Below are 144,179 nucleotides of genomic sequence, written 5' to 3'. Positions count from 1 at the left end.
CTCCACTAGTCACAGCACTGTCTCCCTCTGGTCCCACTACTCCACTGGTCACAGCACAGTCTCCCTCCCGTTCCACTACTCCACTAGTCACAGCATTGTCTCCCTCTAGTCCCACTACTCCACTGGTCTCTTCACTGTCTCCCTCTAGTCCCACGACTCCACTGGTCACTGCACTGTCTGCCTCTAGTCCCACTATTCGACTGGTCACAGCACTGTCTCCCTCCAGTCCCACTACTCCACTGGTCACAGCACAGTCTCCCTCCAGTCCCACTACTCCACTGGTCACAGCACTGTCTCCCTCCAGTCCCACTACTACACTGGTCACAGCACTGTCTCCCACCCGTTCCACTACTCCACTGGTCACAGCACTGTCTCCCTCCAGTCCCACTACTACACTGGTCACAGCACTGTCTCCCTCCAGTCCCTCTACTCCACTGGTCACAGCACTGTCTCCCTCCAGCCCCACTACTACACTGGTCACAGCACTGTCTCCCTCCAGTCCCTCTACTCCACTGGTCACAGCACTGCCTCCCTCCAGTCCCACTACTACACTGGTCACAGCACTGTCTCCCTCCAGTCCCTCTACTCCACAGGTCACAGCACTGTCTCCCTCCAGTCCCACTACTACACTGGTCACAGCACTGTCTCCCTCCAGTCCCTCCTTCCACTGGTCACAGCACTGTCTCCCTCCAGTCCCACTATTACACTGGTCACAGCACTGTCTCCCTCCAGTCCCTCTACTCCACTGGTCTGAGCACTGTCTCCCTCCAGTCCCTCCTTCCACTGGTCACAGCACTGTCTCCCTCCAGTCCCGCTACTACACTGCTCACAGCACTGTCTCCCTCCAGTCCCTCTACTCCACAGGTCACAGCATAGTCTCCCTCCCGTTCCACTACTCCACTGGTCACTGCACTGTCTCCCTCCAGTCCCACTACTACACTGGTCACAGCACTGTCTCCCTCCAGTCCCTCTACTCCACTGGTCACAGCACAGTCTCCCACCCGTTCCACTACTCCACTGGTTACAGCACTGTCTCCCTCCAGTCCCACTACTACACTGGTCACAGCACTGTCTCCCTCTAGTCCCACTACTCCACATGTCACAGCACAGTCTCCCTCCAGTCCCACGACTCCACAGGACACAACACTGTCTCCCTCCAGTCCCACTACTCCACAGGTCACAGCACTGTCTCCCTCCAGTCCCTCCTTCCACTGGTCACAGCACTGTCTCCCTCCAGTCCCACTATTACACTGGTCACAGCACTGTCTCCCTCCAGTCCCTCTACTCCACTGGTCACAGCACTGTCTCCCTCCAGTCCCTCCTTCCACTGGTCACAGCACTGTCTCCCTCCAGTCCCACTACTCCACTGGTCACAGCACTGTCTCCCTCCAGTCCCTCCTTCTACTGGTCACAGCACTGTCTCCCTCCAGTCCCTCTACTCCACAGGTCACAGCACAGTCTCCCACCCGTTCCACTACTCCACTGGTCACAGCACTGTCTCCCTCCAGTCCCACTACTACACTGGTCACAGCACTGTCTCCCTCCAGTCCCTCTACTCCACAGGTCACAGCACTGTCTCCCTCCAGCCCCACTACTACACTGGTCACAGCACTGTCTCCCTCCAGTCCCTCTACTCCACTGGTCACAGCACTGTCTCCCTCCAGTCCCACTACTACACTGGTCACAGCACTGTCTCCCTCCAGTCCCTCTACTCCACAGGTCACAGCACTGTCTCCCTCCAGTCCCACTACTCCACTGGTCACAGCACTGTCTCCCTCCAGTCCCTCCTTCCACTGGTCACAGCACTGTCTCCCTCCAGTCCCACTATTACACTGGTCACAGCACTGTCTCCCTCCAGTCCCTCTACTCCACTGGTCACAGCACTGTCTCCCTCCAGTCCCTCCTTCCACTGGTCACAGCACTGTCTCCCTCCAGTCCCACTACCCCACTGCTCACAGCACTGTCTCCCTCCAGTAGCTCCTTCTACTGGTCACAGCACTGTCTCCCTCCAGTCCCACTACTACACTGGGCACAGCACTGTCTCCCTCCAGTCCCTCTACAGCACTGGTCACAGCACTGTCTCCCTCCAGTCCCACTACTACACTGGTCACAGCACTGTCTCCCTCCAGTCCCTCTACTCCACAGGTCACAGCACAGTCTCCCACCCGTTCCACTCCTCCACTGGTCACAGCACTGTCTCCCTCCAGTCCCACTACTACACTGGTCACAGCACTGTCTCCCTCCAGTCCCTCTACTCCACTGGTCACAGCACTGTCTCCCTCCAGTCCCACTACTACACTGGTCACAGCACTGTCTCCCTCCAGTCCCACTACTACACTGGTCACAGCACTGTCTCCCTCCAGTCCCTCTACTCCACTGGTCACAGCACTGTCTCCCTCCAGTCCCACTACTACACTGGTCACAGCACTGTCTCCCTCCAGTCCCTCTACTCCACTGGTCACAGCACAGTCTCCCACCTGTTCCACTACTCCACTGGTTACAGCACTGTCTCCCTCCAGTCCCACTACTACACTGGTCACAGCACTGTCTCCCTCCAGTCCCACTACTACACTGGTCACAGCACTGTCTCGCTCCAGTCCCTCTACTCCACTGGTCACAGCACTGTCTCACTCCAGTCCCACGACTCCACAGGTCGCAGCACTGTCTCCCTCCAGTCCCTCCTTCCACTGGTCACAGCACTGTCTCCCTCCAGTCCCACTATTACACTGGTCACAGCACTGTCTCCCTCCAGTCCCTCTACTCCACTGGTCACAGCACTGTCTCCCTCCAGTCCCTCCTTCCACTGGTCACAGCACTGTCTCCCTCCAGTCCCACTACTCCACTGGTCACAGCACTGTCTCCCTCCAGTCCCACTACTCCACTGGTCACAGCACTGTCTCCCTCCAGACCCTCTACTCCACTGGTCACAGCACTGTCTCCCTCCAGTCCCACTGCTCCACTGGTCACAGCACTGTCTCCCTCCAGTCCCACTACTCCACTGGTTACAGCACTGTCTCCCTCCAGTCCCACTACTCCACTGGTCACTGCACTGTCTCCCTCCAGACCTTCTACTCCACTGGTCACTGCACAGTCTCCCTCCAGACCCTCTACTCCACTGGTCACAGCACTGTCTCCCTCCAGTCCCACTACTCCACTGGTCACTGCACTGTCTCCCTCCAGACCCACTACTCCACTGGTCACTGCACAGTCTCCCTCCAGTCCCACTACTCCACTGGTCACTGTCTCCCTCCAGTCCCTCTACTCCACTCGTCACTGCACTGTCTCCCTCCAGACCGACTACTCCACTGTTCACTGCACTGTCTCCCTCCAGACCCACTACTGCACTGGTCACTGCACTGCCTCCCTCCAGACCCACTACTCCACTGGTCACTGCACTGTCTCCCTCAAGACCCTCTACTCCACTGGTCACAGCACTGTCTCCCTCCAGTCCTACTGCTCCATTGGTCACAGCACTGTCTCCCTCCAGATCCACTACTCCACTGGTCACTGCACTGTCTCCCTCCAGACCCACTACTACACTGGTCACTGCACTGTCTCCCTCCAAACCCACTACTCCACTGGTCACTGCACTGTCTCCCTCCAGACCCTCTACTCCACTGGTCACAGCACTGTCTCCCTCCAGTCCCACAGGTCCACTGGTCACAGCACTGTCTCCTTCCAGACCCACAACTCCACTGGTCACTGCACTGTCTCCCTGCAGACCCACTACTGCACTGGTCACAGCACTGTCTCCCTCCTGACCCACTACTCCACTGGTCACTGCACTGTCTCGCTCCAGTCCCACTACTCCACAGGGCACAGCACAGTCTCCCTCCAGTCCCACTACTCCACTAGTCACAGCACTGTCTCCCTCCAGTCCCTCCTTCCACTGGTCACAGCACTGTCTCCCTCCAGTCCCACTATTACACTGGTCACAGCACTGTCTCCCTCCAGTCCCTCTACTCCACTGGTCACAGCACTGTCTCCCTCCAGTCCCACAGGTCCACTGGTCACTGCACTGTCTCCTTCCAGACCCACAACTCCACTGGTCACTGCACTGTCTCCCTGCAGACCCACTACTGCACTGGTCACAGCACTGTCTCCCTCCAGTCCCACTACTCCACTGGTCACAGCACTGTCTCCCTCCAGTCCCACTACTCCACTGGTCACAGCACTGTCTCCCTCCAGACCCTCTACTCCACTGGTCACAGCACTGTCTCCCTCCAGTCCCACTGCTCCACTGGTCACAGCACTGTCTCCCTCCAGTCCCACTACTCCACTGGTTACAGCACTGTCTCCCTCCAGTCCCACTACTCCACTGGTCACTGCACTGTCTCCCTCCAGACCTTCTACTCCACTGGTCACTGCACAGTCTCCCTCCAGACCCTCTACTCCACTGGTCACAGCACTGTCTCCCTCCAGTCCCACTACTCCACTGGTCACTGCACTGTCTCCCTCCAGACCCACTACTCCACTGGTCACTGCACAGTCTCCCTCCAGTCCCACTACTTCACTGGTCACTGTCTCCCTCCAGTCCCTCTACTCCACTCGTCACTGCACTGTCTCCCTCCAGACCGACTACTCCACTGTTCACTGCACTGTCTCCCTCCAGACCCACTACTGCACTGGTCACTGCACTGCCTCCCTCCAGACCCACTACTCCACTGGTCACTGCACTGTCTCCCTCAAGACCCTCTACTCCACTGGTCACAGCACTGTCTCCCTCCAGTCCTACTGCTCCATTGGTCACAGCACTGTCTCCCTCCAGATCCACTACTCCACTGGTCACTGCACTGTCTCCCTCCAGACCCACTACTACACTGGTCACTGCACTGTCTCCCTCCAAACCCACTACTCCACTGGTCACTGCACTGTCTCCCTCCAGACCCTCTACTCCACTGGTCACAGCACTGTCTCCCTCCAGTCCCACAGGTCCACTGGTCACAGCACTGTCTCCTTCCAGACCCACAACTCCACTGGTCACTGCACTGTCTCCCTGCAGACCCACTACTGCACTGGTCACAGCACTGTCTCCCTCCTGACCCACTACTCCACTGGTCACTGCACTGTCTCGCTCCAGTCCCACTACTCCACAGGGCACAGCACAGTCTCCCTCCAGTCCCACTACTCCACTAGTCACAGCACTGTCTCCCTCCAGTCCCTCCTTCCACTGGTCACAGCACTGTCTCCCTCCAGTCCCACTATTACACTGGTCACAGCACTGTCTCCCTCCAGTCCCTCTACTCCACTGGTCACAGCACTGTCTCCCTCCAGTCCCACAGGTCCACTGGTCACTGCACTGTCTCCTTCCAGACCCACAACTCCACTGGTCACTGCACTGTCTCCCTGCAGACCCACTACTGCACTGGTCACAGCACTGTCTCCCTCCTGACCCACTACTCCACTGGTCACTGCACTGTCTCGCTCCAGTCCCACTACTCCACAGGGCACAGCACAGTCTCCCTCCAGTCCCACTACTCCACTAGTCACAGCACTGTCTCCCTCCAGTCCCTCCTTCCACTGGTCACAGCACTGTCTCCCTCCAGTCCCACTATTACACTGGTCACAGCACTGTCTCCCTCCAGTCCCTCTACTCCACTGGTCACAGCACTGTCTCCCTCCAGTCCCTCCTTCCACTGGTCACAGCACTGTCTCCCTCCAGTCCCACTACTCCACTGGTCACAGAACTGTCTCCCTCCAGTCCCTCTACTCCACTGGTCACAGCACAGTCTCCCACCCGTTCCACTACTCCACTCGTCACAGCACTGTCTCCCTCCAGTCCCACTACTACACTGGTCACAGCACTGTCTCCCTCCAGTCCCACTACTACACTGGTCACAGCACTGTCTCCCTCCAGTCCCTCTGCTCCACAGGTCACAGCACAGTCTCCCACCCGTTCCACTCCTCCACTGGTCACAGCACTGTCTCCCTCCAGTCCCACTACTACACTGGTCACAGCACTGTCTCCCTCCAGTCCCTCTACTCCACTGGTCACAGCACTGTCTCCCTCCAGTCCCACTACTACACTGGTCACAGCACTGTCTCCCTCCAGTCCCTCTACTACACTGGTAACAGCACTGTCTCCCTCCAGTCCCACTACTACACTGGTCACAGCACTGTCTCCCTCCAGTCCCTCTACTCCACTGGTCACAGCACTGTCTCCCTCCAGTCCCACTACTACACTGGTCACAGCACTGTCTCCCTCCAGTCCCTCTACTCCACTGGTCACAGCACAGTCTCCCACCCGTTCCACTACTCCACTGGTTACAGCACTGTCTCCCTCCAGTCCCACTACTACACTGGTCACAGCACTGTCTCCCTCCAGTCCCACTACTACACTGGTCACAGCACTGTCTCCCTCCAGTCCCTCTACTCCACTGGTCACAGCACTGTCTCCCTCCAGTCCCACGACTCCACTGGTCGCAGCACTGTCTCCCTCCAGTCCCTCCTTCCACTGGTCACAGCACTGTCTCCCTCCAGTCCCACTATTACACTGGTCACAGCACTGTCTCCCTCCAGTCCCTCTACTCCACTGGTCACAGCACTGTCTCCCTCCAGTCCCTCCTTTCACTGGTCACAGCACTGTCTCCCTCCAGTCCCACTACTCCACTGGTCACAGCACTGTCTCCCTCCAGTCCCACTACTCCACTGGTCACTGCACTGTCTCCCTCCAGACCCTCTACTCCACTGGTCACAGCACTGTCTCCCTCCAGTCCCACTGCTCCACTGGTCACAGCACTGTCTCCCTCCAGTCCCACTACTCCACTGGTTACAGCACTGTCTCCCTCCAGTCCCACTACTCCACTGGTCACTGCACTGTCTCCCTCCAGACCCACTACTCCACTGGTCACTGCACAGTCTCCCTCCAGACCCTCTACTCCACTGGTCACAGCACTGTCTCCCTCTAGTCCCACTACTCCACTGGTCACTGCACTGTCTCCCTCCATACCCACTACTCCACTGGTCACTGCACAGTCTCCCTCCAGTCCCACTACTCCACTGGTCACAGCACTGTCTCCCTCCAGTCCCTCTACTCCACTAGTCACTGTACTGTCTCCCTCCAGTCCCACTACTACACTGGTCACAGCACTGTCTCCCTCCAGTCCCTCTACTCCACTGGTCACAGCACAGTCTCCCACCCGTTCCACTACTCCACTGGTTACAGCACTGTCTCCCTCCAGTCCCACTACTACACTGGTCACAGCACTGTCTCCCTCCAGTCCCACTACTACACTGGTCACAGCACTGTCTCCCTCCAGTCCCTCTACTCCACTGGTCACAGCACTGTCTCCCTCCAGTCCCACGACTCCACAGGTCGCAGCACTGTCTCCCTCCAGTCCCTCCTTCCACTGGTCACAGCACTGTCTCCCTCCAGTCCCACTATTACACTGGTCACAGCACTGTCTCCCTCCAGTCCCTCTACTCCACTGGTCACAGCACTGTCTCCCTCCAGTCCCTCCTTCCACTGGTCACAGCACTGTCTCCCTCCAGTCCCACTACTCCACTGGTCACAGCACTGTCTCCCTCCAGTCCCACTACTCCACTGGTCACTGCACTGTCTCCCTCCAGACCCTCTACTCCACTGGTCACAGCACTGTCTCCCTCCAGTCCCACTGCTCCACTGGTCACAGCACTGTCTCCCTCCAGTCCCACTACTCCACTGGTTACAGCACTGTCTCCCTCCAGTCCCACTACTCCACTGGTCACTGCACTGTCTCCCTCCAGACCCACTACTCCACTGGTCACTGCACAGTCTCCCTCCAGACCCTCTACTCCACTGGTCACAGCACTGTCTCCCTCCAGTCCCACTACTCCACTGGTCACTGCACTGTCTCCCTCCATACCCACTACTCCACTGGTCACTGCACAGTCTCCCTCCAGTCCCACTACTCCACTGGTCACAGCACTGTCTCCCTCCAGTCCCTCTACTCCACTAGTCACTGCACTGTCTCCCTCCAGACCCACTACTCCACTGGTCACTGCACTGCCTCCCTCCAGACCCACTACTCCACTGGTCACTGCACTGTCTCCCTCCAGACCCTCTACTCCACTGGTCACAGCACTGTCTCCCTCCAGTCCTACTGCTCCATTGGTCACAGCACTGTCTCCCTCCAGATCCACTACTCCACTGGTCACTGCACTGTCTCCCTCCAGACCCACTACTACACTGGTCACTGCACTGTCTCCCTCCAAACCCACTACTCCACTGGTCACTGCACTGTCTCCCTCCAGACCCTCTACTCCACTGGTCACAGCACTGTCTCCCTCCAGTCCCACAGGTCCACTGGTCACAGCACTGTCTCCCTCCAGACCCACTACTCCACTGGTCACTGCACTGTCTCCCTGCATACCCACTACTGCACTGGTCACAGCACTGTCTCCCTCCTGACCCACTACTCCACTGGTCACTGCACTGTCTCGCTCCAGTCCCACTACTCCACAGGGCACAGCACAGTCTCCCTCCAGTCCCACTACTCCACTGGTCACAGCACAGTCTCCCTCCAGTCCCTCCTTCCACTGGTCACAGCACTGTATCCCTCCAGTCCCACTACTCCACTGGTCACAGAACTGTCTCCCTCCAGTCCCTTAACTCCACTGGTCACAGCACAGTCTCCCACCCGTTCCACTACTCCACTCGTCACAGCACTGTCTCCCTCCAGTCCCACTACTACACTGGTCACAGCACTGTCTCCCTCCAGTCCCTCTACTCCACTGGTCACAGCACTGTCTCCCTCCAGTCCCACTACTACACTGGTCACAACACTGTCTCCCTCCAGTCCCTCTACTCCACAGGTCACAGCACTGTCTCCCTCCGGTCCCACTACTCCACTGGTCACAGCACTGTCTGCCTCCAGTCCCTCCTTCCACTGGTCACAGCACTGTCTCCCTCCAGTCCCACTATTACACTGGTCACAGCACTGTCTCCCTCCAGTCCCTCTACTCCACTGGTCACAGCACTGTCTCCCTCCAGTCCCTCCTTCCACTGGTCACAGCACTGTCTCCCTCCAGTCCCACTACCCCGCTGGTCACAGCACTGTCTCCCTCCAGTAGCTCCTTCTACTGGTCACAGCACTGTCTCCCTCCAGTCCCACTACTACACTGGTCACAGCACTGTCTCCCTCCAGTCCCTCTACTGCACTGGTCACAGCACTGTCTCCCTCCAGTCCCTCCACTCCACAGGTCACAGCACTGTCTCCCTCCCGTTCCACTACTCCACTGGTCACTGCACTGTCTCCCTCCAGTCCCACTACTACACTGGTCACAGCACTGTCTCCCTCCAGTCCCTCTACTCCACAGGTCACAGCACAGTCTCCCACCCGTTCCACTCCTCCACTGGTCACAGCACTGTCTCCCTCCAGTCCCTCTACTCCACTGGTCACAGCACAGTCTCGCACCCGTTCCACTACTCCACTGGTTACAGCACTGTCTCCCTCCAGTCCCACTACGACACTGGTCACAGCACTGTCTCCCTCCAGTCCCACTACTACACTGGTCACAGCACTGTCTCCCTCCAGTCCCTCTACTCCACTGGTCACAGCACTGTCTCCCTCCAGACCCACTACTCCACTGGTCACAGCACTGTCTCCCTCTAGTCCCACTACTCCACAGGTCACAGCACAGTCTCCCTCCAGTCCCACGACTCCACAGGTCACAGCACTGTCTCCCTCCAGTCTCACTACTCCACAGGTCACAGCACTGTCTCCCTCCAGTCCCTCCTTCCACTGGTCACAGCACTGTCTCCCTCCAGTCCCACTATTACACTGGTCACAGCACTGTCTCCCTCCAGTCCCTCTACTCCACTGGTCACAGCACTGTCTCCCTCCAGTACCTCCTTCCACTGGTCACAGCACTGTCCCCCTCCAGTCCCACTACTCCACTGGTCACAGCACTGTCTCCCTCCAGTCCCTCTACTCCACAGGTCACAGCACAGTCTCCCACCCGTTCCACTACTCCACTGGTCACTGCACTGTCTCCCTCCAGTCCCACTACTACACTGGTCACAGCACTGTCTCCCTCCAGTCCCACTACTCCACTGGTCACAGCAAAGTCTCCCTCCAGTTCCACTACTCCACTGGTCACAGCACAGTCTCCCTGCAGTCCCACTACTCCACTGGTCACAGCACTGTCTCCCTCTAGTCCCACTACTCGACTGGTCACAGCACTGTCTCCCTCTAGTCCCACTACTCCACTGGTCACTGCACTGTCTCCCTCCAGTCCCACTACTCCACTGGTGACAGCACTGTCTCCCTCCAGTCCCACTACTCCACTGGTCACAGCACTGTCTACCTCTAGTCCCACTACTCCACTGGTCACTGCACTGTCTCCCTCCAGTCCCTCTACTTCACAGGTCACTGCACTGTCTCCCTCCAGTCCCTCTACTCCACTGGTCACTGCACTGTCTGCCTCCAGTCCCACTACTCCTCTGTCACAGCACTGTCTCCCTCCAGTCCCTCTACTCCACTGGTCACAACACTGTCGCCCTCCAGTCCCTCTACTCCACTAGTCACAGCACTGTCTCCCTCCAGTCCCACTACTACTCTGGTCACAGCACTGTCTCCCTCCAGTCCCTCTACTCCACAGGTCACAGCACTGTCTCCCTCCAGTCCCACTACTCCACTGGTCACAGCACTGTTTCCCTCCAGTCCCTCCTTCCACTGGTCACAGCACTGTCTCCCTCCAGTCCCACTATTACACTGGTCACAGCACTGTCTCCCTCCAGTCCCTCTACTCCACTGGTCACAGCACTGTCTCCCTCCAGTCCCTCCTTCCACTGGTCACAGCACAGTCTCCCTCCAGTCCCACTACCCCACTGGTCACAGCACTGTCTCCCTCCAGTCCCTCCTTCCACTGGTCACAGCACTGTCTCCCTCCAGTCCCACTACTACACTGGTCACAGCACTGTCTCCTTCCATTCCCTCTACTGCACTGGTCACAGCACTGTCTCCCTCCAGTCCCTCTACTCCACAGGTCACAGCACTGTCTCCCTCCCGTTCCACTACTCCACTGGTCACTGCACTGTCTCCCTCCAGTCCCACTACTACACTGGTCACAGCACTGTCTCCCTCCAGTCCCTCTACTCCACAGGTCACTGCACTGTCTCCCTCCAGTCCCACTACTACACTGGTCACAGCACTGTCTCCCTCCAGTCCCTCTACTCCACTGGTCACAGCACTGTCTCCCTCCAGTCCCACTACTCCACTGGTCACAGCACTGTCTCCCTCCAGTCCCTCCTTCCACTGGTCACAGCACTGTCTCCCTCCAGTCTCACTATTACACTGGTCACAGCACTGTCTCCCTCCAGTCTCTCTACTCCACTGGTCACAGCACTGTCTCCCTCTAGTCCCTCCTTCCACTGGTCACAGCACTGTCTCCCTCCAGTCTCACTATTACACTGGTCACAGCACTGTCTCCCTCCAGTCCCTCTACTCCACTGGTCACAGCACAGTCTCCCTCCAGTCCCACTACTCCACTGGTCACAGCACTGTCTCCCTCCAGTCCCTCCTTCTACTGGTCACAGCACTGTCTCCCTCCAGTCCCACTACTACACTGGTCACAGCACTGTCTCCCTCCAGTCCCTCTACTCCACAGGTCACAGCAAAGTCTCCCACCCGTTCCACTACTCCACTGGTCACTGCACTGTCTCCCTCCAGTTCCACTACTAAACTGGTCACAGCACTGTCCCCCTCCAGTCCCTCTACTCCACAGGTCACAGCACTGTCTCCCTCCAGTCCCACTACTCCACTGGTCACAGCAAAGTCTCCCTCCAGTTCCACTACTCCACTGGTCACAGCACAGTCTCCCTGCAGTCCCACTACTCCACTGGTCACAGCACTGTCTCCCTCTAGTCCCACTACTCGACTGGTCACAGCACTGTCTCCCTCTAGTCCCACTACTCCACTGGTCACTGCACTGTCTCCCTCCAGTCCCACTACTCCACTGGTGACAGCACTGTCTCCCTCCAGTCCCACTACTCCACTGGTCACAGCACTGTCTACCTCTAGTCCCACTACTCCACTGGTCACTGCACTGTCTGCCTCCAGTCCCACTACTCCACTGGTCACAGCACTGTCTCCCTCTAGTCGCCCTGGTCACAGCACTGTCTCCCTCCAGTCCCTCTAATAAACTTATCACAGCAATGTCTCCCAACAGACCCACTACTCCACTGGAAACAACACTGTCGCCCTCCAGTCCCACGACTCCACTGATCACAGCACTGTCTCCCTCCAGTCCCACCACTCCACTGGTCACTGCACTGTCTCCCTCCAGTCCCTCTACTTCACAGGTCACTGCACTGTCTCCCTCCAGTCCCTCTACTCCACTGGTCACTGCACTGTCTGCCTCCAGTCCCACTACTCCTCTGTCACAGCACTGTCTCCCTCCAGTCCCTCTACTCCACTGGTCACAACACTGTCGCCCTCCAGTCCCTCTACTCCACTAGTCACAGAACTGTCTCCCTCTAGTCCCACTACTCCACTGGTCACAACACTGTCGCCCTCCAGTCCCTCTACTCCACTAGTCACAGCACTGTCTCCCTCTAGTCCCACTACTCCACTGGTGACAACACTGTCGCCCTCCAGTCCCACTACTCCACTGGTCACAGCACTGTCTCCCTCTAGTCCCACTACTCCACTGGTCACAGCACTGTCTCCCCCCAGTCCCTCTACTCCACTGGTCACTGCACTGTCTCCCTCCAGACCCACTACTCCACTGGTCACAGCACTGTCTCCCTTCAGTTCCACTACTCCACTGGTCACAGAACTGTGTCCCTCCAGTTCCACTACTCCACTGGTCACAGCACTGTCTCCCTCCGGTGCCACTACTCCACTGGTCACAACACTGTCGCCCTCCGGTCCCTCTACTCCACTAGTCACAGCACTGTCTCCCTCTAGTCCCACGACTCCACTGGTCACTGCACTGTCTCCCTCTAGTCCCACGACTCCACTGGTCACTGCACTGTCTCCCTCTAGTCCCACTATTCCACTGGTCACAGCACTGTCTCCCTCCAGTCCCACTACTCCACTGGTCACAGCACAGTCCCCCTCCAGTCCCACTACTCCACTGGTCACAGCACAGTCTCCCTCCAGTCCCACTACTCCACTGGTCACAGCACTGTCTCCCTCCAGTCCCACTACTCCACTGGTCACTGCACTGTCTCCCTCCAGACCCTCTACTCCACTGCTCACAGCACTGTCTCCCTCCAGTCCCACTACTCCACTGGTCACAGCACTGTCTCCCTCCAGTCCCACAACTCCACTGGTCACAGCACTGTCTCCCTCCAGTCCCACCACTCCACTGGTCACTGCACTGTCTCCCTCCAGTCCCTCTACTTCACAGGTCACTGCACTGTCTCCCTCCAGTCCCTCTACTCCACTGGTCACTGCACTGTCTGCCTCCAGTCCCACTACTCCTCTGTCACAGCACTTTCTAACTCCGGACCCACTACTCCACTGGTCACAACACTGTCGCCCTCCAGTCCCTCTACTCCACTAGTCACAGCACTGTCTCCCTCTAGTCCCACTACTCCACTGGTCACAACACTGTCGCCCTCCAGTCCCTCTACTCCACTAGTCACAGCACTGTCTCCCTCTAGTCCCACTACTCCACTGGTCACAACACTGTCGCCCTCCAGTCCCTCTACTCCACTAGTCACAGCACTGTCTCCCTCCAGATCCACTACTCCACTGGTCACTGCACTGTCTCCCTCCAGACCCACTACTACACTGGTCACTGCACTGTCTCCCTCCAAACCCACTACTCCACTGGTCACTGCACTGTCTCCCTCCAGACCCTCTACTCCACTGGTCACAGCACTGTCTCCCTCCAGTCCCACAGGTCCACTGGTCACAGCACTGTCTCCTTCCAGACCCACAACTCCACTGGTCACTGCACTGTGTCCCTGCAGACCCACTACTGCACTGGTCACAGCACTGTCTCCCTCCTGACCCACTACTCCACTGGTCACTGCACTGTCTCGCTCCAGTCCCACTACTCCACAGGGCACAGCACAGTCTCCCTCCAGTCCCACTACTCCACTGGTCACAGCACTGTCTCCCTCCAGTCCCTCCTTCCACTGGTCACAGCACTGTCTCCCTCCAGTCCCACTATTACACTGGTCACAGCACTGTCTCCCTCCAGTCCCTCTACTCCACTGGTCACAGCACTGTCTCCCTCCAGTCCCTCCTTCCACTGGTCACAGCACTGTCTCCCTCCAGTCCCACTACTCCACTGGTCACAGAACTGTCTCCCTCCAGTCCCTCTACTCCACTGGTCACAGCACAGTCTCCCACCCGTTCCACTACTCCACTCGTCACAGCACTGTCTCCCTCCAGTCCCACTACTACACTGGTCACAGCACTGTCTCCCTCCAGTCCCACTACTACACTGGTCACAGCACTGTCTCCCTCCAGTCCCTCTGCTCCACAGGTCACAGCACAGTCTCCCACCCGTTCCACTCCTCCACTGGTCACAGCACTGTCTCCCTCCAGTCCCACTACTACACTGGTCACAGCACTGTCTCCCTCCAGTCCCTCTACTCCACTGGTCACAGCACTGTCTCCCTCCAGTCCCACTACTACACTGGTCACAGCACTGTCTCCCTCCAGTCCCTCTACTACACTGGTAACAGCACTGTCTCCCTCCAGTCCCACTACTACACTGGTCACAGCACTGTCTCCCTCCAGTCCCTCTACTCCACTGGTCACAGCACAGTCTCCCACCCGTTCCACTACTCCACTGGTTACAGCACTGTCTCCCTCCAGTCCCACTACTACACTGGTCACAGCACTGTCTCCCTCCAGTCCCACTACTACACTGGTCACAGCACTGTCTCCCTCCAGTCCCTCTACTCCACTGGTCACAGCACTGTCTCCCTCCAGTCCCACGACTCGACTGGTCGCAGCACTGTCTCCCTCCAGTCCCTCCTTCCACTGGTCACAGCACTGTCTCCCTCCAGTCCCACTATTACACTGGTCACAGCACTGTCTCCCTCCAGTCCCTCTACTCCACTGGTCACAGCACTGTCTCCCTCCAGTCCCTCCTTCCACTGGTCACAGCACTGTCTCCCTCCAGTCCCACTACTCCACTGGTCACAGCACTGTCTCCCTCCAGTCCCACTACTCCACTGGTCACTGCACTGTCTCCCTCCAGACCCTCTACTCCACTGGTCACAGCACTGTCTCCCTCCAGTCCCACTGCTCCACTGGTCACAGCACTGTCTCCCTCCAGTCCCACTACTCCACTGGTTACAGCACTGTCTCCCTCCAGTCCCACTACTCCACTGGTCACTGCACTGTCTCCCTCCAGACCCACTACTCCACTGGTCACTGCACAGTCTCCCTCCAGACCCTCTACTCCACTGGTCACAGCACTGTCTCCCTCTAGTCCCACTACTCCACTGGTCACTGCACTGTCTCCCTCCATACCCACTACTCCACTGGTCACTGCACAGTCTCCCTCCAGTCCCACTACTCCACTGGTCACAGCACTGTCTCCCTCCAGTCCCTCTACTCCACTAGTCACTGTACTGTCTCCCTCCAGTCCCACTACTACACTGGTCACAGCACTGTCTCCCTCCAGTCCCTCTACTCCACTGGTCACAGCACAGTCTCCCACCCGTTCCACTACTCCACTGGTTACAGCACTGTCTCCCTCCAGTCCCACTACTACACTGGTCACAGCACTGTCTCCCTCCAGTCCCACTACTACACTGGTCACAGCACTGTCTCCCTCCAGTCCCTCTACTCCACTGGTCACAGCACTGTCTCCCTCCAGTCCCACGACTCCACAGGTCGCAGCACTGTCTCCCTCCAGTCCCTCCTTCCACTGGTCACAGCACTGTCTCCCTCCAGTCCCACTATTACACTGGTCACAGCACTGTCTCCCTCCAGTCCCTCTACTCCACTGGTCACAGCACTGTCTCCCTCCAGTCCCTCCTTCCACTGGTCACAGCACTGTCTCCCTCCAGTCCCACTACTCCACTGGGCACAGCACTGTCTCCCTCCAGTCCCACTACTCCACTGGTCACTGCACTGTCTCCCTCCAGACCCTCTACTCCACTGGTCACAGCACTGTCTCCCTCCAGTCCCACTGCTCCACTGGTCACAGCACTGTCTCCCTCCAGTCCCACTACTCCACTGGTTACAGCACTGTCTCCCTCCAGTCCCACTACTCCACTGGTCACTGCACTGTCTCCCTCCAGACCCACTACTCCACTGGTCACTGCACAGTCTCCCTCCAGACCCTCTACTCCACTGGTCACAGCACTGTCTCCCTCCAGTCCCACTACTCCACTGGTCACTGCACTGTCTCCCTCCATACCCACTACTCCACTGGTCACTGCACAGTCTCCCTCCAGTCCCACTACTCCACTGGTCACAGCACTGTCTCCCTCCAGTCCCTCTACTCCACTAGTCACTGCACTGTCTCCCTCCAGTCCTACTGCTCCATTGGTCACAGCACTGTCTCCCTCCAGTCCTACTGCTCCATTGGTCACAGCACTGTCTCCCTCCAGATCCACTACTCCACTGGTCACTGCACTGTCTCCCTCCAGACCCACTACTACACTGGTCACTGCACTGTCTCCCTCCAAACCCACTACTCCACTGGTCACTGCACTGTCTCCCTCCAGACCCTCTACTCCACTGGTCACAGCACTGTCTCCCTCCAGTCCCACAGGTCCACTGGTCACAGCACTGTCTCCCTCCAGACCCACTACTCCACTGGTCACTGCACTGTCTCCCTGCATACCCACTACTGCACTGGTCACAGCACTGTCTCCCTCCTGACCCACTACTCCACTGGTCACTGCACTGTCTCGCTCCAGTCCCACTACTCCACAGGGCACAGCACAGTCTCCCTCCAGTCCCACTACTCCACTGGTCACAGCACAGTCTCCCTCCAGTCCCTCCTTCCACTGGTCACAGCACTGTATCCCTCCAGTCCCACTACTCCACTGGTCACAGAACTGTCTCCCTCCAGTCCCTTAACTCCACTGGTCACAGCACAGTCTCCCACCCGTTCCACTACTCCACTCGTCACAGCACTGTCTCCCTCCAGTCCCACTACTACACTGGTCACAGCACTGTCTCCCTCCAGTCCCTCTACTCCACTGGTCACAGCACTGTCTGCCTCCAGTCCCACTACTACACTGGTCACAACACTGTCTCCCTCCAGTCCCTCTACTCCACAGGTCACAGCACTGTCTCCCTCCGGTCCCACTACTCCACTGGTCACAGCACTGTCTGCCTCCAGTCCCTCCTTCCACTGGTCACAGCACTGTCTCCCTCCAGTCCCACTATTACACTGGTCACAGCACTGTCTCCCTCCAGTCCCTCTACTCCACTGGTCACAGCACTGTCTCCCTCCAGTCCCTCCTTCCACTGGTCACAGCACTGTCTCCCTCCAGTCCCACTACCCCGCTGGTCACAGCACTGTCTCCCTCCAGTAGCTCCTTCTACTGGTCACAGCACTGTCTCCCTCCAGTCCCACTACTACACTGGTCACAGCACTGTCTCCCTCCAGTCCCTCTACTGCACTGGTCACAGCACTGTCTCCCTCCAGTCCCTCCACTCCACAGGTCACAGCACTGTCTCCCTCCCGTTCCACTACTCCACTGGTCACTGCACTGTCTCCCTCCAGTCCCACTACTACACTGGTCACAGCACTGTCTCCCTCCAGTCCCTCTACTCCACAGGTCACAGCACAGTCTCCCACCCGTTCCACTCCTCCACTGGTCACAGCACTGTCTCCCTCCAGTCCCTCTACTCCACTGGTCACAGCACAGTCTCGCACCCGTTCCACTACTCCACTGGTTACAGCACTGTCTCCCTCCAGTCCCACTACGACACTGGTCACAGCACTGTCTCCCTCCAGTCCCACTACTACACTGGTCACAGCACTGTCTCCCTCCAGTCCCTCTACTCCACTGGTCACAGCACTGTCTCCCTCCAGACCCACTACTCCACTGGTCACAGCACTGTCTCCCTCTAGTCCCACTACTCCACAGGTCACAGCACAGTCTCCCTCCAGTCCCACGACTCCACAGGTCACAGCACTGTCTCCCTCCAGTCTCACTACTCCACAGGTCACAGCACTGTCTCCCTCCAGTCCCTCCTTCCACTGGTCACAGCACTGTCTCCCTCCAGTCCCACTATTACACTGGTCACAGCACTGTCTCCCTCCAGTCCCTCTACTCCGCTGGTCACAGCACTGTCTCCCTCCAGTACCTCCTTCCACTGGTCACAGCACTGTCCCCCTCCAGTCCCACTACTCCACTGGTCACAGCACTGTCTCCCTCCAGTCCCTCTACTCCACAGGTCACAGCACAGTCTCCCACCCGTTCCACTACTCCACTGGTCACTGCACTGTCTCCCTCCAGTCCCACTACTACACTGGTCACAGCACTGTCTCCCTCCAGTCCCACTACTCCACTGGTCACAGCAAAGTCTCCCTCCAGTTCCACTACTCCACTGGTCACAGCACAGTCTCCCTGCAGTCCCACTACTCCACTGGTCACAGCACTGTCTCCCTCTAGTCCCACTACTCGACTGGTCACAGCACTGTCTCCCTCTAGTCCCACTACTCCACTGGTCACTGCACTGTCTCCCTCCAGTCCCACTACTCCACTGGTGACAGCACTGTCTCCCTCCAGTCCCACTACTCCACTGGTCACAGCACTGTCTACCTCTAGTCCCACTACTCCACTGGTCACTGCACTGTCTCCCTCCAGTCCCTCTACTTCACAGGTCACTGCACTGTCTCCCTCCAGTCCCTCTACTCCACTGGTCACTGCACTGTCTGCCTCCAGTCCCACTACTCCTCTGTCACAGCACTGTCTCCCTCCAGTCCCTCTACTCCACTGGTCACAACACTGTCGCCCTCCAGTCCCTCTACTCCACTAGTCACAGCACTGTCTCCCTCCAGTCCCACTACTACACTGGTCACAGCACTGTCTCCCTCCAGTCCCTCTACTCCACAGGTCACAGCACTGTCTCCCTCCAGTCCCACTACTCCACTGGTCACAGCACTGTTTCCCTCCAGTCCCTCCTTCCACTGGTCACAGCACTGTCTCCCTCCAGTCCCACTATTACACTGGTCACAGCACTGTCTCCCTCCAGTCCCTCTACTCCACTGGTCACAGCACTGTCTCCCTCCAGTCCCTCCTTCCACTGGTCACAGCACAGTCTCCCTCCAGTCCCACTACCCCACTGGTCACAGCACTGTCTCCCTCCAGTCCCTCCTTCCACTGGTCACAGCACTGTCTCCCTCCAGTCCCACTACTACACTGGTCACAGCACTGTCTCCTTCCAGTCCCTCTACTGCACTGGTCACAGCACTGTCTCCCTCCAGTCCCTCTACTCCACAGGTCACAGCACTGTCTCCCTCCCGTTCCACTACTCCACTGGTCACTGCACTGTCTCCCTCCAGTCCCACTACTACACTGGTCACAGCACTGTCTCCCTCCAGTCCCTCTACTCCACAGGTCACTGCACTGTCTCCCTCCAGTCCCACTACTACACTGGTCACAGCACTGTCTCCCTCCAGTCCCTCTACTCCACAGGTCACAGCACAGTCTCCCACCCGTTCCACTCGTCCACTGGTCACAGCACTGTCTCCCTCCAGTCCCTCTACTCCACTGGTCACAGCACTGTCTCCCTCCAGTCCCACTACTCCACTGGTCACAGCACTGTCTCCCTCCAGTCCCTCCTTCCACTGGTCACAGCACTGTCTCCCTCCAGTCTCACTATTACACTGGTCACAGCACTGTCTCCCTCCAGTCTCTCTACTCCACTGGTCACAGCACTGTCTCCCTCTAGTCCCTCCTTCCACTGGTCACAGCACTGTCTCCCTCCAGTCTCACTATTACACTGGTCACAGCACTGTCTCCCTCCAGTCCCTCTACTCCACTGGTCACAGCACAGTCTCCCTCCAGTCCCACTACTCCACTGGTCACAGCACTGTCTCCCTCCAGTCCCTCCTTCTACTGGTCACAGCACTGTCTCCCTCCAGTCCCACTACTACACTGGTCACAGCACTGTCTCCCTCCAGTCCCTCTACTCCACAGGTCACAGCAAAGTCTCCCACCCGTTCCACTACTCCACTGGTCACTGCACTGTCTCCCTCCAGTTCCACTACTAAACTGGTCACAGCACTGTCCCCCTCCAGTCCCTCTACTCCACAGGTCACAGCACTGTCTCCCTCCAGTCCCACTACTCCACTGGTCACAGCAAAGTCTCCCTCCAGTTCCACTACTCCACTGGTCACAGCACAGTCTCCCTGCAGTCCCACTACTCCACTGGTCACAGCACTGTCTCCCTCTAGTCCCACTACTCGACTGGTCACAGCACTGTCTCCCTCTAGTCCCACTACTCCACTGGTCACTGCACTGTCTCCCTCCAGTCCCACTACTCCACTGGTGACAGCACTGTCTCCCTCCAGTCCCACTACTCCACTGGTCACAGCACTGTCTACCTCTAGTCCCACTACTCCACTGGTCACTGCACTGTCTGCCTCCAGTCCCACTACTCCACTGGTCACAGCACTGTCTCCCTCTAGTCGCCCTGGTCACAGCACTGTCTCCCTCCAGTCCCTCTAATAAACTTATCACAGCAATGTCTCCCAACAGACCCACTACTCCACTGGAAACAACACTGTCGCCCTCCAGTCCCACGACTCCACTGATCACAGCACTGTCTCCCTCCAGTCCCACCACTCCACTGGTCACTGCACTGTCTCCCTCCAGTCCCTCTACTTCACAGGTCACTGCACTGTCTCCCTCCAGTCCCTCTACTCCACTGGTCACTGCACTGTCTGCCTCCAGTCCCACTACTCCTCTGTCACAGCACTGTCTCCCTCCAGTCCCTCTACTCCACTGGTCACAACACTGTCGCCCTCCAGTCCCTCTACTCCACTAGTCACAGAACTGTCTCCCTCTAGTCCCACTACTCCACTGGTCACAACACTGTCGCCCTCCAGTCCCTCTACTCCACTAGTCACAGCACTGTCTCCCTCTAGTCCCACTACTCCACTGGTGACAACACTGTCGCCCTCCAGTCCCACTACTCCACTGGTCACAGCACTGTCTCCCTCTAGTCCCACTACTCCACTGGTCACAGCACTGTCTCCCCCCAGTCCCTCTACTCCACTGGTCACTGCACTGTCTCCCTCCAGACCCACTACTCCACTGGTCACAGCACTGTCTCCCTTCAGTTCCACTACTCCACTGGTCACAGAACTGTCTCCCTCCAGTTCCACTACTCCACTGGTCACAGCACTGTCTCCCTCCGGTGCCACTACTCCACTGGTCACAACACTGTCGCCCTCCGGTCCCTCTACTCCACTAGTCACAGCACTGTCTCCCTCTAGTCCCACGACTCCACTGGTCACTGCACTGTCTCCCTCTAGTCCCACGACTCCACTGGTCACTGCACTGTCTCCCTCTAGTCCCACTATTAAACTGGTCACAGCACTGTCTCCCTCCAGTCCCACTACTCCACTGGTCACAGCACAGTCCCCCTCCAGTCCCACTACTCCACTGGTCACAGCACAGTCTCCCTCCAGTCCCACTACTCCACTGGTCACAGCACTGTCTCCCTCCAGTCCCACTACTCCACTGGTCACTGCACTGTCTCCCTCCAGACCCTCTACTCCACTGCTCACAGCACTGTCTCCCTCCAGTCCCACTACTCCACTGGTCACAGCACTGTCTCCCTCCAGTCCCACAACTCCACTGGTCACAGCACTGTCTCCCTCCAGTCCCACCACTCCACTGGTCACTGCACTGTCTCCCTCCAGTCCCTCTACTTCACAGGTCACTGCACTGTCTCCCTCCAGTCCCTCTACTCCACTGGTCACTGCACTGTCTGCCTCCAGTCCCACTACTCCTCTGTCACAGCACTTTCTAACTCCGGACCCACTACTCCACTGGTCACAACACTGTCGCCCTCCAGTCCCTCTACTCCACTAGTCACAGCACTGTCTCCCTCTAGTCCCACTACTCCACTGGTCACAACACTGTCGCCCTCCAGTCCCTCTACTCCACTAGTCACAGCACTGTCTCCCTCTAGTCCCACTACTCCACTGGTCACAACACTGTCGCCCTCCAGTCCCTCTACTCCACTAGTCACAGCACTGTCTCCCTCCAGATCCACTACTCCACTGGTCACTGCACTGTCTCCCTCCAGACCCACTACTACACTGGTCACTGCACTGTCTCCCTCCAAACCCACTACTCCACTGGTCACTGCACTGTCTCCCTCCAGACCCTCTACTCCACTGGTCACAGCACTGTCTCCCTCCAGTCCCACAGGTCCACTGGTCACAGCACTGTCTCCTTCCAGACCCACAACTCCACTGGTCACTGCACTGTCTCCCTGCAGACCCACTACTGCACTGGTCACAGCACTGTCTCCCTCCTGACCCACTACTCCACTGGTCACTGCACTGTCTCGCTCCAGTCCCACTACTCCACAGGGCACAGCACAGTCTCCCTCCAGTCCCACTACTCCACTGGTCACAGCACTGTCTCCCTCCAGTCCCTCCTTCCACTGGTCACAGCACTGTCTCCCTCCAGTCCCACTATTACACTGGTCACAGCACTGTCTCCCTCCAGTCCCTCTACTCCACTGGTCACAGCACTGTCTCCCTCCAGTCCCTCCTTCCACTGGTCACAGCACTGTCTCCCTCCAGTCCCACTACTCCACTGGTCACAGAACTGTCTCCCTCCAGTCCCTCTACTCCACTGGTCACAGCACAGTCTCCCACCCGTTCCACTACTCCACTCGTCACAGCACTGTCTCCCTCCAGTCCCACTACTACACTGGTCACAGCACTGTCTCCCTCCAGTCCCACTACTACACTGGTCACAGCACTGTCTCCCTCCAGTCCCTCTGCTCCACAGGTCACAGCACAGTCTCCCACCCGTTCCACTCCTCCACTGGTCACAGCACTGTCTCCCTCCAGTCCCACTACTACACTGGTCACAGCACTGTCTCCCTCCAGTCCCTCTACTCCACTGGTCACAGCACTGTCTCCCTCCAGTCCCACTACTACACTGGTCACAGCACTGTCTCCCTCCAGTCCCTCTACTACACTGGTAACAGCACTGTCTCCCTCCAGTCCCACTACTACACTGGTCACAGCACTGTCTCCCTCCAGTCCCTCTACTCCACTGGTCACAGCACAGTCTCCCACCCGTTCCACTACTCCACTGGTTACAGCACTGTCTCCCTCCAGTCCCACTACTACACTGGTCACAGCACTGTCTCCCTCCAGTCCCACTACTACACTGGTCACAGCACTGTCTCCCTCCAGTCCCTCTACTCCACTGGTCACAGCACTGTCTCCCTCCAGTCCCACGACTCCACTGGTCGCAGCACTGTCTCCCTCCAGTCCCTCCTTCCACTGGTCACAGCACTGTCTCCCTCCAGTCCCACTATTACACTGGTCACAGCACTGTCTCCCTCCAGTCCCTCTACTCCACTGGTCACAGCACTGTCTCCCTCCAGTCCCTCCTTCCACTGGTCACAGCACTGTCTCCCTCCAGTCCCACTACTCCACTGGTCACAGCACTGTCTCCCTCCAGTCCCACTACTCCACTGGTCACTGCACTGTCTCCCTCCAGACCCTCTACTCCACTGGTCACAGCACTGTCTCCCTCCAGTCCCACTGCTCCACTGGTCACAGCACTGTCTCCCTCCAGTCCCACTACTCCACTGGTTACAGCACTGTCTCCCTCCAGTCCCACTACTCCACTGGTCACTGCACTGTCTCCCTCCAGACCCACTACTCCACTGGTCACTGCACAGTCTCCCTCCAGACCCTCTACTCCACTGGTCACAGCACTGTCTCCCTCCAGTCCCACTAATCCACTGGTCACTGCACTGTCTCCCTCCATACCCACTACTCCACTGGTCACTGCACAGTCTCCCTCCAGTCCCACTACTCCACTGGTCACAGCACTGTCTCCCTCCAGTCCCTCTACTCCACTAGTCACTGCACTGTCTCCCTCCAGTCCCACTACTACACTGGTCACAGCACTGTCTCCCTCCAGTCCCTCTACTCCACTGGTCACAGCACAGTCTCCCACCCGTTCCACTACTCCACTGGTTACAGCACTGTCTCCCTCCAGTCCCACTACTACACTGGTCACAGCACTGTCTCCCTCCAGTCCCACTACTACACTGGTCACAGCACTGTCTCCCTCCAGTCCCTCTACTCCACTGGTCACAGCACTGTCTCCCTCCAGTCCCACGACTCCACAGGTCGCAGCACTGTCTCCCTCCAGTCCCTCCTTCCACTGGTCACAGCACTGTCTCCCTCCAGTCCCACTATTACACTGGTCACAGCACTGTCTCCCTCCAGTCCCTCTACTCCACTGGTCACAGCACTGTCTCCCTCCAGTCCCTCCTTCCACTGGTCACAGCACTGTCTCCCTCCAGTCCCACTACTCCACTGGTCACAGCACTGTCTCCCTCCAGTCCCACTACTCCACTGGTCACTGCACTGTCTCCCTCCAGACCCTCTACTCCACTGGTCACAGCACTGTCTCCCTCCAGTCCCACTGCTCCACTGGTCACAGCACTGTCTCCCTCCAGTCCCACTACTCCACTGGTTACAGCACTGTCTCCCTCCAGTCCCACTACTCCACTGGTCACTGCACTGTCTCCCTCCAGACCCACTACTCCACTGGTCACTGCACAGTCTCCCTCCAGACCCTCTACTCCACTGGTCACAGCACTGTCTCCCTCCAGTCCCACTACTCCACTGGTCACTGCACTGTCTCCCTCCATACCCACTACTCCACTGGTCACTGCACAGTCTCCCTCCAGTCCCACTACTCCACTGGTCACAGCACTGTCTCCCTCCAGTCCCTCTACTCCACTAGTCACTGCACTGTCTCCCTCCAGACCCACTACTCCACTGGTCACTGCACTGCCTCCCTCCAGACCCACTACTCCACTGGTCACTGCACTGTCTCCCTCCAGACCCTCTACTCCACTGGTCACAGCACTGTCTCCCTCCAGTCCTACTGCTCCATTGGTCACAGCACTGTCTCCCTCCAGATCCACTACTCCACTGGTCACTGCACTGTCTCCCTCCAGACCCACTACTACACTGGTCACTGCAATGTCTCCCTCCAAACCCACTACTCCACTGGTCACTGCACTGTCTCCCTCCAGACCCTCTACTCCACTGGTCACAGCACTGTCTCCCTCCAGTCCCACAGGTCCACTGGTCACAGCAGTGTCTCCCTCCAGACCCACTACTCCACTGGTCACTGCACTGTCTCCCTGCATACCCACTACTGCACTGGTCACAGCACTGTCTCCCTCCTGACCCACTACTCCACTGGTCACTGCACTGTCTCCCTGCATACCCACTACTGCACTGGTCACAGCACTGTCTCCCTCCTGACCCACTACTCCACTGGTCACTGCACTGTCTCGCTCCAGTCCCACTACTCCACAGGGCACAGCACAGTCTCCCTCCAGTCCCACTACTCCACTGGTCACAGCACTGTCTCCCTCCAGTCCCTCCTTCCACTGGTCACAGCACAGTCTCCCTCCAGTCCCACTACTCCACTGGTCACAGCACTGTATCCCTCCAGTCCCACTACTCCACTGGTCACAGAACTGTCTCCCTCCAGTCCCTTCACTCCACTGGTCACAGCACAGTCTCCCACCCGTTCCACTACTCCACTCGTCACAGCACTGTCTCCCTCCAGTCCCACTACTACACTGGTCACAGCACTGTCTCCCTCCAGTCCCTCTACTCCACTGGTCACAGCACTGTCTCCCTCCAGTCCCACTACTACACTGGTCACAGCACTGTCTCCCTCCAGTCCCTCTACTCCACAGGTCACAGCACTGTCTCCCTCCGGTCCCACTACTCCACTGGTCACAGCACTGTCTGCCTCCAGTCCCTCCTTCCACTGGTCACAGCACTGTCTCCCTCCAGTCCCACTATTACACTGGTCACAGCACTGTCTCCCTCCAGTCCCTCTACTCCACTGGTCACAGCACTGTCTCCCTCCAGTCCCTCCTTCCACTGGTCACAGCACTGTCTCCCTCCAGTCCCACTACCCCGCTGGTTACAGCACTGTCTCCCTCCAGTAGCTCCTTCTACTGGTCACAGCACTGTCTCCCTCCAGTCCCTCTACTCCACTGGTCACAGCACTGTCTCCCTCCAGTCCCTCTACTGCACTGGTCACAGCACTGTCTCCCTCCAGTCCATCTACTGCACTGGTTACAGCACTGTCTCCCTCCAGTAGCTCCTTCTACTGGTCACAGCACTGTCTCCCTCCAGTCCCTCTACTCCACTGGTCACAGCACTGTCTCCCTCCAGTCCCACTACTCCACAGGTCACAGCACTGTCTCCCTCCCGTTCCACTACTCCACTGGTCACTGCACTGTCTCCCTCCAGTCCCACTACTACACTGGTCACAGCACTGTCTCCCTCCAGTCCCTCTACTCCACAGGTCACAGCACAGTCTCCCACCCGTTCCACTCCTCCACTGGTCACAGCACTGTCTCCCTCCAGTCCCACTACTACACTGGTCACAGCACTGTCTCCCTCCAGTCCCTCTACTCCACTGGTCACAGCACAGTCTCGCACCCGTTCCACTACTCCACTGGTTACAGCACTGTCTCCCTCCAGTCCCACTACGACACTGGTCACAGCACTGTCTCCCTCCAGTCCCACTACTACACTGGTCACAGCACTGTCTCCCTCCAGTCCCTCTACTCCACTGGTCACAGCACTGTCTCCCTCCAGTCCCACTACTACACTGGTCACAGCACTGTCTCCCTCTAGTCCCACTACTCCACAGGTCACAGCACAGTCTCCCTCCAGTCCCACGACTCCACAGGTCACAACACTGTCTCCCTCCAGTCTCACTACTCCACAGGTCACAGCACTGTCTCCCTCCAGTCCCTCCTTCCACTGGTCACAGCACTGTCTCCCTCCAGTCCCACTATTACACTGGTCACAGCACTGTCTCCCTCCAGTCCCTCTACTCCACTGGTCACAGCACTGTCTCCCTCCAGTACCTCCTTCCACTGGTCACAGCACTGTCCCCCTCCAGTCCCACTACTCCACTGGTCACAGCACTGTCTCCCTCCAGTCCCACTACGACACTGGTCACAGCACTGTCTCCCTCCAGTCCCTCTACTCCACAGGTCACAGCACAGTCTCCCACCCGTTCCACTACTCCACTGGTCACTGCACTGTCTCCCTCCAGTCCCACTACTACACTGGTCACAGCACTGTCTCCCTCCAGTCCCACTACTCCACTGGTCACAGCAAAGTCTCCCTCCAGTTCCACTACTCCACTGGTCACAGCACAGTCTCCCTGCAGTCCCACTACTCCACTGGTCACAGCACTGTCTCCCTCTAGTCCCACTACTCGACTGGTCACAGCACTGTCTCCCTCTAGTCCCACTACTCCACTGGTGACAGCACTGTCTCCCTCCAGTCCCACTACTCCACTGGTCACAGCACTGTCTACCTCTAGTCCCACTACTCCACTGGTCACTGCACTGTCTCCCTCCAGTCCCTCTACTTCACAGGTCACTGCACTGTCTCCCTCCAGTCCCTCTACTCCACTGGTCACTGCACTGTCTGCCTCCAGTCCCACTACTCCTCTGTCACAGCACTGTCTCGCTCCAGTCCCTCTACTCCACTGGTCACAACACTGTCGCCCTCCAGTCCCTCTACTCCACTAGTCACAGCACTGTCTCCCTCCAGTCCCACTACTACACTGGTCACAGCACTGTCTCCCTCCAGTCCCTCTACTCCACAGGTCACAGCACTGTCTCCCTCCAGTCCCACTACTCCACTGGTCACAGCACTGTTTCCCTCCAGTCCCTCCTTCCACTGGTCACAGCACTGTCTCCCTCCAGTCCCACTATTACACTGGTCACAGCACTGTCTCCCTCCAGTCCCTCTACTCCACTGGTCACAGCACTGTCTCCCTCCAGTCCCTCCTTCCACTGGTCACAGCACTGTCTCCCTCCAGTCCCACTACCCCACTGGTCACAGCACTGTCTCCCTCCAGTCCCTCCTTCCACTGGTCACAGCACTGTCTCCCTCCTGTCCCACTACTACACTGGTCACAGCACTGTCTCCTTCCAGTCCCTCTACTGCACTGGTCACAGCACTGTCTCCCTCCAGTCCCTCTACTCCACAGGTCACAGCACTGTCTCCCTCGCGTTCCACTACTCCACTGGTCACTGCACTGTTTCCCTCCAGTCCCACTACTACACTGGTCACAGCACTGTCTCCCTCCAGTCCCTCTACTCCACAGGTCACAGCACAGTCTCCCACCCGTTCCACTCCTCCACTGGTCACAGCACTGTCTCCCTCCAGTCCCTCTACTCCACTGGTCACAGCACTGTCTCCCTCCAGTCCCACTACTCCACTGGTCACAGCACTGTCTCCCTCCAGTCCCTCCTTCCACTGGTCACAGCACTGTCTCCCTCCAGTCTCACTATTACACTGGTCACAGCACTGTCTCCCTCCAGTCCCTCTACTCCACTGGTCACAGCACTGTCTCCCTCTAGTCCCTCCTTCCACTGGTCACAGCACTGTCTCCCTCCAGTCCCACTACTCCACTGGTCACAGCACTGTCTCCCTCCAGTCCCTCCTTCTACTGGTCACAGCACTGTCTCCCTCCAGTCCCACTACTACACTGGTCACAGCACTGTCTCCCTCCAGTCCCTCTACTCCACAGGTCACAGCACTGTCTCCCTCCAGCCCCACTACTACACTGGTCACAGCACTGTCTCCCTCCAGTTCCACTACTAAACTGGTCACAGCACTGTCCCCCTCCAGTCCCTCTACTCCACAGGTCACAGCACAGTCTCCCACCCGTTCCACTCCTCCACTGGTCACAGCACTGTCTCCCTCCAGTCCCACTACTACACTGGTCACAGCACTGTCTCCCTCCAGTCCCACTATTACACTGGTCACTGCACTGTCTCCCTCCAGTCCCACTACTACACTGGTCACAGCACTGTCCCCCTCCAGTTCCACTACTCCACTGGTTACAGCACTGTCTCCCTCCAGTCCCACTACTCCACTGGTCACAGCACTGTCTCCCTCCAGTCCCACTATTACACTGGTCACAGCACTGTCTCCCTCCAGTCCCTCTACTCCACTGGTCACAGCACTGTCTCCCTCCAGTCCCACTACTCCACTGGTCACAGCAAAGTCTCCCTCCAGTTCCACTACTCCACTGGTCACAGCACAGTCTCCCTGCAGTCCCACTACTCCACTGGTCACAGCACTGTCTCCCTCTAGTCCCACTACTCGACTGGTCACAGCACTGTCTCCCTCTAGTCCCACTACTCCACTGGTCACTGCACTGTCTCCCTCCAGTCCCACTACTCCACTGGTGACAGCACTGTCTCCCTCCAGTCCCACTACTCCACTGGTCACAGCACTGTCTACCTCTAGTCCCACTACTCCACTGGTCACTGCACTGTCTGCCTCCAGTCCCACTACTCCACTGGTCACAGCACTGTCTCCCTCTAGTCGCCCTGGTCACAGCACTGTCTCCCTCCAGTCCCTCTAATAAACTTATCACAGCAATGTCTCCCAACAGACCCACTACTCCACTGGAAACAACACTGTCGCCCTCCAGTCCCTCGACTCCACTGATCACAGCACTGTCTCCCTCCAGTCCCACCACTCCACTGGTCACTGCACTGTCTCCCTCCAGTCCCTCTACTTCACAGGTCACTGCACTGTCTCCCTCCAGTCCCTCTACTCCACTGGTCACTGCACTGTCTGCCTCCAGTCCCACTACTCCTCTGTCACAGCACTGTCTCCCTCCAGTCCCTCTACTCCACTGGTCACAACACTGTCGCCCTCCAGTCCCTCTACTCCACTAGTCACAGAACTGTCTCCCTCTAGTCCCACTACTCCACTGGTCACAACACTGTCGCCCTCCAGTCCCTCTACTCCACTAGTCACAGCACTGTCTCCCTCTAGTCCCACTACTCCACTGGTGACAACACTGTCGCCCTCCAGTCCCTCTACTCCACTGGTCACAGCACTGTCTCCCTCTAGTCCCACTACTCCACTGGTCACAGCACTGTCTCCCCCCAGTCCCTCTACTCCACTGGTCACTGCACTGTCTCCCTCCAGACCCACTACTCCACTGGTCACAGCACTGTCTCCCTCCAGTTCCACTACTCCACTGGTCACAGAACTGTCTCCCTCCAGTTCCACTACTCCACTGGTCACAGCACTGTCTCCCTCCGGTGCCACTACTCCACTGGTCACAACACTGTCGCCCTCCGGTCCCTCTACTCCACTAGTCACAGCACTGTCTCCCTCTAGTCCCACGACTCCACTGGTCACTGCACTGTCTCCCTCTAGTCCCACGACTCCACTGGTCACTGCACTGTCTCCCTCTAGTCCCACTATTCCACTGGTCACAGCACTGTCTCCCTCCAGTCCCACTACTCCACTGGTCACAGCACAGTCCCCCTCCAGTCCCACTACTCCACTGGTCACAGCACAGTCTCCCTCCAGTCCCACTACTCCACTGGTCACAGCACTGTCTCCCTCCAGTCCCACTACTCCACTGGTCACTGCACTGTCTCCCTCCAGACCCTCTACTCCACTGCTCACAGCACTGTCTCCCTCCAGTCCCACTACTCCACTGGTCACAGCACTGTCTCCCTCCAGTCCCACAACTCCACTGGTCACAGCACTGTCTCCCTCCAGTCCCTCTACTTCACAGGTCACTGCACTGTCTCCCTCCAGTCCCTCTACTCCACTGGTCACTGCACTTTCTAACTCCGGACCCACTACTCCACTGGTCACAACACTGTCGCCCTCCAGTCCCTCTACTCCACTAGTCACAGCACTGTCTCCCTCTAGTCCCACTACTCCACTGGTCACAACACTGTCGCCCTCCAGTCCCTCTACTCCACTAGTCACAGCACTGTCTCCCTCTAGTCCCACTACTCCACTGGTCACAACACTGTCGCCCTCCAGTCCCTCTACTCCACTAGTCACAGCACTGTCTCCCTCTAGTCCCACTACTCCACTGGTGACAACACTGTCGCCCTCCAGTCCCACTACTCCACTGGTCACAGCACTGTCTCCCTCTAGTCCCACTACTCCACTGGTCACAGCACTGTCTCCCCCCAGTCCCTCTACTCCACTGGTCACTGCACTGTCTCCCTCCAGACCCACTACTCCACTGGTCACAGCACTGTCTCCCTCCAGTTCCACTACTCCACTGGTCACAGCACTGTCTCCCTCCAGTTCCACTACTCCACTGGTCACAGCACTGTCTCCCTCTGGTCCGACGACTTCACTGGTCACAGCACTGTCTCCCTCCAGTCCCACTACTCCACTGGTCACTGCACTGTCTCCCTCCAGTCCCACTACTCCACTGGTCACAGCACTGTCTCCCTCCAGTTCCACTACTCCACTGGTCACAGCACTGTCTCCCTCCAGTTCCACTACTCCACTGGTCACAGCACTGTCTCCCTCTGGTCCGACGACTTCACTGGTCACAGCACTGTCTCCCTCCAGTCCCACTACTCCACTGGTCACAGCACTGTCTCCCTCCAGTTCCACTACTCCACTGGTCACAGCACTGTCTCCCCCCAGTCCCTCTACTCCACTGGTTACTGCACTGTCTCCCTCCAGACCCACTACTCCACTGGTCACAGCACTGTCTCCCTCCAGTTCCACTACTCCACTGGTCACAGCACTGTCTCCCTCCAGTTCCACTACTCCACTGGTCACAGCACTGTCTCCCTCTGGTCCGACGACTTCACTGGTCACAGCACTGTCTCCCTCCAGTCCCACTACTCCACTGGTCACAACACTGTCGCCCTCCAGTCCCACTACTCCACTGGTCACAGCACTGTCTCCCTCTGGTCCGACGACTCCACTGGTCACAGCACTGTCTCCCTCCGGTGCCACTACTCCACTGGTCACAACACTGTCGCCCTCCAGTCCCTCTACTCCACTGGTCACTGCACTGTCTCCCTCTAGTCCCACGACTCCACTGGTCACTGCACTGTCTCCCTCTAGTCCCACAGCTCCACTGGTCACAGCACTGTCTCCCTCCAGTCCCACTACTCCACTGGTCACAGCACAGTCCCCCTCCAGTCCCACTACTCCACTGGTCACAGCACAGTCTCCCTCCAGTCCCACTACTCCACTGGTCACAGCACTGTCTCCCTCCAGTCCCACTACTCCACTGGTCACTGCACTGTCTCCCTCCAGTCCCTCTACTCCACTGCTCACAGCACTGTCTCCCTCCAGTCCCACTGCTCCACTGGTCACAGCACTGTCTCCCTCCAGTCCCACAACTCCACTGGTCACAGAGCTGTCTCCCTCCAGTCCCACTACTCCACTGGTCACTGCACTGTCTCCCTCCAGACCCACTACTCCACTGGTCACTGCACAGTCTCCCTCCAGACCCTCTACTCCACTAGTCACTGCACTGTCTCCCTCCAGTCCCACTGCTCCACTGGTCACAGCACTGTCTCCCTCCAGTCCCACTACTCCACTGGTCACTGCACTGTCTCCCTCCAGACCCACTACTCCACTGGTCACTGCACAGTCTCCCTCCAGTCCCACTACTCCACTAGTCACTTCACTGTCTCCCTCCAGACCGACTACTCCACTGGTCACTGCACTGTCTCCCTCCAGACCCACTACTCCACTGGTCACTGCACTGTCTCCCTCCAGACCCACTACTCCACTGGTCACTGCACTGTCTCCCTCCAGACCCTCTACTCCACTGGTCACAGCACTGTCTCCCTCCAGTCCCACTGCTCCATTGGTCACAGCACTGTCTCCCTCCAGACCCACTACTCCACTGGTCACTGCACTGTCTCCCTCCAGACCCACTACTACACTGGTCACTGCACTGTCTCCCTCCAGACCCACTACTCCACTGGTCACTGCACTGTCTCCCTCCAGACCCTCTACTCCACAGGTCACAGCACTGTCTCCCTCCAGTCCCACAGCTCCACTGGTCACAGCACTGTCTCCCTCCAGACCCACTACTCCACTGGTCACTGCACTGTCTCCCTGCAGACCCACTACTCCACTGGTCACAGCACTGTCTCCCTCCAGACCCTCTACTCCACTGGTCACTGCACTGTCTCCCTCCAGACCCACTACTCCACTGGTCACAGCACTGTCTCCCTCCAGTTCCACTACTCCACTGGTCACAGCACTGTCTCCCTCCAGTTCCACTACTCCACTGGTCACAGCACTGTCTCCCTCTGGTCCGACGACTTCACTGGTCACAGCACTGTCTCCCTCCAGTTCCACTACTCCACTGGTCACAGCACTGTCTCCCTCTGGTCCGACGACTTCACTGGTCACAGCACTGTCTCCCTCCAGTCCCACTACTCCACTGGTCACAGCACTGTCTCCCTCCGGTGCCACTACTTCACTGGTCACAACACTGTCGCCCTCCAGTTCCACTACTCCACTGGTCACAGCACAGTCTCCCTCTCGTTCCACTACTCCACTAGTCACAGCACTGTCTCCCTCTAGTCCCACGACTCCACTGGTCACTGCACTGTCTCCCTCTAGTCCCACTATTCCACTGGTCACAGCACTGTGTCCCTCCAGTCCCACTACTCCACTTGTCACTGCACTGTCTCCCTCTAGTCCCACTACTCCACTTGTCACTGCACTGTCTCCCTCTAGTCCCACGACTCCACTGGTCACTGCACTGTCTCCCTCCAGTCCCACTATTCCACTGGTCACAGCACAGTCCCCCTCCAGTCCCACTACTCCACTGGTCACTGCACTGTCTCCGTCAGTCCCTCCACTCCACTGGTCACTGCACTGTCTCCCTCCAGACCCACTACTCCACTGGTCACAGCACTGTCTCCCTCCAGTTCCACTACTCCACTGGTCACAGCACTGTCTCCCTCTAGTTCCACTACTCCACTGGTCACAGCACTGTCTCCCTCCAGTCCCACTACTCCACTGGTCACAGCACTGTCTCCCTCCGGTGCCACTACTCCACTGGTCACAACACTGTCGCCCTCCAGTCCCTCTACTCCACTGGTCACAGCACAGTCTCCCTCCCGTTCCACTACTCCACTAGTCACAGCACTGTCTCCCTCTAGTCCCACTACTCCACTGGTCACTGCACTGTCTCCCTCTAGTCCCACGACTCCACTGGTCACTGCACTGTCTGCCTCTAGTCCCACTATTCCACTGGTCACAGCACTGTCTCCCTCCAGTCCCACTACTCCACTGGTCACAGCACAGTCCCCCTCCAGTCCCACTACTCCACTGGTCACAGCACAGTCTCCCTCCAGTCCCACTACTCCACTGGTCACAGCACTGTCTCCCTCCAGTCCCACTACTCCACTGGTCACTGCACTGTCTCACTCCAGACCCTCTACTCCACTGGTCACAGCACTGTCTCCCTCCAGTCCCACTGCTCCACTGGTCACAGCACTGTCTCCCTCCAGTCCCACTACTCCACTGGTCACTGCACAGTCTCCCTCCAGACCCACTACTCCACTGGTCACTGCACAGTCTCCCTCCAGACCCTCTACTCCACTGGTCACAGCACTGTCTCCCTCCAGTCCCACAACTCCACTGGTCACTGCACTGTCTCCCTCCAGACCCACTACTCCACTGGTCACTGCACTGTCTCCCTCCAGACCCTCTACTCCACTGGTCACTGCACTGTCTCCCTCCAGACCCTCTACTCCACTAGTCACAGCACTGTCTGCCTCCAGTCCCACTGCTCCATTGGTCACAGCACTGTCTCCCTCCAGACCCACTACTCCACTGGTCACTGCACTGTCTCCCTCCAGAACCACTACTACACTGGTCACTGCACTGTCTCCCTCCAGACCCACTACTCCACTGGTCACTGCACTGTCTCCCTCCAGACCCTCTACTCCACTGGTCACAGCACTGTCTCCCTCCAGTCCCACAGCTCCACTGGTCACAGCACTGTCTCCCTCCAGACCCACTACTCCACTGGTCACTGCACTGTCTCCCTGCAGACCCACTACTGCACTGGTCACAGCACTGTCTCCCTCCTGACCCACTACTCCACTGGTCACTGCACTGTCTCCCTCCAGTCCCACTACTCCACAGGTCACAGCACAGTCTCCCTCCAGTCCCACTACTCCACTGGTCACAGCCCTGTCTCCCTCCAGTCCCTCCTTCCACTGGTCACAGCACTGTCTCCCTCCAGTCCCACTATTACACTGGTCACAGCACTGTCTCCCTCCAGTCCCTCTACTCCACTGGTCACAGCACTGTCTCCCTCCAGTCCCTCCTTCCACTGGTCACAGCACTGTCTCCCTCCAGTCCCACTACTCCACTGGTCACAGAACTGTCTCCCTCCAGTCCCTCTACTCCACTGGTCACAGCACAGTCTCCCACCCGTTCCACTACTCCACTGGTCACCGCACTGTCTCCCTCCAGTCCCACTACTACACTGGTCACAGCACTGTCTCCCTCCAGCCCCACTACTACACTGGTCACAGCACTGTCTCCCTCCAGTCCCTCTACTCCACTGCTCACAGCACTGTCTCCCTCCAGTCCCACTACTACACTGGTCACAGCACTGTCTCCCTCCAGTCCCTCTACTCCACAGGTCACAGCACTGTCTCCCTCCAGTCCCACTACTCCACTGGTCACAGCACTGTCACCCTCCAGTCCCTCCTTCCACTGGTCACAGCACTGTCTCCCTCCAGTCCCACTATTACACTGGTCACAGCACTGTCTCCCTCCAGTCCCTCTACTCCACTGGTCACAGCACTGTCTCCCTCCAGTCCCTCCTTCCACTGGTCACAGCACTGTCTCCCTCCAGTCCCACTACCCCACTGGTCACAGCACTGTCTCCCTCCAGTCCCTCCTTCCACTGGTCACAGCACTGTCTCCCTCCAGTCCCAATACTACACTGGTCACAGCACTGTCTCCCTCCAGTCCCTCTACTGCACTGGTCACAGCACTGTCTCCCTCCAGTCCCTCTACTCCACAGGTCACAGCACTGTCTCCCTCCCGTTCCACTACTCCACTGGTCACTGCACTGTCTCCCTCCAGTCCCACTACTACACTGGTCACAGCACTGTCTCCCTCCAGTCCCTCTACTCCACAGGTCACAGCACAGTCTCCCACCCGTTCCACTCCTCCACTGGTCACAGCACTGTCTCCCTCCAGTCCCTCTACTCCACTGGTCACAGCACTGTCTCCCTCCAGTCCCACTACTCCACTGGTCACAGCACTGTCTCCCTCCAGTCCCTCCTTCCACTGGTCACGGCACTGTCTCCCTCCAGTCTCACTATTACACTGGTCACAGCACTGTCTCCCTCCAGTCCCTCTACTCCACTGGTCACAGCACTGTCTCCCTCTAGTCCTTCCTTCCACTGGTCACAGCACTGTCTCCCTCCAGTCCCACTACTCCACTGGTCACAGCACTGTCTCCCTCCAGTCCCTCCTTCTACTGGTCACAGCACTGTCTCCCTCCAGTCCCACTACTACACTGGTCACAGCACTGTCTCCCTCCAGTCCCTCTACTCCACAGGTCACAGCAAAGTCTCCCACCCGTTCCACTACTCCACTGGTCACTGCACTGTCTCCCTCCAGTTCCACTACTAAACTGGTCACAGCACTGTCCCCCTCCAGTCCCTCTACTCCACAGGTCACAGCACAGTCTCCCACCCGTTCCACTCCTCCACTGGTCACAGCACTGTCTCCCTCCAGTCCCACTACTACACTGGTCACAGCACTGTCCCCCTCCAGTTCCACTACTCCACTGGTTACAGCACTGTCTCCCTCCAGTCCCACTACTCCACTGGTCACAGCACTGTCTCCCTCTAGTCCCACTATTACACTGGTCACAGCACTGTCTCCCTCCAGTCCCTCTACTCCACTGGTCACAGCACTGTCTCCCTCCAGTCCCACTACTCCACTGGTCACAGCAAAGTCTCCCTCCAGTTCCACTACTCCACTGGTCACAGCACAGTCTCCCTGCAGTCCCACTACTCCACTGGTCACAGCACTGTCTCCCTCTAGTCTCACTACTCGACTGGTCACAGCACTGTCTCCCTCTAGTCCCACTACTCCACTGGTCACTGCACTGTCTCCCTCCAGTCCCACAACTCGACTGGTCACAGCACTGTCTACCTCTAGTCCCACTACTCCACTGGTCACTGCACTGTCTGCCTCCAGTCCCACTACTCCACTGGTCACAGCACTGTCTCCCTCTAGTCGCCCTGGTCACAGCACTGTCTCCCTCCAGTCCCTCTAATAAACTTATCACAGCAATGTCTCCCAACAGACCCACTACTCCACTGGAAACAACACTGTCGCCCTCCAGTCCCTCGACTCCACTGATCACAGCACTGTCTCCCTCCAGTCCCTCTACTTCACAGGTCACTGCACTGTCTCCCTCCAGTTCCTCTACTCCACTGGTCATTGCACTGTCTGCCTCCAGTCCCACTACTCCTCTGTCACAGCACTTTCTAACTCCGGACCCACTACTCCACTGGTCACAACACTGTCGCCCTCCAGTCCCTCTACTCCACTAGTCACAGCACCGTCTCCCTCTAGTCCCACTACTCCACTGGTCACAACACTGTCGCCCTCCAGTCCCTCTACTCCACTAGTCACAGCACTGTCTCCCTCTAGTCCCACTACTCCACTGGTGACAACACTGTCGCCCTCCAGTCCCACTACTCCACTGGTCACAGCACTGTCTCCCTCTAGTCCCACTACTCCACTGGTCACAGCACTGTCTCCCCCCAGTCCCTCTACTCCACTGGTCACTGCACTGTCTCCCTCCAGACCCACTACTCCACTGGTCACAGCACTGTCTCCCTCCAGTTCCACTACTCCACTGGTCACAGAACTGTCTCCCTCCAGTTCCACTACTCCACTGGTCACAGCACTGTCTCCCTCCGGTCACTCTACTCCACTAGTCACAGCACTGTCTCCCTCTGGTCCCACTACTCCACTGGTCACTGCACTGTCTCCCTCTAGTCCCACGACTCCACTGGTCACTGCACTGTCTCCCTCTAGTCCCACTATTCCACTGGTCACAGCACTGTCTCCCTCCAGTCCCACTACTCCACTGGTCACAGCACAGTCTCCCTCCAGTCCCACTACTCCACTGGTCACAGCACTGTCTCCCTCCAGTCCCACTACTCCACTGGTCACTGCACTGTCTCCCTCCAGACCCTCTACTCCACTGCTCACAGCACTGTCTCCCTCCAGTCCCACTACTCCACTGGTCACAGCACTGTCTCCCTCCAGTCCCACAACTCCACTGGTCACAGCACTGTCTCCCTCCAGTCCCACCACTCCACTGGTCACTGCACTGTCTCCCTCCAGTCCCTCTACTTCACAGGTCACTGCACTGTCTCCCTCCAGTCCCTCTACTCCACTGGTCACTGCACTGTCTGCCTCCAGTCCCACTACTCCTCTGTCACAGCACTTTCTAACTCCGGACCCACTGCTCCACTGGTCACAACATTGTCGCCCTCCAGTCCCTCTACTCCACTAGTCACAGCACTGTCTCCCTCTAGTCCCACTACTCCACTGGTCACAACACTGTCGCCCTCCAGTCCCTCTACTCCACTAGTCACAGCACTGTCTCCCTCTAGTCCCACTACTCCACTGGTGACAACACTGTCGCCCTCCAGTCCCACTACTCCACTGGTCACAGCACTGTCTCCCTCTAGTCCCACTACTCCACTGGTCACAGCACTGTCTCCCCCCATTCCCTCTACTCCACTGGTCACTGCACTGTCTCCCTCCAGACCCACTACTCCACTGGTCACAGCACTGTCTCCCTCCAGTTCCACTACTCTACTGGTCACAGCACTGTCTCCCTCCAGTTCCACTACTCCACTGGTCACAGCACTGTCTCCCTCTGGTCCGACGACTTCACTGGTCACAGCACTGTCTCCCTCCAGTCCCACTACTCCACTGGTCACAGCACTGTCTCCCTCCGGTGCCACTACTCCACTGGTCACAACACTGTCGCCCTCCAGTCCCTCTACTCCACTAGTCACAGCACTGTCTCCCTCTGGTCCCACTACTCCACTGGTCACAGCACAGTCTCCCTCTCGTTCCACTGCTCCACTAGTCACAGCATTGTCTCCCTCTAGTCCCACTACTCCACTGGTCACTGCACAGTCTCCCTCCAGACCCACTACTCCATTGGTCACAGCACTGTCTTCCTCCAGACCCACTACTCTACTGGTCACTGCACTGTCTCCCTCCAGACCCACTACTACACTGGTCACTGCACTGTCTCCCTCCAGACCCACTACTCCACTGGGCACTGCACTGTCTCCCTCCAGACCCTCTACTCCACTGGTCACAGCACTGTCTCCCTCCAGTCCCACAGCTCCACTGGTCACAGCACTGTCTCCCTCCAGACCCACTACTCCACTGGTCACTGCACTGTCTCCCTGCAGACCCACTACTCCACTGGTCACAGCACTGTCTCCCTCCAGACCCACTACTCCACTGGTCACTGCACTGTCTCCCTCCAGTCCCACTACTCCACAGGTCACAGCACAGTCTCCCTTCAGTCCCACTACTCCACTGGTCACAGCACTGTCTCCCTCCAGTCCCTCCTTCCACTGGTCACAGCATTGTCTCCCTCCAGTCCCACTACGCCACTGGTCACAGCACTGTCTCCCTCCAGTCCCACAACTCCACTGGTCACAGCACTGTCTCCCTCCAGTCCCACCACTCCACTGGTCACTGCACTGTCTCCCTCCAGTCCCTCTACTTCACAGGTCACTGCACTGTCTCCCTCCAGTCCCTCTACTCCACTGGTCACTGCACTGTCTCCCTCCAGTCCCTCTACTTCACAGGTCACTGCACTGTCTGCCTCCAGTCCCACTACTCCACTGTCACAGCACTTTCTAACTCCGGACCCACTACTCCACTGGTCACAACACTGTCGCCCTCCAGTCCCTCTACTCCACTAGTCACAGCACTGTCTCCCTCTAGTCCCACTACTCCACTGGTCACAACACTGTCGCCCTCCAGTCCCACTACTCCACTGGTCACAGCACTGTCTCCCTCTAGTCCCACTACTCCACTGGTCACAGCACTGTCTCCCCCCAGTCCCTCTACTCCACTGGTCACTGCACTGTCTCCCTCCAGACCCACTACTCCACTGGTCACAGCACTGTCTCCCTCCAGTTCCACTACTCCACTGGTCACAGCACTGTCTCCCTCCAGTCCCACTACTCCACTGGTCACAGCACTGTCTCCCTCCGGTGCCACTACTCCACTGGTCACAACACTGTCGCCCTCCAGTCCCTCTACTCCACTAGTCACAGCACTGTCTCCCTCTGGTCCCACTACTCCACTGGTCACAGCACAGTCTCCCTCTCGTTCCACTACTCCACTAGTCACAGCATTGTCTCCCTCTAGTCCCACTACTCCACTGGTCACTGCACTGTCTCCCTCTAGTCCCACGACTCCACTGGTCACTGCACTGTCTCCCTCTAGTCCCACTATTCCACTGGTCACAGCACTGTCTCCCTCCAGACCCACTACTCCACTGGTCACAGCACTGTCTCCCTCCAGTCCCACAGCTCCACTGGTCACAGCACTGTCTCCCTCCAGACCCACTACTCCACTGGTCACAGCACTGTCTCCCTCCAGTCCCACAGCTCCACTGGTCACAGCACTGTCTCCCTCCAGACCCACTACTCCATTGGTCACAGCACTGTCTTCCTCCAGACCCACTACTCCACTGGTCACTGCACTGTCTCCCTCCAGACCCACTACTACACTGGTCACTGCACTGTCTCCCTCCAGACCCACTACTCCACTGGGCACTGCACTGTCTCCCTCCAGACCCTCTACTCCACTGGTCACAGCACTGTCTCCCTCCAGTCCCACAGCTCCACTGGTCACAGCACTGTCTCCCTCCAGACCCACTACTCCACTGGTCACTGCACTGTCTCCCTGCAGACCCACTACTCCACTGGTCACAGCACTGTCTCCCTCCAGACCCACTACTCCACTGGTCACTGCACTGTCTCCCTCCAGTCCCACTACTCCACAGGTCACAGCACAGTCTCCCTTCAGTCCCACTACTCCACTGGTCACAGCACTGTCTCCCTCCAGTCCCTCCTTCCACTGGTCACAGCATTGTCTCCCTCCAGTCCCACTACGCCACTGGTCACAGCACTGTCTCCCTCCAGTCCCACAACTCCACTGGTCACAGCACTGTCTCCCTCCAGTCCCACCACTCCACTGGTCACTGCACTGTCTCCCTCCAGTCCCTCTACTTCACAGGTCACTGCACTGTCTCCCTCCAGTCCCTCTACTCCACTGGTCACTGCACTGTCTCCCTCCAGTCCCTCTACTTCACAGGTCACTGCACTGTCTGCCTCCAGTCCCACTACTCCACTGTCACAGCACTTTCTAACTCCGGACCCACTACTCCACTGGTCACAACACTGTCGCCCTCCAGTCCCTCTACTCCACTAGTCACAGCACTGTCTCCCTCTAGTCCCACTACTCCACTGGTCACAACACTGTCGCCCTCCAGTCCCACTACTCCACTGGTCACAGCACTGTCTCCCTCTAGTCCCACTACTCCACTGGTCACAGCACTGTCTCCCCCCAGTCCCTCTACTCCACTGGTCACTGCACTGTCTCCCTCCAGACCCACTACTCCACTGGTCACAGCACTGTCTCCCTCCAGTTCCACTACTCCACTGGTCACAGCACTGTCTCCCTCCAGTTCTACTACTCCACTGGTCACAGCACTGTCTCCCTCTGGTCCGACGACTTCACTGGTCACAGCACTGTCTCCCTCCAGTCCCACTACTCCACTGGTCACAGCACTGTCTCCCTCCGGTGCCACTACTCCACTGGTCACAACACTGTCGCCCTCCAGTCCCTCTACTCCACTAGTCACAGCACTGTCTCCCTCTGGTCCCACTACTCCACTGGTCACAGCACAGTCTCCCTCTCGTTCCACTACTCCACTAGTCACAGCATTGTCTCCCTCTAGTCCCACTACTCCACTGGTCACTGCACTGTCTCCCTCTAGTCCCACGACTCCACTGGTCACTGCACTGTCTCCCTCTAGTCCCACTATTCCACTGGTCACAGCACTGTCTCCCTCCAGTCCCACTACTCCACTGGTCACAGCACAGTCCCCCTCCAGTCCCACTACTCCACTGGTCACAGCACAGGCTCCCTCCAGTCCCACTACTCCACTGGTCACAGCACTGTCTCCCTCCAGTCCCACTACTCCACTGGTCACTGCACTGTCTCCCTCCAGACCCTCTACTCCACTGCTCACAGCACTGTCTCCCTCCAGTCCCACTGCTCCACTGGTCACAGCACTGTCTCCCTCCAGTCCCACAACTCCACTGGTCACAGCGCTGTCTCCCTCCAGTCCCACTACTCCACTGGTCACTGCACTGTCTCCCTCCAGACCCACTACTCCACTGGTCACTGCACAGTCTCCCTCCAGACCCTCTACTCCACTAGTCACTGCACTGTCTCCCTCCAGTCCCACTGCTCCACTGGTCACAGCACTGTCTCCCTCCAGTCCCACTACTCCACTGGTCACTGCACTGTCTCCCTCCAGACCCACTACTCCACTGGTCACTGCACAGTCTCCCTCCAGTCCCACTACTCCACTAGTCACTGCACTGTCTCCCTCCAGACCGACTACTCCACTGGTCACTGCACTGTCTCCCTCCAGACCCACTACTCCACTGGTCACTGCACTGTCTCCCTCCAGACCCACTACTCCACTGGTCACTGCACTGTCTCCCTCCAGACCCTCTACTCCACTAGTCACAGCACTGTCTCCCTCCAGTCCCACTGCTCCATTGGTCACAGCACTGTCTCCCTCCAGACCCACTACTCCACTGGTCACTGCACTGTCTCCCTCCAGACCCACTACTACACTGGTCACTGCACTGTCTCCCTCCAGTCCCACTGCTCCATTGGTCACAGCACTGTCTCCCTCCAGACCCACTACTCCACTGGTCACTGCACTGTCTCCCTCCAGACCCACTACTACACTGGTCACTGCACTGTCTCCCTCCAGACCCTCTACTCCACTGGTCACAGCACTGTCTCCCTCCAGTCCCACAGCTCCACTGGTCACAGCACTGTCTCCCTCCAGACCCACTACTCCACTGGTCACTGCACTGTCTCCCTGCAGACCCACTACTCCACTGGTCACAGCACTGTCTCCCTCCAGACCCTCTACTCCACTGGTCACTGCACTGTCTCCCTCCAGACCCACTACTCCACTGGTCACAGCACTGTCTCCCTCCAGTTCCACTACTCCACTGGTCACAGCACTGTCTCCCTCCAGTTCCACTACTCCACTGGTCACAGCACTGTCTCCCTCTGGTCCGACGACTTCACTGGTCACAGCACTGTCTCCCTCCAGTCCCACTACTCCACTGGTCACAGCACTGTCTCCCTCCGGTGCCACTACTCCACTGGTCACAACACTGTCGCCCTCCAGTCCCTCTACTCCACTAGTCACAGCACTGTCTCCCTCTGGTCCCACTACTCCACTGGTCACAGCACAGTCTCCCTCTCGTTCCACTACTGCACTAGTCACAGCATTGTCTCCCTCTAGTCCCACTACTCCACTGGTCACTGCACTGTCTCCCTCTAGTCCCACGACTCCACTGGTCACTGCACTGTCTCCCTCTAGTCCCACTATTCCACTGGTCACAGCACTGTCTCCCTCCAGTCCCACTACTCCACTGGTCACAGCACAGTCCCCCTCCAGTCCCACTACTCCACTGGTCACAGCACAGTCTCCCTCCAGTCCCACTACTCCACTGGTCACAGCACTGTCTCCCTCCAGTCCCACTACTCCACTGGTCACTGCACTGTCTCCCTCCAGACCCTCTACTCCACTGCTCACAGCACTGTCTCCCTCCAGTCCCACAACTCCACTGGTCACAGCGCTGTCTCCCTCCAGTCCCACTACTCCACTGGTCACTGCACTTTTTCCCTCCAGACCCACTACTCCACTGGTCACTGCACAGTCTCCCTCCAGACCCTCTACTCCACTCGTCACTGCACTGTCTCCCTCCAGTTCCACTGCTCCACTGGTCACAGCACTGTCTCCCTCCAGTCCCACTACTCCACTGGTCACTGCACTGTCTCCCTCCAGACCCACTACTCCACTGGTCACTGCACAGTCTCCCTCCAGTCCCACTACTCCACTGGTCACAGCACTGTCTCCCTCCAGTCCCACTACTCCACTAGTCACTGCACTGTCTCCCTCCAGACCGACTACTCCACTGGTCACTGCACTGTCTCCCTCCAGACCCACTACTCCACTGGTCACTGCACTGTCTCCCTCCAGACCCACTACTCCACTGGTCACTGCACTGTCACCCTCCAGACCCTCTACTCCACTGGTCACAGCACTCTCTCCCTCCAGTCCCACTGCTCCATTGGTCACAGCACTGTCTCCCTCCAGACCCACTACTCCACTGGTCACTGCACTGTCTCCCTCCAGACCCACTACTACACTGGTCACTGCACTGTCTCCCTCCAGTCCCACTACTCCACAGGTCACAGCACAGTCTCCCTCCAGTCCCACTACTCCACTGGTCACAGCACTGTCTCCCTCTAGTCCCTCCTTCCACTGGTCACAGCATTGTCTCCCTCCAGTCCCACTATTACACTGGTCACAGCACTGTCTCCCTCCAGTCCCTCTACTCCACTGGTCACAGCACTGTCTCCCTCCAGTCCCTCCTTCCACTGGTCAGAGCACTGTCTCCCTCCAGTCCCACTACACCACTGGTCACAGAACTGTCTCCCTCCAGTCCCTCTACTCCACTGGTCACAGCACAGTCTCCCTCCAGTCCCACTACTACACTGGTCACTGCACTGTCTACCTCCAGTCCTACTACTCCACTGGTCACTGCACAGTCTCCCTCCAGTCCCTCTACTCCACTGGTCACAGCACAGTCTCCCACCCGTTCCACTACTCCACTGGTCACAGCACTGTCTCCCTCCAGTCCCACTACTACACTGGTCACTGCACTGTCTCCCTCCAGTCCCTCTACTCCACTGGTCACAGCACTGTCTCCCTCCAGCCCCACTACTACACTGGTCAGAGCACTGTCTCCCTCCAGTCCCACTACACCACTGGTCACAGAACTGTCTCCCTCCAGTCCCTCTACTCCACTGGTCACAGCACAGTCTCCCTCCAGTCCCACTACTACACTGGTCACTGCACTGTCTACCTCCAGTCCTACTACTCCACTGGTCACTGCACAGTCTCCCTCCAGTCCCTCTACTCCACTGGTCACAGCACAGTCTCCCACCCGTTCCACTACTCCACTGGTCACAGCACTGACTCCCTCCAGTCCCACTACTACACTGGTCACTGCACTGTCTCCCTCCAGTCCCTCTACTCCACTGGTCACAGCACTGTCTCCCTCCAGCCCCACTACTACACTGGTCACAGCACTGTCTCCCTCCAGTCCCACTACTCCACTAGTCACTGCACTGTCTCCCTCCAGACCGACTACTCCACTGGTCACTGCACTGTCTCCCTGCAGACCCACTACTCCACTGGTCACAGCACTGTCTCCCTCCAGACCCTCTACTCCACTGGTCACTGCACTGTCTCCCTCCAGACCCACTACTCCACTGGTCACAGCACTGTCTCCCTCCAGTTCCACTACTCCACTGGTCACAGCACTGTCTCCCTCCAGTTCCACTACTCCACTGGTCACAGCACTGTCTCCCTCTGGTCCGACGACTTCACTGGTCACAGCACTGTCTCCCTCCAGTCCCACTACTCCACTGGTCACAGCACTGTCTCCCTCCGGTGCCACTACTCCACTGGTCACAACACTGTCGCCCTCCAGTCCCTCTACTCCACTAGTCACAGCACTGTCTCCCTCTGGTCCCACTACTCCACTGGTCACAGCACAGTCTCCCTCTCGTTCCACTACTGCACTAGTCACAGCATTGTCTCCCTCTAGTCCCACTACTCCACTGGTCACTGCACTGTCTCCCTCTAGTCCCACGACTCCACTGGTCACTGCACTGTCTCCCTCTAGTCCCACTATTCCACTGGTCACAGCACTGTCTCCCTCCAGTCCCACTACTCCACTGGTCACAGCACAGTCCCCCTCCAGTCCCACTACTCCACTGGTCACAGCACAGTCTCCCTCCAGTCCCACTACTCCACTGGTCACAGCACTGTCTCCCTCCAGTCCCACTACTCCACTGGTCACTGCACTGTCTCCCTCCAGACCCTCTACTCCACTGCTCACAGCACTGTCTCCCTCCAGTCACACAACTCCACTGGTCACAGCGCTGTCTCCCTCCAGTCCCACTACTCCACTGGTCACTGCACTTTTTCCCTCCAGACCCACTACTCCACTGGTCACTGCACAGTCTCCCTCCAGACCCTCTACTCCACTCGTCACTGCACTGTCTCCCTCCAGTTCCACTGCTCCACTGGTCACAGCACTGTCTCCCTCCAGTCCCACTACTCCACTGGTCACTGCACTGTCTCCCTCCAGACCCACTACTCCACTGGTCACTGCACAGTCTCCCTCCAGTCCCACTACTCCACTGGTCACAACACTGTCTCCCTCCAGTCCCACTACTCCACTAGTCACTGCACTGTCTCCCTCCAGACCGACTACTCCACTGGTCACTGCACTGTCTCCCTCCAGACCCACTACTCCACTGGTCACTGCACTGTCTCCCTCCAGACCCACTACTCCACTGGTCACTGCACTGTCACCCTCCAGACCCTCTACTCCACTGGTCACAGCACTCTCTCCCTCCAGTCCCACTGCTCCATTGGTCACAGCACTGTCTCCCTCCAGACCCACTACTCCACTGGTCACTGCACTGTCTCCCTCCAGACCCACTACTACACTGGTCACTGCACTGTCTCCCTCCAGTCCCACTACTCCACAGGTCACAGCACAGTCTCCCTCCAGTCCCACTACTCCACTGGTCACAGCACTGTCTCCCTCTAGTCCCTCCTTCCACTGGTCACAGCATTGTCTCCCTCCAGTCCCACTATTACACTGGTCACAGCACTGTCTCCCTCCAGTCCCTCTACTCCACTGGTCACAGCACTGTCTCCCTCCAGTCCCTCCTTCCACTGGTCAGAGCACTGTCTCCCTCCAGTCCCACTACACCACTGGTCACAGAACTGTCTCCCTCCAGTCCCTCTACTCCACTGGTCACAGCACAGTCTCCCTCCAGTCCCACTACTACACTGGTCACTGCACTGTCTACCTCCAGTCCTACTACTCCACTGGTCACTGCACAGTCTCCCTCCAGTCCCTCTACTCCACTGGTCACAGCACAGTCTCCCACCCGTTCCACTACTCCACTGGTCACAGCACTGTCTCCCTCCAGTCCCACTACTACACTGGTCACTGCACTGTCTCCCTCCAGTCCCTCTACTCCACTGGTCACAGCACTGTCTCCCTCCAGCCCCACTACTCCACTGGTCACAGCACTGTCTCCCTCCAGTCCCACTACTCCACTAGTCACTGCACTGTCTCCCTCCAGACCGACTACTCCACTGGTCACTGCACTGTCTCCCTCCAGACCCACTACTCCACTGGTCACTGCACTGTCTCCCTCCAGACCCACTACTCCACTGGTCACTGCACTGTATCCCTCCAGACCCTCTACTCCACTGGTCACAGCACTGTCTCCCTCCAGTCCCACAGCTCCACTGGTCACAGCACTGTCTCCCTCCAGACCCACTACTCCACTGGTCACTGCACTGTCTCCCTGCAGACCCACTACTCCACTGGTCACAGCACTGTCTCCCTCCAGACCGACTACTCCACTGGTCACAGCACTGTCTCCCTCCAGTCCCTCCTTCTACTGGTCACAGCACTGTCTCCCTCCAGTCCCACTACTACACTGGTCACAGCACTGTCTCCCTCCAGTCCCTCTACTCCACAGGTCACAGCACAGTCTCCCACCCGTTCCACTACTCCACTGGTCACTGCACTGTCTCCCTCCAGTCCCACTACTACACTGGTCACAGCACTGTCTCCCTCCAGTCCCTCTACTCCACAGGTCACAGCACAGTCTCCCACCCGTTCCACTCCTCCACTGGTCACAGCACTGTCTCCCTCCAGTCCCACTACTACACTGGTCACAGCACTGTCTCCCTCCAGTCCCTCTACTCCACTGGTCACAGCACAGTCTCCCACCCGTTCCACTACTCCACTGGTTACAGCACTGTCTCCCTCCAGTCCCACTACTACACTGGTCACAGCACTGTCTCCCTCCAGTCCCACTACTACACTGGTCACAGCACTGTCTCCCTCCAGTCCCTCTACTCCACTGGTCACAGCACTGTCTCCCTCCAGTCCCACTACTCCACTGGTCACAGCAAAGTCTCCCTCCAGTTCCACTACTACACTGGTCACAGCACTGTCTCCCTCCAGTCCCTCTACTACACTGGTTACAGCACAGTCTCCCTCTAGTCCCACTACTCCACTGGTCACAGCAAAGTCTCCCTCCAGTTCCACTACACTGGTCACAGCACAGTCTCCCTCTAGTCCCACTGCTCCACTGGTCACAGCACTGTCTCCCTCCAGTCCCACTACTCCACTGGTCACAGCACTGTCTACCTCTAGTCCCACTACTCCACTGGTCACTGCACTGTCTGCCTCCAGTCCCACTACTCCACTGGTCACAGCACTGTCTCCCTCTAGTCGCCCTGGTCACAGCACTGTCTCCCTCCAGTCCCTCTAATAAACTTATCACAGCACTGTCTCCCAACAGACCCACTACTCCACTGGAAACAACACTGTCGCCCTCCAGTCCCTCGACTCCACTGGTCACAGCACTGTCTCCCTCTAGTCCCACTACTCCACTGGTCACAGCACTGTCTGCCTCCAGTCCCACAACTCCACTGGTCACAGCACTGTCTCCCTCCAGTCCCACCACTCCACTGGTCACTGCACTGTCTCCCTCCAGTCCCTCTACTTCACAGGTCACTGCACTGTCTGCCTCCAGTCCCACTACTCCACTGTCACAGCACTGTCTAACTCCGGACCCACTACTCCACTGGTCACAACTCTGTCGCCCTCCAGTCCCTCTACTCCACTAGTCACAGCACTGTCTCCCTCTAGTCCCACTACTCCACTGGTCACAACACTGTCGCCCTCCAGTCCCTCTACTCCACTAGTCACAGCACTGTCTCCCTCTAGTCCCACTACTCCACTGGTCACAACACTGTCGCCCTCCAGTCCCACTACTCCACTGGTCACAGCACTGTCTCCCTCTAGTCCCACTACTCCACTGGTCACAGCACTGTCTCCCCCCAGTTCCACTACTCCACTGGTCACTGCACTGTCTCTGTCAGTCCCTCTACTCCACTGGTCACTGCACTGTCTCCCTCCAGTTCCACTACTCCACTGGTCACAGCACTGTCTCCCTCCAGTTCCACTACTCCACTGGTCACAGCACTGTCTCCCTCCAGTTCCACTACTCCACTGGTCACAGCACTGTCTCCCTCTGGTCCGACGACTTCACTGGTCACAGCACTGTCTCCCTCCAGTCCCACTACTCCACTGGTCACAGCACTGTCTCCCTCCGGTGCCACTACTCCACTGGTCACAACACTGTCGCCCTCCAGTCCCTCTACTCCACTAGTCACAGCATTGTCTCCCTGCAGTCCCTCTACTCCACTGGTCACAGCACTGTCTCCCTCCAGTCCCTCTACTCCACTGCTCACAGCAGTGTCTCCCTCCAGTCCCTCTACTCTACTGGTCACTGCACAGTCTCCCTCCAGTCCCTCTACTCCACTGCTCACAGCACTGTCTCCCTCCAGTCCCTCGACTCCACTGGTCACAGCACTGTCTCCCTCCAGTCCCACTACTCCACTGGTCACAGCACTGTCTCCCTCCAGTCCCACTACTCCACTGCTCACAGCACTGTCTCCCTCCAGTCCCTCGACTCCACTGGTCACAGCACTGTCTCCCTCCAGTCCCACTACTCCACTGGTCACAGCACTGTCTCCCTCCAGTCCCACTACTCCACTGGTCACAGCATATATTTAAAAATATTTAAACCAGTTATGAATATGGCCAATTATATACTTTAATCTCTCCATTTCAGAATACAAATCCAGCAACCAGGTTTCTTTAACAGACAACAACATTATTAATTTATTCTAAAACAAGACTTATTCAATTAAGATGTAAAGATTATTCAGACCTTTTTTGAAATATGAAAGTGGAAATATATTCTCTTCTAAATAACTCTACACATCCACGCACACACACTGGTTCAAGGACAAGTCAAGTTCTCTCTGCGGAGATTAACTTCACAAAAACAAAAATACTTTGGCCAAGTACTTGTTAATTCTTGAAGCAAAAAAACAATAAGATATGAAATGTTCCGGATGTCTTTCCGTCTGGTATCCTGGTACATGTAGATGGCTGTCACTAGACACATGTGGTTGTCACTGGGATCTTTCTGGAGCAGTTCTGTTCAGAATGTTGAGGACTAGTCTTGCAGGCTTTTCAGGAGAATTACTGCATCCGTGGGTTCAGCTATCACACTGGATTCTCAGAAGAATTTTCAACACAGGTGGCAAAGGATGAGTTGGGTGGCTTCTCTCTTACAGGAACACAAGAAATAGAAGCCACAGTAGACCATACGGCCCATCGAGCCTGCTCCACCATTCAATATGATCATGGCTGATCTTGGGCTTCAATTCCACTTTCCCGCCCGCTCCCCATATCCCCTGATTCCCTGAGACACCAAAAATCTATCTATCCCAGCCTTAAATGTATTCAATGATGGAGGATCCACAACCCTCTGGGGTAGAGAATTCCAACGATCCACAACCCCTTGAGTGAAGTAATCTCTCATCATCTCAGTCCTGAATGATTGGCCCCTTATCCTGAAACTGTGTCCCCGTATTTTAGATTCCCTGACAAGTGGGAACAATCTCTCAACTTCTACCCTATCAAACCCTTTCAGAATCTTGTATGTCTCATTTAGATTCTGACACCACAAGCAGCCTGTCTGCACAGGAAGGGGGACAGAGAGGAAGAGCAATAGTAATAGGGGATTCTATAGTCAGGGGAACAGATAGGCACTACTGTGACCATCAACGTGACTCCAGGATGGTGTGTTGCCTCCCTGGTGCCAGGGTCTGGGATGTCACTGAACGGCTGCAGGGCATCCTGAATGGGGAGGGTGATGAGGCAGAGGTCATGGTACATGTTGGTACCAATGAGATAGGTAGAAAGAGGGATGAGGTCTTGCATCAAGAATTCAGGGAGTTAGGCAGTAGACTAAAAAGCAGGACCTCTTGGGTTGTAATCTCTGGATTACTCCCAGTGCCACGTGCTAGCGAGTATAGAAATAGGAGAATAGCACAGATCAATGTGTGGCTGAAGAGTTGGTGCAGGAGGGAGGGTTTTAGATTCCTGGACCACTGGGACCGTTTCTGGGGGAGGTGGGACCTGTACAAGCGGGACGGTCTGCATCTGAACCAGAGGGGGACTAACATCCTTGCTGGCGGGTTTGCTAGTGCTGTTGGGAGGAGTTTAAACTAATTTGGCAGGGGGAGGGGATGCAGAATCCGAGCAGAATAGGGACACAGCTAAACACAGGAAAGCAAACAAGTTTATTATTTTTTATTTGGAGATACAGCACTGAAACAGGTCCTTCGGCCCACCAGGTCTGTGCCAACAACCACCCATTTATACTAACCCTGCAGTAATCCCATAATCCCTACCTATACCAGGAGCAATTTACATTGGCCAATTTACCTATCAACCTGCAAGTCTTTGGCTGTGGGAGGAAACCTGAGCACCCGGAGAAAACCCACGCAGACACAGGGAGAACTTGCAAACTCCACACAGGCAGTACCCAGAATTGAACCCGGGTCTCTGGCGCTGTAAGGCTGCGGTGCTAACCACTGTGCCACTGTGCCGCCCAGAGGGAATACAGTGGAAGTAAGTTTCAAGGGAGTAAGACCAGGATGGAAGGCCTCTACTTTAATGCCAGGAGTATTGCAGGTAAAAGGGATGAGTTAAGGGCAAGGATTGACACATGGAATTGTGATATAGTAGCCATCACGGAGACATGGTTGAGAGAGGGGCAGGATTGGCAGCTCAATATCCCGGGATATAGAATCTTCAGGCGAGACAGAGGAGGGGGTAAAAGATGAGGGGGCATTGCAATATTAGTTAAGGAGTCAGTTACTGCAGTAAGGAGAGATGATATCTTGGAGGGGGCATCAAATGAAGCTTTATGGGTAGAGTTTAGGAATAAAAAAGGGACAGCCACATTGCTAGGTGTTTATTATAGACCCCCAGATAGTCAGCGGGAAATTGAGGAGCAAATATGAGCGCAATTCGCAGAGGTGTGTAAAAATAATAAGAGGGTAATTATATTTGGTGATTTCAACTTTCCCAACATTAATTGGGATAGTCATCGTGTTAAGGGCTTAGATGGAGTGGAGTTCTTAAAATGTATACAGGAGAACTTTTTAGCTCAATATGTAGAGGATCCAACAAGGGAGAATGCAGTGTTGGACCTAATTCTGGGGAATGAAGCCGGACAGGTGGTTGATGTGTTGGTGGGGGGGCATTCTGGTGATAGCGACCACAACATGGTACAATTTGAGCTTGTTATGGAGAAAGAAATAGACAAGTTGCAAAAAAAGGCTTTGGATTGGGGGAGAGTGAATTTTAGTAAAATAAGCCAGCATCTGGCCAAGGTAGACTGGAAAGAGTTACTTGTCAGGAAATCTACAGAAGAGCATTGGGGGGCATTCAAAAAGGAAATGGGGAGGGTACAGACCCAAGATGTTCCCTCTAGGGTAATAGGTAGGAGCAACAAGCCCAGAGAACCATGGATGACCAGAAATATTCAGGGTACGATGAGAAGGAAAAGAGAGGCTTTTAGCAAATACAAGGAGAGCAAATCAATGGAAGCATTAGTGGAGTACAGAAAGTGTAGGATGGAGCTTAAGAAAGCAATTAGGAGAGCAAAGAGGGGATATGAGAAAGCTCTGGCTGGAAAAAGTAGGGAAAATCCCAAGATATTCTATAAGTATATCAATGGGAAGAGGATAACCAGGGAAAGAGTAGGACCCATTAGGGACCAAGGGGGAAATTTGTGGGTGGAGCCAGAGGACATTGGTAGGGTGTTGAAGGAATACTTCACATCTGTCTTCACCCAAGAGAAAGAGGATGTAGATGTGGAACTTAGAGAGAGAGACTGTGAGGTTCTTGAGCAAATTGTCACAGGGAGTGACAAGGTATTGGAGGTTTTGGCAGGCTTAAAAGTGGACAAATCTCCAGGTCCGGAGGATTTGTGTCCCAGGATGCTGTGGGAGGCGAGGGTGGAGATTGCAGGGGCTCTGACCTGAATTTTTAATTCCTCTCTGGCCACGGGGGAGGTGCCAGAGGACTGGAGAACAGCTAATGTGGTCCCACTATTTAAGAAAGGTTGTAGAGATAAGCCAGGGAACTACAGACCAGTGAGTCTCATGTCAGTGGAAGGGAAATTATTGGAGAGAATTCTGAAGGAGAGAATTTATCTCCACTTGGAGAGGCAAAATTTGATTAGGAATAGTCAGTATGGCTTTGTCAGAGGGAGGTCATGCCGAACAAATTTGATTGAATTTTTTGAGCATGTAACCAGGTGTGTAGATGAGGGTAGTGCAGTTGATGTAGTTTACATGGATTTCAGCAAAGCCTTTGACAAGGTCCCACATGGGAGACTTATCAAGAAAGCGAATGCACATGGGATACAGGGTAACTTGATAAGGTGGATTCAAAATTGGCTTAGCTGTAGGAGACAGAGAGTGATGACAGACGGCTGTTTTAGTGACTGGAAGCCAGTGTCCAGTGGCGTACCACAGGGATCTGTGCTGGGTCCCCTATTGTTTATCATTTATATAAACGACATAGATGACTATGTGGGGGGTAGGATCAGTAAGTTCACGGATAACACAAAGATTGGCCGAGTGGTTAACAGTGAGGTGGAGTGTCTTAGGTTACAGGAAGATATAGACGGGATTGTCAAATGGGCAGAAAAGTGGCAGATGGAATTTAACGCTGAAAAGTGTGAGGTGATACACTTTGGAAGGAGTAATGTGACATGGAAGTATTCAATGAATGGCCTGACACTGGGAAGTTCCGAGGAACAAAGGGACCTTGGCGTGTTTGTCCATAGATCTCTGAAGGCAGAAGGGCAGGTTAATAGGGTGGTGAAAAAGGCATATGGGACACTTGCCTTTATCAATTGAGGCATAGATTACAAAAGCAGGGAGGTCATGTTGGAGTTGTATAGAACTTTGGTAAGGCCACAGCTGGAGTACTGTGTGCAATTCTGGTCGCCACATTCTAGGAAGGATGTGATTGCATTGGAGGGGGTGCAGAGGCGATTCACCAGGATGTTGCCTGGGATGGAACATTTAAGCTATGGAGAGAGGTTGGATGGGCTTGGGTTGTTTTCGCTGGAGCAGAGAAGACTGAGGGGTGACCTGATCGAGGTGTAAAAGATTATGAGGGGCATGGACAGGGTGGATCGGGAGCAGCTGTTCCCCTTTGTTGAAGGGTCAGTTACGAGGGGTCACAAGTTTAAGGTGAGGGGCAGGAGGTTTAAGGGGGATTTGAGGAAGAACTTTTTTACCCAGAGGGTGGTGACGGTCTGGAATGCCCTGCCTGGGAGGGTGGTAGAGGCGGGTTGCCTCACATCCTTTAAAAAGTACCTGGATGAGCACTTGGCACGTCATAACATTCAAGGCTATGGGCCAAGTGCTGGCAAATGGGATTAGGTAGACAGATCAGGTGTCTTTAATGCATCGGTGCAGACGCGATGGGCCGAAGGGCCTCTTCTGCACTGTATTATTCTGTGATTGTGATAGATTGCATCTCATTCTTTTAAACTCCAGAGAATATAGGCACACCATCTCAGCAGGATACACATTAGCTGCACTTCAATCTCCAAAAACAAAACCAAACCACCTGAACCATAAGTCTAGACATGTGACGTCTCTGTAAACAACTCCAAATAGTTCCACAGTCCATAAGGCTCCGGCTGTTTACTCAGCTGATGACATGTGACTTCCAGCAAGTCCCAAGTGTCCTTCCAGTGACCCTTTAAAACAAACAAGTATCTTCCATCGTTTTTTAAACACAAGTACTGAAAAAAAATTAATGATAGACGCACCTTCTCCGGGATGAGGTGGCCCTGGATGAGATTCAGGCTTGGACACACAGACCTTCTTATTAACACAAACACACAGATAACACACGCACAGGAAAATTGAGGGTGGCAAGGGCACAGAATGTACTCTGGGTGGGGGACTTCAATGTCCATTACCAAGAGTGGCTCGGTAGCACCACTACTGACCGAGCTGGCCGGGTCCTAAAGGACATGGCTGCTCGACTGGGTCTGCGGCAGGTGGTGAGGCAACCAACACGAGGGAAAAACACACCTGACCTCGTCCTGCCTGCCGCAGATACATCTGTCCATGACCATATTGGTAGGAGTGACCACCGCACAGTCCTTGTGGAGACGAAGTCCCGCCTTCACATTGAGGATACCCTCCATTGTGTTGTGTGGCACTACCACCGTGCTATATGGGATAGATTTCGAACAGATCTAGCAATGCAAAACTGGGCATCCATAAGGCGCTGTGGGCCATCAGCAGCAGCAGAATTGGACTCAACCACAATCTGTAACCTCATGGCCCGGCATCTCCCCCACTCTACCATTACCATCAAGCCAGGAGACCAACCCTGGTTCAATGAAGCGTGCAGGAGGGCATGCCAGGAGCAGCACCAGGCATACCTCAAAATGAGGTGTCAACCTGGTGAAGGTACAACCCAGGACAACTTGCATAACCAAACTGCGTAAGCAGCATGTGATAGACAGAGCTAAGCGATCCCATAACCAACGGATCAGATCGAAGCTCTGCAGTCCTGCCTCATCCATCCGTGAATGGTGGTGGACAATTAAACAACTAACTGGAGGAGGTGGCTCCACAAATATCCCCATCCTCAATGATTTTTTTATTTATTTTTATTTTAGAGATACTAGATGATGAGGGAGCCCAGCACATCAGTGCATTTGCAACAATCTTCATCCAGAAGTGCCGAGTTGATGATCCATCTCGGCCTCTTCCTGAGGTCCCCAACATCACAGATGCCAAACTTCAGCCAATCTGATTCACTCCGCGTGATATCAAGAAACGATTGAAGGCACTGGATACTGCCAAGGCTATGGGCCCTGACAATATTCCAGCAATAGTACTGAAGACCTGTGCTCCAGAACTTGCCACACCTGTAGCCAAGCTGTTCCAGTACAGCTACAACACTGGCATCTACCCGGAAATGTGGAAAATTGCCCAGGTCTGTCCTGTACACAAAAAGCAGGACAAGTCCAACCCGGCCAATTACCGCCCAATCAGTCTACTCTCAATCGTCAGTAAAGTGATGGATGGTGTCATCAACAGTGCCATCAAGCGGCACTTGCTTAGCCATAACCTGCTCAGTGACGCTCAGTTTGGGTTCCGCCAGAGCCACTCAGCTCCTGACCTCATTACAGCCTTGGTTCAAAATTGGACAAAAGAGCTGAACTCGAGGTGAGGTGAGAGTGACTGCCCTTGACATCAAGGCAGTATTTGACCGAGTACGACATCAAGGAGCCCCAGCAAAACTGGAGGCATTCAAGAGAGATTCTACAGGCACAGTGTAGGCATGTCCCCAAAAAGATTAAGGGTGGTACTGCCAAATCTAGAGCCCCCTGGTTATCTAGAGGTTTACAGGGCAAGTTAAAGCAGAAAAAGAAACCTCATGATGATCACAAAAAACATAATACCTTCGAAAGCCTAAAGGAGTATAGAAAGTGCAGGGGTGAAGTAAAAAAGGAAATTAGAAAAGCAAAGAGAGGACATGAACAATTATTGGCAGGTAAAATCAAGGAAAACCCAAAGATGTTTTATCAGTACATTAAGAGCAAGAGGATAACTAAAGCCTATCAGAGATGTACAAGGGAACTTACACGTGGATGCAGATGATGTGGGTAGGATTCTTAATGAATTTTTTGTCTCTGTCTTCACAAAGGAGAGGGTTGATGTAGACATTGTAGTTAAAGAGAAGTGTAAAATATTAGATACAATAAGGGTAAGGGGCCAATCATTTTGGACTGAGATGAGGAGAAATCACTTCACTCAAAGTACTTGTTAATTCTTGAAGTAAAAAAACAATAAGATATGAAATGTTCCGGATGTCTTTCAGTCTGGTATCTGGGTACATGGAGATGGCTGTCACTAGACACATGTGGTTGTCACTGGGATCTTTCTGGAACATGGAAAATGAATTGAAAATTAGGGTGGCACAGTGTCGCAGTGGTTAGCACCGCAGCCTCACAGCTCAAGCGACCCAGGTTCAGTTCTGGGTACTGCCTGTGTGGAGTTTGCAAGTTCTCCCTGTGTCTGCGTGGGTTTCCTCCGGGTGCTCCCGTTTCTTCCCACAGCCAAAGACTTGCAGGTTGATAGGTTAATTGGCCATTATAAATTGACCCTCGTGTATCTCTCTATGACAGTCTTCACAAAGGAGAGGGTTGATGTCGACATTGTGGTTAAAGAGGAGCAGTGTGAAATATTAGATATGATAAGCATAATGAGAGAGGAAGTACCAGAGGGTCTGACATCCTTGAAAGTAGATAAATCGGCAGGTCTGGTTGTATGGCATCCCAGGTTGTTAAAGGAAGCCCGGGAGGAAATAGTGGATGCGCTGAGGATCATCTTCAAATCCTCACTGGATACAGGCGAGATGACAGACGATTGGAGTTCTGTGAGGGTTATACCATTGTTTAAAGCGGGTGCAAGGGATAGGCCAAATAATTATAGGCCAAATAATTATAGGCCAAATAATTATAGGCCAAATAATTATAGGCCGGTCAGTCTGACCTCGGTGGTGGGTAAATTGTTGGAATCAATTCTGAGGGACAGGATAAACTGTCACTGAGAAAAGCAGGGATTAATCAGGGATATTCAGCGTGGATTTGTTAGGGGAGGGTCATGTCTTACTAATTTAATTGAATTCTTTGAGGAAGTAACAAGGAGGATTGATGAGGGTAGTTCAGTGGATGTGGTCTGTGTTGATTTTAGTAAGGCATTTAACAAGGTCCCACATGGCAGACTGGTCAGTAAAATGAAAGCCCATAGGATACAGGGGAATGTGGCAGGCTGGATCCAGAATTGGCTCAGGGCCAGGAAACAAAGGATAGTAGTCGACGGATGTTTTTGTGAATGGAAAGTGGTTTCCAGTGGCATTCCACAGGGCTCAGTGTTGGGTCCCCTGCAGATTGTGGTATATATTAATGATTTGGACTTCAATGTGGGAGGCATGATTGGGAAATTTGTAGATGACACAAAATTTCACCATGTAGTTGATAGTGAAGAGGATAGCTGTAGACTCCAGAATGATATCAATGGTTTGGCTGAGTGGGGGGAAAAGTGTCAAATGGAATTCAATCCAGAGAAGTATGAGGTAATGCATTTGGGGAGGGCAAATAAAGTGAGGGAATACACAATAAACAGGAGGATATTGAGAGGGGTAGAAGAAGTGAGAGACCTTGGAGTGCATGTCCACAGGTCCTGATGGTGGCAGGACAGGTAGATAGAGTGGTGAAGAAGGCATATGGAATGCTTTCCTTTATTGGCTGAGGTATAGAATATAAGAGCAGGGATGTGATGCTGGAACTGTATAAAATACTGGTTAGGCCACAGCTGGAGTATTGCGTACAGTTCTGGGCACCACACTATAGGAAGGATGTGATTGCACTGGAGAGGGTGCAGAGGAGATTCACCAGGATGTTGCCTGGGCTGGAGTATTTCAGCTATGAAGAGAGACTGAAAAGGCTAGGGTTTTTTTCCTTAGAGCAGAGAAGGCTGAGGGGGGACATGATTGAGGTATACAAAATTATGAGGGGCAAAGATAGATTAGATAGGAAGAACCTGTTTCCCCTAGCAGAGAGGTCAATTACCAGGGGGCATAGATTTAAGGTGATTGTTAGAAGGATTAGAGGGGTCATGAACAAAGAACAAAGAAAATTACAGCACAGGAACAGGCCCTTCGGCCCTCCAAGCCTGCGCCGATCCAGATCCTCTATCTAAACATGTCGCCTATTTTCTAAGGGTCTGTATCTCTTTGCTTCCTGCCCATTCATGTATCTGTCTAGATACATCTTAAAAGACGCTATCGTGCCCGCGTCTACCACCTCCGCTGGCAACGCGTTCCAGGCACCCACCACCCTCTGCGTAAAGAACTTTCCACGCATATCCCCCCTAAACTTTTCCCCTCTCACTTTGAACTCGTGTCCCCTAGTAATTGAATCCCCCACTCTGAGGAAAACGTTTTTCACCCAGAGGGTGGTGAGTGTCTGGAATTCACTGCCAGGATCGGTGGTGGAGGCAGAAACTCTCAATTCTTTTAAAAGGTACCTGGACATGTACCTGAAGTGCTGTAACCGGCAAGGCTATGGACCAGGTGCTGGAAGGTGGAATTAGATTGAGCGGCTATTTTTCTGCTGGCACAGACACGATGGACTGAATGGCCTCCTCCCGTGCCATAATGTTTCTAGGGTTCTATGGAGTCAGTGGGAATCAGAGGGAAAACTCTCTGCTGGCTGGAGTCATACCTAGTGCAAAGGAAGATGGTGGTGATTGTTGGAGGTCAATCATCTGAGCTCCAGGACGTCACTGCAGGAGTACCTCAGGGTAGTGTCCTAGGCCCAACCATCTTCAGCTGCTTCATCAATGCCCTTCCTTCAATCATAAGGTCAGAAGTGGGGATGTTTGCTGATGATTGCACAATGTTCAGCACCATTCGTGACTCCTCAGATACTGAAGCAGTCCGTGTAGAAATGCAGCAAGACCTGGACAATATCCAGGCTTGTGCTGATAAGTGGCAAGTAACATTCGCACCACACAAGTGCCAGGCAATGACCATCTCCAACAAGAGAGAATCTAACCATCTCCCCTTGACATTCAACGGCATTACCATCGCTGAATCCCCCACTATCAACATCCCAGGGGCTACCATTGACCAGAAACTGAACTGGAGTAGCCATATAAATACCGTGGCTACAAGAGCAGGTCAGAGGCTAGGATTCCTGCGGCGAGTAACTCACCTCCTGACTCCCCAAAGCCTGTCCGCCATCTACAAGGCACAAGTCAGGAGTGTGATGGAATACTCTCCACTTGCCTGGATGGGTGCAGCTCCAACAACACTCAAGAAGCTCGACACCATCCAGGACAAAGCAGCCCGCTTGATTGGCACCCCATCTACAAACATTCACTCCCTCCACCACCGACGCACAGTGGCAGCAGTGTGTACCATCTACAAGATGCACTGCAGCAATGCACCAAGGCTCCTTAGACAGCACCTTCCAAACCCACGACCTCCCAACTAGAAGGACAAGGGCGGCAAATGCATGGGAACACCACCACCTGCAAGTTCCCCTCCAAGTCACACACCATCCTGACTTGGAACTATATCGCCGTTCCTTCACTGTCGCTGGGTCAAAATCCTGGAACTCCCTTCCTAACAGCACTGTGGGTGTACCTACCCAACATGGACTGCAGCGGTTCAAGAAGGCAGCTCACCACCACATTCTCAAGGGTAATTAGGGATGGGCAATAAATGCTGGCCTGGCCAGTGACGCCCACATCCTGTGAGCAAATAATATAAAAATTTATGAAATAGTTGGATTTAGCCGGATGTAAATAAATTAGCAATTAGTGACTGCAATTAATTACTTGACTATCAGTTATTAATACCTTTAAATGCAGTTAGAGTTTAATCACTGAGCACATTTTCCTTTGACTTACTCTCATACTAATATTAAATCCTTACTAACTCTAGCTTAACACTAACCATTAAAGATATTTAAAACACACAAAAACATATTGGTTACTTACTAAAATATTGCTGTTAATTTGCTGGGGTTCTGATGCTCCTCTCTGTGGGTTGACTCTGGTTCACAGTTTCCTCTGGTGAGATTATTTATATCAGTGTTGTCCACCATACGGCCCGCAGGCTCGGGTTTGGCCTGCCGAAGGTTTCCATCTGGCCCATGGGTGTAAAGTGTACCCAGACATTCCTCATCCTCGCCAGGTTCCTGACTGGAGGTGGGAAATTTCCTTTGTCGTCTTCTTGCAGACTGGCCTTTTTAAATACATTGTCCTGCCTGGCCCGAATTTTACGCCACCCCAGCGAGCCGAATGGTGGCGGGAGTCGGTGACGTAAAATTAAGCGGGAGGCTCCGGGAGGCCTTACCAACCTGCCGGGGGGTGGGGGGGGGGAGTGAGAAATGGCTTGCCCGCTCTAGGACAATCAAAGCCCCTAAGTGGCCACTTAAGGACCTTCGCCCGCCTCTGTGGGGATTTTACCCATGGCAAGTGGGCGTGCGGGAGACAGGAAAGGCTGCCCAGTGAAACCTTACGGCCTCTCAGCACACCGAGGGGGGACCCGGACAAACAGAACACTACATACCCTCTGACCCCACCCCTTCTGATCTGACCCCTTGCCGTGTATTCACTATACCCTCTGACCTCCCCCTCTCTGATGCTGAGCGTTCTGTACTCAGCGAAGGTCTCAGTTTTATCCCATTACGCCCCCACCTCAATGAATTTAACGCTCGGTATGACATTGAGTTCTTCTTCCGTCGCCTCCGCCTCCGGGCTCACTTCTTTGAGCAGGAGTCCTCCCCCCGACCAGCAGACCCATTCACCCGCCTCCAGCATTCTCCCTCTACCTGGACCCCTCCCTCTGGCCTCTTACCCGCTCCTGATCTTTTCATTGAAAACTATCGGCGAGACATCGGCCGTCTCAATTTCTCTGCCCCCCTCACTCACTCTAACCTGTCCCCCTCTGAACTTGAGGCACTCTGTTCTCTCAGGTCCAACCCCGACATTATCATTAAACCTGCAGACAAGGGTGGTGCTGTTGTCGTATGGCGTACCGACCTCTACCTTGCAGAAGCTCAACGCCAACTCACAGACACTTCCTCCTACCTCCCTCTGGACCATGACCCCACCACCGAACATCAAGCGACCGTCCAAAAGACTGTCACTGACCTCATCTCCTCTGGAGATCTTCCCTCTACAGCTTCCAACCTCATAGTCCCACAACGCCGGACAGCCCGCTTCTACCTCTTTCCCAAAATCCACAAACGGGACTATCCCGGCAGACCCATTGTGTCAGCCTGCTCCTGCCCCACTGAACTTATTTCTTCCTATCTTGACTCTATCTTTTCTCCGCTGGTCCAGTCTCTTCCCACCTACATCCGTGACTCTTCTGACACCCTATGTCATTTTGACAATTTCCAGTTTCCTGGCCCTAACCACCTCCTCTTCACTATGGACGTCCAATCGCTCTACACCTCCATCCCCCACCAGGACGGTTTGAGGGCTCTCCGCTTCTTCCTTGAACAGAGGCCCAACCAGTCCCCATCCACCACCACCCTCCTCCGCCTGGCTGAACTTGTTCTCACATTGAACAACTTCTCCTTCAACTCCACTCACTTCCTTCAAGTAAAAGGTGTTGCTATGGGTACCCGCATGGTTCCTAGTTGTGCCTGTCATTTTGTGGGATATGTCGAACATTCCTTGTTTTCCGTTCCTACTCAGGCCCCCTCCCCCAACTCCTTTTCCGGTACATTGATGACTGTATCGGTGTCGTTTCCTCCTCCCGCCCCGAACTGGAAAACATTATCAACTTTGCTTCTAATTTCCACCCTTCTCTCACCTTTACATGGTCCATCTCTGACACTTCCCTTCCCTTCCTCGACTTCTCTGTCTCCATCTCTGGGGATAGGCTGTCCACTTATATCCATTATAAGCCCACCGACTCCCAAAGCTACCTCGACTACACTTCTTCACACCCTACCTCCTGTAAGGACTCCATTCCATTCTCCCATTTTCTCCATCTCCGACGCATCTGCTCTGATGATGCTACCTTCCATGACAGCGCTTCTGATATGTCTTCCTTTTTCCTCAACCGAGGATCCCCTCCCCCCCACTTTGACAGGGCCCTCAACCTTGTCCGGCCCATTCCCCGCACCTCTACACTCACCCCTTCCCCTCCCTCCCAGAACCGTGACAGGGTTCCCCTTGTCCTCACTTTCCACTCCATCAGCCTCCATATCCAAAGGATCATCCTCCGTCATTTCCGCCACCTCCAGCATGATGCCACTACCAAACGCATCTTCCCCTCCCTTCCCCTGTCAGCATTCCGAAGGGATCGTTCCCTCCGCGACACCCTGGTCCACTCCTCCATTACCCCCACCACCTCGTCCCCGTCCCAGGGCACCTTCCCCTGCAATCGCAGGAGGTGTAATACCTGCCCATTTACCTCCTCTCTCCTCACTATCCCAGGCCCCAAACACTCCTTTCAGGTGAAGCAGCGATTTACTTGTACTTCTTTCAATGTAGTATACTGTATTTGCTGCTCACAATGTGGTCTCCTCTACATTGGGGAGACCAAGCGCAGACTGGGTGACCGCTTTGCGGAACATCTCTGCTCAGTCCACAAGCAGGACCCTGGGCTTCCAGTTGCTTGCAATTTCAACACTCCCCCCTGCTCTCATGCTCTCATCTCTGTCCTGGGATTGCTGCAGTGTTCCAGTGAACATCAACGCAAGCTCGAGGAACAGCATCTCATCTACCGATTAGGCACACTACAGCCTGCCGGACTGAACATTGAGTTCAATAATTTCAGAGCATGACAGGACCCCCATTTTACTTTTATTTTTAGTTATTTTTTTCTTTTTCCTTTGTATTTATATATTTTTTTCTGTGTATTTTATTTTATTTCATCTTAGTTTGTTCAGTTTGCTTACCCACTGTTTTTTTCATGTTTGTGCTTGCTGCTGTTCAGTCTTCAGTCCATTAACACCCTATCTGTACTAATGCTTTGTCTTTCAACACACCATTAACATATTGTTTGCCTTTGCTCCACGACCTTCTGGTCAGCTATTCTGTGACCTTGTCCTATCTACACCTTCTCCTTTGTTTCTCTTGCCCCACCCCCGCTTTACTTGCTTCAAACCTTTCACATTTCTAATATTTGTCAGTTCTGAAGAAGGGTCACTGACCTGAAACATTAACTCTGCTTCTCTCTCCACAGCTGCTGCCTGACCTGCTGAGTATTTCCAGCATTTCTTGTTTTTATTTCAGATTTCCAGCATCCGCAGTATTTTGCTTTTATAAACAGAACACGGTGTCCAATTTAGGGCCTCCCCTGTCTCCCCAACCACCCCCAGGAACCCGAGATGCCCCCCCTTCCCCCCAAATGACCATCCTTGCCTCGCCGGGGCCTGACTGATTAGCCCGGTGAGGCAACCCTAACTTACCTGGACTCCTGGCTCCATGTCCTCGGCTGGGCTGCAGTCCCAGTAGTGGCCACTGCCCCTGGTGGTGCTGCTGGGACTAAGAGCTGCTGGCCCGATGATTGGCCGTCAGCTGAATGAGGCGGGACTTTCTCCCTCAAGCGGATGGAAGTCCTGCCTCGGAACAGTTAAAGCCCAAGGACCCGTAAAATGTGGGTCGGATCCCCAGGCCAGGTGGAAGCGGGTTCACCACTGACTTTTATGTCTGCGGCCAGTTCCTGTCTGCCCGATGTAAAATCCAGCCCTCAGTTTCACAGCTGACAAAACAGGAATGCACTTCCCAACTTTGACATGTTTCTGGGTTTTCTGACTTCTTTTAAAAGCCCCCCCTGAAAACTCCGAATCTGTCCGATGTCCGTTCCTGCATCAGCAGCTATGAAACTAACAGCGCCATGTTTTTAAGCAAACTGACAAACCACAAAACTGCTGTGCTGAGTGCTCCCACTCCCTGCAACTGTCAAAGAGAGAGAGAGACAGAGGAACAGAGAGGGAGTCAGAGGGGGAGAGAGAGGGAGGGGGAAGAGAGAGAGAGAGAGTGGGGAACAGAGAGAGAGAGAGTGGAACAGAGAGGGAGTCAGAGAGAGAGAGGGGGAGGGAGGGAGAGAGAGAGAGAGAGGGGGAACAGAGAGAGAGAGGAACAAGGGAGGGGGGAGGAGAGAAAGAGATCGGAAAACAGAGAGGGGGCTAATAGCGATAGAGGGGGACAGAGAGAGGCACAGAGAGAGCGAGGGGGCAGACAGGGTGGGGCGCGGAGGGAGAGAGAGAGGGGGACAGAGAGAGAGAGGGGGTCAGAGAGAGAGGGAGGGAACACAGGGAGAGAGTGGGAGAGACAGATAGAGAGAGAGATCGAGATCACACCTGACAAATGGACACCTATCCGGAAAACTCCGCATCGCTACGACAAGTGTTGAGGCAAACATTGACCACTTATGCATGCAAAAGAATGCCAGGCATCTCACTAAATCAGTGTCCAACATAGTGATGAGAAAGTAAGTCAATAAATTAATCTCATTTAAAGCTGTTCACAAAAATGCACCTTTGTTGTTGTTTTGATTAATAGTAAGATAACTTTTCAATGTCTTTAGCTTTCCGAAATTGTCTCACTGGCCTCCCATGTCAGGCAAAAATTGAAATGTGACCCCCCCTCCCCCCCGACCCCGACCCCGACATGAAAAGGTTGGACACCCCTGATTTATATATTCACTGAATTGCATCAGAGGAAATAGAAGTGATGCCCCAGTTAAAATAGAGAGAGGAGCAGCAAAACCTATTTCCATTACCCCTTTGCATTAAATTACTGAGCATCACCTTCCCACCCTGCACCAAATTCCCACTGCTACTCAATACAGCAGCTGATCCCACTGCTGTGTCCAGCAACTCTCCCAAGTTACAACAAGTCAGTCAACAGCCAATTACAACAGTTAATACTTAGTCAGGATTCCACTTCGAGCTAATTGACAGTCAGCTGTTACCTCCCAATGACTTGCAGTTTTAAAGTAAGAAAATGCTACTCTTAATGTGCGGACATTTATTGAAACAATATAGCGGCATTAATGGATCAAATCAAAAAATGAAAGAAAATTGGGTTGTATTTTGTGTCGCAAATACTCTATCTTTGCTATTTTGCCATGACTTACCAATAAATTCCTACTCTCACCAAATTTTCATTGCTACGCTCTTCAGCAGATTTCCCAGCACAGTAGCACACATCTCAGGGGCTGGTCCAGTAATGGCAAGAGGCTCCTGAGACTGCGAAGCTTCACATCCTGTCTTTCTTTCTGCAGGGGTGGAATATGGAGAGCTGAGGCTGTCTGGGGGTCGGCTGCCGAGTGAGGGTCGAGTGGAAGTTTATTACAACGGTGAATGGGGAACGGTGTGTGATGATAACTGGGACATCGCTGATGCTCATGTTGTCTGTCGCAGTCTGGGATACATCAATGCAACAGAGGCTGCAATTGGAGGCGTCTTTGGATCAGGTTAGTGAATGCAAAATAGTTAAATAAACAGGAAGAGGAGAATTCATTGAGAGTCAGAGCAGGAAAAACAGGAACTAGGAGCTCAATCAGAAAATACGGGGAATGGGGTACATCATAGAGTTATAGTGAGGGTGTGGGACATAACAGTGTTTCAGTGAGGGGTGTGGAACATATCAGTGTTTCAGTGAGGGGTGTGGGACATAACAGTGTTTCAGTGAGGGGTGTGGGACATATCAGTGTTCCAGTGAGGGGTGTGGGACATATCAGTGTTCCAGTGAGGGGTGTGGGACATAACAGTGTTTCAGTGAGGGGTGTGGGACATAACAGTGTTTCAGTGAGGGTGTGGGACATATCAGTGTTTCAGTGAGGGGTGTGGGACATAACAGTGTCACAGTGAGGGGTGTGGAACATAACAGTGTTCCAGTGAGGGGTGTGGGACATATCAGTGTTTCAGTGAGGGGTGTGGAACATAACAGTGTTCCAGTGAGGGGTGTGGAACATATCAGTGTTTCAGTGAGGGGTGTGGAACATAACAGTGTTCCAGTGAGGGGTGTGGGACATATCAGTGTTTCAGTGAGGGGTGTGGAACATAACAGTGTTCCAGTGAGGGGTGTGGGATATAACAGTGTTTCAGTGAGGGGTGTGGGACATATCAGTGTTTCAGTGAGGGGTGTGGGACATATCAGTGTTTCAGTGAGGGGTGTGGGATATAACAGTGTTTCAGTGAGGGGTGTGGGACATATCAGTGTTCCAGTGAGGGGTGTGGGATATATCAGTGTTTCAGTGAGGGGTGTGGGATATATCAGTGTTCCAGTGAGGGGTGTGGGACATATCAGTGTTTCAGTGAGGGGTGTGGGATATATCAGTGTTCCAGTGAGGGGTGTGGGACATATCAGTGTTTCAGTGAGGGGTGTGGGACATATCAGTGTTCCAGTGAGGGGTGTGGGACATATCAGTGTTTCAGTGAGGGGTGTGGGACATATCAGTGTTCCAGTGAGGGGTGTGGGACATATCAGTGTTTCAGTGAGGGGTGTGGGATATATCAGTGTTCCAGTGAGGGGTGTGGGACATATCAGTGTTTCAGTGAGGGGTGTGAGATATATCAGTGTTTCAGTGAGGGGTGTGGGACATATCAGTGTTTCAGTGAGGGGTGTGGGATATATCAGTGTTCCAGTGAGGGGTGTGGGACATATCAGTGTTTCAGTGAGGGGTGTGGGACATATCAGTGTTTCAGTGAGGGGTGTGGGACATATCAGTGTTCCAGTGAGGGGTGTGGGATATATCAGTGTTCCAGTGAGGGGTGTGGGACATATCAGTGTTCCAGTGAGGGGTGTGGGACATATCAGTGTTCCAGTGAGGGGTGTGGGACATATCAGTGTTCCAGTGAGGGGTGTGGGACATATCAGTGTTCCAGTGAGGGGTGTGGGACATATCAGTTATCCAGTGAGGGGTGTGGGACATAACAGTGTTTCAGTGAGGGGTGTGGGATATATCAGTGTTTCAGTGAGGGGTGTGGGATATATCAGTGTTCCAGTGAGGGGTGTGGGACATAACAGTGTTTCAGTGAGGGGTGTGGGATATATCAGTGTTCCAGTGAGGGGTGTGGGACATAACAGTGTTTCAGTGAGGGGTGTGGGATATATCAGTGTTCCAGTGAGGGGTGTGGGACATATCAGTGTTCCAGTGAGGGGTGTGGGACATAACAGTGTTTCAGTGAGGGGTGTGGGATATAACAGTGTTCCAGTGAGGGGTGTGGGACATATCAGTGTTTCAGTGAGGGGTGTGGGATATATCAGTGTTCCAGTGAGGGGTGTGGGACATAACAGTGTTTCAGTGAGGGGTGTGGGACATAACAGTGTTTCAGTGAGGGGTGTGGGATATAACAGTGTTCCAGTGAGGGGTGTGGGACATATCAGTGTTTCAGTGAGGGGTGTGGGATATATCAGTGTTCCAGTGAGGGGTGTGGGACATAACAGTGTTTCAGTGAGGGGTGTGGGACATAACAGTGTTTCAGTGAGGGGTGTGGGATATAACAGTGTTCCAGTGAGGGGTGTGGGACATATCAGTGTTTCAGTGAGGGGTGTGGGACATAACAGTGTCACAGTGAGGGGTGTGGAACATATCAGTGTCACAGTGAGGGGTGTGGGATATATCAGTGTTTCAGTGAGGGGTGTGGGACATAACAGTGTTTCAGTGAGGGGTGTGGGACATAACAGTGTTTCAGTGAGGGGTGTGGGATATAACAGTGTCACAGTGAGGGGTGTGGGACATAACAGTGTTTCAGTGAGGGGTGTGGGATATAACAGTGTTTCAGTGAGGGGTGTGGGACATAACAGTGTTTCAGTGAGGGGTGTGGGACATAACAGTGTTTCAGTGAGGGGTGTGGGATATAACAGTGTTTCAGTGAGGGGTGTGGGACATATCAGTGTTCCAGTGAGGGGTGTGGGACATAACAGTGTTTCAGTGAGGGGTGTGGGATATAACAGTGTTTCAGTGAGGGGTGTGGGACATAACAGTGTTTCAGTGAGGGGTGTGGGATATAACAGTGTTTCAGTGAGGGGTGTGGGACATAACAGTGTTCCAGTGAGGGGTGTGGGACATAACAGTGTTTCAGTGAGGGGTGTGGGATATAACAGTGTTTCAGTGAGGGGTGTGGGACATAACAGTGTTTCAGTGAGGGGTGTGGGACATATCAGTGTTTCAGTGAGGGGTGTGGGACATAACAGTGTTTCAGTGAGGGGTGTGGGACATAACAGTGTTTCAGTGAGGGGTGTGGGATATATCAGTGTTTCAGTGAGGGGTGTGGGATATATCAGTGTTTCAGTGAGGGGTGTGAGATATATCAGTGTTTCAGTGAGGGGTGTGGGATATATCAGTGTTTCAGTGAGGGGTGTGGGACATAACAGTGTTTCAGTGAGGGGTGTGGGACATAACAGTGTTTCAGTGAGGGGTGTGGGATATATCAGTGTTTCAGTGAGGGGTGTGGGACATAACAGTGTTTCAGTGAGGGGTGTGGGACATATCAGTGTTTCAGTGAGGGGTGTGGGACATAACAGTGTTTCAGTGAGGGGTGTGGGACATAACAGTGTTTCAGTGAGGGGTGTGGGATATATCAGTGTTTCAGTGAGGGGTGTGGGATATATCAGTGTTTCAGTGAGGGGTGTGAGATATATCAGTGTTTCAGTGAGGGGTGTGGGATATATCAGTGTTTCAGTGAGGGGTGTGGGACATAACAGTGTTTCAGTGAGGGGTGTGGGATATATCAGTGTTTCAGTGAGGGGTGTGGGATATATCAGTGTTTCAGTGAGGGGTGTGGGACATAACAGTGTTTCAGTGAGGGGTGTGGGATATATCAGTGTTTCAGTGAGGGGTGTGGGACATAACAGTGTTTCAGTGAGGGGTGTGGGATATATCAGTGTTCCAGTGAGGGGTGTGGGACATAACAGTGTTTCAGTGAGGGGTGTGGGATATATCAGTGTTTCAGTGAGGGGTGTGGGATATATCAGTGTTTCAGTGAGGGGTGTGGGACATAACAGTGTTTCAGTGAGGGGTGTGGGACATAACAGTGTTTCAGTGAGGGGTGTGGGACATAACAGTGTTTCAGTGAGGGGTGTGGGACATAACAGTGTTCCAGTGAGGGGTGTGGGATATATCAGTGTTTCAGTGAGGGGTGTGGGATATATCAGTGTTTCAGTGAGGGGTGTGGGACATAACAGTGTTTCAGTGAGGGGTGTGGGATATATCAGTGTTTCAGTGAGGGGTGTGGGACATAACAGTGTTTCAGTGAGGGGTGTGGGACATAACAGTGTTTCAGTGAGGGGTGTGGGATATATCAGTGTTTCAGTGAGGGGTGTGGGACATATCAGTGTTTCAGTGAGGGGTGTGGGACATAACAGTGTTCTAGTGAGGGGTGTGGGACATAACAGTGTTTCAGTGAGGGGTGTGGGACATATCAGTGTTCCAGTGAGGGGTGTGGGATATAACAGTGTCACAGTGAGGGGTGTGGAACATATCAGTGTTTCAGTGAGGGGTGTGGGACATAACAGTGTTCCAGTGAGGGGTGTGGAACATATCAGTGTTTCAGTGAGGGGTGTGGGACATAACAGTGTTCCAGTGAGGGGCGTGGGACATAACAGTGTTCCAGTGAGGGGTGTGGGTTATATCAGTGTCACAGTGAGGGGTGTGGGACATATCAGTGTCACAGTGAGGGGTGTGGAACATATCAGTGTTTCAGTGAGGGGTGTGGGACATAACAGTGTTCCAGTGAGGGATGTGGGACATATCAGTGTTCCAGTGAGGGGTGTGGGATATATCAGTGTCACAGTGAGGGGTGTGGGATATATCAGTGTTGCAGTGAGGGGTGTGAGATATATCAGTGTTGCAGTGAGGGGTGTGAGATATATCAGTGTTGCAGTGAGGGGTGTGAGATATATCAGTGTTGCAGTGAGGGGTGTGGGATATATCAGTGTTGCAGTGAGGGGTGTGAGATATATCAGTGTTGCAGTGAGGGGTGTGGGATATATCAGTGTTGCAGTGAGGGGTGTGGGATATATCAGTGTTGCAGTGAGGGGTGTGGGATATATCACTGTTGCAATGAGGGGTGTGGGATATATCAGTGTTGTAGTGAGGGGTGTGGGGTGTATCAGAGTTTTATAGTGAGGAGAGTGGGGCATGTCTGAGTGTTAGTGAGGGGTGTGGGATATATCAGTGTTGCAGTCAGGGGTGTGGGGTTAACCAGAGTGTTACAGTCAGGGGTGTGGGATATATCAATGTTGCAGTGAGGGGTGTGGGATATATCGGAGTGTTACAATGAGGGATATGTGGTATATCAGTGTTACAGTGATGGTTGGAGTGCTGTTATGACCGAGACGGGAGTAATGCACTGTTAATTCAGTCCCACTACTCCACAGGTACAGCATATTAGTAAAGTTTCCCAATAGCGGAAAAATAGCCAAATTAATCACTTTATTTCTCTCCAGAATAAAGCATGCCAAATCAGTTTTCTTTCAACAACAAAATTAACTATTTATTAATAAAGTAAGTTTTAAATGATAATGAGATGAATTTATATGTATGAAATGATTTTCTAACTCCCTAATCTTCCTAACCCTCATGCACACACATATATTCAATTAACAACGGTTAACCGGGGGAAATGGTTATTGAATTTATGACAGTTTCTTAGAGATAATAAAATAACTGGGTTGTATCTTCTGGTAGTTTTTTTCTGGATCGGTGAGGTGTCGCAGAGTTGCATAGTCAGATGCCACTCACTGTCTCTCCAAGTAAATTTAATGAATAGTCTATGGTGGGTAAGTGTTCAAGGCAGCTCGTTTGCAGCAGGCATCACACAACTCTTATAGCAACAGGTCTATTTAAATTTTGAAGTGGCAGTCTAACAGTCGAAACTTTCTTGAGAGTTTAGGAACTTTCAAAAATACAAAAGTCAACAGTACTTAAGGAGCCTTCTCCACAGAGCACAGCAATTACAGAACTCACTCTACAGACAGCAATTCTTGAATGGAGGCAACAGCAACCTGCCACACCCGAAACATAGGCTTCCTTTCTCCAAAGCAGTGTGTCCACAGAGTGTAGCAACTCCTCTTTTCTCTGGGTCTCTTCCTCTCTCTTCAGGAAGGTCAAACCCTCACCTTAAATGTAGCACTTTTTCCCTTGAAATGCATGGAGCTTATTTTCAGTGAAAATAGTCTTTTTCTCTGGCCTCTCAGCAAATCACAGTTGCAGCCAGCTCACAGTACTCTCTCTCTCCTGTTTCACGGCAGAACTCAAATTAACAGTTTTTCCACAGGATTCTTAAGTTTCTGGTTGATTGGATACAAATTGCCCTGCAGCCTGGACTTTTCAAACATTAAACCTCTGTAGTTATTGTCCAGAGTTTTTTTTCAGTCTTAAAGGCACACAGACCTCCTAGTTTTTTTTAAAAAAGAAAACACTTTTATCTCCGCCCTTTGCGGAAAATTGAAAAAAAACATTTTAAACATATTTTTGCATTCATGTCCTCATTCACGCCACTAATATTTAACACAATTTTTTTGTACCATTGTTACTCATGTAATTCAACAAGATTAAACTCATGACAAAGCATCGGCGATAACATTGTTTTTTCCTGAAATGTGTAAAATTTTCAGGTGATCAGGTTGTAACAGTAAACTCCACAGAAATATTCCGGCATTTCGGTTTTAATTTTTTTACAAAGATTGTCCCATTCAGCCAACTGTAACCTTCCAAACATCGTCTCTCAGTTGTTTTTTGTTTTCCTTCCAAGTGTCCCAATAGACCAGCACCTCAGCAAGGTAAACTGCACAGTTTGCAACACTGGGTTCTCTGAACTTGAGAGATTTCTCAAGTATTCATTAACCTGTGTGGTATCACTTCAAACTGAAAAACCCTGTCCAGTCGACCACAAACTGGGAAGTTCTGAGGAACAAAGGGACCTTGGCGTGTTTGTCCATAGATCTCTGAAGGCAGAAGGGCAGGTTAATAGGGTGGTGAAAAAGACATATGGGACACTTGCCTTTATCAATCGAGGCATAGATTACAAAAGCAGGGAGGTCATGTTGAAGTTGTACAGAACTTTGGTAAGGCCACAGCTGGAGTACTGTGTGCAATTCTGGTCGCCACATTATAGGAAGGATGTGATTGCATCGGAGGGGGTGCAGAGGCGATTCACCAGGATGTTGCCTGGGATGGAACATTTAAGCTATGAAGAGAGGTTGGATAGGCTTGGGTTGTTTTCGCTGGAGCAGGGAAGACTGAGGGGTGACCTGATCGAGGTGTACAAGATTATGAGGGGCATGGACAGGGTGGATAGGGAGCAGCTGTTCCCCTTAGTTGAAGGGTCAGTTACGAGGGGTCACAGGTTTAAGGTGAGGGGCGGGAGGTTTAAGGGGGATTTGAGGAAGACCTTTTTTACCCAGAGGGTGGTGACATTCTGGAATGCCCTGCCTGGGAGTGTGGTTGAGGCGGGTTGCCTCACATCCTTTAAAAAGTACCTAGATGAGCACTTGGCACGTCAGAACATTCAAGGCTATGGGCCAAGTGCTGGCAAATGGGATTAGGTAGACAGATCAGGTGTCTTTAATGCATCGGTGCAGACTCGATGGGCCGAAGGGCCTCTTCTGCACTGTATTATTCTGTGATTCTGAACTGATTCTTCCTTATCATGGGGTGTCAAAGGACAGTATCCCTTCAACAAATTTATGTCTGTAAGGCACTTGGTGCTGCCCACTCTGTCAATACAGTCTTCGAAACAAGGAATTGGGTAGAATTGCCTTTGTTACTGCATTGACTTTTCTGTAGTCAAGTTGACCCATCAGGATTAGGCACTAACACTATTGGTGAACTCCAGATGCTTTGACTAGGTTCAATTAAGTTGTTTTCCAGCATGTATTGGATTTCTGATTTTCCCTGGGCCTGTTTATCTGGACTTGAGAGGTCAGGATGCTGTTGTAAAGGAACGGATTCCCCTACATCCACACCATGTGTGGCGAAGGTTGTCCATCCTGGCTTATCCCTACAGACCCTTTTAAATGCTGTGAGTAGCCTTGTTGGGTCTCCTCATTGTTCTGCATCTAAGTACAAAAGTATATGGATTTCAGTAAGGCGTTTGATAAGGTTCCCCACGGTAGGCTATTGCAGAAAATACGGAAGTATGGGGTTGAAGGTGATTTAGAGCTTTGGATCAGAAATTGGCTAGCTGAAAGAAGACAGAGGGTGGTGGTTGATGGCAAATGTTCATCCTGGAGTTTAGTTACTAGTGGTGTACCGCAAGGATCTGTTTTGGGGCCACTGCTGTTTGTCATTTTTATAAATGACCTGGAAGAGGGTGTAGAAGGGTGGGTTAGGAAATTTGCAGATGACACTAAGGTCGGTGGAGTTGTGGATAGTGCCGAAGGATGTTGTAGGGTACAGAGGGACATAGATAGGCTGCAGAGCTGGGCTGAGAGATGGCAAATGGAGTTTAATGCGGAGAAGTGTGAGGTGATTCACTTTGGAAGAAGTAACAGGAATGCAGAGTACTGGGCTAATGGGAAGATTCTTGGAAGTGTAGATGAACAGAGAGATCTTGGTGTCCAGGTACATAAATCCCTGAAAGTTGCTACCCAGGTTAATAGGGCTGTTAAGAAGGCATATGGTGTGTTAGCTTTTATTAGTAGGGGGATCGAGTTTCGGAGCCACGAGGTCATGCTGCAGCTGTACAAAACTCTGGTGAGACCGCACCTGGAGTATTGCGTGCAGTTCTGGTCACCGCATTATAGGAAGGATGTGGAAGCTTTGGAAAGGGTGCAGAGGAGATTTACTAGGATGTTGCCTGGTATGGAGGGAAGGTCTTACGAGGAAAGGCTGAGGGACTTGAGGTTGTTTTCGTTGGAGAGAAGGAGGAGGAGAGGTGACTTAATAGAGACAAAGAACAAAGATAATTACAGCACAGGAACAGGCCCTTCGGCCCTCCAAGCCTGCGCCGATCCAGATCCTCTCTCTAAACATGTCGCCTATTTTCTAAGGTTCTGTATCTCTCTTCTTCCTGCCCATTCATGTATCTGTCTAGATACATCTTAAAAGACTCCATCGTGCCCGCATCTACCACCTCCGCTGGCAATGCGTTCCAGGTGCCCACCACCCTCTGCGTAAAGAACTTTCCACGCATATCCCCCCTAAACTTTTCCCCTTTCACTTTGAACTCGTGTCCTCTAGTAATTGAAACCCCCACTCTGGGAAAAAGCTTCTTGCTATCCACCCTGTCTATACCTCTCATGATTTTGTACACCTCAATCAGGTCCCCCCTCAACCTCCGTCTTTCTAATGAAAATAATCCTAATCTACTCAACCTCTCTTCATAGCTAGCGCCCTCCATACCAGGCAACATCCTGGTGAACCTCCTCTGCATCCTCTCCAAAGCATCTACATCCTTTTGGTAATGTGGCGACCAGAACTGCACGCAGTATTCCAAATGTGGCCGAACCAAAGTCCTATACAACTGTAACATGACCTGCCAACTCTTGTACTCAATGCCCCGTCCGATGAAGGAAAGCATGCCATATGCCTTCTTGACCACTCTATTTACCTGCGTTGCCACCTTCAGGGAACAGTGGACCTGAACACCCAAATCTCTCTGGACATCAATTTTCCCCAGGACTTTTCCATTTACTGTATAGTTCACTCTTGAATTGGATCTTCCAAAATGCATCACCTCGCATTTGCCCTGATTGAACTCCATCTGCCATTTCTCTGCCCAACTCTCCAATCTATCTATATTCTGCTGTATTCTCTGACAGTCCCCTTCACTATCTGCTACTCCACCAATCTTAGTGTCGGCTGCAAACTTGCTAATCAGTCCACCTATACTTTCCTCCAAATCATTAATGTATATCACAAACAACAGTGGTCCCAGCACGGATCCCTGTGGAACACCACTGGTCACACATCTCCATTTTGAGAAACTCCCTTCCACTGCTACTCTCTGTCTCCTGTTGCCCAGCCAGTTCTTTATCCATCTAGCTAGTACACCTTGGACCCCATGCGCCTTCACTTTCTCCATCAGCCTACCATGGGGAACCTTATCAAACGCCTTACTGAAGTCCATGTATATGACATCGACAGCCCTTCCCTCATCAATCAACTTTGTCACTTCCTCAAAGAATTCTATTAAGTTGGTAAGACATGACCTTCCCTGCACAAAACCATGTTGCCTATCACTGATAAGCCCATTTTCTTCCAAATGGGAATAGATCCTATCCCTCAGTATCTTCTCCAGCAGCTTCCCTACCACTGACGTCAGGCTCACCGGTCTATAATTACCTGGATTATCCCTGCTACCCTTCTTAAACAAGGGGACAACATTAGCAATTCTCCAGTCCTCCGGGACCTCACCCGTGTTTAAGGATGCTGCAAAGATATCTGTTAAGGCCCCAGCTATTTCCTCTCTCGCTTCCCTCAGTAACCTGGGATAGATCCCATCCGGACCTGGGGACTTGTCCACCTTAATGCCCTTTAGAATACCCAACACTTCCTCCCTCCTTATGCCGACTTGACCTAGAGTAATCAAACATCTGTTCCTAACCTCAATATCCGTCATGTCCCTCTCCTCGGTGAATACCGATGCAAAGTACTCGTTTAGAATCTCACCCATTTTCTCTGAGTCCAAGCATAACTTTCCTCCTTTGTCCTTTAGTGGGCCAATCCTTTCTCTAGTTACCCTCTTTCTCCTTATATATGAATAAAAGGCTTTGGGATTTTTCTTAACCGTGTTTGCTAAAGATATTTCATAACCCCTTTTAGCCCTCTTAATTCCTCGTTTCAGATTGGTCCTACATTCCCGATATTCTTTCAAAGCTTCGTCTTTCTTCAGCCGCCTAGACCTTATGTATGCTTCCTTTTTCCTCTTAGCTAGTCTCACAATTTCACCTGTCATCCATGGTTCCCTAATCTTGCCATTTCTATCCCTCATTTTCACAGGAACATGTCTCTCCTGCACGCTAATCAACCTCTCTTTAAAAGCCTCCCACATATCACATGTGGATTTACCTTCAAACAGCTGCTCCCAATCTGCATTTCCCAGCTCCTGCTGAATTTTGGGATAGTTGGCCTTCCCCCAATTTAGCACTCTTCCTTTGGGACCACTCTCGTCTTTGTCCATGAGTATTTTAAAGCTTACGGAATTGTGATCACTATTCCCAAAGTAGTCCCCTACTGAAACTTCAACCACCTGGCCGGGCTCATTCCCCAACACCAGGTCCAGTATGGCCCCTTCCCGAGTTGGACTATTTACATACTGCTCTAGAAAACCCTCCTGGATGCTCCTTACAAATTCTGCTCCATCTGGACCTCTAACACTAAGCAAATCCCAGTCAATGTTGGGAAAATTAAAATCTCCTATCACCACCACCCTGTTGCTCCTACATCTTTCCATAATCTGTTTACATATTTGTACCTCTATCTCACACTCGCTGTTGGGAGGCCTGTAGTACAGCCCCAACATTGTTACTGCACCCTTCCTATTTCTGAGTTCTGTCCATTTTGCCTCACAGCTCGAGTCCTCCATAGTGCCCTCCTTCAGCACAGCTGTGATATCCTCTTTGACCAGTAATGCAACTCCTCCACCCCTTTTACCTCCCTCTCTATCCCGCCTGAAGCATCGATATCCTGGGATATATAGTTGCCAATCACGCCCTTCCCTCAACCAAGTCTCAGTAATAGCAATAACATCATACTCCCAAGTACTAATCCAAGCCCTAAGTTCATCTGCCTTACCTACTGCACTTCTTGCATTAAAACAAATGCACCTCAGACCACCAGTCCCTTTATATTCATCATCTGCTCCCTGCCTGCTCTTCCCCTTAGTCACACTGACTTCATTATCTAGTTCCTTGCAGGCTTTAGTTACTACCTCCTTACTGTCCACTGACCTCAATTGGTTCCCATCCCCCTGCCACATTAGTTTAAACCCTCCCCAACAGCGTTAGCAAAAGCACCTCCAAGGACATTGGTTCCAGTCCGGCCCAGGTGTAGACCGTCCAATTTGTAATAGTCCCACCTCCCCCAGAACCGGTCCCAATGTCCCAAAAATCTGAACCCCTCCTTCCTGCACCATCTCTCAAGCCATGCATTCATCCTGACTATTCTTTCATTTTTACTCTGACTATCACGTGGCACTGGTAGTAATCCTGAGATTACTACCTCTGAGGTCCTACTTTTTAACTTGGCTCCTAACTCCCTAAACTCTGCTTGTAGGACCTCATCCCGTTTTTTACCTATATCATTGGTGCCTATGTGCACAATGACAACTGGCTGTTCACCCTCCCCCTTTAGAATGTTCTGCAGCCGATCTGAGACGTCCCTGACCCGTGCACCTGGGAGGCAACATACCATTCGGGAGTCTCGTTTTCGACCACAGAACCGCCTATCTACTCCCCTTACAATCGAATCCCCTACGACTATAGCCCTTCCACTCTTTTTCCCGCCCTTCTGAACAGCAGAGCCAGCCACGGTGCCATGGACCTGGCTACTGCTGCCTTCCCCTGGTGAGCCACCTCCCTCAACAGTATCCAAAACGGTATACTTGTTTTGGAGGGAGATGACCGCAGGGGACTCCTGCGCTGCCTTCCTGCTCTTTCTCTGCCTTTTGGTCACCCTCACCTTTCTCCCTCAGCAATCCTAATCTGCGGTGTGACCAATTCACTAAACGTGCTATCCACGACCTCCTCAGCATCGCGCATGCTCCAAAGTGAGTCCATCCGCAGCTCGAGAGCCGTCATGCGGTCTAACAAGAGCTGCAGCTGGACACACTTCCTGCACGTGAAGGAGTCAGGGTCATCAGCCATGTCCCTGAGCTCCCACATTGAGCAAGAGGAGCATGATACGGGTCTGAGATCTCCTGCCATTTTTAATCTTAAGTTTAAACTTAGTTAAATGAAAAAGGAACGAAAAGTTTTTACCAATCACAATAAAACCAGAGAAATCGAAAAAGCCTTACCTTATAAACACCCCACCGAGTCCTTTTTTTTTGGTTAGAGGAGGAGGGCGGGTGGGAGACACGACAAGTGTGGTGTCTCGGGTTCAGAAACCGCCCAAATATATAGTGTTTTACTTACCCAGCAGCCCCCTGGCCTCCGCCGAAAAACAAAAGGAAATTAAATTTACTTTCAAACTGACTTTCCCAGCTGCTCACTCGCTCACACTCTGCTCCCGAAAAAGCTGCTGCACTGAAAAAAAAGACATATCAGACAATCAGAGGGTTAGATAGGGTGGATAGTGAGAGTCTTTTTCCTCGGATGGTGATGGCAAACACGAGGGGACATAGCTTTAAGTTGAGAGTTGATAGATATAGGACAGATGTGAGAGGTAGTTTCTTTACTCAGAGAGTAGTAGGGGCGTGGAACGCCCTGCCTGCAACAGTAGTAGACTCGCCAACTTTAAGGGCATTTAAGTGGTCATTGGATAGACATATGGATGTAAATGGAATAGTGTAGGTCAGATGGTTTCACAGGTCGGCGCAACATTGAGGGCCGAAGGGCCTGTCCTGCGCTGTAATGTTCTAATTCTAATTCATGTTGTCCAATTTTCCTCGCCATTCTGTATTCGCTAATTAGAGAGGAGGAAGTTCAATCTCAGAATTGTCTAGGCCTCCTTCTGCCTCAGCCTCGTTATCCCTTTCATTCTTATCTGTCCCTGTTACCTGACATACCTGCACTGGCTTATCCTCCTCCCTGTGATAATATTGCTTTAATATATTGATATGTAACCAGCATGTCGTTGGCACCAGCTAGACCTCATTGTCACAAGGCGAGCCGCCTTAAACAGTGTTCAAATCACACGCAGCTTCCACAGTGCGGACTGCGACACCGACCACTCCCTGGTGTGCAGCAAGGTTAGACTCAAACCAAAGAAGTTGCATCATTCCAAGCAGAAGGGCCACCCGCGCATCAACACGAGCAGAATTTCTCACCCACAGCTGTTACAAAAATTTCTAAATTCACTTGAAAAAGCCCTTCAAAACACTCCCACAGGGGATGCAGAGACCAAGTGGGCCCACATCAGAGACGCCATCTATGAGTCAGCTTTGACCACCTACGGCAAAAGTGCGAAGAGAAATGCAGACAGGTTTCAATCTCATAATGAAGAGCTGGAACCTGTCATAGCCGCTAAGCGCATTGCACTTTTGAACTACAAGAAATCCCCCAGCGATTTAACATCCGCAGCACTTAAAGCAGCCAGAAGCACTGCACAAAGAACAGCCAGGCGCTGCGCAAGTGACCACTGGCAACACCTATGCAGTCATATTCAGCTGGCGTCAGACACCGGAAACATCAGAGGAATGTATGATGGCATTAAGAGAGCCCTTGGGCCAACCATCAAGAAGATCGCCCCCCTCAAATCTAAATCGGGGGACATAATCACTGACCAACGCAAACAGATGGACCGCTGGGTTGAGCACTACCTAGAACTGTACTCCAGGGAGAATGTTGTCACTGAGACTGCCCTCAATGCAGCCCAGCCTCTACCAGTCATGGATGAGCTGGACGTACAGCCAACAAAATCGGAACTCAGTGATGCCATTGATTCTCTAGCCAGCGGAAAAGCCCCTGGGAAGGACAGCATTACCCCTGAAATAATCAAGAGTGCCAAGCCTGCTATACTCTCAGCACTACATGAACTGCTATGCCTGTGCTGGGACGAGGGAGCAGTACCTCAGGACATGCGCGATGCCAATATCATCACCCTCTATAAAAACAAAGGTGACCGCGGTGACTGCAACAACTACCGTGGAATCTCCCTGCTCAGCATAGTGGGGAAAGTCTTTGCTCGAGTCGCTCTGAACAGGCTCCAGAAGCTGGACGAGCGCGTCTACCCTGAGGCACAGTGTGGCTTTCGTGCAGAGAGATCGTCCGTTGTCATGCTGTTCTCCCTTCGTCAGATACAGGAGAAATGCCGCGAACAACAGATGCCCCTCTACATTGCTTTCATTGATCTCACCAAAGCCTTTCACCTCGTCAGCAGACGTGGTCTCTTCAGACTACTAGAAAAGATTGGATGCCCACCAAAGCTACTAAGTATCATCACCTCATTCCATGACAATATGAAAGGCACAATTCAACATGGCGGCACCTCATCAGAGCCCTTTCCTATCCTGAGTGGCGTGAAACAGGGCTGTGTTCTCGCACCCACACTATTTGGGATTTTCTTCTCCCTGCTGCTCTCACATGCGTTCAAGTCCTCTGAAGAAGGAATTTTTCTCCACACAAGATCAGGGGGCAGGTTGTTCAACCATCTTTGCTGCCTCCGGAGAATACTTGGCATCAGGTGGCAGCACCGTATCTCCAACACAGAAGTCCTCGAGGCGGCCAACATCCCCAGCTTCTCCACACTACTGAGTCAGCTGCGCTTGAGATGGCTTGGCCATGTGAACTGCATGGAAGATGGCAGGATCCCCAAGGACACATTGTACAGCGAGCTCGCCACTGGTATCAGACCCACCAGCCGTCCATGTCTCCGCTTTAAAGACGTCTGCAAACGCGACATGAAATCCTGTGACATTGATCACAAGTCGTGGGAGTCAGTTGCCAGCGTTCGCCAGAGCTGGCGGACAGCCATAAAGGCGGGGCTAAAGAGTGGCGAGTTGAAGAGACTTAGCAGTTGGCAGGAAAAAAGACAGAAGTGCAAGGGGAGAGCCAACTGTGTAACAGCCCCGACAAACAAATTTCTCTGCAGCACCTGTGGAAGAGACTGTCACTCTAGAATTGGCCTTTAGAGCCACTCCAGGCGCTGCTTCACAAACCACTGACCACCTCCAGGCGCTTACCCATTGTCTCTCGAGATAAGGAGGCCAAAGAAGAAGATATTGATATGACACAAACAAGTTTTCTTCCGGCGATCTGGGGTGTCAATCAAGTAATCTACCTTACCCACTCTTTTGATAACTCTATACGGACCACTGAACCCCACTTTTAATGGTTCACCCTGTAAAGGTAATAATACTAATAATTCATCCTCTGGTTGAAAATTTCGGGTCTTCGTGTTCTTGTCCGCCCATTTTTTCATTGTGGTTTGAGATGCTTTAAGGTGTTCCTGAGCACTTTGCCAGCTTTCGTGAGCCTTTCCCAGAACACGGATACATAGTCTAGTATCGAAGATTCATTGCTTTGTTGAAGAACCTGTCTTTGATGAATTTTAGAGGACCTATTATTTCATGTCCATAATCCAATTCAAAAGGACTGAAGCCTGTAAACTCATTCAGTGAGTCTCTGGCGGCAAATAAAAGAAAGTTCAGTCCTGGATCCCAGTCATGCGAATATTCGAGACAGTATGTTCTAATCGTCGTTTTGAGAGTCTGATGAAATCTCTCTAAAGCTCCCTGTGACTGTGGGTGATATGCTGAAGATTTCAACTGTCTAATCCCCAAATTGCCCATGACTTCTTGTAATATCCCAGACATGAAATTAGAACCTTGATCTAATTTAACTTCAAATGAAGCTTTATGGGTAGAGTTTAGGAATAAAAAAGGAACAGCCACATTGTGAGGTGTTTATTATAGACCCCCAGATAGTCAGCTGGAAATTGAGGAGCAAATATATGCGCCATTTGCAGAGGTGTGTAAAAATAATAACAGGGTAATTAGAATAAAAGCAAAATACTGCAGATGCTGGAAATCTGAAATAAAAACAAGAAATGCTGGAACCACTCAGCAGGTCTGGCAGCATCTGTGAAAAGAGAAGCAGAGTTAACGTTTCAGGTCAGTGACCCTTCTTCAGAACTGACAAATATTAGAAAAGTCACAGGTTATAAGCAAGTGAGGTGGGGGTGGGGCAAGAGATAACAAAGGAGGTGTAGATTGGACCAGGCCACATAGCTGACCAAAAGGACACGGAGCAAAGGTGAACAATATGTTAATGATGTGTTGAAAGACAAAGCATTAGTACAGATTAGGTGTTAATACACTGAATATTGAACAGCAGCAAGTGCAAACCTGAAAAAAATAGTGAGTAAGCAAACTGAACAAACTAAGATGAAATTAAATAAATGCAAAAAAAAAGATAGTAAAAAATGTAAAAAAGAATGTAAAAAGAAAGAAAAAAAAATCACTAAAAATGAAAGTAAAATGGGGGGCTGTCATGCTCTGAAATTATTGAACTCAATGTTCAGTCCGGCAGGCTGTAGTGTGCCTAATCGGTAAATGAGATGCTGTTCCTCGAGCTTGCGTTGATGTTCACTGGAACACTGCAGCAATCCCAGGACAGAGATGTGAGCACGAGAGCAGGGGGGAGTGTTGAAATGGCAAGCAACCGGAAGCTCAGGGTCCTGCTTGCAGACTGAGCGGAGATGTTCTGCAAAGCGGTCACCCAGTCTGCGCTTGGTCTCCCCAATGTAGAGGAGACCACATTGTGAGCAGCGAATACAGTATACTACATTGAAATAAGTACAAGTAAATCGCTGCTTCACCTGAAAGGAGTGTTTGGGGCCTGGGATAGTGAGGAGAGAGGAGGTAAATGGGCAGGTATTACACCTCCTGCGATTGCAGGGGAAGGTGCCCTGGGACGGGGACGAGGTGGTGGGGGTAATGGAGGAGTGGACCAGGGTGTCGCGGAGGGAACGATCACTTCGGAATGCTGACAAGGGAAGGGAGGGGAAGATGTGTTTGGTAGTGGCATCACGCTGGAGGTGGCGGAAATGGCGGAGGATGATCCTTTGGATATGGAGGCTGGTGGGGTGGAAAGTGAGGACAAGGGGAACCCTGTCACGGTTCTGGGAGGGAGGGGAAGGGGTGAGGGTAGAGGTGCGGGGAATGGGCCGGACACAGTTGAGGGCCCTGTCAACCACAGTGGGGGGAAATCCTCGGTTGAGGAAAAAGGAGGTCATATCAGAAGCACCGTCATGGAAGATAGCATCATCAGAGCAGATGCGTCGAAGACGGAGAAACTGGGAGAATGGAATGGAGTCCTTACAGGAGGTAGGGTGTGAAGAAGTGCAGTCGAGGTAGCTGTGGGAGTCGGTGGGCTTATAATGGATATTGGTAGACAACCTATCCCCAGAGATGAAGACAGAGAAGTCGAGGAAGGGAAGGGAAGTGTCAGAGATGGACCATATAAAGGTGAGAGAAGGGTGGAAATTGGAAGCAAAGTTGATAAAGTTTTCTAGTTCGGGGCGGGAGCAGGAAACTGCACCGATACAGTCATCAATGTACCGGAAAAAGAGTTGGGGGAGGGGGCCTGAGTAGGACTGGAACAAAGAATGCTCGACATATCCCACAAAAAGACAGGCATAACTAGGACCCATGCGGGTACCCATAGCGACACCTTTTACTTGAAGGAAGTGCGTGGAGTTGAAGGAGAAGTTGTTCAATGTGAGAACAAGTTCAGCCAGGCGGAGGAGGGTGGTGGTGGATGGGGACTGGTTGGGCCTCTGTTCCAGGAAGAAGTGGAGAGCCCTCAAACCATCCTGGTGGGGGATGGAGGTGTAGAGCGATTGGACGTCCATAGTGAAGAGGAGGCGGTTGGGACCAGGAAACTGGAAATTGTCAAAATGGGGTAATTATATTAGGTGATTTCAACTTTCCCAACATTAATTGGGATAGTCATCGTGTTAAGGGCTTAGATGGAGTGGAGTTCTTAAAATGTATGCAGGAGAACTTTTTAGCTCAATATGTAGAGCATCCAACAAGGGAGGGTGCAGTGCTGGACCTAATTCTGGGGATTGAAGCCGGACCATAACATGGTACAATTTAAGCTTGTTATGGAGAAAGAAATAGACAAGTTGCAAAAAAAGGTTTTGGATTGGGGGAGAGTGAATTTTAGTAAAATAAAGCAGGATCTGGCCAAGGTAGACTGGAAAGAGTCACTTGTTGGGAAATTTACAGAAGAGCAGTGGGGGGCATTCAAAAAGAAAATGGGGAGGGTACAGACCCAACATGTTCCCTCTAGTGTAATAGGTAGGGGCAACAAGCCCAGAGAACCATGGATGACCAGAAACATTCAGGGTACGATGAGAAGGAAAAGAGAGGCTTTTAGCAAATACAAGGAGAGAAAATCAATGGAAGCATTAGTGGAGTACAGAAAGTGTTGGATGGAGCTTAAGAAAGCAATTAGGAGAGCAAAGAGGGGATATGGGAAAGCTCTGGCTGGTAAAAGTAGGGAAAATCCCAAGATATTCTATAAGTATATCAATGGGAAGAGGATAACCAGGGAAAGAGTAGGACCCATGTGGGACCAAGGGGGAAATCTGTGGGTGGAGCCAGAGGACATTGGTCGGGCGTTGAACGAATATTTCACATCTGTCTTCACCCAAGAGAATGAGGATGTAGATATGGAACTTGGAGAGAGAGACTGTGAGGTTCTTGAGCAAATTGTCACAGGGAGTGACAAGGTATTGGAGGTTTTGGCAGGCTTAAAAGTGGACAGATCTCCAGGTCCGGACGATTTGTGTCCCAGGATGCTGTGGGAGGTGAGGGTGGAGATTGCAGGGGCTCTGACCCTAATTTTTAATTCCTCTCTGGCCACGAGGGAGGTGCCCGAGGACTGGAGAACAGCTAATGAGTTCCCACTATTTAAGAAAGATTATAGAGATAAGCCAGGGAACTACAGACCAGTGAGTCTCATGTCAGTGGAAGGGAAATTATTGGAGAGAATTCTGAAGGAGAGAATCTATCACCACTTGGAGAGGCAAAATTTGATTAGGAATAGTCAGCATGGCTTTGTCAGAGGGAGGTCATGCCTAACAAATTTGATTGAATTTTTTGAGCATGTGACCAGGTGTGTAGATGAGGGTAGTGCAGTTGATGTAGTTTACATGGATTTCAGCAAAGCCTTTGACAAGGTCCCACATGGGAGACCTATCAAGAAAGCAAATGCACATGGGATACAAGGTAACTTGATAAGGTGGATTAAGAATTGGCTTAGTTGTAGGAGACAGAGAGTGATGACAGACGGCTGTTTTAGTGACTGGAAGCCAGTGTCCAGTGGCGTACCACAGGGATCTGTGCTGGGTCCCCTATTGTTTGTCATTTATATAAACGACATAGATGACTATGTGGGGGGTAGGATCAGTAAGTTCACGGATGACACAAAGATTGGCCGAGTGGTTAACAGTGAGGTGGAGTGTCTTGGATTACAGGAAGATATAGACGGGATGGTCAAATGGGCAGAAAAGTGGCTGATGGAATTTAACCCTGAAAAGTGTGAGGTGATACACTTTGGAAGGAGTAATGTGACACGGAAGTATTCAATGAATGGCCTGACACTGGGAAGTTCTGAGGAACAAAGGGACCTTGGCGTGTTTGTCCATAGATCTCTGAAGGCAGAAGGGCAGGTTAATAGGGTGGTGAAAAAGGCATATGGGACACTTGCCTTTATCAATGGAGGTATAGATTACAAAAGCAGGGAGGTCATGTTGGAGTTGTACAGAACTTTGATAAGGCCACAGCTGGAGTACTGTGTGCAATTCTGGTCACCACATTATAGGAAGGATGTGATTGCACTGGAGGGGGTGCAGAGTCAATTCACCAGGATGTTGCCTGGGATGGAACATTTAAGCTATGAAGAGAGGTTGGATAGGCTTGGGTTGTTTTCGCTGGAGCAGAGAAGACTGAGGGGTGACCTGATCGAGATGTACATGATTATGAGGGGCATGGACAGGGTGGATAGGGAGCAGCTGTTCCCCTTAGTTGAAGGGTCAGTTACGAGGAGACGCAAGTTTAAGGTGAGGGGCAGGAGGTTTAAGGGGGATTTGAGGAAGACCTTTTTTACCCAGAGGGTGGTGACGGTCTGGAATGCCCTGCCTGGGAGGGTGGTAGAGGCAGGTTGCCTCACATCCTTTAAAAAGTACCTGGATGAGCACATGGCACGTCATAACATTCAAAGCTATGGGCCAAGTGCTGGCAAATGGGATTAGGTAGACAGGTCAGGTGTTTTAATGCATCGGTGCAGACTCGATGGGCCGAAGGACCTCTTCTGCACTGTATTATTCTGTGATTCTGTGATTCTGTGATTCTGGTCTCCATATCTCATAAAGAATTGGGTTAACGTCTCTACTGCTACTTTAGCAGTAATTATCCTCAAGGAAATGTCCTATGGCAATCGAGTAGCCATATCCATGATAGTATGTATGTATTGATGTCCTGCTTTTGTTTTTGGCAAGGGTCCGACACCGTCTACTAATACCCTACTAAATGATTCCTTAATCACTGGTGTGGGAATTAGGGGTGCCGGTTTCATGGTAGGTTGCGGTTTTCCCACCACTTTGCGTGAATGACATGTCCTATAAAATTGCTTCACGTCCTTTGTAAGACCTGGCCAGTAATAATGTTGACTTCTATGTGATTTTGTCTTCTGAATCCCCCAATGTCCTGCTTGAGGAATTTCATTTGCTAACCTTAATAATTCCTGGTTATATTTAGGTGCAACCACTGTCTGTTGAACAACTGTCCAGTCTTTGTCCGCAGGTCTATGAGGTGGTCTCCATTTCCTCCTCAAAACCCCGTCTTCAATATAATAGCCTTTTGGAACTCCTTTCGCCTCAGCTTCTGTCAGAGCCGACTGTGCTATTCTATGTACCTTTTTTATTCATTCATGGGATGTGGGCGTCACTGGCCAGGCCAGCATTTATTGCCCATCCCTAATTGCCATTGAGAAGGTGGTGGTGAGCTGCCTTCTTGAACCGCTGCAGTCCATGTTGGGTAGGTACACCCACAGTGCTGTTAGGAAGGGAGTTCCAGGATTTTGACCCAGCGACAGTGAAGGAACGGCGATATAGTTCCAAGTCAGGATGGTGTGTGACTTGGAGGGGAACTTGCAGGTGGTGGTGTTCCCATGCATTTGCCGCCCTTGTCCTTCTAGTTGGGAGGTCGTGGGTTTGGAAGGTGCTGTCTAAGGAGCCTTGGTGCATTGCTGCAGTGCATCTTGTAGATGGTACACACTGCTGCCACTGTGCGTCGGTGGTGGAGGGAGTGAATGTTTGTAGATGGGGTGCCAATCAAGCAGGCTGCTTTGTCCTGGATGGTGTCGAGCTTCTTGAGTGTTGTTGGAGCTGCACCCATCCAGGCAAGTGGAGAGTATTCCATCACACTCCTGACTTGTGCCTTGTAGATGGTGGACAGGCTTTGGGGAGTCAGGAGGTGAGTTACTTGCCTCAGGATTCCTAGCCTCTGACCTGCTCTTGTAGCCATGGTATTTATATGGCTACTCCAGTTCAGTTTCTGGTCAATGGTAGCCCCTCGGATGTTGATAGTGGGGGGTTCAGCGAACCTAATGCCATTGAATGTCATGGGGAGATGGTTAAATTCTCTCTTGGTGGAGATGGTACTTGTGTGGCGCGAATGTTACTTGTCACTTATCAGCCCAAGTCTGGATATTGTCCAGGTCTTGCTGCATTTCTACATGGACTGCTTCAGTATCTGAGGAGTTGTGAATGGTACAGCGGAGGGCTTTCCCCCTGATTCCCATTGACCTCAGTTTTGCTCGGGCTACTTGATGCCATACTCAGTCAAATGCTGCCTTGATGTCAAGGGCAGTCACTCTCACCTCACCTCTTGAGTTCAGCTCTTTTGTCCATGTTTGAACCAAGGCTGTAATGAGGTCAGGAGCTGAGTGGCCTTGGCTGAACCCAAACTGAGTGTCACTGAGCAGGTTATTGCTAAGCAAGTGCCGCTTGATGGCACTGTTGATGACACCTTCCATCACTTTACTGATGATTGAGAGTAGACTGATGGGGCGGTAATTGGCCGGGTTGAATTTGTCCTACTTTTTGTGTACAGGACGTACCTGGGCAATTTTCCACATTGCAGGGTAGATGCCAGTGTTGTAACTGTACTGGAACAGCTTGACTAGGGGTGCGGCAAGTTCTGGAGCACAGGTCTTCAGTACTATTGCCGGAATATTGTCAGGGCCCATAGCCTTTGCAGTATCCAGTGCCTTCAGTCGTTTCTTGATATCACGCGGAGTGAATCGAATTGGCTGATAACTGACATCCGTGATGCTGGGATCTCCGGATCAGCTTCTTGTGCTGCAATTATGGAGGATTTGTTGAACATCACATCTGGATTATTCAAATCCCCAAATAAAGTTTCAGATACTCGGCTATCTGTTTGTGGGGCCAATTTTACCTCCGGCAATGGAACCTGTTTCGCCATTGTTCAGGTTACTACACACGCAGGAAATATTCCTGGAAGTTGGAGTGGCTGTCACCTATTATGTTCAGCTGAAACAGGCACAATGTTTGTTCATATTCTTTCTGTCTGCAAAGAACAGGTTCCTGTGTATTAGTATTTGTAGCTTCCAGAACGCACAAATGAGTAATGTGATATATGAATTTCAATGCCAGTGTGATGCCAGTGTGATGCTAGGTATATAGACCGTACGTCTCAAAGACTGATGGATGATATAAGTGACAGCCATTCGCTGGTTCATTCCTCAGGGCAATGCCTTGACTAATCAGAGTCAAACTGCCTGGTTTAAATTTCAAACAAAGCTTGGCTGTTAACTGTCAGTCACCGTAAACTGGTGCATTCTCCATGGCAACGCCTCTACCAATCAGGGTTCACTTGCCAACCAATCAGCACTCTCGTCTCATACAGTATAAGTTGTTGTTTCCCTTCCTTTGGTTATTCTTGCGGATTGTCCTGATGAGTGCAAGATGAAAAGCTTTGACAATATGCCTCTATTTTCAGCAATACTCAAGTTCTGTGCTACTAAACAACTAGTTAAAATCTTCAGCCTATCACCCACAGAACAGGGAGCTTTAGAAAGGTGCCATTAAACTCTCAAAACAATGATTAGAGCATACTTTCATGAATATCCCAATGATTGGGATAAAGGGCTAGACTTTCTTTTATTTGCCACTAGACTTTCACCGAATGAGTCTATAAATTTTAGTTCTTTCGAATTAGTTTACGGATGTGAAATAAGAGGTCCTCTAAAACTCATCAAAGACAGGTTCTTGGAACAAAGGAATGAATCTTTGGTACTAGACTACGTATCCGTGTTCTGAGAAAGGCTCACAAAAGCTTGCAATGTGGCTCAGGAACACCTTAAAGCATCCCAAACCACTATGGAAAGATGGGCAGACAAAAACGCAAAGACCTGAACTTTTCAACCAAGTGATGAAATATTAATATTATCATTACAGGGTGAACCATTAAAAGCACGGTTCGGTGGTCTGTTTAAAGTGGTCAAAAGAGTGGGTAAGATATATTATTTGATTGAAACCCCTGATCACTGGAAAAAGAATCAGCTGTGTCATATCGATATGTTAAAATAATCTCGCAGGGAGGAGGATAAGCCAGTACAGGTTTGTCAGGTAATGGCAACTGTTGAGAAGGAAAAGGATAGTGAGGATGAGGCAGAAGGAAGTCTGGACAATTCTCAAATTGAACTTCCTACTATCCAGTTAGCTAATACAGAATAGCTAGGAAAATTGGATAACATGCTTCCGTACTTAGATGCAGAACAACAAGAAGATCTAACAAGGCTACTCACAACATTTAAAAGAGTCTGTCGGGACAAGCCAGGATGTACAACCTTCGCCACACATGATGTGGATGTAGGGGAATCCGTTCCTTCAAAACAGCATCCTTATTGGTTAAGTCCAGAGAAACAGGCCCAAGTAAAAGCAGAAATCCAATACATGCTGGAAAACAACTTAATTGAACCTAGTCAAAGCAGCTGGAGTTCACCAATAGTCTTAGAGCCTAAACCTGATGGGTCAACCTGACTTTGCATAGACTACAGAAAGGTTAATGCAGTAACAAAGACAGACTCCTACCCAGTTCCTCACTTTGAAGACAGTCTTGAAAGATTGGGCAGTGCCATATTTCTTACAAAGATAGATTTGTTAAAGGGATACTGGCAAGTTCCTTTAACACCCCGAGCTAAAGAAATAGCAGCTTTTGTCACATCAGATGGTCTTTTACGGTGCTAAGTAATGCCATTCGGGCTAAAAAAATGTCCCAGCAACTTTTCAGAGACCAGTGAACCAAGTAGTAGCCAAGTGTTCCTAACTGTGTAGCATATCTTGATGATGTGCCAATATACAGTAGCACTTGGAAGGAACACTTAACACAGCTAGAAACTCTGTTTAAAAAATTATAAGCAGCTGATTTATTGGTAAATCTGGCAAAAAGTAAATTCACAAAAGCAAGAGTGACCTACCTTGGGCATATAGTGGGGCAAGGGCAAGTTTAGATTAGATTTAGATTAGAGATACAGCACTGAAACAGGCCCTTCGGCCCACCGAGTCTGTGCCGACCATCAACCACCCATTTATACTACACTAATCCCATATTCCTACCAAACATCCCCACCTGTCCCTATATTTCCCTACCACCTACCTACACTAGTGACAATTTATAATGGTCAATTTACCTACCAACCTGCAAGTCTTTTGGCTTGTGGGAGGAAACCGGAGCACCCGGAGGAAACCCACGCAGACACAGGGAGAACTTGCAAACTCCACACAGGCAGTACCCAGAATCGAACCCGGGTCCCTGGAGCTGTGAGGCTGTGAGTGTTGCCAAGAATGGCAAAAGTACAAGCCTTAGTGGAGTTCCCTATCCCTAAGACTAAGCGTGAAATCATGAGATTTTTTGGGGATGTGCGGTTTCTACAGAAAGTTTATACCAAATGTTAGTGCTGTAGCTGCTCCACTAACCGATTTGCTACAGAAAAAGAAAACCAAGGTAGTGTGGTCAGGGGAATTCCAGGCATCTTTTGAGAAGCTTAAGGTAATTTTGAATAATGAACCAGTATTGGCTGCTTCAAATTTCGCTAAACCCTTCAAGGTAGCGATTGATGCTAGTGACCTGCAGGTTGGTGTAGTCCCGATACAAAACGGTGAATCAAGCATAGAAAGGCCAGTGGGATACTTTTCCAAAAAACGGAATTACCACCAGAAAAAGTATTCCACAGTGGAAAAAGAAATGTTAGAAACATTGGTAGCTTTTAAATATTTTGAAGTATATCATAGAAAGAGGCCACTTGTCTGCCACGACTACAAAGAAACACTGATATAAAAAAGTAATTAGGAGATCGAAGAGGGGACATGAAAAATCACTGGCGGGCAAGATAAAGGAAAATCCTAAGGCGTTTATAAGTATATTAAGGGCAAGAGTATATTAAGGGAAAGAGTAGGGCCCATTAGGGACCAAAGTGGCAATCTGTGTGTGGAGCTGGAGGACATAGGTGAGGTTTTAAATGATTACTTTTCATCTGTGTTCACTATGGAGAAGGACGATGTAGGTGTAGAGATCAGGGAGGGGGATTGTGATATATTTGAACATATTAGCATTGAAAGGGAGGAAGTATTAGCTGTTTTAGCGGGCTTAAAAGTGGATAAATCCCCAGGCCCAGATGAGATGTATCCCAGGCTGTTATGTGAGGAAAGGGAGGAGATAGTGGGGACTCGGACACAAATTTTCAAATCCTCTCTGGCCACAGGAGAGGCACCAGAGGACTGGAGAAAAGCAAATGTGGTACCATTATTCAAGAAGGGTAGCAGGGATAAACCAGGTAATTACAGGCCGGTGAGTCTAACATCAGTGGTTGGGAAACTATTGGAAAAAATTCTGAGGGACAGGATTAATGTCCACTTGGAGAGGCAGGGATTAATCAGGGATAGTCAGTGTGGCTTTGTCAGGGGAAGATTGAATTTTTCGAGGAGGTGACTAGATATGTAGATGAAGGTAAAGCAGTTGATGTAGTCTACATGGACTTCAGTAAGGCTTTTGATAAGGTCCCACATGGGAGATTGGTTATGAAGGTAAGAGCCCATGGGATCCAGGGCAATTTGGCAAATTGGATCCAAAATTGGCTTAGTGGTAGGAGGCAGAGGGTGATGGTCGAGGGTTGTTTTTGCGAGTGGAAGCCTGGGACCAGTGGTGTACCACCGGGATCAGTGCTGGGACCCTTGCTGTTTGTAGTGTACATTAATGATTTAGACATGAATATAGGAGGTATGATCAGTTAGTTCGCAGATGACACAAAAATAGGTGGTGTTGTAAATAATTACAGGACAATATAGATGGGCTGGTAAGATGGGCGGAGTAGTGGCAAATGAGTTAAATGAGTAACAATGGTATGAAGCAAAGTTGTGTTAACTCGCAGTAGAGTGAATGAAAGGCATGTGTGCAAAAATATGTTTAACATTTTTTCAATCTGTTTTTACATTGTAATGAAAAGCAGTCAAGAATGGTGTTTCATTTTGCCAAGGGCGGAGGTATTACAAGAGTTGTTTTTGTCTTGGAACTTAGAATTCTGTGCGTGTTTTTAAAAACTGCGGAAAGGATTTTTCTCTCTTGACATTGATTGCTGAAGCTTGGTGAGTTTGAACTTGGTGGAGTGCACAGACTGCAAAGCACCTGTTTCCAAACAACTCATCAATGGAATGACAGGTCAAGATTTATGACTGTCATGTGACTGGATTGTTGAAGTAAGTTTCACTTTTGGATTGTGAAAAGATAAATGAACTGGACAAGGAGCAGGCAGGTTAAATCTGGCTGTGACCTGCCTGGAGACTGGAGAAAAAGACCTCTCTCTGTAAAGGAGACTTGCATCTCTTGAAAAGAAATCCTGCACTTGAAATGTGGCCGGGATCTGCCTGGAGAGAAGAAAAAGACCCGGAAAAAAAAAAAAAGAGTTGCTTCTCTCTGCTTTTCAGAGAAGAAACCCCTGTATATCAGAGGTAGCAGATTCCTACTGCCTCCAGTCTTTGAAGAATCCCTGCCTCAAAAGTGGTTCGTGTTGCCTCCTGTGTTTTGAGAGATCCTGAAATCTCAAGAAAGCTTCTACTGCTAGACTGCTGCTTCAAAACCCAAGCAGACCTGTTGCTACACCCTTTGCTGAAAGACCTGTGTGATGCCTGCTGCAGACAAATTGCCTTGAATGCCTAGCCATCACAAACTGTTCAACAATCTCACCTGGAGAGACGTTGGTGGCATCCAATTATTTGACTCTTGGAAACCTCACCTTACCGAAAACATCCTACTTTTTTTATTCATTCATGGGATGTGGGCGTTGCTGGCCAGGCCAGCATTTATTGCCCATCCCTAATTGCCCTTGAGAAGGTGGTGGTGAGCTGCCTTCTTGAACTGCTGCAGTCCATTTGGGGTAGGTACACCCACAGTGCTGTTAGGAAGGGAGTTCCAGGATTTTGACCCAGTGACAGTGAAGGAACAGCGATATAGTTCCAAGTCAGGATGGTGTGTGACTTGGAGGGGAACTTGCAGGTGGTGGTATTCCCATGCATTTTTAGTTTTTAGTTTTAATTTTAGAGATACAGCACTGAAACAGGCCCTTCGGCCCACCGAGTCTGTGCCGACCATCAACCACCCATTTATACTAATCCTACACTAATTCCATATTCCTACCACATCCCCACCTGTCCCTATATTTCCCTACCACCTACCTATACTAGGGGCAATTTATAATGGCTAATTTACCTATCAACCTGCAAGTCTTTTGGCAGTGGGAAGAAACCGGAGCACCCGGAGGAAACCCACGCAGACACAGGGAGAACTTGCAAACTCCACACAGGCAGTACCCAGAATTGACCCGGGTCGCTGGAGCTGTGAGGCTGCGGTGCTAACCACTGCGCCACTGTGCCGCCCCTTGTCCTTCTAGTTGGTAGAGGTTGCGGGTTTGGAAGGTGCTGTCTAAGGAGCCTTGGTGTGTTGCTGCAGTGCATCTTGTAGATGGTACACACTGCTGCCACTGTGCGTCAATGGTGGAGGGAGCGAATGTTTGTAGATGGGGTGCCAATCAAGTGGGCTGCTTTGTCCTGGATGGTGTCGAGCGTCTTGAGTGTTGTTGGAGCTGCACCCATCCAGGCAAGTGAAGAGTATTCCATCACACTCCTGACTTGTGCCTTGTAGATGGTGGACAGGCTTTGGGGAGTCAGGAGGTGACTTACTCGCCGCAGGATTCCTAGCCTCTGACCTGTTCTTGTAGCCACGGTATTTATATGGCTACTCCAGTTCAGTTTCTGGTCAATGGTAGCCCCTGGGATGTTGATAGTACATGATAAATACATGATAAACACAATCATTTTAGTTTTTCCTTTTTATTCCTAAGAAACAGCAGTAAATGCAAAGAATCCTTTTTCCCGGTTAACCAGTTTTTGAATGTATGTGTGTGTGCATGAGGGCTAGGAAGAATAAGTATTTTTAAAAAATCTTTTCATATTTAGAGTTATCTCATTATTGTTTAAGACTTAGTTTATTAATAAATAGTTAAAGTTGTTGTTGTTTAAAGAAACCTGGTTTGCTGTGCTTTATTCTGGGGGACAAATAGAGTGTTTAATTTGGCTATTCTTTGGTCGGTGAAAAAACTTTCTTGATCTGCTGTGACCTGTGGAGTAGTGGGACTGAATTAACAGTGCATTACTCCCACCTCAGTCATAACAATATAAATGACTTGGATATTGGAATACAGAGTAGAATCTCAAAATTTGAGGATGATACCAAACTTGGAAGTGAGGCAAACAGTGAGGATGATATCAATCGACTGCAACAGGACATAGATAGGCTAGCACAGAGTTGTCCAACATAAGGCCCGCAGGCCAGGATCCGGCCCACCAAACATTTCCATCTGGCCCACGGAGGTAAACTGTTCCTGGGGCTGTTCCTCATCCTCGCCATGACTGGAGTTGAGAAATATCCCTTTGTCTTCTTCTTACAGAGCAGCCTTTTTAAAAACATCGCCCTGTCTGTTTCCCAGGCATCAGCTGCTGATATCAGTAACAGTCGTTTCACAACAGACTCAGGGTTTTCCGGCAGGTTCTGACTTTTTTTTTAAAAGCCCACCAGAAAACCCCGAGTCTGTTGTGAAATGACTGTTCTCAATGTCAGCAGCTATTGGCTTGAAACTGACAGCAGGATGTTACTAAAACCGAAATGACAAACCATCTGCTGAGAGTTCCACTCTGCAGCTGTGTAAGAGAGATGGAGGAGAGACAGAGGGAAAGGGGGGAAGAGAGAGAGGGAGAGAAAGGGGGACAGAGAGAGAGAGAGAAAGGGGGACAGAGAGAGAGAGAGAAAGGGGGACAGAGAGAGAGAGAGGGAGAGAAAGGGGGACAGAGAGAGAGAGAGGGAGAGAAGGGGGGACAGAGAGAGAGAGAGGGAGAGAAAGGGGGACAGAGAGAGAGAAAGGGGGACAGAGAGAGAGAGAGAGGGAGAGAAAGGGGGACAGAGAGAGAGAGAGGGAGAGAAAGGGGGACAGAGAGAGAGAGAGGGAGAGAAGGGGGGACAGAGAGAGAGAGAGGGAGAGAAAGGGGGACAGAGAGAGAGAGAGAAAGGGGGACAGAGAGAGAGAGAGAGGGAGAGAAAGGGGGACAGAGAGAGAGAGAGAAAGGGGGACAGAGAGAGAGAGAGGGAGAGAAAGGGGGACAGAGAGAGAGAGAGGGAGAGAAGGGGGGACAGAGAGAGAGAGAGAAAGGGGGACAGAGAGAGAGAGGGGGAGAAAGGGGGACAGAGAGAGAGAGAGGGAGAGAAGGGGGGACAGAGAGAGGGAGAGAAAGGGGGACAGAGAGAGAGAGAGGGAGAGAAGGGGGGACAGAGAGAGAGAGAGGGAGAGAAAGGGGGACAGAGAGAGAGAGAGGGAGAGAAGGGGGGACAGAGAGAGAGAGAGGGAGAGAAGGGGGGACAGAGAGAGAGAGAGAAAGGGGGACAGAGAGAGAGAGAGGGAGAGAAAGGGGGACAGAGAGAGAGAGAGAAAGGGGGACAGAGAGAGAGAGAGGGAGAGAAAGGGGGACAGAGAGAGAGAGAGAAAGGGGGACAGAGAGAGGGAGAGAAAGGGGGACAGAGGGAGAGAGAGAGAGAGAAAGGGGGAGAGATCCCCATAACCCTACAAGTCTATATCTTTTTGGTGCCCATCCAACTTCCTCATGAAGTCAGTGATTGTCTTCACTTCCACCACCCTTCTGGGCAGTGAGTTCCAGGTCATTACCACCCGCTGTGTAAAAAAGTTTTCCTCACATTCCCTGCATCTCTTAACTCAAAACTTTCAATCTGTGTCCCCGAGGGGAGGGGAGGGGGCGGTGGGGGCAGGGAGGAAGAGAGAACGAGACACACACAGTGTGGAGAGACGGGGAGAGAGATCAAGGTCTCTCCTGAAAGAAGGACATCTATCCAGAGTACTCTGCATCACTACATCAAGTGTGCGGGCAGAGATTGACTACTTATGCAAGCAAAAACAATGCCAGCTATGTCACTAAATCAGTTTGCAACATAGTGATGAGAAAGTAAGTCAATACATTAGTCTTCTCATAGAAACATAGAAAATAGGAACAGGAGTAGGCCATTCGGCCCTTCAAGCCTGCTCTGCCATTCATTATGATCATGGCTGATCATCCAACTCAGTAACCTGTTCCCGCTTTCCCCCCATATCCTTTGATCATATAAAGCTTCTTCACAAAAATGCACATTTGTTGTTGTTTTTTATTAGTAAGATAAATTTTCAATGCCTTTATCTTTCGAAATTTGCTCATTGGTCCCCAGGCTGAGCAAATTCCGTAATGCAGCCCTCCACCCAAAAAGTCTGGACAATCCTGGGCTAGCAGAGTGGGTAGAGAGGTGGCAGGTGTGAGGTGATGCATTTTTGCAGAAGGGATAGGGAAAGGCAAAATATACTTAATGTTACAGTTCTAAAGAGTGTGCAGGAACAGAGGGACCTGGGGGTGCATGTGCATCGATCTTTGAAGGTGGCAGGACATATTGAGAGAGTGGTTAGTAAAACATCTGGGATCTTGGGCTTCATAAATAGAAGCATTGAGTACAAAAGCAGGGAAGTTCTGCTGAACCTTTATAAAGCTCTGGTTAGGTCACAACTGGAGTATTGCATCCAGTTCTGGTCACCACACTTCAGGAAGGATGTGAGGATCCTTGAGAGGGAGCAGAGGAGATTTACCAGAATGGTTCCAGAGATGGAGGATTTTAGTTACCAGGTTAGGTTGGATAAGCTGGGGTTGTTCTCCCTGGAGCAAAGGAGATTGAGAGGAGATTTAATAGAAGCGTACAAGATTAGGACAGGTTTAGACAAGTTAGACTGTAACTGATAATACAAGGACTAGGCGACACAGAGTGAAGGTTTTGGGCAAGAGATGCAGGGGGAATGTGAGGAAGAACTTTCTAACACAGCGAGTGGTAATGACCTGGAACTCACTGTCCATGAGGGAGGTGGAAGAGGAGATGATCATTGACTTCAAAAGGAAATTGGATGGGAACCTGAGGAACAAAGAGACTCGACGGCCTCTTCCTGTGCTGTAATTACGTTGAAGGACAAGGGACCAGATGTTTTCTTTTTAACAACAAAGTGGTAGTTTCAAGGTCACCATTACCACCGTTACCTTTTGCTTCCAGATTTAGTAATTCATTGAATTTAAATTTCTCCAAGTGTTATACTAGGATTTGGAATTGGGTCTCTGTATTACAGGTCTGTAATATTGCCACTGAGCTAACTGCGTTATTATGATTGCTGTTGCTGGAATCTCTGGGCTGAGTCTCTCGGGCTCTCTATTCATTTCTGTCTCTTTCCCTCAGGCTCAGGATCCATTTTGTTGGATGATGTTTTCTGCTCCGGGTCAGAATCCTCTCTCACTCAGTGTCAAAGTGAAGGTTGGAAAATCCACAACTGCCAACACTCAGAAGATGCAGGTGTTCGATGTGATCCACGTAATGATTTTCCTGTTCTTTACATCGGGCAGACACTTGATCTGGGAGGTGGTGGGGAGCCTGGAGCTGGGGGAAGTCAGATAAGGGAAGCCTGGAGTTTGGGGGAGGCCCATCCCAGGGGGCTCAGACAATGTGCCAATATTACGGAGACCCACCTCATCCTCAGCTCTGTGTGATGCCTGGAATGGATCATAAGCCGAGCTACCCAGAGACGGGGGTGGGGGTGGGGGGTGGGGTGGGGGTGGGGGTGGTGGGGACTGGGACTGGGACCAGAGCTTTATTATACCATCGCTCACATACCTGAAATATCGACCAAAACAGCACACGGCCACTTTCAAACTGGAGAGCAGACCACACTGTTTCACAGAGTCAAGGATGCACAGTTTCACTATCCCATGCAATTACCTCAAAAAACACCCAAATAATTATCCCGTCTGCTGAGGCTGTGGGTGCTGGTGGGGACGGATATGGGCTCCTCCCTCTGCCTGCAGATCCAGTTCTGTCTCGGGAACACCCGTCACCCCTGTTCCACTCAGGTACAGGGACAGAGGTGGATGGGGGTCCTGAACCACTGGCCCTCATTGGTCCAGTTTCGCAGAAAAGCACAAGGAGGACTCATAGAGTCACCGAATTGTTTATGACACAGAAGGAGGCCATTCGGCCCATGTCCATGCTGGCTCTCCGCAGAGCTATGTAGTCAATCCCACTCCCCATCTCGATCCCGTTGCCCTGCAAGTCTATTTCTTTCAGGTTCCCATCCAACCTCCTCTTGATGTCATTGATCGTCTCCGTTTCCACCACCCTTGTGAGAAGTGAGTTCCAGGTCATTACCACTCACTGTGTAAAAAAATTCTTCCTCATATTCCCCCTGCATCTTTCCCCAAAGCCTTCATGTCAGATTATGGTGACTGACAGTTAACTGCCAAGCTTTGTTTGAAATTTAAATCAAGTAGCTTGACTCTGATTAGTCGAGGCATTGCCCTGAGGAATGAACCAGTGAATGGCTATCACTTATTTTGTTTAGCTGAAACAGGCGCAACGTTTGTACATGTTCTTTCTGTCTGCACAGAACAAATGCGCCACACTGTGAGCCCAACTGACAATCTTAAACTGGTTGTCAGCATAATTCTTAGCACACTGAGGATTATTTAGCAAATGCTGTCCAATCGCAGAATCACATCTAATGTTGTACACTGTGTTTTGAGTTTTGCAAGCACGGGCTGGTTGGGTACGGCCTGTACCTTGCTCATTGCAAACAGTGGAAGGGACATGTTGTTTGATACGATCCGCCAGTCTTTGGGATGTACGGCCTATATACCTAGCATCACACTGGCATTGAAATTTATATATCACATTACTCATTTGTGAGATAGGCAGGACGTCTTTTTGGCTCAACGGCAGCATCCTGTTAGTGGTGAACACCACACATGTTACTGCTGCATAGTAGCAGCTTGAAACAGCTAGCTTCCCCTGTTGCTCAAATTTTTGGGATACATTACCCTTCCAGGGTAATTTGAGGTAGACTGGGCATTTTTCAGGGCCAAAAATGATGGCCTTAGGCCTGTTCATAAATTTGCACGATATACTGTGAGAAATGATCTGATCAGGGTAGCCATTGTCATGCAGGATGTCTTTGATTCGCCCTATTTCAGCATCAAGCTTGCATGGTGAGCAAATGGCTCGGGCCCTATTTATGAGGTTGCTGATAAGGCCAATCTTATAGAGAATGTATTGACCAGTGAAGGTAGGTTTATGGTGGACCGTGGTAGAGAATCCCTTAACAGATTTCTCAACTAATCTGTCAAAGAAAGGGAACTCATTTGACTGTTCCATTTTAAAGGTGAATTTGAGAGCAAGTTGGAGCCCATTAAGACACGTCAGGAAATTATTACATGCAGCAGCCAATTCAAATATAACAAACGTATCATCTACACATCGGAAATATGCAAGACGTAGGAGGTTAGGTGTCATTCCATCAAAGACACGTTTCTCATGGAACCCAACTAAGATGTTTGCAAAAGCTGGGCCTAGAGGGGATCCCATGGCAATACCATCTATTTGGACATACATGATGTCATTCAAACGGAACTCAACTGCACAAATTCACCTTTGAAATGGGATGTCCGCCCCACAGTGTGTGGTGGGTGTGTTGGCTGCTAGAGGTGACTACCTGGAGGAGGATGGGGACTTGGTGTGGGGCACGGAGGATGATATTGAATCCATTGCTAGTGAAGCAGTGGACACCCTCATATTCCCTACTGAGTCTCCTTTCATCCCCAATACAGAACTCCAGCATTTCCTTGCTGCTTGCAGGGGTTCGCACAATAAAGTGCAGCTGGCTCTCAGCCAGTGATCGGAACTGGCAGCAGGGGGTCTCACCGCAGATTTCACAATGTCTCAGTCCTCAGGGAAGGGAGATATGCAGTGTGCTTTCTGCAGGAAACCCACACCGTTCCGGGAGACGAAGCCACCTGGCTCCTGGAGTGGCAGGGTGGGGTCTACATGAGTCACCTCACCCTGTCTCTAGTGCGGTGGCTATCTTATTGGCCCTGAGTTTTCAGCCAGAGATCTTGGGGGTCAAGGAGCTTATGCCGGGCCACTTGCTCCACCTCGCCGTTTGCCTGGGTGCATGTCGCTCCACTTTGTGAACGTGTACACGCCCAGGCCCGGCATGTTACAAGCGCGCTTCTTTAAAGAAGTGTCCGCTCTCTTGAGTTCTATTGATAGCAGCGAGTGCATCATCCTCAAGGGGTGGGGGGGGGGGATTTTAACTGTACCCTTGAGGTGGGGGATCACTCCGGTTCCCAACGCGGCCAAGCGCCGGTGGAGAAGTTGAGGGAACAGATCATCTCCCTCGAATTGGTGGACGTCTGGCAGAATCTCCATCCCGACTCCAGCGCCTTCACATGGAGGTCTTGAGGAGGTGGGTCCCAAATCGACCGCCTCTACATTTTGCAGGAGTACTTCTCCTGTGTCTTGGTGGCCTCCATGCGGCTGGTGCCGTGCTTGGACCACCACCTGGTGTGGGCGGAGTTCACTCCGCTCCGCACGCGGGCGGGGTCCGTGTACTGGCACTTTAACAACCGGCTGCTGGAGGACGAGTGATTCACGGACTCGTTCCGTTGATTCTGGGCCAACTGGAGAAGGAAGCAGGGGGGCTTCCCCTCCTTGAGGCTATGTTGGGATGTGGGCAAGATTCACATCTGCGTCTTCTGTCAGGAGTACACAAAGGAGTTGACCAAGAGGCGGGAAGCCGATATCGGGCACCAAGAGAGTGAGGTGCTCGACTTGGAGTCCCGTCTTGGTCAGGCCATCATAGACTCGGCCCTGTACAGACGTACAAAGAGAAGCGCGCTTTGAGGGACTGGCAGCTCGTAGGGTCCTGAGGCACATACAGGAGGTCATGGATCCAGATCCTGGAAGATTTGGACTGCGTCTCACGCTTCTTCTACTCACTAGAAAAGTGGCGTGGGGTCTGTAAGAAGCTCGTCGAGCTACTGGCCAATGATGGATCCTCCATCACGGATCCAGAAGGAATGGGCTTCTTGGTCTGTACCTATTATGGCACATTTTTCTCTCCGGATCCTTCCAGCGAGGATGCGCGCAAAGTTTTGTGGGAGGACCTGCTGAAGGTCAGCCCAGAGGGCGCCGAAGGACTGGAGGCTCCGCTCACATTGATGGAGCTGAGCAGTGCTCCACCAGCTCTCGAGGGGCAAATCCCCGGGGCTGGACGGGCTGACCGTGGAGTTCCTCAGGCCTTTCTGGGACATCCTTTGGGGGGATTATGCATGGGTCCTGGGGGAAACCCTGGCAACTGGGGAGATGCCCCTCTCGTGGCGCAGGGCGGTCATCATCCTGCTGTTGACGATGGGGCGATCTGCACTTGCTTAAAAACTGACGTCCAGTCTCCCTCCTCAGCACGGATTATAAGATCTTTGTCTGGACTATGTCAACCTGCCTGGGCTCCATGCTGGCCCACATGATCCACCCCGACTAGTCCTGCACGGTCCCGGGCCGGTCCATCCAGGACAACATCCACCTGGTCCGGGACCTGATCCATCTTTCCCAGAGGACTGGTCTGTCGGTCGCCTTTCTCTCTCTCGATCAGGAGAAGGCGTTCGACAGGGTGGATCACGAATACCTTTTCAGGACACTGCGCGCTTTCAGACTCAGGCCATTATTTATGGCCCAGGCCTGACTTTTATATGCTGCTGCAGAGTGTCTAGTTAAAGTTAACGGGTCCTTGACGGCGCCCCTTCGCAATGTGAGAGGAGTGCATCAGGGTTGTCCCATGTCCGACCAATTGTATACCATCTGCTTGGAGCCATTCCTGTGCCTGCTTCGCAGGAGGTTGATGGGATTGGCTCTGCGCGAGCCGGCCATGCGGGTCGTCCTCTCGGCTTACGCCGATAACGTGCTCCTCGCTGTCACAGATCCCGTTGACTTGCGGAGGATGCGTGACTGCCAGCAGACCTTTTCTGCCGCGTCCTCTGCGAGGATCAATTGGGAGAAATGTTCCGGACTCCTGGTGGGTCAGTGGTGGGTGGATTCCCTGTTGGAGGAGTTGACACCTTTTGCGTGGAGCACCACGCACCTCCTCTATCTGGGAGTCCACCTTAGCCCCGCTGAGGAAGCCTGGCCGGCAAACTGGCAGGAGTTGGAGGTGAAAGTCACCACTCGACTGGGGCGCTGGACAGGACTGCTCCGAGTGCTTTCCTACAGGGGCCGAGTGCTGGTCATAAACCAACTGGTGGCCTCGATGCTGTGGTACCGGTTGGTCACTTTGGCCCCGTCCCCTGCATTCGCCACCAAGATCCAGAAGAAACTCGTCAGTTTCTTCTGGGGAAAGAGGAAACACTGGGTCTCTGCCGCGGTCCTGAGTCTCCCAATTGAGGAGAGCGGTCAGTTACTGGTGTGTGTCCTCACCCAGGCTGTGACTCTCCGCCTTCAAGATACCTGTACGTCGAGCATCCTCCCAGATGGTGTGTGCTGTTGACGTATTGTTTCTGCCAGTGTCACTGCCTCCAAGATGACACGCAGCTCCCGGCGGAAACCGTTAGCCGCACCTCTCTGAGGGAGTTTCCTGTCTTTTACCAGGATCTATTCAGAGTCTGGAACAGAGTGTCAGAGCACCATCGAGCTTTTTACGCAACAGAAGGAGGCCCTTTGGCCCATGGAGTCCTTGCCAGCTCGCCACTGAGCTATCCAGTCAGTTCCACTCTCCTGTCAATCCTGTAACCCTGGAAGATTATTTCTTTCAAGTGACCATCCAATTTTCTTTTGAAGTCAGTGATTGTCTCCACTTCCACCCACTGTGGGCAGCGGGTTCCAGCTCATTACCACTCACTGTGTAAAAAAGTTCTTCCTCATTTTCCCCCTGCATTTCTTACCCAAAACCTTCAATCTGTCTAAGAAAGGATATTATTGCCAAAGAGGGAGTGCAGTGAAGATTCATCAGACTGATTCCTGGGATGGTGGGATTGTTCTATGAGGATAGATTGAGGAAACTGGGTCTGTATTCTCTAGAGTTTAGAAGAATGAGAGGTGATCTCATTGAAGCATTCAAAATTCTTACAGGGCTCGTCGGGTAGATGCAGGAAGGATGTTTCCCCTGGCTGGGGGGTCCAGAACCAGGGGGCACAGTCTCAGAATAAGGGGTTGGTCACGTAGGAGTGAAATGAGGAGGAATTTCTTCACTCAGAGGGTGGTGAATCTTTGGAATTCTCTACGCCAGAGGGCTATTTATGTCCTGTTGCAGGCAGTTCATATCATCCTCGCTGTTTGTCACACCTTCACATTTGGTATCATTGGCAAATTTTAAGATTCCACACTGTATTCCAAAATCCAAGTAATTTATATTAACAAAAAGCAGTGTACCCAGCACTGATCTGGGGGAACATCACTATCTAGAGGGGTGGGTGTGGCATTGTTAATCAAGGAGAGTATTACAGCGTACAGAAAGGATGTTTGAGGACTCGTCTACTGAGGTAGTATGGGCCGAGGTTAGAAACAGGAGAGGTGAGGTTACCCTGTTGGGAGTCTTTTATAGACCTCCGAATAGTTCCAGAGATGTAGAGGAAAGGATAGCGAAGATGATTCTCGACAGGAGCGAGAGTAACAGGGTAGTTGTTATGGGGGACTTTAACTTTCCAAATATCGACTGGAAATACTATAGTTCGAGTACTTTAGATGGGTCTGTTTTTGTCCAGTGTGTGCAGGAGGGTTTTCTGACACAGTATGTAGACAGGCCAACCAGGAGCGATGCCACATTGGATTTGGTACTGGGTAATGAACCCGGCCAGGTGTTCGATTTAGATGTAGGTGAGCACTTTGGCGATAGTGATCACAATTCGGTTAGGTTTACCTTAGCGATGGGCAGGGACAGGTATATACCGCAGGGCAAGAATTATAGCTGGGGGAAAGGAAATTATGATGCGATTAGGCAAGATTTAGGATGCGACGGATGGGGAAGGAAACTGCAGGGGATGGGCACAATCGAAATGTGGAGCTTATTCAAGGAGCAGCTACTGCGTGTCCTTGATAAGTATGTACCTGTGAGGCAGGGAGGAAGTTGTCGAGCGAGGGAGCCGTGGTTTACTAAAGAAGTTGAAGTGCTTGTCAAGAGGAAGAAGAAGGCTTATGTTAGGATGAGACGTGAAGGCTCAGTTAGGGCTCTGGAGAGTTATAAGCTAGCCAGGAAGGATCTAAAGGGTGAGCTAAGAAGAGCAAGGAGAGGACACGAGAAGTCATTGGCGGATAGGATCAAGGAAAACCCTAAGGCTTTCTATAGGTATATCAGGAATAAAAGAATGACTAGAGTTAGATTAGGGCCAATCAAGGATAGTAGTGGGAAGTTGTGTGTGGAATCAGAGGAGATAGGGGAAGTGTTAAATGAATATTTTTCATCAGTATTTACAGTAGAGAAAGAAAATGCTGTTGAGGAGAATACTGAGATTCAGGCTACGAGGCTGGATGGGATTGAGGTTCACAAGAAGGAGGTGTTAGCAATTTTGGAAAGTGTGAAAATAGATAAGTCCCCTGGGCCAGATGGGATTTATCCTAGGATTCTCTGGGGAAGCCAGGGAGGAGATTGCAGAGCCTTTGTCCTTGATCTTTATGTCGTCATTGTCGACAGGAATAGTGCCGGAAGACTGGAGGATAGCAAATGTTGTCCCCTTGTTCAAGAAGGGGAGTAGAGACAGCCCTGGTAATTATAGACCTGTGAGCCTTACTTCGGTTGTGGGTAAAATGTTGGAAAAGGTTATAAGAGATAGGATTTATAATCATCTTGAAAAGAATAAGTTCATTAGCGATAGTCAGCACAGTTTTGTGAAGGGTAGGTTGTGCCTCACAAACCTTATTGAGTTTTTCGAGAAGGTGACCAAACAGGTGGATGAGGGTAAAGCAGTGGATGTGGTGTATATGGATTTCAGTAAGGCGTTTGATAAGGTTCCCCACGGTAGGCTATTGCAGAAAATACGGAAGTATGGGGTTGAAAGTGATTTAGAGCTTTGGATCAGAAATTGGCTAGCTGAAAGAAGACAGAGGGTGGTGGTTGATGGCAAATGTTCATCCTGGAGTTTAGTTACTAGTGGTGTACCGCAAGGATCTGTTTTGGGGCCACTGCTGTTTGTCATTTTTATAAATGACCTGGAAGAGGGTGTAGAAGGGTGGGTTAGTAAATTTGCGGATGACACGAAGGTCGGTGGAGTTGTGGATAGTGCCGAAGGATGTTGTAGGGTACAGAGGGACATAGATAGGCTGCAGAGCTGGGTTGAGAGATGGCAAATGGAGTTTAATGCGTAAAAGTGTGAGGTGATTCACTTTGGAAGGAGTAACAGGAATGCAGAGTACTGGGCTAATGGGAAGATTCTTGGTAGTGTAGGTGAACAGAGAGATCTTGGTGTCCAGGTACATAAATCCCTGAAAGTTGCTACCCAGGTTAATAGGGCTGTTAAGAAGGCATATGGTGTGTTAGCTTTTATTAGTAGGGGGATCGAGTTTCGGAGCCACGAGGTCATGCTGCAGCTGTACAAAACTCTGGTGAGGCCGCACCTGGAGTATTGCGTGCAGTTCTGGTCACCGCATTATAGGAAGGATGTGGAAGCTTTGGAAAGGGTGCAGAGGAGATTTACTAGGATGTTGCCTGGTATGGAGGGAAGGTCTTACGAGGAAAGGCTGAGGGACTTGAGGTTGTTTTCGTTGGAGAGAAGGAGGAGGAGAGGTGACTTAATAGAGACATATAAGATAATCAGAGGGTTAGATAGGGTGGATAGTGAGAGTCTTTTTCCTCGGATGGTGATGGCAAACACGAGGGGACATAGCTTTAAGTTGAGGGGTGATAGATATAGGACAGATGTTAGAGGTAGTTTCTTTACTCAGAGAGTAGTAGGGGCGTGGAACGCCCTGCCTGCAGCAGTAGTAGACTCGCCAACTTTAAGGGCATTTAAGTGGTCATTGGATAGACATATGGATGAAAATGGAATAGTGTCGGTCAGATGGTTTCACAGGTCGGCGCAACATCGAGGGCCGAAGGGCCTGTACTGCGCTGTAATGTTCTAATTCTACCATGCTCCAGTCTGAAAAACAATCATTTACTACAACTTGCTGTTTTCGGTCCTTTCGCCAATATTTTATCCAATTGGACACTGACCCTCCTATTCTGTGAGCCTCAATTTTATTACGGGGGAAGTGGTGGTGTAGTGGTATTGTCACTGGACTAGTTACCCAGAAACCCAGGGTATTGCTCTGGGGTCATGGGTTTGAATCCCAGCACAGCAGAGCGTCTAATGATGGCCATGAAACCTTCATCGATTGTTGTAAAAACCCATCTGGTTCACTAATGTCCTTTAGGGAAGGAAATCTGCTGTCCTTACCTGGTCTGGCTTACATGTGACTCCAGACCCACAGCAATGTGGTTGACTCTTAAATGTCCTCTGAAATGGCCCAGCAAGACACTCAGTTGTATCTAACCTCTACAAAGTCTAAGAACAAAGAACAAAGAACAGTACAGCACAGGAACAGGCCATTCGGCCCTCCAAGCCTGTGCCGATCTTGATGCCTGCCGAAACTAACACCTTCTGCACTTCCGGGGACCGTATCCCTCTATTCCCTTCCTATTCATATATTTGTCCAGATGTCTCTTAAACGTCGCTATCGTATCTGCTTCCACCACCTCCCCTGGCAGCAAGTTCCAGGCACCCACCACCCTCTGTGTAAAAAACTTGCCTCGCACATCCCCTCTAAACTTTGCCCCTCGCACCTGAAACCTAGGTCCCCTAGTAACTGACTCTTCCACCCTGGGAAAAAGCTTCTGACTATCCACTCTGTCCATGCCATTCATAGCTTTGTAAATCTCTATCATGTCGCCCCTCCACCTCCGTCGTTCCAGTGAAAACAATCAGAGTTTATCCAACCTGTCCTCATAGCTAATGCCCTCCAGACCAGGCAACATCCTGGTAAACCTCCTCTGTACCGTCTCCAAAGCCTCCACGTCCTTCTGGTAGTGTGGGGACCAGAATTGCATTCAATATTCTAAGTGTGGCCTAACTAAGGTTCTGTTCAGCTGCAGCATGACTTGCCAATTTTTATACTCTATGCCCCGACCAATGAAGGCAAACATGCCGTATGCCTTCTTGACTACCTTATCCACCTGCGTTGCCACTTTCAGTGACCTGTGGACCTGTACGCCCAGATCTCTCTGCCTGTCAATACTCCTAGGGGTTCTGCCATTTACTATATACCTCCCACCTGCATTAGACCTTCCAAAATGCATTACCTCACATTTGTCCGGATTAAACTCCATCTGCCATTTCTCCGCCCAAGTCTCCAACCGATCTATATCCTGCTGTATCCTCTGACAATCCTCATCAGTATCCGCAACTCCACCAACCTTTGTGTCGTCCGCAAACTTACTAATCAGACCAGCTACATTTTCCTCCAAATCATTTATATATACTACAAACAGCAAAGGTCCCAGCACTGATCCCTGCGGAACACCACTAGTCACATCCCTCCATTCAGAAAAACACCCTTCCACTGCGACCGTCTGTCTTCTGTGACAGAGCCAGTTCTGTATCCATCTTGCCAGCTCACCTCTGATCCCATGTGACTTCACCTTTTGTACCAGTCTGCCATGCGGGACCTTGTCAAAGGCTTTACTGAAGTCCATATAGATAACATCCACTGCCCTTCCTTCATCAATCATCTTCGTCACTTCCTCAAAAAACTTAATCAAGTTAGTGACACACAACTTCCCCTTCACAAAACCATGCTGTCTCTCGCCAATAAGTTCATTTGTTTCCAAATGGGAGTAAATCCTGTCCCGAAGAATCCTCTCTAATAGTTTCCCTACCACTGACGTAAGGCTCACCGGCCTATAATTTCCTGGATTATCCTTACTACCCTTCTTAAACAAAGGAACAACGTTGGCTATTCTCCAGTCCTCTGGGACCTCACCTGTAGCCAATGAGGATGCAAAGATTTCTGTCAAGGCCCCAGCAATTTCCTCCCTTGCCTCCCTCAGTATTCTGGGGTAGATCCCATCAGTCCCTGGGGACTTATCCATCTTAATGCTTTGCAAGACACCCAACACCTCCTCCTTTTTGATAATGAGATGACTGAGACTATCTACACTCCCTTCCCTGGGCTCATCATCCACCAAGTCCTTCTCCTTGGTGAATACTGATGCAAAGTACTCATTTAGTACATCACCCATTTCCTCTGGCTCCACACACAGATTCCCTCCTCTGTCCTTGAGTGGGCCAACCCTTTCCCTGGTTACCCTCTTGCTCTTTATATATGTATAAAAAGCCTTGGGATTTTCCTTAATCCTGTTTGCCAATGACTTTTCATGACCCCTTTTAGCCCTCCTAACTCCTTGCTTAAGTTCCTTTCTACTGTCTTTATATTCCTCAAGGGATTTGTCTGTTCCTAGCCTTCCAGCCCTTACGAATGCTTCCTTTTTCTTTTTGACTAGGCTCACAATATCCCGCGTTATCCAAGGTTCCCGAAACTTGCCAAACTTATCCTTCTTCCTCACAGGAACATGCTGGTCCTGGATTCTAATCAACTGACGTTTGAAAGACTCCCACATGTCAGATGTTGATTTACCCTCAAACAGCCGCCCCCAATCTAAATTCTTCAGTTCCTGCCTAATATTGTTATAATTAGCCTTCCCCCAATTTAGCACCTTCACCCGAGGACTGCTCTTATCCTTATCCACAAGTACCTTAAAACTTATGGAATTATGGTCACTGTTCCCGAAATGCTCCCCTACTGAAACTTCGACCACCTGGCCAGGCTCATTCCCCAATACCAGGTCCAGAATGGCCCCATCCCTCGTTGGACTATCTACATACTGTTTCAAGAAGCCCTCCTGGATGCTCCTTACAAATTCTGCCCCATCCAAGCCCCTGGCACTAAGTGAGTCCCAGTCAATATAGGGGAAGTTAAAATCACCCACCACTACAACCCTGTTACCTTTACATCTTTCCAAAATCTGTCTACATATCTGCTCCTCTACCTCCTGCTGGACGGACCCACCAGGGGTGGCAGCACAGTGGTATACAGTTGGGAGGGAGTTACCCTGGGAGTCCTCAACATCGACTCTGGACCCCATGAAGTCTCATGGCATCAGATCAAACATGGACAATGAAACCTCCTGCTGATTACCACCTACCACCCTCCCTCAGCTGATGAGTCAGTACTGCTCCATGTTGAACAGCACTTGGAGGAAGCACTGAGGGTGGCAAGGGTGCAGAATGCAGCACCAATACTGACCGAGCTGGTTGAGTCCTAAAGGACATAGCTGCTAGACTGGGTCTGCGGCAGGTGTGAGGGAACCAACAAGAGAGAGAAATATGAGATGATGCATTTTGGCAGAAGGAAAAACATACTTGACCTCGTCCTCACCAATCTGCCTGCCGCAGATGCTTCTGTCCATGACCGTATTGGTAGGAGTGACCACCGCACAGTCCTTGTGGAGACGAAGTCCTGCCTTCACATTGAGGATACCGTCCATCGTGTTGTGTGGCACTACCACCGTGCTAAATGGGATAGATTTCGAACTGATCTAGCAATGCAAAACTGGGCATCCATGAGGCGCTGTGGGTCATCAGAATTGTACTCAACCACAATCTGTAACCTCATGGCCCGGCATATCCCCCACTCTACCATTACCATCAAGCCAGGAGACCAACCCTGATTCAATGAAGTGTGCAGGAGGGCATGCCAGGAGCAGCATCAGGCATACCTCAAATTGAGGTGTCAACCTGGTGAAGCTACAACCCAGGTCTCCTTGCATGCCAAACTGCATAAGCAGCATGCAATAGACAGAGCTAAGCGATCCCATAACCAACTGATCAGATCTAAGCTCTGCAGTCCTGCCACATCCAGTTGTGAATAATAAAGGCAAGTATCCCATCTGCCTGCCTAACCAACTTATCTACCTGTGCTGCTGCCTTCAGTGATCTATGGACAAGTACACCAAGATCCCTCTGACCCTCTGTACTTCCTAGGGTCCTCCCATCCATTGTATATTCCCTTGCCTTGTTAGTCCTCCCAAAATGCATCACCTCACACTTCTCAGGATTAAATTCCATTTGCCACTGCTCCACCCATCTTACCAGCCCATCTATATCGTCCTGTAATCTAAGGTTTTCCTCCTTACTATTTACGACACCACCAATTTTCATGTCATCTGCAAACTTACTGATCATACCTCCTATGTTCATGACTAAATCATTAATGTACACTACAAACAGCAAGGTACCAATGTGTACCACAACCTCTGACTGTTCACCCTCCCCCTTCAGAATGTCCTGCAGCCAGTCTGTGACATCCTTGACCCGAGTGCCAGGGAGGCAACATACCATCTTGGAGTCATGTTTGTGGCCACAGAAACACCTATCTGTACCCCTTACAATAGAATCTCCTATCACTATAGCTCTCCCACTCTTTTTCCACCCCTCCTGCACAGCTGAGCCACCCATAGTGCTACAGACTTGGCTCTTGCTGCATTCCCCTGTGAAGCTATCATCCCTAACAGTATCCAAAGTGGAAAATCTGGGAGATGGACCCAGGGGCATCCTGCATTACCTGCCTAGTTCTTCTACTCTGCCTGGCGGTCACCCATTCCCTTTCTGCCTGAGCAGTCTCTACCTGCGGTGTGACCACCTCCCTGTACGTGCTATTCACAATGATCTCAGCCTCGCGGATGCTCCACAGTGTCTCCAGCTGACCTCCAGATCCGAAACGTGGATTTCGAGTAGCTGCAGCTGGAGACACTTCCTGCACACGTGTTCACCCTGGACACTGGAAGTGATCCTGACTTCCCACATTGCACAGGAGGAGCATTCCACATTGCTGAGCTGCCCTGCCATGACTATCCTTAATTTACTCCCTTAAATTACTCAAAAATTAGAGATTATTTACACTAGGGACCTTGAATCCTTGGGGAGATTGAAAGATTACGACAAGTCCATCTGTTATCTCCATACTCACTTCCTTTAGCAACCTGGTCGCCTCCAGTCAGGCACTCCCCTGCCGGCGGAGGAGAGGGCTTGGCTGTCCAGGCTGCCGGCTCTGGGGATGGACTGACATGTGGAGGAGTAGCCGAAGCACCCGGGATGCCCCTCACTGCGGGTGTCAAGGGGGCTCAGGAGTGTGGCGTGCTCCCGGCCGAACTGACCCTTGCTCAGCTGGAACTGCTCATCGGACCCAGGCCCTGAAACTCTTTTCGAGAGCAGTTCCCACATGGTCTGAGCCGTCTTCACCCAGAGAGTGGTGAACCTGTGGAATTCGCTACCACAGAAAGCAGTTGAGGCCAAAACATTGTATGTTTTCAAGAAGGAGTTAGATATAGCTCTTGGGTCTAAAGGGATCAAAGGATATGGGGCGAAAGCGGGAACAGGTTACTGAGTTGGACGATCAGCCATGATCATAATGAATGGTGGAGCAGGCTCGAAGGGCCGAATGGCCAACTGCTGCTCCTATTTTCTATGTTTCCATGTCTCTCAGAAATGCCCTCCGTGTCATTCCACACTGTGTGAAGGGGTTTCCTGTACGGGCTGCTCCAGCACACTTTCCACGACTTCGCCCTCGTCTGCCATCTGGTGATGTCGTGGCAGTCTGTATTGCCATCTGGTGATGAGCGGAATCTCTATGCAAGAGTCCTCCCCTTTTACATAGGGGACCTGGGTTGGAGGGTGCTGCACAGGGCAGTCCCGTGCAATAGACCTTTAGATGGTTAATAGACTTCCAGGCCGCCTGTAATTTCCACAGCCTGGATGAGTCCATGTACCATTTTTGTAAGGAGTGTGTGAAGTTGCAACTCCTGTTTGAATACTTACGGGGGCTGCTTCTCAAGTTGTGGTTGCACTTCAACCCCACGCTCCTGATCTTTGGGCACCTGGTGCAGAGGGCAGTGGACCAGGAGGAGGATCTCCTCGTTGGTCTGCTCCTGCAGCTGGCGAAGGTGGCAATTCACAGGTCCAGACTGCTGGCCGTCGAGGGGTCCATCTGCCTGATTGCCTGCCCCTCTTTCGCGGGTGTCCCTGGAGAAGGCGCAGCGTGTCTGCAGGTTCGCTTGAGGCCTTCCGCGACCGGTGGGCACTGTAGGGGCTGGAGTACATCATGAATTCACCACTCTCTAGGTGAAGAAATCTCTCCTCATCTCAGTCCTAAATGGCTTACCCCTTATCATAGAAACATAGAAAAATAGGAGCAGGAGTAGGCCATTCGGCCCTTCGAGCCTGCTCCACCATTCAATACGATCATAGCTGCTCATCCAAACTCAGTATCCTGTTCCCGCTTTCTCCCCTTGATCCCTTTCGCCCCAAAGAACTATATCTAACTCTTTCTTGAATATATTTAATGATTTGACCCCAACTGCTTTCTGTGGTCGAGAATTCCACAGGTTCACCACTCTCTGGGTGAAGAAATCCCTCCTCATCTCAGTCCTAAATGGCTTACCCCTTATCCTTAGACTGTGACCCCTCGTCCTGGAATCCCCTGCCATCGGGAACATCCTTCCTGCATCCAGTCTGTCCAGTCCTGTTAGAATTTTGTAGGTTTCTATGAGATTCTCCTCTCATTCTTCTAAACTCTAGCGAATACAAGCCTAATCGACCCAATCTCTCTTCATATGTCAGTCCTGCCATCCCAGGAATCAGTCTGGTGAACCTTCGCTGCACTCCGTCTATCGCAAGAACATCCTTCCTCAGATAAGGAGACCAAAACTGCACACAATATTCCAGATGTGGTCTCACCAAGGCCCTGTATAATTGCAGCAAGACATCCTTGCTCCTGTACTCGAATCCTCTCACTATGAAGGCTAACATACCATTTTCCTTCTTAACTGCCTGCTGCACCTACATGCTTACTTTCAGCGACTGGTGCACAAGGACACCCAGGTCTCGCTGCACCTCCCCCTTTCCCAATCTATCACCGTTCAGATAATAATCTGCCTTTCTGATTTTGCCACCAAAGTGGATAACCTCACATTTATCCACATTATACTGCATCTTCCATGTATTTGCCCACTCACTCAACCTGTCCAAATCACACTGGAGCTTCTCTGCGTCCTCCTCACAGCTCACACTCCCACCCAGCTTTGTGTCGTCTGCAAACTTGAATATATTACATTTAATTCCCTGCAAACGCGACATGAAATCGTGTGACATTGATCACAAGTCGTGGGAATCAGTTGCCAGCGTTCGCCAGAGCTGGCGGGCAGCCATAAGGACAGGGCTAAAATGTGGCGAGTCGAAGAGACTTAGTAGTTGGCAGGAAAAAAGACAGAGGCGCAAGGGGAGAGCCAACTGTGCAACAGCCCCAACAAACAAATTTCTCTGCAGCACCTGTGGAAGAGTCTGTCACTCTAGAATTGGCCTTTATAGCCACTCCAGGCGCTGCTTCACAAACCACTGACCACCTCCAGGCGCGTATCCATTGTCTCTCGAGATAAGGAGGCCCAAAAGAAATTCCCTCATCTATATCATTAATATATATTGTGAATAGCTGGGGTCCTAGCACTGATCGCTGCGGTACCCCACTAGTCACTGCCTGCCATTCGGAAAAAGACCCGTTTATTCTTACTCTTTGTTTCCTGTCTGCCAACCAGTTCTCTATCCATGTCAGTACCTTACCCCCAATCCCATGTGCTTTAATTTTGCACGCTAATCTTATCGAAAGCCTACTGAAAGTCCAAATACACCACATCCACTGGTTCTCCCTTATCTATTCTACTAGATAGATCCTCAAAAAAATTCCAGTAGATTTTTCAAGCATGATTTCCCTTTCGTAAATCCATGCTGACTCTGCCCGATTCTACCACTGTTTTCCAAGTGCTCTGCTGTAAAATCTTTGATAACGGACTCTAGAATTTTCCCCACTACCGATGTCAGGCTGATTGGTCTATAATTCCCTGCTTTCTCTCTACCTCCCTTTTTAAATAGTGGGGTTACATTAGCTACTCTCCAATCTGTAGGAACTGTTCCAGAGTCTATAGAATCTTGAAATATAACCACCAATGCATCCACTATTTCTAGGGCAATTTCCTTAAGTACTCTGGGATGTAGATTATCAGGCCCTGGGGATTTATCGGCCTTCAATCCCATCAATTTCCCCAACAGCGTTTCTCTACTAATACTGATTTCATGCAGTTCCTCCTTCTCATTAGACCCTATGTTCCCCAACATTTCTGGGAGGTAATTTCTGTCCTCCTTTGTGAAGACAGAACCAAAATATGTATTTAATTGTTCTGCCATTTCTTTGTTCCCCATTATAAATTCCCCCGTTTCTGACTGTAAGGGACCCACATTTCTCTTCACTAATCTTTTTCTCTTCACATATCTATAGAAGCTTTTACTGTCAGTTTTTATGTTCTCTGCAAGCTTACTCTCATACTCTATTTTCCCCTTCTTATGACAATTGATGATAGTTTCATGGCATCATTACTGAGACTAGCTTTCAATTCCAGATTTTTAGCAATTAATTAATTGAATTTAAATTCCACCAGCTGCCGTGGTGTGATTTGAACCATGTCCCCAGGGCATTGGTCTGGGCCTCTGGATTACTAGTATATTACCACTGAGCTACTGTGTGTTGGGTTGTGTGTGTGGAGTGTGTTCAGTAGTGTGTGTGTGTATTCCATGTGTTGGATTGTGTGTGTATTGAGTGTGTGTTGATTGTGTGTCTGTGTCTGTGTGTATCTGTCCTGTTTTAGGGCCTTGTTACAATGCAGTTGTTGAAGTGTTGAGCTGAAGAACTATAGATTGCTCAGTGTGTCTGTTTTTCAGGAAGGATAGAGAATCTCTATGGATACAGACTCGATCTCACAGCAGAATTTTACGAATCCTTAAACGAGTTATATGTCAGTAGGAGTAACTGTGACGTGAATATCTCGGTGACAACTCTGGAAAACAGCCAAGAGAAGATGAGGTCCTGTGTACACAGTCTGATCTTGTCCATGCACACTGATGGGAACCTGATTAGTAACAGTCAGAGCAACACATTCCGCATGGTCGTATCCCAGGATTGTGTACAATTTGTCAATGATTTCATCAGGTAGTTGGCACCCACAGTGTAACATCTGGAAGTATCCTTTACAGTGTAATTTTGAACACCTTCTCCAAGGAGAACAGCTCCAACTTCTCCAACCTATCCATGTAACTGAAGTCCCTCATCCCTGGAACCATTCTCATGAATCTTCTCTACACCTTCTCTAATTCCTTAACATCCTTCCGAAAGTGTGGTGCCCAGAACTTAACACAATACTCCAATTGAGGCCAAACCAGAGGTTTATCATAACTTCCCAGCTTTTGTATTCTGTGTCCCTATTTATAAAGCCCAGGATACTGTCTGCTTTATTAACCGCTTTCTCAACCTGTCCTGCGACCTTGTGCACATATACCCCAGGTCTCTTTGTTCCTGCACCCGCTTTAGAATTGTACTCTTTAATTTATATTGCCTCTCCTTGTTTTTCCGACCAAAATGAATCACTTCACAGGCAACATGGTTTTGTGCTGGGAAGGTCATGTCTTACCAACTTAATAGAATTCTTTGAGGAAGTGACAAAGTTGATTGATGAGGGAAGGGCTGTCGATGTCATATACATGGACTTCAGTAAGGCGTTTGATAAGGTTCCCCATGGTAGGCTGATGGAGAAAGTGAAGGCGCATGGGGTCCAAGGTGTACTAGCTAGATGGATAAAGAACTGGCTGGGCAACAGGAGACAGAGAGTAGCAGTGGAAGGGAGTTTCTCAAAATGGAGACGTGTGACCAGTGTGTTCCACAGGGATCCGTGCTGGGACCACTGTTGTTTGTGATATACATTAATGATTTGGAGGAAAGTATAGGTGGTCTGATTAGCAAGTTTGCAGACGACACTAAGATTGGTGGAGTAGCAGATAGTGAAGGGGACTGTCAGAGAATACAGCAGAATATAGATAGATTGGAGAGTTGGGCAGAGAAATGGCAGATGGAGTTCAATCCGGGCAAATGCGAGGTGATGCATTTTGGAAGATCCAATTCAAGAGTGAACTATACAGTAAATGGAAAAGTCCTGGGGAAAATTGATGTACAGAGAGATTTGGGTGTTCAGGTCCATTGTTCCCTGAAGGTGGCAACGCAGGTCAATAGAGTGGTCAAGAAGGCATACGGCATGCTTTCCTTCATCGGACGGGGTATTGAGTACAAGAGTTGGCAGGTCATGTTACAGGTGTATAGGACTTTGGTTCAGCCACATTTGGAATACTGCGTGCAGTTCTGGTCGCCACATTACCAAAAGGATGTAGAGGAGGTTCACCAGGATGTTGCCTGGTATGGAGGGCACTAGCTATGAAGAGAGGTTGAGTAGATTAGGATTATTTTCATTAGAAAGACGGAGGTTGAGGGGGGACCTGATTGAGGTGTACAAAATCATGAGAGGTATAGACCTAGGTTGGGCCTAGGACACTACCCTGAGGAACTCCTGCAGTGATGTCCTGGAGCTCAGATGATTGACCTCCAACAACCACAACCATCTTCCTTTGCATATGACTCCAACCAAGGGAGAGTTTTCGGCCTGGTTCCCATTGACTCCAGTTCTGCTAGGGCTCATTGATGCCATACTCTGTCAAATGCTGCCTTGATGTCAAGGGCAGTCACTCTCACCTCACCTCTTGAGTTCATGTTTGGACCAAGGCTGTAATGAGGTCAGGAGGTGAGTGGCCCTGGCAGATCCCAAACTGAGTGTCACTGAGCAGGTTATTGCTGAGTAAGTGCTGCTTGATGGCACTGTTTGATGACACCTTCCATCACTTTACTGATGATTGAGAGTAGGCTGATGGGACGGTAATTGGCTGGGTTGGACTTGTCCTGCTTTTTGTGTACAGGACATACCTGAGCAATTTTCCACATTGCAGGGTAGATGCCAGTGTTGTAGCTATACTGGAACAGCTTGACTAGGGGCGCGGCAAGTTCTGGAGCACAGGTCTTCAGTACTATTGCCGGAATATTGTCAGGGCCCATAGCTTTTGCAGTATCCAGTGCCTTCAGTCATTTCTTGATATCACGCGGAGTGAATCGAATTGGCTGAAGACTGGCATCTGTGATGCTGGGGACTTCAGGAGGAGGCCGAGATGGATCATCAACTCGGCACTTCTGGCTGAAGATGGATGCAAATGCACTGATGTACTGGGCTCCCCCATCATTGAGGATGGGGATATTTGTGGAGCCACCTCCTCCAGTTAGTTGTTTAATTGTCCACCGCCATTCAGGGCTGGATGTGGCAGGACTGCAGAGCTTAGATCTGATCCGTTGGTTATGGGATCGCTTAGCTCTGTCTATCGCTTGCTGCGTACGCAGTTTGGCACGCAGATAGTCCTGTGTTGTAGCTTTACCAGTTTGACACCTCAATTTGAGGTATGCCTGGTGCTGCTCCTGGTATGCCCTCCTGCACTCTTCATTGAACCAGGGTTGGTCTCATGGCTTGATGGTGATGGTAGAGTGGGGGATCTACTGGGCCATGAGGTTACAGATTGTGGTTGAATACAATTCTGCTGCTGCTGATGACCCACAGCGCCTCATGGATGCCCAGTTTTGCATTGCTGGATCTGTTCGAAATCTATCCCATTTAGCACGGTGATAGTGCCACACAACACAATGGAGGGTATCCTCAATGTGAAGGCAGGACTTTGTCTCCACAAGGACTGTGTGGTGGTCACTCCTACCAATACTGTCATGGACAGATGCATCTGCAGCAGGCAGATTGGTGAGGACGAGGTCAAGTATGTTTTTCCCTCTTGTTGGTTCCTTCACCACCTGCTGCAGACCCAGTCTCGCAGATATGTCCTTTAGGACTCGGCCAGCTCGGTCAGTAGTTGTGCTACCGAGCCACTCTTGGTGATGGACATTGAAATCCCCCACCCAGAGTACATTTGACGCCCTTTCCACCCTCTGTGCTTCCTCCAAGTGGTGTTCAACATGGAGGAGTACTGAGTCATCAGCTGAGGGAGGGTGGTAGGTGGAAATCAGCAGGAGGTTTCCTTGCCCATGTTTGACCTGTTGCCAAGAGACGTCATGGGGTCTGGAGTCGATATTGAGGACGCCTAGTCCAACTCCCTCCCGATTGTATGCCACTGTGCCACCAGCTACAGAGTCATAGTCATCTATGGCACTGAATAGAGTCATAGAGTTATACATCACAGAAATGGGCCCTTCGGCCAATCGTGTCTGTGCCAGCCATCAAGCACCTAACTATTCTAATCCCATTTTCCAGCACTTGACCCGTAGCCTTGTATGTTATGGCGTTTCAAGTGCTCATCTAAATATGTCTTAAATGTTGTGAGGGTTCCTGCTTCTACCACCACTTCAGGCAGTGTGTTCCAGATTCCAACCACACTCTGGGTGAAAACATTTTTCCTCGAATCCCCTCTAAACCTCCTGCCCCTTACCTTAAATCTGTGATCCCTGGTTCTTGACACCTCCGCTAAAGGAAAAAGTTTCTTCCTATCTAACCTATCAATGCCCTTCATAATTTTGTATACCTCCATCATGTCCCCCCTCAGCCTTCTCTGCTCCAAGGAAAACAACCCGAGCCTTTTCAGTCTCTCTTCATAGCTGAAATGCTCCAGCCCAGGCAACATCCTGGTGAATCTCCTCTGCACCCTCTCCAGTGCAATCACATCCTTCCTACAGTGTGGTGCCCAGAACTGTACACAGTACTCCAGCTGTGGCCTAACTAGCGTTTTATACAGCTCCATCATAACCTCCCTGCTCTTATATTCTATACCTCGGCTAATAGAAGCAAGTATCCCATACGCCTTCCGAACCACCTTATCTACCTGTGCTGCTGCCTTCAGTGATCTATGGACAAGTACACCAAGGTCCCTCTGACCCTCTGTACTTCCTAGGGTCCTACCATCCATTGTATATTCCCTTGCCTTGTTAGTCCTCCCAAAATGCATCACCTCACACTTCTCAGGATTAAATTCCATTTGCCACTGCTCTGCCCATCTTACCAGCCCATTTATATCATCCTGTAATCTAAGGCTTTCCTCCTCATAATTTATGACACCACCATTTTTCGTGACATCTGCGAACTTACTGATCATACCTCCTATATTCACGTCTAAATCATTAATGTACACTACAAACAGCAAGGGTCCCAGCACCGATCCCTGTGATACACCACTGGTCACAGGCTTCCACTTGCAAAAACAACCCTTGACCATCACCCTCTGCCTCCTGCCACTAAGCCAATTTTGGATCCAATTTGCCAAATTGCCCTGGATCCCATGGGCTCTTACCTTCATAACCAATCTCCCATGTGGGACCTTATCAAAAGCCTTACTGAAATCCATGCAGACTACATCAACTGCTTTACCCTCATCTACACATCTAGTCACCGCCTCAAAAAATTCAATCAAGTTTGTTAGACACGATCTCCCCTGACAAAGCCATGCTGACTATCCCTGATTAATCCCTGCCTCTCCAAGTGGAGATTAATCCTGTCTCAGAATTTTTTCCAATAGTTTCCCAACCACTGATGTTAGACTCACCAGCCTGTAATTACCTGGTTTATCCCTGCTATCCTTCTTGAATAAAGGTACCACATTCACTGTCCTCCAGTCCTCTGGTACCTCTCCTGTGGCCAGAGAGGATTTGAAAATTTGTGTCACAGCCCCTGCTATCTCCTCCCTTGCCTGACATAACAGCCTGGGATACATCTCATCTGGGCCTGGGGATTTATCCACTTTTAAGCCCACTAAAACAGCTAATACATCCTCCCTTTCAGTGCTAATATATTCAAGTATATCACAATCCCCCTCCCTGATCTCTACACCTACATCGTCCTTCTCCATCATGAACACAGATGAAAAGTAATCATTTAAAACCTCACCTATGTCCTCCAGCTCCACACACAGATTGCCACTTTGGTCCCTAATGGGCCCTACTCTTTCCCTGGTTATCCTCTTGCCCTTAATATACTTATAAAACGCCTTAGGATTTTCCTTTATCTTGCCCGCCAATGTTTTTTCATGTCCCCTCTTCGCTCACCTAATTACTTTTTTTTAAGTACCCTTTCTATACTCCTCTAGTGCCTCCACTGTTTTCAGCGCTTGGGCTCTGCCATAAGCCTCCTTTTTTTTCCTGATCCAACCCTCTATATCCCTTGACATCCAGGGTTCCCTGGACTTGTTAGTCCTACCCTTCACCTTAATGGGTACATGTTGGCTCTGAACTCTCACAATTTCCTCTTTGAATGACTCCCACAGATCTGATGTAGACTTTCCTGCAAGTAGCTGCTCCCAGTCCACTTTTGCCAGATCCTGTTTTATCAAATTGAAATCGGCCTTCCCCCAATTCAGTATCTTTATTTCCAACCCATCTTCATCCTTTTCCATAACTACCTTAAATCGTGCAGAGTTATGGTCACTATCCCCAAAATGCACCCCCACTGACACTTCTACCACTTGTCCGACTTCATTAGATAGAGGATCTGGATCGGCGCAGGCTTGGAGGGCCGAAGGGCCTGTTCCTGTGCTGTAATTTTCTTTGTTCTTTGTTCTTTATTCCCTAGGATTAGGTCCAGTACTGCCCCTTCTCTTGTCGGACGTTCTACATACTGGCTCAAAAAGCTCTCCTGTATGCATTTTAAAAGTTCCTCCCCCTTTAAGCCTTTTGCACTAAGATTATCCCAGTTGATATTGGGGAAGTTGAAATCCCCTCCTGTTATTACCCTATTATTTTTACACCTCTCTGAGATTTGCCTCCATATCTGCTCCTCTATCTCTCCCTGACTGTTTGGAGTCCTGTAGTACACTCCCAGCCAAGTGATTGCCCCCTTTTTGTTTTTAAGTTCTACCCATATGGTCTCATTTGAAGAACCTTCTAAGATATCATCCCTCCTTACTGCAGTAATTGACTCCTTGATCAACAGTGCAATGCCACCTCCTCTTTTACCCCCTCCCCTATCACGCCTGAAGATTCTATACCCTGGAATATTGAGCTGCCAGTCCTACCCCTCCCTCAACCATGTCTCTGTGATAGCAATAATATCATAATCCCATGTGCTAATCAATGCCCTCAATTCATCTGCCTTACTAGTAAGACTCCTTGCATTAAAATAGATGCAATCCTGCATTGCATTTTTCACTTGTGCCTTAACAAGTCTATATTTGCTCTGCCCTCCAGACTGACACAGTTTCTCTTCTATATTTGACTGTGCATCACCCCCTACGGTAACTTCGCTCTGTATCCCATACCCCTAACAAATTAGTTTAAACCCCCCCCCTCGTCCACCAGCACTAGCAAACCCCCCAGCAAGGATGTTGGTCCCATTCCGGTTCAGGTGCAACCCGTCCAACTTGTAGAGGTCCCACCTTTGCCAGAAACAGACCCAGTGATCCAGGAACCTGAAGCCCTCCCTCCTGCACCATCTCCCCAGCCACGCATTCATCTGCTCTATCCTCCTATTCCTATAGTCACTAGCACGTGGCACCGGGAGTAATCCAGAGATTACAACCTTTGAGGTCCTGCTTTTTAATCTGCTACCTAGCTCCCTAAATTCTTGTTGCAGGACCTCATCCTTCTTTCCACCTATGTCGTTGGTACCAATATGGACCACAACCTCTGACTGCTCTTCCTCTCCCTTCAGAATGTCCTGCAGCCGCATCGTGACATCCTTGACCCTCGCACCAGGGAGGCAACATACCATCCTGGAGTCTCGTTTGTGGCCACAGATACGCCTATCTGTACCCCTTACGATAGAATCCCCCATCACTATAGCTCTTCCATCCCTTTTCCTTTTCCTCCCCTGCTGTGCAGCAGAGCCCTCCATGGTGCCACAAACTTGGCTGTTGCTGCTTTCCCCTGGGTGGTCATCTCCCCCAACAGTATCCAAAGCGGTATATCTGTTTGAGAGGGGGATGGCCACAGGGGACTCCTGCACTACCTGCCTGTGCCTACTACTCTGTCTGGTGGTCACCCACCTCTTTTCTGCCTGTGATGCCATTACCTGCGGTGTGACCACCTCACTAAACGTGCAATCCACGACGTCCTCAGCATCGCGGATGCTCCACAGTGAATCCACCCGCAGCTCCAGCTCTGTAATGCGGGTAGTCAGTAGCTGCAGATGGATACACTTCCTGCACACATGGTCAGCAGGGACACTGGAAGCGTCCCTGATTTCCCACATAGTGCAGGAGGAGCAGATCACGGGACTGAGCTCTCCTGTCATGATTTACCCTTCGGTTATTTCGTTACTCCTTTAATTAAAAAATACTAATTATACTAGGGGCCTTGTTCTAACCACTCCAATCTAAAGTCCTTAATAAGTTACACTGAATTACAAAAAAACCCACTTTAGTCGTACTCACCTTATCACTAGAGGTTTTTTTTCAACAAAAAAACTTTCCCTTTTTTAAGCTTTTTAAATACACTAACAGCTGCTACTCACCCAACCAATCACCTTGCAGATTTACCGTGATGTCACTAAGTTTTTTTCGAGTCTCAGGGCGTACCGATAGAGAGCAGGTCCACCAGCCACCACCGCTCCTGTCCTCAGGTAAGTGAGGGCCTCGAGCCCCGTGCTCTCTTTTACAGCTCCCACTCCGGATCAGCTTCCGCCCAGGTCCACCAGCCACCACCGCTCCTGTCCTCAGGTAAGTGAGGGCCTCGAGCCCCGTGCTCTCTTTTACAGCTCCCACTCCGGATCAGCTTCCGCCCAGGTCCACCAGCCACCACCGCTCCTGTCCTCAGGTAAGTGAGAAGGAGGCCATTTGGCCTATCGAGCCCAGGCCAGCTCTCTGCAGAGCAATCCAGTCAGTCCCACTCCCCTGTTTGATTCCCATAGTCCTGCAGGTTTATTTCCTTCAAGTGCCCATCCAATTTCCTTTTGAAATTATTGATTGTCTCTGTTTCCACCTCCCTCATTACCACCCACTGCGTAAAAACCTTCTTCCTCACATTCCCCCTGCATCTCTTGCCCAAAACCTTCAATCTGTGTCACCTAGTCCTTGTACCATCAGTTAATGAGAACAGTTTTTCCTTGTTTAACTTATTCAAACTTGTCATAATTGTACATTTCTATTAAATCTTCCCTCAAGCTCCTTTGCTCTAAGGAAAACAACCCCAGCTTTTCCAACATAACCTTGTAATTAAAATCTCCCTGGTGGGATAGGACATACCCAGGGATAGTGATTGCAGTAAAAGCAAAATACTGCGGATGCTGGAAATCTGAAATAAAAACAAGAAATGCTGGAACCACTCAGCAGGTCTGGCAGCATCTGTGGAAAGAGAAGCAGAGTTAACGTTTCGGGTCAGTGACCCTTCTTCGGAACTGACAAATATTAGAAAAGTCACAGATTATAAGCAAGTGAGGTGGGGGTGGGGCAAGAGATAACAAAGGAGAAGGTGCAGATTGGACCAGGCCACATAGCTGACCAAAAGGTCACGGAGCAAAGGCAAACAATATGTTAATGGTGTGTTGAAAGACAAAGCATTAGTACAGATTAGGTTTAAATACACTGAACATTGAACAGCAGCAAGTGCAAACCTGAAAAAAACAGTGGGTAAGCAAACTGAACAAACTAAGATGAAATTAAATAAATGCAAAAAAAAATTGTAAAAAATGTAAAAAAAGAATGTAAAAAAAAAAGGAAGAAAAAATAACTGAAAATGAAAGTAAAATGGGGGGCTGTCATGCTCTGAAATTATTGAACTCAATGTTCAGTCCGGCAGGCTGTAGTGTGCCTAATCGGTAAATGAGATGCTGTTCCTCGAGCTTGCGTTGATGTTCACTGGAACACTGCAGCAATCCCAGGACAGAGATGTGAGCATGAGAGCAGGGGGGAGTGTTGAAATGGCAAGCAACCGGAAGCTCAGGGTCCTGCTTGCGGACTGAGCGGAGATGTTCCGCAAAGCGGTCACCCAGTCTGCGCTTGGTCTCCCCAATGTAGAGGAGACCACACTGTGAGCAGCGAATACAGTATACTACATTGAAAGAAGTACAAGTAAATCGCTGCTTCACCTGAAAGGAGTGTTTGGGGCCTGGGATAGTGAGGAGAGAGGAGGTAAATGGGCAGGTATTACACCTCCTACAATTGCAGGGGAAGGTGCCCTGGGACGGGGACGAGGTGGTGGGGGTAATGGAGGAGTGGACCAGGGTGTCGCGGAGGGAACGATCCCTTCGGAATGCTGACAAGGGAAGGGAGGGGAAGATGCGACTGGTAGTGGCATCACGCTGGAGGTGGCGAAAATGGTGGAGGATGATCCTTTGGATATGGAGGTTGATGGGGTGGAAAGTGAGGACAAGGGGAACCCTGTCATGGTTCTGGGAGGGAGGGGAAGGGGTGAGGGTAGAGGTGCGGGGAATGGGTCGGACACGGTTGAGGGCCCTGTCAACCACAGTGGGGGGGAATCCTCGGTTGAGGAAAAAGGAGGTCATATCAGAAACACCGTCATGGAAGGTAGCATCATCAGAGCAGATGCGTCAGAGACGGAGAAACTGGGAGAATGGAATGGAGTCCTTACAGGAGGTAGGGTGTGAAGAAGTGTAGTCGAGATAGCTGTGGGAGTCGGTGGGCTTATAATGGATATTGGTAGACAACCTATCCCCAGAGATGGAGACAGAGAAGTCGAGGAAGGGAAGGGAAGTGTCAGAGATGGACCATGTAAAGGTGAGAGAAGGGTGGAAATTGGAAGCAAAGTTGATAAAGTTTTCGAGTTCGGGTCGGGAGCAGGAAACGGCACCGATACAGTCATCAATGTACCGGAAAAAGAGTTGGGGGAGGGGGCCTGAGTAGGACTGGAACAAAGAATGCTCGACATATCCCACAAAAAGACAGGCATAACTAGGACCCATGCGGGTATCCATAGCAACACCTTTTACTTGAAGGAAGTGCGTGGAGTTGAAGGAGAAGTTGTTCAATGTGAGAACAAGTTCAGCCAGGCGGAGGAGGGTGGTGGTGGATGGGGACTGGTTGGGCCTCTGTTCCAGGAAGAAGCGGAGAGCCCTCAAACCATCCTGGTGGGGGATGGAGGTGTAGAGCGATTGGACGTCCATAGTGAAGAGGAGGCGGTTGGGACCAGGAAACTGGAAATTGTCAAAATGACGTAGGGCGTCAGAAGAGTCACGGATGTAGGTGGGAAGAGACTGGACCAGCGGAGAAAAGATAGAGTCAAGATGGGAAGAAATAATTTCAGTGGGGCAGGAGCAGGCTGACACAATGGGTCTGCCGGGACAGTCCCGTTTGTGGATTTTGGGAAGGAGGTAGAAGCGGGCTGTCCGGGGTTGTGGGACTATGATGTTGGAAGCTGTCGAGGGAAGATCTCCAGAGGAGATGAGGTCAGTGACAGTCCTTTGGACAGTGGTTTGATGTTCGGTGGTGGGGTCATGGTCCAGAGGGAGGTAGGAGGAAGTGTCTGTGAGTTGGCGTTGAGCTTCTGCAAGGTAGAGGTCGGTACAACAACAGCACCACCCTTGTCTGCAGGTTTGAAGACCATGTCGGGGTTAGGCAACATCCTGGTGAATCTCCTCTGCACCCTCTCCAGTGCAATCACATCCTTCCTATAGTGTGGTGCCCAGAACTGTACACAGTACTCCAGCTGTGGCCTAACTAGCGTTTTATACAGCTCCATCATAACCTCCCTGCTCTTATATTCTATGCCTCGGCTAATAAAGGCAAGTATCCCATACGCCTTCCGAACCACCTTATCTACCTGTGCTGCTGCCTTCAGTGATCTATGGACAAGTACACCAAGGTCCCTCTGACACTCTGTAATTTCTAGGGTCCTACCATCCATTGTATATTCCCTTGCCTTGTTAGTCCTCCCAAAATGCATCACCTCACACTTCTCAGGATTAAATTCCATTTGCCATTGCTCCACCCATCATGTTTTGGGGCTTGTGTTTTGGGCCTCGTATTTTGGGCCTTGTATTTTGGGACTCGTGTTTAGGGACTCGTGTTTAGGGACTCGTGTTTTGGAGCTCGTGTCTTGGGCCTCGTGTTTTGGGCCCCGGGTTTTGGGCCCCGGGTTTTGGGCCCTGTGATTTGGGGCTCGTGTTTTGGGCCTCGTGTTTTGGGCCTCGTGTTTAGGGGCTCGTGTTTTGGGGCTCGTGTTTTGGGGCTCGTGCTTTGGGGCTCGTGCTTTGGGGCTCGTGTTTTGGGGCTCGTGTTTTGGGGTTCGTGTTTTGGGGCTCGTGTTTTGGGACTCGTGCTTTGGGACTCGTGTTTTGGGCCTCGTGTTTTGGGACTCGTGTTTTGGGACTCGTGTTTTGGGACTCGTGTTTAGGGATTCGTGTTTAGGGACTCGTGTTTTGGGGCTCCTGTTTTGGGGCTCGTGTTTAGGGATTCGTGTTTAGGGACTCCTGTTTTGGGGCTCCTGTTTTGGGACTCGTGCTTTGGAACTCGTGTTTTGGGGCTTGTGTTTTGGGACTCGTGTTTTGGGACTCGAGTTTAGGGACTAGTATTTAGGGATTCGTGTTTAGGGACTCGTGTTTTGGGGCCCCTGTTTTGGGGCTCGTGTTTAGGGATTCGTGTTTAGGGATTCGTGTTTAGGGATTCGTGTTTAGGGACTCCTGTTTTGGGGCTCCTGTTTTGGGGCTCCTGTTTTGGGACTCCTGTTTTGGGACTCCTGTTTAGGGATTCGTGTTTAGGGACTCCTGTTTTGGGCCTCGTGTTTTGGGCCTCGTGTTTTGGGACTCGTGTTTTGGGACTCGTGTTTTGGGGCTCGTGTTTTGGGCCTCGTGTTTTGGGCCTCGTGTTTTGGGCCTCGTGTTTTGGGCCTCGTGTTTTGGGCCTCGTGTTTTGGGCCTCGTGTTTTGGGCCTCGTGTTTTGGGGCTCGTGTTTTGGGACTCGTGTTTTGGGACTCGTGTTTTGGGACTCGTGTTTTGGGACTCGTGTTTTGGGACTCGTGTTTTGGGCTCGTGTTTTGGGCCTCGTGTTTTGGGGCTCGTGTTTTGGGCCTCGTGTTTTGGGCCTCGTGTTTTGGGGCTCGTGTTTTGGGGCTCGTGTTTAGGGACTCGTGTTTTGGGACTCGTGTTTTGGGACTCGTGTTTTGGGACTCGTGTTTTGGGACTCGTGTTTTGGGACTCGTGTTTTGGGACTCGTGTTTTGGGACTCGTGTTTTGGGACTCGTGTTTTGGCTTCAAGAAGTGAAAACGGGGAGAAGAGATCTGAAATGACATCACCTCATTCTCCTCTTCTGATTGGCCTTTTTCTTTCAGGTATTTCTACACTAAGAAAATTAGCATCAAGTTGTCTTCAGTCAAGTGCATTCACAACATGGCTTCTGATTATGGAGTGACTGCTATTCGAGATTATTGTGATAAACTCTTTTACAAACTTCTCCCACAAGATCCTTCTTTCAAACACCAGCTAGAGCTGTATAACTATGCAGAGGCTGTTGAGGATCCACTGCTGAAAGAGATTTGTTTGGAATATTTTGCCTGGAACTGTGAATCTTTCAGTAAATCGCCAGTATGGTATGAGATCACTGGAGAAGAGCTGGATACCTTGCTTCAGAGGTCAGACATTGTCATTGAGAATGAGTTGACATTGTACCAAGCCGTGGAGTCTTGGATAACTCAGAATGAAAGGACTGAGCTGGTTGACCTATTAATGGGGAAGATTCGATTCCACATGATGTCTCCAGAAGAACTGATTTCCATCCCATTTAACTCAAGTCTCTATGAAGAGTTTGAGAATATCTTCACACAAAAACTCCTGCAAGCCTTTGAATTCCATTCAGTTCCTGTGCAAAAACTAAAATATTACAGAAATATATCTGATCCAATCTATCATCCCAGAATCTACACCACTTCAGACTGGAGTACTGTTCTCCAAATAACCTCTTCTGAACATAGTTCTAAGCAGGGAACCTCCAGCTACACACACAATGCTCTCTATGGAGGTATATATAGCTCTGATGGCTATGGCAGGTATAACCCATACCTTTCCTCCCCCAGCTCTTTCTTTCAGACTGCCAAACACATGAGTCAACTGTACAGCTCCACCAAACTCTCCTGGTCAGCTTATTACCATAACAATCCACAACGGTGTAGAAACAGTAATGTCATCTGTCCCTACGATACATACCCAGTGGCAACCCTGTCCACCGCCTCCTCCAGGCATCAATACTCCATCACATATCACAACAGGATTGTCCTGCTCTGTAATGACACCTTTGTGTCCTATATTCAGGATATGAAGAATTTCACTGCTGTGCTTCCATCCTTCAACACTAGCAGCCTCTTCCTATTCAGTTGTGAGGCAGGAATCTCATCGCTGAGGTTTGTGGTCAGGCCACTCTATGTCTGATTCACCCAATCCCAGGAGTTTCTCGCCATCACCTGCACAATTGGGCAATACTAGGTCACAGGCCCAAAGTCAGAATGCCCCAACTTGTAGCCCCTGTTGTGTATCTGATGTATATCATTGTCCAGTGCATGAGGCTATGAAAACATGCACACTTACACCCAATCACACTCATACTTACACCGACTCACACACTGACTCTCACACTCACACACTGACTCACACTTACACCCAATCACACTCATACTTACACCGACTCACACACTGACTCTCACACTCACACACTGACTCACACTTACACCCAATCACACTCATACTTACACCGACTCACACACTGACTCTCACACTCACACACTGACTCACACTTACACCCAATCACACTCATACTTACACCGACTCACACACTGACTCTCACACTCACACACTGACTCACACTTACACCCAATCACACTCATACTTACACCGACTCACACACTGACTCACACTTACACCCAATCACACTCATACTTACACCGACTCACACACTGACTCTCACACTCACACACTGACTCACACTTACACCCAATCACACTCATACTTACACCGACTCACACACTGACTCTCACACTCACACACTGACTCACACTTACACCCAATCACACTCATACTTACACCGACTCACACACTGACTCTCACACTCACACACTGACTCACACTTACACCCAATCACACTCATACTTACACCGACTCACACACTGACTCTCACACTCACACACTGACTCACACTTACACCCAATCACACTCATACTTACACCGACTCACACACTGACTCTCACACTCACACACTGACTCACACTTACACCCAATCACACTCATACTTACACCGACTCACACACTGACTCACACTTACACCCAATCACACTCATACTTACACCGACTCACACACTGACTCTCACACTCACACACTGACTCACACTTACACCCAATCACACTCATACTTACACCGACTCACACACTGACTCTCACACTCACACACTGACTCACACTTACACCCAATCACACTCATACTTACACCGACTCACACACTGACTCTCACACTCACACACTGACTCACACTTACACCCAATCACACTCATACTTACACCGACTCACACACTGACTCTCACACTCACACACTGACTCACACTTACACCCAATCACACTCATACTTACACCGACTCACACACTGACTCTCACACTCACACACTGACTCACACTTACACCCAATCACACTCATACTTACACCGACTCACACACTGACTCTCACACTCACACACTGACTCACACTTACACCCAATCACACTCATACTTACACCGACTCACACACTGACTCACACTTACACCCAATCACACTCATACTTACACCGACTCACACACTGACTCTCACACTCACACACTGACTCACACTTACACCCAATCACACTCATACTTACACCGACTCACACACTGACTCTCACACTCACACACTGACTCACACTTACACCCAATCACACTCATACTTACACCGACTCACACACTGACTCTCACACTCACACACTGACTCACACTTACACCCAATCACACTCATACTTACACCGACTCACACACTGACTCTCACACTCACACACTGACTCACACTTACACCCAATCACACTCATACTTACACCGACTCACACACTGACTCTCACACTCACACACTGACTCACACTTACACCCAATCACACTCATACTTACACCGACTCACACACTGACTCACACTTACACCCAATCACACTCATACTTACACCGACTCACACACTGACTCTCACACTCACACACTGACTCACACTTACACCCAATCACACTCATACTTACACCGACTCACACACTGACTCTCACACTCACACACTGACTCACACTTACACCCAATCACACTCATACTTACACCGACTCACACACTGACTCTCACACTCACACACTGACTCACACTTACACCCAATCACACTCATATTTACACCGACTCACACACTGACTCTCACACTCACACACTGACTCACACTTACACCCAATCACACTCATACTTACACCGACTCACACACTGACTCTCACACTCACACACTGACTCACACTTACACCCAATCACACTCATACTTACACCGACTCACACACTGACTCTCACACTCACACACTGACTCACACTTACACCCAATCACACTCATACTTACACCGACTCACACACTGACTCTCACACTCACACACTGACTCACACTTACACCCAATCACACTCATACTTACACCGACTCACACACTGACTCTCACACTCACACACTGACTCACACTTACACCCAATCACACTCATACTTACACCGACTCACACACTGACTCTCACACTCACACACTGACTCACACTTACACCCAATCACACTCATACTTACACCGACTCACACACTGACTCTCACACTCACACACTGACTCACACTTACACCCAATCACACTCATACTTACACCGACTCACACACTGACTCTCACACTCACACACTGACTCACACTTACACCCAATCACACTCATACTTACACCGACTCACACACTGACTCTCACACTCACACACTGACTCACACTTACACCCAATCACACTCATACTTACACCGACTCACACACTGACTCTCACACTCACACACTGACTCACACTTACACCCAATCACACTCATACTTACACCGACTCACACACTGACTCACACTTACACCCAATCACACTCATACTTACACCGACTCACACACTGACTCTCACACTCACACACTGACTCACACTTACACCCAATCACACTCATACTTACACCGACTCACACACTGACTCTCACACTCACACACTGACTCACACTTACACCCAATCACACTCATACTTACACCGACTCACACACTGACTCTCACACTCACACACTGACTCACACTCACACCCAATCACACTCATACTTACACCGACTCACACACTGACTCTCACACTCACACACTGACTCACACTTACACCCAATCACACTCATACTTACACCGACTCACACACTGACTCACACTTACACCCAATCACACTCATACTTACACCGACTCACACACTGACTCTCACACTCACACACTGACTCACACTTACACCCAATCACACTCATACTTACACCGACTCACACACTGACTCTCACACTCATACACTGACTCACACTTACACCCAATCACACTCATACTTACACCGACTCACACACTGACTCTCACACTCACATACTGACTCACACTTACACCAATTCACACTCACACTTATACTGACTCACTGACTAGCATTTACACTGACTCACACTTACATTGACTCACACTCCTGCTTACACTGACTTATACTTATACCGAATCACACTTACACTGACTGGCATTTACACTTATACAAACTCACACTTACACTGACTGGCATTTACACTTATACAAACTCACACTTACACTGACTCACAATCACACTTGCACTGATTAGCATTTACATTGACCCTTCCACTTACACTGATTCTCACACTTATACTTAGAATCATAGAGTCATTTACAGCACAGAAGGAGGCCATTCGGCCTATCGGGTCCATGTTGGTTCTGCACAGAGCTATACAGTCAGTCCCACTCCCCTGCTCAATCCCTGTAGCCCTGCAGGTTTATTTCCCTCAAGTGACCATCCAATTTCCTTTTAAAGTCATTAATTTTTTAAAACATTCTTTCATGGGATGTGGGTGTCGCTGGCCAGGCCAGCATTTATTGCCCATCCCTAATTGCCTTTGAACTGAGTGTCTTGCTAGGCCATTTCAGAGGGCCTGTAAGAGTTAACCACATTGCTGTGGGTCTGGAGTCACATGTAGGCCAGACCAGGTAAGGACAGCAGATTTCCTTCCCTAAAGGACGTTAGTGAACCTGTTGGGTTTTTACGACAATCAGCAATAGTTTCATGGTCACCATTACTGAGACCAGCTTTCAATTCCAGATTTTTAAAATTAATTAATTGAATTTAAATTCCACCAGCTGTCATGGTGGGATTTGAACCATGTCCCCAGGGCAGTAGCCTGGGCCTCTGAAGAGCTAATTCAGTGACATTACCATTACACCATTGTCTCCCCTCCATTGTCTCCTCTTCCACCGCCCTCATGGACAGTGAGTTCCAGGTCATTACCACCCACTGTGTAATAAAGTTCTTCCTCACATTCCCCCTGCATCTCTTGTCCCAAAACCTTCACTCTGTGTTGCCTAGTCCTTGTACCATCAGTTCATGAGAACAGTTTTTCCTTGCCTAAGCCTGTCATAATCTTATATACTTCTGTTAAATCTCCTCTCAATCTCCTTTGCTCCAGGGAGAACAACCCCAGCTTCTCCAACCTAACCTTGTAACTAAAATCCCCCATCCCTGGAACCATCCTGGTAAATCTCCTCTGCTCCCTCTCTAAAGCTTCCACATCCTTCCTATAATGAGAACAGTTTTTCCTTGTCTAAACCTGTCATAATCTTATACACTTCTATTAAATCATGCATCCATGATTTTAATTGCTCCACCATTGGTGGCTATGCCTTCAGTTGCCACGGCTCCAAGCTCTGGAATTGCCTTCCTCCACCTCTCTACCTCTCCATGTCACTCACTGCCTTTGAAACACTCCTTACTACCAACCTCTTTGACCCAGCTTCGAAACATCTGACATAATATCTCCTTTCACATGTGGTGTCATATTTTGTTTTATAATGCTCCTGTGAAGCACTTTGGGATTATTTACTTCATTAAAGTTGCTATATAAATACAGTTGTTCTTGTTGACTCCCACACATTGTAGCAATAGCCACACACCATGTGTATCAAACATAATCGTGCATTGTATCTCCAACAGCTAACAATTTGCTGATTTATATTCTGGTTGCTTTGCATTTGATTATTGCTCTTTAGCTCCTGTGATTCTGTTCCTGGAACTCTGCCCCTGTCTTAAGGGCAATTAGGGATGGGCAATAAATGCTGGCCGAGCCAGCGACGCCCACATCCCACAAACAAATAAAAACAACTCTGCCCCTGTGATACATGATTTTGAGCATCTGTATAATGTCACTGATGCTGCAAACACAACAGTTTGTCATTAATGGGCCAGGCCATAGAATCGTAGAATCAAATATTGTTAGAGGTAAGAAGAGGCCATTTGGCACATCATGTCTGTACTGACTCTCTGTAAGAACAACTCACCTCGTCTCACTCCCCCGTCTTTTTCTCTGTAGCTCTGCACATTTTTTATCTTCAGATAATTATCCAATTCTCTTTTCAAAACCACAATTGAATCTGCCTCCACCACAATCTCAGGCAGTGCATTCCAGAACCTAACCACAATTAAACCAACCTCCACCACAATCTCAGTGCATTCCAGATCCTAACCACATTTAAACCAACCTCCACCACAATCTCGGTGCATTCCAGATCCGAAACACAATTAAACCAACCTCCACCACAATCTCAGTGCATTCCAGATCCTAACCACAATTAAACCAACCTCCACCACAATCTCAGTGCATTCCAGATCCTAACCACAATTAAACCAACCTCCACCACAATCTCAGTGCATTCCAGATCCTAACCACAATTAAACCAACCTCCACCACAATCTCAGTGCATTCCAGATCCTAACCACAATTAAACCAACCTCCACCACAATCTCAGTGCATTCCAGATCCTAACCACAATTAAACCAGCCTCCACCACAATCTCAGTGCATTCCAGATCCTAACCACAATTAAACCAACCTCCACCACAATCTCAGTGCATTCCAGATCCTAACCACAATTAAACCAACCTCCACCACAATCTCAGTGCATTCCAGATCCTAACCACAATTAAACCAACCTCCACCACAATCTCAGTGCATTCCAGATCCTAACCACAATTAAACCAACCTCCACCACAATCTCAGTGCATTCCAGATCCTAACCACAATTAAACCAACCTCCACCACAATCTCAGTGCATTCCAGATCCTAACCACAATTAAACCAGCCTCCACCACAATCTCAGGCAGTGCATTCCAGATCCTAACCACAATTAAACCAGCCTCCACCACAATCTCAGTGCATTCCAGATCCTAACCACAATTAAACCAACCTCCACCACAATCTCAGTGCATTCCAGATCCTAACCACAATTAAACCAGCCTCCACCACAATCTCAGGCAGTGCATTCCAGATCCTAACCACAATTAAACCAACCTCCACCACAATCTCAGTGCATTCCAGATCCTAACCACAATTAAACCAACCTCCACCACAATCTCAGTGCATTCCAGATCCTAACCACAATTAAACCAGCCTCCACCACAATCTCAGGCAGTGCATTCCAGATCCTAACCACAATTAAACCAACCTCCACCACAATCTCAGGCAGTGCATTCCAGATCCTAACCACAATTAAACCAACCTCCACCACAATCTCAGTGCATTCCAGATCCTGACCACAATTAAACCAACCTCCACCACAATCTCAGGCAGTGCATTCCAGATCCTGACCACAATTAAACCAACCTCCACCACAATCTCAGTGCATTCCAGATCCTGACCACAATTAAACCAACCTCCACCACAATCTCAGTGCATTCCAGATCCTGACCACAATTAAACCAACCTCCACCACAATCTCAGTGCATTCCAGATCCTGACCACAATTAAACCAGCCTCCACCACAATCTCAGGCAGTGCATTCCAGATCCTAACCACAATTAAACCAGCCTCCACCACATTCTCAGTGCATTCCAGATCCTAACCACAATTAAACCAACCTCCACCACAATCTCAGTGCATTCCAGATCCTAACCACAATTAAACCAACCTCCACCACAATCTCAGTGCATTCCAGATCCTAACCACAATTAAACCAACCTCCACCACAATCTCAGTGCATTCCAGATCCTAACCACAATTAAACCAACCTCCACCACAATCTCAGTGCATTCCAGATCCTAACCACAATTAAACCAACCTCCACCACAATCTCAGTGCATTCCAGATCCTAACCACAATTAAACCAGCCTCCACCACAATCTCAGGCAGTGCATTCCAGATCCTAACCACAATTAAACCAACCTCCACCACAATCTCAGGCAGTGCATTCCAGATCCTAACCACAATTAAACCAACCTCCACCACAATCTCAGTGCATTCCAGATCCTGACCACAATTAAACCAACCTCCACCACAATCTCAGGCAGTGCATTCCAGATCCTGACCACAATTAAACCAACCTCCACCACAATCTCAGTGCATTCCAGATCCTGACCACAATTAAACCAACCTCCACCACAATCTCAGTGCATTCCAGATCCTGACCACAATTAAACCAACCTCCACCACAATCTCAGTGCATTCCAGATCCTGACCACAATTAAACCAGCCTCCACCACAATCTCAGGCAGTGCATTCCAGATCCTAACCACAATTAAACCAGCCTCCACCACATTCTCAGTGCATTCCAGATCCTAACCACAATTAAACCAACCTCCACCACAATCTCAGTGCATTCCAGATCCTAACCACAATTAAACCAACCTCCACCACAATCTCAGTGCATTCCAGATCCTAACCACAATTAAACCAACCTCCACCACAATCTCAGTGCATTCCAGATCCTAACCACAATTAAACCAACCTCCACCACAATCTCAGTGCATTCCAGATCCTAACCACAATTAAACCAACCTCCACCACAATCTCAGTGCATTCCAGATCCTAACCACAATTAAACCAGCCTCCACCACAATCTCAGGCAGTGCATTCCAGATCCTAACCACAATTAAACCAACCTCCACCACAATCTCAGGCAGTGCATTCCAGATCCTAACCACAATTAAACCAACCTCCACCACAATCTCAGTGCATTCCAGATCCTGACCACAATTAAACCAACCTCCACCACAATCTCAGGCAGTGCATTCCAGATCCTGACCACAATTAAACCAGCCTCCACCACAATCTCAGGCAGTGCATTCCAGATCCTGACCACAATTAAACCAACCTCCACCACAATCTCAGTGCATTCCAGATCCTAACCACAATTAAACCAACCTCCACCACAATCTCAGTGCATTCCAGATCCTGACCACAATTAAACCAACCTCCACCACAATCTCAGTGCATTCCAGATCCTAACCACAATTAAACCAACCTCCACCACAATCTCAGTGCATTCCAGATCCTAACCACAATTAAACCAGCCTCCACCACAATCTCAGGCAGTGCATTCCAGATCCTAACCACAATTAAACCAGCCTCCACCACAATCTCAGGCAGTGCATTCCAGATCCTAACCACAATTAAACCAACCTCCACCACAATCTCAGTGCATTCCAGATCCTGACCACAATTAAACCAACCTCCACCACAATCTCAGGCAGTGCATTCCAGATCCTAACCACAATTAAACCAGCCTCCACCACAATCTCAGTGCATTCCAGATCCTAACCACAATTAAACCAACCTCCACCACAATCTCAGTGCATTCCAGATCCTAACCACAATTAAACCAACCTCCACCACAATCTCAGTGCATTCCAGATCCTAACCACAATTAAACCTGCCTCCACCACAATCTCAGGCAGTGCATTCCAGATCCTAACCAAGCTAAAATGCTCGAATCTATCATAATGACTGTGATAACTGGTCATTGAGAGAATAACAGCAGGGATTGGACAGAGTCAACATGGATTTGTGAAAGGGAAATCATGTTTGACAAACCTGGTGGAGTTTTTGAGGATGTTACTTGTAGCAGAGATAAAGGAGAACTAGTGGATGTGGTGTATTTGGATTTTCAGAAAGCTTTTGATAAGGTCCCACACAGGAGGTTTGTAAACAAAATTAGAGCACATGGGATTGGGGGGGAATATACTGCAATGGATTGAGAATTGGTTAACAGACAGAAAGCAGAGAGTAGGAATAAATGGGTCATTCTCAGGATGACAGGCTGTTACTAGTGGGGTACCGCAAAGATCAGTGCTGGGGCTGCAGCTGTTTACAGTCTATATAAATGATTTGGATGTGGGGACCAATTGTAATATTTCCAAATTTGCAGATAAACTAGGAGGGAGTGTAAGTTGTGAGGAGGATGCAAGGAGACTTCAAGGGGATTTGGACAGGCTAAGTGAGTGGGCAAGATCATGGCAGATGGAATATAATGTGAATAAATGTGAAGTTATCCATTTGGGTAGAAAAAACAGAATATTTCTTAAATGGTAAGATGTTGGGAAGTGTTGATGTCCAAAGAGACCTGGGTGTCCTTGTTCGTGAGTCACTGAAAGCTAGTTTGCAGGTGCAGCAAGCAATTAGGAAGGCAAATGGTATTTTGGCAGATGGGCCAAAGGGCCTGTTTCCGTGCTGTATAACTCTATGACTCTACTGCAAGGCTGGTTTTGAATACAGGAGTAGAGAAGTCTTGCTGCAATTGTACAGAGCCTTGATGTGACTGTACCTGGAGTAATGTGTACAGTTTTGGTCTCCTTATCTCGAGAGACAATGGGTAAGCACCTGGAGGTTGTCAGTGGTTTGTGAAGCAGTGTCTGGAGTGTCTATAAAGGCCAATTCTAGAGTGACAGGCTCTTCCACAGGTGCGGCAGATAAAATTGTTTGTCGGGGCTGTTACACAGTTGGCTCTCCTCTTGCGCTTCTCTCTTCGACTCGCCACACTTTAGCCCTGACTTTATGGCTGCCCGCCAGCTCTGGCGAGCACTGGCAACTGACTCCCACGACTTGTGGTCAATGTCACAGGACTTTATGTTGCATTTGCAGACGTCTTTAAAGCGGAGACATGGACGGCCAGTGGGTCTGATACCAGTGTCGAGCTCGCTGTACAATGTGTCTTTGGGGATCCTGCCATCTTCCATGCGGCTCACATGGCCAAGCCATCTCAAGCGCCGCTGACTCAGTAGTGTGTACAAGCTGGGGATGTCGGCCGCCTCGAGGACTTCTGTGTTGGAGATACGGTCCTGCCACCTGATGCCAAGGATTCTCCAGAGGCAGCGAAGATGGAATGAATTGAGACATCACTCTTGGCTGACATACGTTGTCCAGGCCTCGCTGCCGTAGAGCAAGGTACTGAGGACACAGGCTTGATACACTCGGACTTTTGTGTTCCGTGTCAGTAGCAGTGGAAGCCTTTCCCATGCGCTTGTTGATTTCTGCATCTAGAGACAGGTTACTGGTGATAGTTGAGCCTAGGTAGGTGAACTCTTGAACCACTTCCAGTGCGTGGTCGCCAATATTGATGGATGGAGCATTTCTGACGTCCTGCCCCATGATGTTCGTTTTCTTGAGGCTGATGGTTCGGCCAAATTCATTGCAGGCAGCCGCAAACCTGTTGATGAGACTCTGCAGACACTCTTCAGTGTGAGATGTTAAAGCAGCATCGTCAGCAAAGAGGAGTTCCCTGATGAGGACTTTTCATACTTTGGTCTTCGCTCTTAGGCGGGCAAGGTTGAACAACCTGCCCCCTGATCTTGTGTGGAGGAAAATTCCTTCTTCTGAAGACTTGAACGCATGTGAAAGCAGGAGGGAGAAGAAAATCCCAAACAGTGTGGGTGTGAGAACACAGCCCTGTTTCACGCCACTCAGGATAGGAAAGGGGTCTGATGAGGGATATACTTGCCATGGAGGGAGTGTAACAGAGGTTCACCAGACTAAGCACTGGGATGTCGGGATTGTCTGATGAGAGACTGCAGAAACTGGGCCTGTATTTTCTAGAATTTTGGAGAATGAGAGGTGACTTAATCGAAATTCAACAAGAAATGCTGGAAATACTCAGCAGGTCTGGCAGCATCTGTGGAGAGAGAAACAGAGTTAATGTTTCAGGTCAGTGACCCTTCATCAGAACTTCATCAGAAGGGTCACTGAACTGAAACATTAACTCTGTTTCTCTCTCCACAGATGCTGCCAGACCTGCTGAGTATTTCCAGCATTTCTTGTTTTTATTTCAGATGTCCAGCATCTGCAGTATTTTGCTTTTAATTTAGTGACTTAATTGAGGTGCACAAAATTATTAGGGGGCTCGATAGAGTGGACAGGAAGGACCTGTTTCTCCTAGTGGAGAGTTCAATTACCAGGGGGCACAGAGTTAAGGCGATTGGTAGAAGGATTAGAGGGAACATGAGGAAAAGCTTTCCCACCCAGAGGGTGGTGAGTGTCTGGAATTCACTGCCAGGAATGGTGGTGGAGGCAGAAACTCTCAATTCTTTTAAAAGGTACCTGGACATGCACCTGAAGTGCTGTAACCGGCAAGGCTATGGATCAGGTGCTGGAAGGTGGGATTAGATTGGGCGGCTAGTTTTTTCAGCTGGCGCAGACACGATGGGCTGAATGGCCTCTTTCTGTGCCGTAACATTTCTAGGCTTCTATGGCATCATTGAAACTTTGAACATTGAACAAATATTTTCTGTCTGTCTTCACAGAACAAGAACCAAGTTCCATACCAGAAATAGGCAGTAAACTAGTGTCTAAAATGAGTGAGGAAATAAAGGTGACTCAGTGAAAAGAGAGGGACTGAGGTGGTCTCTCAGTGAACAGAGAGGGACTGAGGTGGTCTCTCAGTGAACAGAGAGGGACTGTGGTGGTCTCTCAGTGAACAGAGAGGGACTGAGGTGGTCTCAGTGAACAGAGTGGGACTGTGGTGGTCTCTCAGTGAAAAGAGAGGGACTGAGGTGGTCTTTCAGTGAACAGAGAGGGACTGAGGTGGTCTCTCAGTGAACAGAGAGGGACTGAGGTGGTCTCTCAGTGAACAGAGTGGGACTGTGGTGGTCTCTCAGTGAACAGAGTGGGACTGTGGTGGTCTCTCAGTGAACAGAGTGGGACTGTGGTGGTCTCTCAGTGAAAAGAGAGGGACTGAGGTGGTCTTTCAGTGAACAGAGAGGGACTGAGGTGGTCTCTCAGTGAAAAGAGAGGGACTGAGGTGGTCTTTCAGTGAACAGAGAGGGACTGAGGTGGTCTCTCAGTGAACAGAGAGGGACTGTGGTGGTCTCTCAGTGAACAGAGAGGGACTGAGGTGGTCTGTCAGTGAACAGAGAGGGACTGAGGTGGTCTCTCAGTGAAAAGAGAGGGACTGAGGTGGTCTTTCAGTGAAAAGAGAGGGACTGTGGTGGTCTGTCAGTGAACAGGGAGGGACTGTGGTGGTCTCTCAGTGAACAGAGAGGGACTGAGGTGGTCTGTCAGTGAACAGAGAGGGACTGAGGTGGTCTCAGTGAACAGAGAGGGACTGAGGTGGTCTCTCAGTGAACAGAGAGGGACTGAGGTGGTCTCTCAGTGAAAAGAGAGGGACTGAGGTGGTCTTTCAGTGAACAGAGAGGGACTGAGGTGTTCTCTCAGTGAACAGAGAGGGACTGTGGTGGTCTCTCAGTGAACAGAGAGGGACTGTGGTGGTCTCTCAGTGAACAGAGAGGGACTGAGGTGGTCTCTCAGTGAAAAGAGAGGGACTGAGGTGGTCTCTCAGTGAACAGAGAGGGACTGAGGTGGTCTCTCAGTGAACAGAGAGGGACTGAGGTGGTCTCTCAGTGAACAGAGAGGGACTGAGGTGGTCTCTCAGTGAACAGAGAGGGACTGTGGTGGTCTGTCAGTGAACAGAGAGGGACTGAGATGGTCTCTCAGTGAACAGAGAGGGACTGAGGTGGTCTCTCAGTGAACAGAGAGGGACTGAGGTGGTCTCTCAGTGAACAGAGAGGGACTGAGGTGGTCTCTCAGTGAACAGAGAGGGACTGTGGTGGTCTCTCAGTGAACAGAGAGGGACTGTGGTGGTCTCTCAGTGAACAGAGAGGGACTGAGGTGGTCTCACTGTGAACAGAGAGGGACTGTGGTGGTCTCTCAGTGAACAGAGTGGGACTGTGGTGGTCTCTCAGTGAACAGAGAGAGACTGTGGTGGTCTCTCAGTGAACAGAGAGAGACTGTGGTGGTCTCTCAGTGAACAGAGAGGGACTGTGGTGGTCTCTCAGTGAACAGAGAGGGACTGTGGTGGTCTGTCAGTGAACAGAGAGGGACTGTGGTGGTCTGTCAGTGAACAGAGAGGGACTGTGGTGGTCTCTCAGTGAACAGAGTGGGACTGTGGTGGTCTCTCAGTGAACAGAGAGGGACTGTGGTGGTCTCTCAGTGAACAGAGAGGGACTGTGGTGGTCTCTCAGTGAACAGAGAGGGACTGTGGTGGTCTCACTGTGAACAGAGAGGGACTGAGGTGGTCTCTCAGTGAACAGGGAGGGACTGTGGTGGTCTGTCAGTGAACAGAGAGGGACTGAGGTGGTCTCTCAGTGAACAGAGAGGGACTGTGGTGGTCTGTCAGTGAACAGAGAGGGACTGTGGTGGTCTCACTGTGAACAGAGAGGGACTGTGGTGGTCTGTCAGTGAAGAGAGAGGGACTGTGGTGGTCTGTCAGTGAAGAGAGAGGGACTGTGGTGGTGTCACTGTGAACAGAGAGGGACTGTGGTGGTCTCTCAGTGAACAGAGTGGGACTGTGGTGGTCTCTCAGTGAACAGAGTGGGACTGTGGTGGTCTCTCAGTGAACAGAGTGGGACTGTGGTGGTCTCTCAGTGAACAGAGTGGGACTGTGGTGGTCTCTCAGTGAACAGAGTGGGACTGTGGTGGTCTCTCAGTGAACAGAGTGGGACTGTGGTGGTCTCACTGTGAACAGAGAGGGACTGTGGTGGTCTCTCAGTGAACAGAGAGGGACTGAGGTGGTCTTTCAGTGAACAGAGAGGGACTGTGGCGGTCTCTCAGTGAACAGAGAGGGACTGCTATGGTGTTTCAAGTGCTCATCTAAATACTTATTAAATGTTGTGAGGGTTCCTGCCTCTACCACCCCTTCAGGCAGTGCGTTCCAGATTCCTAGTTTTGTGTCATCAGCAAATTTGGAAATATTACAATTGGTATATTACAATAGGAACAGATGTTTGATTACTCTAGGTCAAGTCGGCATAAGGAGGGAGGAAGTGTTGGGTACTCTAAAGAGCATTAAGGTGGACAAGTCCCCAGGTCCGGATGGGATCTATCCCAGGTTACTGAGGGAAGCGAGAGAGGAAATAGCTGGGGCCTTAACAGATATCTTTGCAGCATCCTTAAACACGGGTGAGGTCCCGGAGGACTGGAGAATTGCTAATGTTGTCCCCTTATTTAAGAAGGGTAGCAGGGATAATCCAGGTAATTATAGACCGGTGAGCCTGACGTCAGTGGTAGGGAAGCTGCTGGAGAAGATACTGAGGGATAGGATCTATTCCCATTTGGAAGAAAATGGGCTTATCAGTGATAGGCAACATGGTTTTGTGCAGGGAAGGTCATGTCTTACCAACTTAATAGAATTCTTTGAGGAAGTGACAAAGTTGATTGATGAGGGAAGGGCTGTAGATGTCATATACATGGACTTCAGTAAGGCGTTTGATAAGGTTCCCCATGGTAGGTTGATGGAGAAAGTGAAGTCGCATGGGGTCCAGGGTGTACTAGCTAGATGGATAAAGAACTGGCTGGGCAACAGGAGACAGAGAGTAGCAGTAGAAGGGAGTTTCTCAAAATGGAGACGTGTGACCAGTGGTGTTCCACAGGGATCCGTGCTGGGACCACTGTTGTTTGTGACATACATAAATGATTTGGAGGAAAGTATAGGTGGACTGATTAGCAAGTTTGCAGACGACACTAAGATTGGTGGAGTAGCAGATAGTGAAGGGGACTGTCAGAGAATACAGCAGAATATAGATAGACTGGAGAGTTGGGCAGAGAAATGGCAGATGGAGTTCAATCAGGGCAAATGCGAGGTGATGCATTTTGGAAGATCCAATTCAA

The 144,179-nt window shown here is 51.0% G+C and overlaps 1 protein-coding gene across 1 annotated transcript; it reads left to right on the top strand.

Moving 5' to 3' along the window:
* Nucleotides 1-57,665: 57,665 nt before the first annotated feature.
* LOC137362381 (galectin-3-binding protein-like) lies at nt 57,666-129,387 on the top strand. Its single transcript, XM_068026791.1, has 6 exons — nt 57,666-57,867; nt 61,037-61,180; nt 66,225-66,416; nt 98,449-98,580; nt 115,881-116,148; nt 128,295-129,387. Exons 1-6 carry the CDS (start codon nt 57,666-57,668, stop codon nt 129,385-129,387), a joined length of 2,031 nt encoding a protein of 676 aa, XP_067882892.1.
* The last annotated feature ends 14,792 nt before the right edge of the window (nt 129,388-144,179 follow it).

The sequence above is a fragment of the Heterodontus francisci genome, unplaced genomic scaffold (assembly GCF_036365525.1).
Source record: "Heterodontus francisci isolate sHetFra1 unplaced genomic scaffold, sHetFra1.hap1 HAP1_SCAFFOLD_480, whole genome shotgun sequence".
Lineage (NCBI taxonomy): Eukaryota > Metazoa > Chordata > Chondrichthyes > Heterodontiformes > Heterodontidae > Heterodontus > Heterodontus francisci.
Note: the sequence above shows the minus strand (reverse complement) of the source record. Positions and strands in the feature narration are given on the sequence as shown.

What these genes read in the sequence shown, in the direction of transcription:
- LOC137362381 (XM_068026791.1), top strand. Translation starts at nt 57,666, where the DNA reads ATGAGAGAGGAAGTACCAGAGGGTCTGACATCCTTGAAAGTAGATAAA. An exon ending in TGGAGGCGTCTTTGGATCAG is followed by an intron (nt 66,417 to 98,448) that starts GTTAGTGAATGC and finishes TCTTTCCCTCAG; the next exon opens with GCTCAGGATCCATTTTGTTG. An exon ending in AGGTGTTCGATGTGATCCAC is followed by an intron (nt 98,581 to 115,880) that starts GTAATGATTTTC and finishes TCTGTTTTTCAG; the next exon opens with GAAGGATAGAGAATCTCTAT.